Source organism: Lithobates pipiens, unplaced genomic scaffold (assembly GCF_037356315.1).
Source record: "Lithobates pipiens isolate NorthernLeopardFrog02 unplaced genomic scaffold, aLitPip1_a1.2 Scaffold_8, whole genome shotgun sequence".
In the NCBI taxonomy this organism is placed as follows: Eukaryota; Metazoa; Chordata; class Amphibia; order Anura; family Ranidae; genus Lithobates; species Lithobates pipiens.
The window spans coordinates 685,624,789-685,743,020 of NW_027507903.1; the positions used below are offsets into that span (position 1 = coordinate 685,624,789).

At 48.1% G+C, this 118,232-nt stretch overlaps 3 protein-coding genes across 5 annotated transcripts in view; 2 read left to right on the forward strand and 1 right to left on the reverse strand.

Annotated features, from left to right (window-relative positions):
* Positions 1 to 9,188, reverse strand: part of LOC143962177 (asialoglycoprotein receptor 1-like) — a gene marked incomplete at its 3' end in the record, with an annotated part of 23,959 nt that extends 14,771 nt beyond the window's left edge. Inside the window, 3 exon segments of one of the 2 annotated variants that reach the window (XM_077471506.1) lie at positions 5,591 to 5,704; positions 6,020 to 6,098; positions 9,049 to 9,188. In XM_077471506.1, the coding sequence (XP_077327632.1) occupies positions 5,591 to 5,704; positions 6,020 to 6,095 (190 nt within the window). 2 annotated transcript variants of the gene reach the window in all.
* A 15,800-nt stretch (positions 9,189 to 24,988) lies between these two features.
* On the forward strand, positions 24,989 to 56,118 carry LOC143962181 (phospholipid scramblase 3-like). Of its 2 annotated transcripts, none has more exons than XM_077471514.1 (8): positions 24,989 to 25,119; positions 25,380 to 25,520; positions 26,277 to 26,329; positions 35,638 to 35,665; positions 39,644 to 39,828; positions 41,706 to 41,867; positions 46,835 to 46,996; positions 52,017 to 56,118. In XM_077471514.1, the coding sequence occupies exons 2-8, from the start codon at positions 25,403 to 25,405 to the stop codon at positions 52,071 to 52,073; spliced, it is 765 nt and encodes a 254-aa protein (XP_077327640.1). In that variant the 5' UTR covers positions 24,989 to 25,119; positions 25,380 to 25,402; the 3' UTR covers positions 52,074 to 56,118. The 2 variants fall into 2 exon arrangements, with proteins under 2 accessions (XP_077327640.1, XP_077327639.1); XM_077471513.1 differs by lacking the exon at positions 24,989 to 25,119 and adding an exon at positions 25,166 to 25,305.
* Positions 56,119 to 68,227: 12,109 nt separating this feature from the next.
* Positions 68,228 to 97,868, forward strand: LOC143962182 (activated CDC42 kinase 1-like). Its single transcript, XM_077471515.1, has 12 exons — positions 68,228 to 68,419; positions 77,977 to 78,285; positions 78,375 to 78,527; positions 80,782 to 81,059; positions 81,210 to 81,336; positions 83,927 to 84,073; positions 86,719 to 86,813; positions 92,348 to 92,512; positions 92,588 to 92,664; positions 93,457 to 93,863; positions 95,167 to 95,262; positions 96,454 to 97,868. Exons 2-12 carry the CDS (start codon positions 78,025 to 78,027, stop codon positions 96,583 to 96,585), a joined length of 1,938 nt encoding a protein of 645 aa, XP_077327641.1. The 5' UTR covers positions 68,228 to 68,419; positions 77,977 to 78,024; the 3' UTR covers positions 96,586 to 97,868.
* The last annotated feature ends 20,364 nt before the right edge of the window (positions 97,869 to 118,232 follow it).

The following is a 118,232-nucleotide window of genomic DNA, read 5'->3' on the forward strand; positions in this document are numbered from 1 at the left end:
AACAGACATACCATCTCAAATCAAAAATCCCATGTCTTTTGAGAGAGCACAGCCTCTCTCTTGCTTTTTTTCTTTTAGATATATTTACATAGTTAGTAAGGTTGAATAAAGTCACCAGTCCATCCAGTTCAGCCTGAGTGAGTGTGGGTGCGTGTCTACAATTATCCCTATTTTTATTCAAGGTGCCCATATAGCGCCGTCAATTTACACAGTGCTCCACACATACATCGCACACTCACATCAGTCCCTACTCTAAAGGAGCCCACAATCCAAGGTCCTCTACTCACATTCATATACTAGGGCCAACTTTTTGGACAGAAGCCAATTAACCTACCTGCATGTCTTTGGAGTGTGGGAGGAAGCCGTAGTACCCGGAGGAAACCCACGCAGACACAGGCAGAACATGCAAACTCCAGGCAGATATTGTCATGGTTGGGATTCAAACTAGTGACCCTTTTTAACAGATCAAAAAACTCACGGATAGGATCGTTCCTCGGATCAGAGTCACGGATCGGATCATTTTTCGGATCAGCAAATAATAATTGAATTTGCAAAAACTTGTGAAAATTCCACCACCATATAGTCCCCACTGTAACATCCACAATCTCTCCCACTGTAATATTGGCTGAGTATGGCTGACTATCGCAGCGTATCGCAGAGTATGGCTGGGTATCGTAGAGTATGGCTGGGTATCGTATAGTATTGCAGAGTATGGCAGAGTATGGCTGGGTATCGCAGAGTATTGCAGAGTATGGCAGAGTATGGCTGGGTATGGCAGAGTATGGCAGAGTATGGCTGGGTGTGGCAGAGTATTGGTTGAATTATGGTAGAGTATTGGTTGGTTTATGGCAGAGTATTGTTTGGGTTATTGCAGAGTATTGGTTGGGTTATGGAAGAGTATTGGTTGGGTTATGGCAGAGTATTGTTTGGGTTATTGCAGAGTATTGGTTGGGTTATGGAAGAGTATTGGTTGGGTTATGGCAGAGTATTGTTTGGGTTATGGCAGAGTATTGGTTGGGTTATGGCAGAGTATTGGTTGGGTTATGGCAGAGTATTGGCAGGGTATTTCAGAGTATTGGCAGGGTATTGCAGAGTATTGGCAGGGTATTGCAGAGTATTGGCAGTGTATTGCACAGTATTGGCTGGGTATGGAGGGATGGCTGTCACAGAGCAGTGCTTTGGGCACTACAGATCCAGCCCACAGCGCTGCTGACACCGATCTCTCCCCTCCACTGTACAGATCAGTACACAGAGGGGAGGGAGGAACCGGCGACATGAGATGGAGCGATCACATTGTAAACAGCCTGGGTGTAGAAAGATGGCCGCCGCTTCAGAGCTAGGCCGAAGCCGCAGCCTTTCCTAAGGCCGAGACCGCGGAGTGACCGATCAGATCACAGATTGGTGACGATCCGTTGCACCCCTACTTTTTACTGCTAGGTGAGAGTGCTAACCACTACACCGTACATATTTTACAAATGTTTCCACAGGGCGTGGCTTATGGATTTAATATGATGACAGTTGTATACACTAGATACAATATGGAAGAAGATGGTGGTGGATGGAGATAAAGACGGTTGGGTACACTAGATACAATAGGGAAGAAGATGGCAGTGGATGGAGGTGATGACAGCTGGGTACACTAGATACAATAGGGAAGGAGGTGGCATTGGCTGGAGGTAAAGACAGTCAGGTACACTAGATACAATAAGGAAGGCGGTGGCAGTGGATGGAGGTGATGACAGTCGGGTACACTAGATATAACAAGGAAGGAAATGGCAGTGGATGGAGGTGATGCCAGTTGGGTACACTAGATACAACAAGGAAGGAGATGGCAGTGGATGGAGGTAAAGACAGTCGGGTACACTAGATACAATAGGGAAGGAGATGGCAGTGGATGGAGGTGATGACAGTTGGGTACACTAGATACAATAGGGAAGGAGATGTCAGTGGATGGAGATGATGACAGTTGAGTACACTAGATACAATAAGGAAGGAGATGGCAGTGGATAGAAATGATGAGAATCGGGTACACTAGATACAATAAGGAAGGAGATGGCAGTGGATGGAGGTGATGACAGTTGAGTACACTAGATACAACAAGGAAGGAGATGGCAGTGGATGGAGATGATGACGGTTGAGTACACTAGATACAATAGGGAAGGAGATGGCAGTGGATGGAGATGATGACAGTTGAGTACACTAGATACAATAGGGAAGGAGATGGCGGTGGATGGAGATGAGGACAGTTGAGTACACTAGATACAATAGGGAAGGAGATGGCAGTGGATGGAGATGATGACAGTTGAGTACACTAGATACAATAGGGAAGGAGATGGCAGTGGGTGGAGATGAGGACAGTTGAGTACACTAGATACAATAGGGAAGGAGATGGCAGTGGATGGAGATGATGACAGTTGAGTACACTAGATACAATAGGGAAGGAGATGGCAGTGGATGGAGATGATGACAGTTGAGTACACTAGATACAATAGGGAAGGAGATGGCAGTGGATGGAGATGATGACAGTTGAGTACACTAGATACAATAGGGAAGGAGATGATGACAGTTGAGTACACTAGATACAATAGGGAAGGAGATGGCAGTGGGTGGAGATGAGGACAGTTGAGTACACTAGATACAATAGGGAAGGAGATGGCAGTGGATGGAGATGATGACAGTTGAGTACACTAGATACAATAGGGAAGGAGATGGCAGTGGGTGGAGATGAGGACAGTTGAGTACACTAGATACAATAGGGAAGGAGATGGCGGTGGATGGAGATGATGACAGTTGAGTACACTAGATACAATAGGGAGGGAGATGGTAGTGGATGGAGATGATGACAGTTGGGTACACTAGATACAATAGGGAAGGAGATGGCAGTGGGTGGAGATGATGACAGTTGAGTACACTAGATACAATAGGGAAGGAGATGGCAGTGGATGGAGGTGATAACAGTGGGGTACACTAGATACAATAGGGAAGGAGATGGCAGTGGGTGGAGGTGATGACAGTTGAGTACACTAGATACAATAGGGAAGGAGATGGCAGTGGATGGAGATGATGACAGTTGAGTACACTAGATACAATAGGGAAGGAGGTGGCAGTGGATGGAGATGATGACAGTTGGGTACACTAGATACAATAGGGAAGGAGATGGCAGTGGATGGAGATGATGACAGTTGAGTACACTAGATACAATAGGGAAGGAGATGGCAGTGGATGGAGATGATGACAGTTGAGTACACTAGATACAATAGGGAAGGAGATGGCAGTGGATGGAGATGATGACAGTTGAGTACACTAGATACAATAGGGAAGGAGATGGCAGTGGGTGGAGGTGATGACAGTTGGGTACACTAGATACAATAGGGAAGGAGATGGCAGTGGATGGAGATGATGACAGTTGAGTACACTAGATACAATAGGGAAGGAGATGGCAGTGGGTGGAGATGATGACAGTTGAGTACACTAGATACAATAGGGAAGGAGATGGCAGTGGATGGAGGTGATAACAGTGGGGTACACTAGATACAATAGGGAAGGAGATGGCAGTGGGTGGAGGTGATGACAGTTGAGTACACTAGATACAATAGGGAAGGAGATGGCAGTGGATGGAGATGATGACAGTTGAGTACACTAGATACAATAGGGAAGGAGATGGCAGTGGATGGAGGTGATAACAGTGGGGTACACTAGATACAATAGGGAAGGAGATGGCAGTGGGTGGAGGTGATGACAGTTGAGTACACTAGATACAATAGGGAAGGAGATGGCAGTGGATGGAGATGATGACAGTTGAGTACACTAGATACAATAGGGAAGGAGATGGCAGTGGATGGAGATGATGACAGTTGGGTACACTAGATACAATAGGGAAGGAGATGGCAGTGGATGGAGATGATGACAGTTGAGTACACTAGATACAATAGGGAAGGAGATGGCAGTGGATGGAGATGATGACAGTTGAGTACACTAGATACAATAGGGAAGGAGATGGCAGTGGATGGAGATGATGACAGTTGAGTACACTAGATACAATAGGGAAGGAGATGGCAGTGGGTGGAGATGAGGACAGTTGAGTACACTAGATACAATAGGGAAGGAGATGGCAGTGGATGGAGGTGATAACAGTGGGGTACACTAGATACAATAGGGAAGGAGATGGCAGTGGGTGGAGGTGATGACAGTTGAGTACACTAGATACAATTGGGAAGGAGATGGCAGTGGATGGAGATGATGACAGTTGAGTACACTAGATACAATAGGGAAGGAGATGGCAGTGGATGGAGATGATGACAGTTGGGTACACTAGATACAATAGGGAAGGAGATGGCAGTGGATAGAGATGATGACAGTTGAGTACACTAGATACAATAGGGAAGGAGATGGCAGTGGATGGAGATGATGACAGTTGAGTACACTAGATACAATAGGGAAGGAGATGGCAGTGGATGGAGATGATGACAGTTGAGTACACTAGATACAATAGGGAAGGAGATGGCAGTGGATGGAGGTGATAACAGTGGGGTACACTAGATACAATAGGGAAGGAGATGGCAGTGGATGGAGATGATGACAGTTGAGTACACTAGATACAATAGGGAAGGAGATGGCGGTGGATGGAGATGAGGACAGTTGAGTACACTAGATACAATAGGGAAGGAGATGGCAGTGGATGGAGATGATGACAGTTGAGTACACTAGATACAATAGGGAAGGAGATGGCAGTGGATGGAGATGATGACAGTTGAGTACACTAGATACAATAGGGAAGGAGATGGCAGTGGGTGGAGATGAGGACAGTTGAGTACACTAGATACAATAGGGAAGGAGATGGCAGTGGATGGAGATGATGACAGTTGAGTACACTAGATACAATAGGGAAGGAGATGGCAGTGGATGGAGATGATGACAGTTGAGTACACTAGATACAATAGGGAAGGAGATGGCAGTGGATGGAGATTATGACAGTTGAGTACACTAGATACAATAGGGAAGGAGATGGTAGTGGATGGAGATGATGACAGTTAAGTACACTAGATACAATAGGGAAGGAGATGGCAGTGGGTGGAGATGAGGACAGTTGAGTACACTAGATACAATAGGGAAGGAGATGGCAGTGGATGGAGATGATGACAGTTGAGTACACTAGATACAATAGGGAAGGAGATGGCAGTGGATGGAGATGATGCCAGTTGGGTACACTAGATACAACAAGGAAGGAGATGGCAGTGGATGGAGATGATGACAGTTGAGTACACTAGATACAATAGGGAAGGAGATGGTAGTGGATGGAGATGATGACAGTTGAGTACACTAGATACAATAGGGAAGGAGATGGTAGTGGATGGAGATGATGACAGTTAAGTACACTATATACAGTACAGGAGATTTGTGGAGAATCATTTTTAATCTTGCTAATAGCTTTATCATCAATGTAAATTTCCTGTCTTTTTCTTCCTAACAGAGAGTCCACTGGCCAACAGTGATTTTTTTTTGTGGGGGGGTTTGGGGTGTAAATGCTCCCGCAGGATATTTTATTCTCTTATAGTAAACAGGAAGATAAATATGTGGACTGTACACTCACGTGTGATGGTGACGATGAGGATGATAGTGACGAAGATAAGTCCACTGCAAAGTGTTGACAGGGAACAGATGAGGGCTTTGGAGGGTCGCGGGATCTCTCCTTTCATGATGACCCCTAGTAATAACACAGAGAAAAATAGGCATACGTGACACAATGGGACCCTATAAATCTTGTGTGGGCCCCACAATTCATATTATTACTGAGGAACCATATTAAGGAAATTACAACTATAAGACAGAACACCAACTTCTGACTTATGAATTGTGTCCTCCCTAACTCCAAGATCATCTTCTTTACCAAAACTGGATCATAATTCCTCGGGTACCTTGTCCTCAATCCTGGGTGTAATTCTCGGCATCTGTTCTTATTCCATATGTATGGACTCTGCAAAATACCACTTCTCCTGTCCTGTAAGTTGGATGTTCTTACCTTGAAAGCCATTTCCTCTGATTTTGAGTGTTGTGTCTTCTTGAAAGTTCTGGAAGTCCTCTTGCTTAAGTGACATGACCTGGAAAAAGAGCGTACAATAGTATATGCACTGTGATATTGGGGGATGTCTAGCTCAGTGGTAGTTGCGAGTTCACAGCCAACAGGAACTTCAGTTTAAGGGCGTGGGAGCCCACTTTTATTGAAAGTAACAAATTAAAGTTCATACATGCATGGGTTGCCCACACAAGGGTTCTTCTCCCGAAAATTGCAACACAAACAAAAATGCCAAGCCACCTGGCTCTTAAGGCTCACTCAGCCTTGGTCGCAGTACAAAGTTGCCCAGGCCCACTCCTAGGAAGGGGCTCTCCTGACACTACAGGCTTTCACACTCCTCCAAGACCCCCAGGACTCTCTCTTCCAGTTGTCTCAGCTATGGTCTCCCCGACTCTTTCAGCCCACTGACCTGGAACCTCTCCCACATGGAGTGCCATCTCAAGGATATTTCCTGGGTTCTTAAACAGTAGCACAACTCCCTGCTGGCTGCAGCAACTTCTCCAACACCAACTCCCCTCAGATCTGCCTTATAGCGAGTGTGTGCACCCGGACACACACACACACACACAACCTGTAGAACTTCTGGAAAGCCCGGACACAAGACCGAAGACTCCATCCCTCCCAATGCTCTTTGAAGTCTTCAAGTTTCCAGCCCCAACCCAGACTTACAAAATCCAGAGAAGACTTAAAACATAGCTTTCTCTGCTCACCAATCTTCTGCTGGAACTTCTCAAACTGCCTCTTTGTGAGTCCTGTGTCCATTTTACCCTCATTTTCACCAAGACAGGACCTCTCACTCACACTATACATACACAGAGAGACAGATCAATGAAAAGTTCTCCCTCTCCCCTTCTCACCCCCTCTCCCACTCCATCTCCTTAGTGCTGCCCCCCCCCCTAGTGAAGATGGCCTGTTTGGGTCCTTCTGTTTCTCACAGTGATGACTCGCCATGTACCTGGACCCAACAAGCACCGACTCACCAGATTACAGTGGAATCGGCTTTTATTATATGTGGAAGAAGCCTTAAAAAAGAAACTTGGTTAACCCTTTAAAGTCCACATTTTTCAATGAGTTAGCGTGACTCAAAATGTGCTCTACCAAACGGTGGGGCAGAACGTTAGAGGGTTAACACAGCAAAGCAATTCCAATAAAGACAGCATGACACAATATCAAATACCGGCACCAACAGACTGCAAGTACAGCACAGTATACAGGAGGCTACCGCATCACTTGGGGAAAGTTGTCTTAGCCCCCGTACACACGGTTGGACATTCTGCCAACCAAATCCGTCGGATTTTGTCTGTCGGATTTTGTCCGTCGGATTTTGTCTGTCGGATTTTGCCCGTCGGATTTTGTCCGACGGATCTTGTCCGAAACTGTTGCATACACACGGTCGGGCCAAGTTGGCGAAAAATCCGATCTTTCAGAACTTGATGACGTAATTTCGTTACGACGGGACTACGTTCACGCTAGTAGCCAATAGCTTTGATGTAGGAATTTGATCTGAGCATGCGTGGCACTTTGTCCGATCAAAATTCTCTACACATGATCGGAGAATGTCCTATCGGACCAGTTTGTCGGAAAATATTTCCAACAAGTTGGAAAATTTGGTCCGACGGATATTCCGACGGAAACAGTCCAATGCATACCACACACAGTCGGATTATCCAACAACACGGTCCGATAGGACACATTCCGACGGATTCTCTGACCGCGTGTACGGGGGCTAAAAGGCCACGACTCCGAGTCAGTGGGGTATAAACTGCTGTCCTATCGGCATTGCGAGTTTTGAATTATTTGTAGGGACATTCACACCAAACTGGGAGTATTAGTAATCCCAATAAATTCTCCAAGTCTTATTGCTAATGCCCTGTACACACGAACGGGTTTTCCCGTCGGAATAAACTCTGAAGGTTTTTCAGACGGAATTCCGCTGAAACTGTCTTGCGTACACACGATCACACCAAAGTCCGATTGTCCAGAACGCGGCGATGTACAACACGTACGACGGGACTAGAATAAGGAAGTTCAATACCCAGTAGCCAATAGCTTCTGTCTCGTACTTGCTTCAGAGCATGCGTCGTTTTTTGGTCCGTCGAAACAGCCTACAGACGAGTGGTTTTCCCGATAGGAATTAGTTCCGTCGGACATATTTAGAACATGTTCCATTTCTAGGTCCATCAGAATTTTCAACGTAAAAAGTCAGATGGGGCATACACACAATCGGAATACATGAAAAGCTCCCGTCTGACTTTTTCTGTCGGACATTCCGCTCGCGTGTACGTGACATTAGAGAAGACCAGTGGTGGGACAAGGCCATCCAAAGCCCAGGGCAAACCTGCCAAATTGCACCCTTCCCCACACCCCTCCCCACACAAAAAAAATAAAAAATATTGCCACTCTACGATATTACTTTTATAGCACAACCCCCCAAACCCCCCCCCCCCCCCCTGCACAAATCCTCTTCTCCCATCCCTCTTCCCAACACAAATACCCCTAAATCACCACTTCTAGCACACCTCCCAAATTTGCCCTCCTAGAACAATTCTTACCCCCTGACGCCCCCCCCCCAACTCCCTTTCGTAAAACACAAATCCCCCTCCGCCCCAGCCTACTTGTGGTGCCCCCCCTATCTCACGTGATACCACAGTGTCCAGGGCAGCGTCCCTCCTGCCCACCCCTTTGTCCCGGCCCTGGAGAAGACTGTCTACTAAGCTAGAGTAAATGATAAAAGGGCCACCAGATGGTTCTTTTTCTGCGTCTACCTTTGTGCCTGTCTTTGCTTCAATTATTTTTACATAGTTACTTAGTAGGTGAGGTTGGGAAAAAAGACACAAGTCCATCAAGTCCAACCTATGTCCAACCTAATTTCTCTGCATGTCTCTCTTATCTTGTATTTCTCTGGTCTCCCATCAGTCTCACCCTCTCTCTCCTCGTAGTTCTCCAGTCTTATAATCGTTCTCTCTCTTTCTCACCTTGTATTTCTCGGTTCTCCTGTCGGTCTCTCTCGTTCTTTCTGATTTGGAACTCCTATGATAATGATGATGACGATACAGAAATTGCTGATCCCCCTATTTTCTCTCTGTTTGTTGAGTTTTCCTTGTACTGCCCTGTCTCCCCCCCTCCTCCTCTTCCTCTCTCCCATCCTTCCAGGCAGATAGTTCATCCTGTAGATGGACACTAGACTCATTTTTTTTACACCATTGTATTGCTTCGATAATATCTGCACATTTGTTTGGTCACTACTGACGTTAAAACTAAAACAGGGTTTCAAGAAGTGATGATGACGATGATGATGATATTAGTGATAGAAGGAAGAAGAGGCATCCTTGAAATGAAATCATATTGCAAATACATAACAGACATGGCGCGAACACGCGATCGAATTGTCCGGCGGACTTAGTCCACAGTACGCCGGACAATTCGATTGTGTGTGGGCTCCAGCGGACTTTTTCATCGTAAAGTCCGACGGACTTAAGGCCCATACACACGATCAGACTTTTTGACAACAAACATGCAAATTAGCTGTTTTGGAGCAACATCCGACCGTGTGTACGCTCCATCGGACAAACTTTTTTGGTTTTCATCGGACTTTTGTTGGCTGTGCGAACGGACAAACTTTCTGGCAACAAAAGTCCGATGGAGCAAAGTCTGATCGTGTGTACAGAAAACCATAGGACTTTTGTACAAAGTACAAACAGGCATGCTCAGAACCAATGCAAAAGATCAGACAACAATACAGAAGTTGACCAAAGGTGGCGGTAAAGAGCAGAAAAACCACATGATTTGGTGAAAGTTGGCTGAAAAAGTCCTGCTGTGTGTATGCAATACAAGTTCTCGGCCGCCGCCCTTTGTACAAAAATCCAAGGGAAAGTTTGTACAAAGTCCTATCGTGTGTATGAGGCTTTAGAAAGTAGTTTTGACTCAAAATTTGTCCGCCGGACTTGGCTTTCCGTTCGTCAGTGTGCTAGTCCGGCGGATTTAAGCCTCATACACACGATAGGACTTTGTACAAACTTTCCCTTGGATTTTTGTACAAAGGGCGTCGGCCGAGAACTTGTATTGCATACACACAGCAGGACTTTTTCAGCCAGCTTTCACCAAATCATGTGTTTTTTCTGCTCTTTACCGCCACCTTTGGTCAACTTCTGTATTGTTGTCTGATCTTTTGCATTGGTTCTGAGCATGTCTGTTTGTACTTTGTACAAAAGTCCGATGGTTTTCTGTACACACGATTGGACTTTGCTCCATCGGACTTTTGTTGCCAGAAAGTTTGTCCGTTCGCACAGCCAACAAAAGTCCGATGAAAACGAAAAAAAGTTTGTCCGATAGAGCGTACACACGGTCGGATGTTGCTCCAAAACAGCTAATTTGCATGTTTGTTGTCAAAAAGTCTGATCGTGTGTATGGGCCTTAAGAATGACGCACGCTCTGAAGCAAGTACGAGAAGGAAGCTATTGGCTACTGGCCATTGAACTTCCTTTTTCTAGTCCCGTCGTACGTGCTGTACGTCATCGCGTTAGAAATCAGCAGACTTTTGGAGTGTCTGTGTGTGGCCAAGTCCATTCCTTATAAAGTCCGGCGGATTGTTTGCCGGATTGTTTTCCGGACCAAGTCCACTGGACAATTCGATTGTGTGTACGCGGTAACAGTGTGATCACAGATCACTCTCTTTCCCTTTATGAGGAGTTTGGCCAAATTCCTGCACATTGGATGGAAGATCTCTTCATCTTCTGACCCAATACTAGAGAATTGCCAACCGGAGATTTCTTCCTTAGCAACCTTCTTCCCTGCTCAAACTAGCCTTGACGTTTTATGTTAAGCATGACCTGCGTAGCCCCAATGTCCCCTTTCCTGTTATTAAAACCCCATAACACCTCTGCCCCTTATCAACCTTTTAATAATAATGAGACCACACCTTTTCTTTGGAGTAAACTGGCCACAACAGCCTTTTATTAACACACCGAAATTTTAACTCACTCCAAAGATCTGTATATAAATATATAAATATATAAATATATATATAAACCATAAACAACATTTAAACCCAAGTCCAGTCTGGTGATCTCCGACGGTGACCCACTTTTATAACCAAAAACCAACCTCACTGCGGTACCATTAACATAAACCAGGCCTCCAGCTGTGACCGCCCGGAGACAACCAATTCCTGCAGTGCAAAACACCCAGTATTCCGTCCAACGTTCGGGAATACCCCGGAGGGGCCCCCTATTACTGATGAGCCCCCCACCCCTTTTAGATCACCTCCATTTTACCGCCACCGTAAAAGACCACCAGAAAGATAACGCTGCAGCCCCCAATAGGGCCGTTTTCACTGCTGTGACGACCAATCCTCTGTTCCTGAAAGAAAGAAAGAAAACAACAACCAGCCAGCTACCAAGAACCTGAATGCTCAAATAACCCCACATTAGGGAGGGAGGGTGGGAAAGCTGCCTCCTCCTGTGATCTCTCCTCGTGTACTGGCCCCGTCTAAGCTCCGCCCCCTTTTTATATGGCTCCGCCCCCCCTCGCTTCTCTCAGTTCATTCAGACTCCCTTTCTTCCATTGGCTCCTGGGCACCAGGTCATGCCCGCCCCTCATTACCCCTCCCCTTGGGGTCGGATCATTCCGTGGCTCCCTTGACCTGTGTAGCCCCAATGTCCCCTTTCCTGTTATTAAAACCCCATAACACCTCTGCCCCTTATCAACCTTTTAATAATAATGAGACCACACCTTTTCTTTGGAGTAAACTGGCCACAACAGCCTTTTATTAACACACCGAAATTTTAACTCACTCCAAAGATCTGTATATAAATATATAAATATATAAATATATAAATATATATATAAACCATAAACAACATTTAAACCCAAGTCCAGTCTGGTGATCTCTGACGGTGACCCACTTTTATAACCAAAACCAACCTCACTGCGGTACCATTAACATAAACCAGGCCTCCAGCTGTGACCGCCCGGAGACAACCAATTCCTGCAGTGCAAAACACCCAGTATTCCGTCCAACGTTCGGGAATACCCCGGAGGGGCCCCCTATTACTGATGAGCCCCCCACCCCTTTTAGATCACCTCCATTTTACCGCCACCGTAAAAGACCACCAGAAAGATAACGCCACAGCCTGAAAGGGTGACCCCCCTTACCCTTGAGGGCAACCCCACACCCTCAAAGCAGTTTGAATGCCCCCTTGCAAACCCAGGGACCATAAGTCGATGCCGACATCCGTGAGATGTACGCCATCCCGTCTTAAATACAAACCCACATTAGACTCCAGTTCCCTGTGTCTAATCACCAACCCTCCATTTTTGACCACGAACCTTCCCACCACCTTATTCACCCTGATCCGTGTTTTCTGGATACTGGCCACCGATCTGGCCCATCTCCACCTTGTCCGGGCCACAATGTCGGACCAGAGCAAAATCGTGTTCGGGAACCTCTCTCGGAGCCGCAGAAAATCCGCCTTTATGTCCACGAGCAGGTCCCGGACCTTACGCAACCCCAGGTCGTTCCCCCCAGCATGGAGCACCAACACATCCGGGGGCCCGTCTAGAAGCACATACCTGTCCACCACACCCATCACCCCGTCCCACTGCATGCCCGGGATTCCCAACCAATGCAACTCCGCTGCTCTCCTGGAAATCCCCAGCTGCCTCCCATCCGGTCTCATGTCACCTCTACTGGCCCCCCAACATACATAAGAATGGCCCACGATCCAAACGAGGCGTGGTGCACCTCCATCTGAAACGAAAAACCACACACACGTACACTGAAACGGAGAGAAAAACAAAACAAAGCAAAAACACATCAACCACCCAACCGTACCATCCCACCAGACACCAAGCCCTCTGGAACCAAGTTGTCGAGTTACCCCCACTTCCTGTATGGGGGACCCCCACTCCAAACCAACCACCCCACCGCTAGCACCCTACCACCAACTGCGGCCTGACGTAGGACCTGAACCTACGCGACTCCCATCGACCTATCTTGCGCACCGATGCTTCGTCCAACCCGCACCTGGCCGCTTCCGTGGCCGCCCCGATGCGGAAGGAGTGTGAAGCATACTCTGCCGCTACTAAACCTTGATTCCGCAAACACCGCCGAAAAACCGACACAAACTGGAACCTTGACAAGAAAGACCCATCCTCGTGCATAAGGAACGGGCCCTCCCAGCCCGGCCTGACCCCCCGATACCCCTGAACAGCAGCAACCGGGCAAACCGGGGACCCAGGTAACTGAAACAACGAAACCTCCACCCCCCGACCCCGCTGGTCAGTTTTCGATCTTCGGAGAAGCAAACACACCTTATCTCGTGTCACCTGCACGTCCTGATCCAACAACCCTCCCGGCATTTTTTTGGACGGGCTGACCAACTCACCCACCCTAAACGCCCCATAAAACGCTAACGAAAAAGCCGTAGTAAACAGTCGCACCTCAAAACTAGACTTACAAACCGACCCCAATTCCGCGCATATGGCCACCAAAAGGTTGAACGTCACCGGACGCCGTCCGTCCCCCCGCTTAATCTGTTTACGGAAACCCGCAGCATCTGCCGCACCCAAAAGTCTTTTGTCCAATCCTCCGAACCCAACAGTTTAAAAAGAAATGACAAACCTGCCATTTTCTTGTCAATCGCGGCCGCTGAGCGCCCGCCCTCCATATTCCGGACCACAAAATACAGCACCAATAAACGCCAGTCACCCGCATCCCCGTCCGAGGACACCTCCTCCACCAACCCTTGCCATTCCCGCCATACCCTTTCGTATGCTGACCAGGTAGACCCACTCACAGACCGCCGTATCCATCCCGCGGCGATTCCAAGGGCAGCGCCCACATCCACTCTGGGCAAGGGAGTCCGTCCACCGCCGCTCCAGGCGCCAGTTCCCTGAACTTGTCCCACTGGAAACGAGACAGTGAGTCAGCCAAGGAATTCTCCACCCCTGGGATGTGCACGGCATAAATGAACACGTTTAAACGCAGGCACCGAAAGACCAAATGACGCAAAACTCGAATAACCGGGGGGGAAGATGCCGACATGCGATTCACCACCTGCACCACCCCCATGTTATCACAGTTAATGCGCAATTTCAAATCCCTGCACCTCTCCCCCCACAGCTCCAGTGCGAGCACTATCGGGAAGAGTTCCAATAGCACCAAATTGCCCAGGAAACCTGCCTCCTTCCAGGAGCTCGGCCACGGTGCCGCGCTCCATTCCCCCCGAAAAAACGCACCATAACCCGTTGACCCGGCCGCGTCGGTGACCAACTCCAGATCGAAATTGCTCACCGGCCCGGCCATCCAGACTGCCCGTCCATTGTAAGAGGACAGGAAGTCATGCCACGCGCTCAAGTCGTCCCTGTGTTCCTTCGTTAATCGAATGAAGTGCGTCGGTGCTTTTGCCCCGGCCGTCGCAGCCGACAGCCGTCAGCAAAACACCCTCCCCATAGGGATAATCCGGCACGCAAAATTCAGTTTGCCGAGCAATGACTGTAAGCTCTTCAACTGCACTTTCCGGCGACCCTGAACCTCCCGGATCTCCCTCTGCAGGCCCTCCAGTTTGTCCAACGGCAGCCTGCATTCCATGGCCTCTGAATCGATCACTATGCCCAAAAAACTCAACACCTGCACAGGACCCTCCGTTTTTTCAGCCGCCAAAGGCACCCCGAAAATGCTCGCGATGTGCTGCAACGTGGAAAGAAGAATCGCACACACAGACGAAGCCCGGGGGCCAATGCAGAGAAAATCGTCCAAATAATGAATGATCGATTCGAGGCCAGAGACATCCCTCACCACCCATTCCAAGAACGAGCTAAACTGTTCGAACACCGCACACGAAACGGAGCAGCCCATGGGCAAACACTTGTCCACGTAAAACTGCTCCCTCCAATGACAACCCAACAGTGGAAAACTGTCCGGGTGCACCGGAAGCAACCGGAACGCCGACTCGACGTCCGCCTTCGCCATAAGCGCCCCCCGGCCGTACTTCCGCACCCACCGGACCGCCGCGTCAAATGACGTATAAGATACCGTGCAGAACTCCGGATCAATGAAGTCGTTGACCGAACCCCCCTTCGGGAAGGACAAGTGGTGAATGAGCCGAAACTTGTTCGGCTCCTTCTTGGGGACAACCCCCAGTGGAGACACCACAAGACACCCCCAAGGTTTTTCCTCAAAAGGACCCCCCATGCGACCCAGCGCAACCTCTTTGCCCAACTTGTCATCCACTACCGACGGATGCAGTAGGGCCGACTTGAGGTTCCGCGCCAACGGCGGCACCACCTGCAGGTCGCAAGGAATCCGGAAACCCACGCGGAACCCCTCCGCCAGCAGACGCGCCGCCTCCCCGTCCGGGTACTTATTTAGGAAAGGAAGCATCCTTTCCACCTTCACCGGCGTCCTCCCTCTTGTTAGAAGCGTCGCCGGCACGTTTTCCTTTCTTAAAGCACCGAGACAGCGCGTGGGCCCCCCCGCAACCCGAACATTCGTGCTTGAATCTGCAGGCACCCCCGAACTTGCACGCACCCTCGTTGAACTGCCAGCAAACTCCCCACTTCTTTCCGGCCGACAGTCCTGAGGAGGTTGTACCCCCGGCCCCCCCCTGAAAAAACGAAGGCTGGGCCCGGGCCGAGGACATCAGCCGCATCCAGAGGCTGATGTCCTTGTGATCCCACCGCAGTTCCTGACGCACCGCCTTTCGCTGCCGGAACTGTTCATCATACCGCAGCCACGCAACACCCCCGTACACCCTGTGGGCCTCCCCGATGGCGTCCATGTAGCAAAACAACGCCGAGCAGTGCTCGGGGTTCTTTTCCCCAATGACGCTCGCCAATATCGCGAATGCCTGCAACCAATTTGCAAACGTTCGCGGTATCAGCCGGTAACGCCTCTTTTCCTCGTCATCCTTCTTGGTGTCATTAGGTTTGACCCGATCCAAATTGAACTTTTCTAATGGGAGCAGCGAGAATATCTCCACGTACTCACCTTTTGTAATCTTCTCCCGGACCTCCGGCTTCAAGTGCGCTCCCAGCGGGCCCTCGAAGCAGACGTACACCTCGCACCGTGCCGCGTCCCCAATTCTGACCACGTCCGACCGACCTGCCGCCACCTCCGCGGCCTTGTCGCCACCGGCCCCCCCACTCGATGCCGGCCCCTCAACCCCAGATACCGCGGGTTCGACCACCGCCGCCGGCACGGCCGCAGCTGCCGAAATCACACCTGACCCCCACGGTGCTGCCAGGGCAGGCGTGCCCGGAGCCCCCCCAAACCTCTCCACCAATGCCCGCAGGCCGTCCAGAAGCCCCTGCAGCTGCGGTGCAGGCGCCGGCATAGTCGAGCCGGGCCCCGCCCCCCGCTGCTCCCCCCCCACCGGCACCACCGGTGCCGGAGACCCCGTCGGCACCCCTTGAACCACCCCCAGCAACCCCTGCAAAGCATCAGTCAAAACATTATGCATGGACTTACCGGGCCGACCAGGCACCGCTCCCACAGCCGCACTGCCGCTCTCCACTGCCGGATCTGCCACCTCGTCTTCCGTGGACAGCTCTCCCTCCGACCGCTCCGCCACGTCCGCTTCTGCTTGCGAAGGGAGCCCCCTGGGCGATCCCCCCCCAGAGGCCGCAACGCTCCGGCGGCTGGAAAGGTGTGTCTCCACAGGGTGCGCACTCCCAGACCGGCGATGAGGACCGGACCTGTGGTGCCCCCCCGTACCGCCCTGCTCCTCCACTTGTCCCCCGCGGCGTCCCGCTTGTCCATCCGCCGGTCTGCGTCCCTTCCTCCCTGTCTCCAGCTTCCTCGCTATGCTCCTGCCGTCTTCCGCCCCTGGCACCTCTTCCACCCGAACTCCGCTCGTGCTGGGCCCCCCCCCGAGCTCCCCCACGCGACTGGTTGCCGGGCTGTGAGACGGGGAACCAGCGCAGGTACTGCCTGTGGCCCCGCTCCCCGGGGCGGGCCGGCGGCGTGTCGACCGCCCTGAACCCCGACATTCCTGCTGCCTCTTCTTCGCCGGGGGGACCGATCCGTCCCTCCCCGGGCTCCGCCGGTCACGAGGTGGCCGAGGGGCGGGGCCTGGCGAAAATCGCGCCGGCGGCCGAGACCGCCGGGCCCGTTGTACAGTCCCCCCGCCGCCCCTCGCCTCAGCACTATCCCCCAGCAGCTCCTGCACTTGCCTGGTCAGCCATTCCGGTCCCTTCACCGCCGCCTGTGCCCGCAATCGCGCCAGCGCCGCCTCGATCGCCGCCATCTTGGATGTGGAGGAGCAGTGAACAAAAGCTGCCTCCTCCTGTGATCTCTCCTCGTGTACTGGCCCCGTCTAAGCTCCGCCCCCTTTTTATATGGCTCCGCCCCCCCCGCTTCTCTCAGTTCATTCAGACTCCCTTTCTTCCATTGGCTCCTGGGCACCAGGTCATGCCCGCCCCTCATTACCCCTCCCCTTGGGGTCGGATCATTCCGTGGCTCCCTGGAAGTACAGAAACCAAAATGATAATAAAACATAATGATATAAATTGTATCAGAAGCTTTGGCAGTGACAGTGTAGATGTGACAATTGACACTAGGAAGGCCAGAGAAAGGGTTCCTCAAACCCGGCAGCCCAATGGAGGAGTCTATGCTGGAACATCGAGCATGGCTTTAGTCAGGCTCCATGCCTGGTGGTCATGGTCTTGTTCCCCTTAGCTCATCCAATCTTGTAGAGAGTAAATCATAAATAATGTGTGGGGGTGTGAAAAATGTAGCATGTTATGTAGGAACAAGCAGGAGGGACTTGGAGTTATCTTGCTCCAAATAGTATGCTTGCTATGGTTAATTAATGAGAACCTTTTCTGAAATTTACAAGTCATGGAGGTCTACAGCAATGTTTTTCAACCAGTGCTCCGCAAAACCCTAAGGTTGCTCTCACGTAATGTGCCCAGCTTCCATGTGGTGTACCCTCCTCCCCCTTTGTACTGCGCCCTCCTGACCCTCTAAACTATTTCAAGTAGTGGCGGCTGGTGTTCCCCCCATTCGGTTGGTCTGTCAGTAAACCCGCCACTCGCCCGTCCTCCCACCAGCCCTGCACTTACCCCATCTAGGTTGCAGTAGCTTTGGTGGCTTCCCCCTGCGTCTCCTCCCTGGCGGCTCATCCCTGCATCTCCTCCTCGGCAGCCAATATGGTTCCTTCTCCTCTCAGCCAATCGTGTCTTAAGACCTGCTTCCTGATTTGCTGGGAGGAGAAGCAGGAAGACAATACCAAAAATCAATTTGTTATTGTTACACAACTGGGTGGGCTCAGTGAGCAGTGCTCGTTTTCCCCTTAAAATTGGGGGGAAATCGTGGGTGCGTGTTATACGCCGATCCTTGCTGAATGTGAGGGGAATAGGAGCGAGCGCCGCCAAAAACGCCCGAGCCGAGTGTACTGTGTACTCGCTCGGCTGCACTTGGCTCCGCTCGCAGTCACACCCAGTTCCGCCATTGGACCTGTGTTATGTCCATAATAGGAGTCGGGCCAAGGGGTGGGACTGCGCGGGACTGCGCGGGACCGCGAGAGGAGCCGAGTACAGCCAAGTACACAGGCCATCCGGCTCTATCTCATTGGTGACATTTAAAAATGATAAAGCTTAATTTTTGGGCATGGCTGCAGATGGACACTTGGGATGGGCTGGCTGCAGATGGACACTTGGGAAAGGCTGCAGATGGACACTTAGGACAGGCTGCAGATGCACACTTGGGACAGGCTGCAGATGGACACTTGGGACAGGCTGCAGATGGACACTGATCATTCTGCAATGATGGGCAAGGCTGCAGGTGGACACTGATCATTCTACAATGATGGGCAAGGCTGCGGATGGACACTGATCATTCTACAATGATGGGCAAGGCTGCGGATGGACACTGATCATTCTACAATGATGGGCAAGGCTGCGGATGGACACTGATCATTCTACAATGATGGTCAAGGCTGCAGATGAACACTGATCATTCTGCTACGATGGGCAAGGCTGCGGATGGACACTGATCATTCTACAATGATGGGCAAGGCTGCGGATGGACACTGATCATTCTACAATGATGGGCAAGGCTGCAGATGAACACTGATCATTCTGCTATGATGGGCAAGGCTGCAGATGAACACTGATAATTCTGCTTTGATGGGCATTTAAAATGTAAGTTTTTTCCTTAAACTTCCTTCCTAAACTTGAGATGCGTGTTATACGCCGGCATGTGTTATATGGCAATAAATAAGGTATATTCTGAAATGTAAACGGTCAAGAACTTTCCTCTCTGCTGTTAAGGTGCTGCCCCCACCTATATATGTAAAATAAGCTTGGGTTATATTTTCTCCATCTGGATTCTTCTACCACAATTAAGGACAGGTAGGGTTGGCCCACAGATGGAAGAACCTGCAGTCATTCAGGGTTCTCATGGAGGTCAGGAGGAGGCCATGCTTAGAGTGGGATTCCGACCTAAGTCAGACCCGACGTTTGACCTGAGCAACAATAAAACACTGTCCATTCAGTTAGTCCAACCTTAGATATCCATTTGAACAGGAGAGCAAGACTGGAGCAATCTGTTGGGCTAGGAGAGCAGACAGAACATCTTGAGAAGATCTGGTCTTGGCCTCCTTTGTTGGAAGGACAGCGTATTTCTGAGTGTTAGTAGTACACTACCTTTTTTTTTGTGTCCAGGTGTGCATGCCAAAAATACATGAGGATAGTCTCTGTGTGAGCATTTCAGAGCTTTAGTCAATTGGAAGTGGGTTTCTTGTACGCATAAAATGTCAGCTCTATGTTTTTTGGCCTCATTCCACATGGAGAATCTTTTTGTGAGGCAGCAATCCCCTTAAAGCAGGGGTCCTCAACCCCCGGACCATGGACCGTCGACCACCAACTGATATTAGTCCGTGGACTGTCAGATGCTGTGCCACACTGCCGCACTGCCACTGGGAGGAGCCACATCTGCAGCCAGTGGCTGGAGGGGCATTCAACTCCGGCATATTGGACTGTGTTGAGGAAAGGCAGGGCAAAACTGGCTTGCTCTGGTGCTGCTGTAGTCAAAGGCAGATAGAAGTCTCCTTGAGTTGGGATTGGAGGGGAGCTGGAAGGAGACGCAGGCACCTGGCTACATGCACACAGCTAGGCCTCCATGTGAGCATCTGGTGGCAGATACAGGTGGCAAGTGGTATGCTGCATCTTTTGGTAGGCTACAGGTGGCAAGAGGCATGCTGCATCTGGTGGCAGGCTGTGGGTAGCAAGTGGCATGCTGCACATGGTGGCAGGTTACAGTGGGAAGTTGCACGCTGCATCTGGTGGCAGGCTACGGATGGCAAGTGGCATGCTGCATCTGGTGGCAGGCTACAGTTAGCAAGTGGCACGCTGCATTTGGTGGCAGGCTATGGATGGCAAGTGACACGCTGCATCTGGTGGCTGCCTGTGGGTGGCAAGTTGCATCTGGTGGCAGGCAACAGTGGCAAATGGCATGCTGCATCAGATGGCAGGTGACAGTAGCAAGGGACAAGCTGCATCTGGTGGCTGGGGATGGTGACAAGCTGTATCTTGTGGCAGGTGATGGTGGCAAGGGGCACGCTGCATCTGGTGGTAGGCTATGGGGGGCAAGTGACATGCTGCATCAGGTGGCAGGCAACAGTGGCAAGTAACAAGCTGCATGTGGTGGCAGTGAATGCTGAAAAGGGGCACGCTGCGTCTGGAGGCAGGTGACAGTGGGAAGTGGCACGCTGCATCTGGTGGCAGGCCATGGGTGGCAAGTGACATGCTGCATCAGGTGGCAGGTGATGGTGTCAGTTGCCATGCTGTATGTGGTGGCAGGTGATGGTGTCAAGTGCCATGCTACATGTGGTGGCAGGCTACGGTGACAAGTGACATGCTACATCTGGTGGCAAGCAATGGTGGCAAGGGGCAAGCTGTATCTGGTGGCAGGTGATAGTGGCAAGTGGCACGCTGCATTTGGTTGCAGGCTACGGGTGAAAAGTGACATGATGCATTTGGAGTCAGGCTTCAGGTGGCAAGTGACACACTGCATCTGGTGGCAGGCTATGGGTGGCAAGTGACATGCTGTATCTGATGGCAGGCAACGGGGGCAAATGGCATGCTGCATCTGGTGGCTGGGGATGGTGGCAAGTGGCAAGCTGCATCCGGTGGCAGGTGATGGTGGCAAGGGGCACGCTGCATCTGGTGGTGGGCGACGGTGGCAAGTAACAAGCTGCATCTGGTAGCAGGCAATGGTGGAAAGGGGCACGCGGTTTTTGATGGCTGGTGACAGTGGGAAGTGGCACGCTGCATGTGGTGGCAGGCGATGGTGGAATGGGGCATGCTGCATCTGGTGGCAGGCTACAGTGGCACGCTGCATCTGGTGGCAAGTGACACACTCAGAGCTCCCACTGATTCTGCATTATGGTCTAGTAATAGAAATAATGTGATTCAATCATCCTGACACCATATCAAGCGACGTGTCAAGGTGATTGAACTGCTAACACAAGCCATTTGCCCAGCAAATCACCTGCCTACAAAAAATTCCCCCTCAACCCCGACACCATCACGCCCTGGTCCTTGGAAAAAACCTCTACCAAGAAACAGGTCCCAAAAAGGTTGGGGACCGACCGCTGCCTTATAGTGCAAATCTCTGCTAGTGTGCAGGAGGCAGCAGGCTCTATAAATGTGTTGCCACAGAGAGTTCTTCCAGTGACGTCTGCAGTGAAAACCTGTCCACAACTTTACTTCCACGAGTCCACGAAGGTCGAAATGTTTTGCCCTTTATCTCAGCACACACAAAATTAGTTGGAGGATGATGAAGATTCCAGAGAAAACAAGGAATACAAAAAATGTTCAGGGGTTCTGGGCTGCAGTGCTCAGCTCTGAGGATGAAGATGAGTAATCAAACCAAGCCAACTGCCCAAATGAGAAGATTCTATCAGGGAGGTCCATCTGGTACTGTCCAAATAAGAAGACTCTATCAGGGAGGTCCATCTGGTACTGTCCAAATGAGAAGACTCTATCAGGGAGGTCCATCTGTTACTGTCCAAATGAGAAGACTCTATCAGGTAGGTCCATCTGGTACTGTCCAAATAAGAAGACTCTATCAGGGAGGTCCATCTGGTACTGTCCAAATTAGAAGACTCTATCTGGGAGGTCCATCTGGTACTGTCCAAATGAGAAGACTCTATCAGGGAGGTCCATCTGGTACTGTCCAAATGAGAAGACTCTATCAGGGAGGTCCATCTGGTACTGTCCAAATGATAAGACTCTATCTGGGAGGTCCATCTGGTACTGTCCAAATGGGAAGACTCTATCAGGGAGGTCCATCTGGTCCTGTCCAAATGAGAAGACTCTATCAGGTAGGTCCATCTGGTACTGTCCAAATGAGCAGACTCTATCAGGTAGGTCCATCTGGTACTGTCCAAATGAGAAGACTCTATCAAGTGGGAGAGAGAGATCTGAGGCTCCAACTAGATGCCAAAGACTGGTCAGATATATGGGGAGCTACCAAATCGGCCTCACAAAATATTGTGGCGCTAGAGACAAACTGCAAAGTCCTCATGCACTGGTGCCCCGTCCCTGCCCAAAATGGCCACATACCACCCCCCCCCCCCTACTGCTTTTGCAGCTGCACAGAAGCATGTACCCATCACCACATTTGGTGGACCTGCTCACTGGCAAAGGAAATTTGGACTGAAATTTTCCATATCCTCTCCGCTGTGATTAACAGCTCACTGGACCCAGACCCAGCCACGGCCTTGCTCAATGTAAAACCTTTGGAAGTGATTTGCCTACAATTTAAACTCCTCCTGAAGGTTACCACCGCAGCGAAGTAAACCATCGCCAAGGCCTGGAAAACACCCTATATTAATATTGTAGAGATCAAAAACATTCACCAGAGCCATAATCAATGCCAAAATAGAAGCAGTCTTCCTTTACAGAACCAAAAAAATGAACGTTTGTGGAAGCCCTGGGTAGAGCACTACCTCCCTTCTGATTTTGAAAAATCTTTATTGTCCCCTTGAGCCCCCCCCCCCCCCCCCAAAAAAAAAAAAAACATGACATCAGAAGCACTCTGATATGGATCTTTAATTCCCCCCTATATCACCCCCCCCAAGGGGAAGGTCAATCTAGTCCTGTCCAAATGAGAAGACTCTACCACAGAGGTTCATCTGGTCCTGGCCAAATGAGGAAACTATCAGACAAGGCCACCTGGTCCTTTCCAAATGAGAAGACTATATAGGAGAGGTCCACCTGGTCCTGTCCAAATGAGAAGACTATATAGGAGAGGTCCACCTGGTCCTGTCCAAATGAGAAGACTCTATCAGAGAGGTCCATCTGGTCCTTTCCAAATGAGAAGACTCTATCAGGGAGGTCCACCTGGTCCTTTCCAAATGAGAAGACTCTATCAGAGAGGTCCACCTGGTCCTGTCCAAATGAGAAGACTATATAGGAGAGGTCCACCTGGTCCTGTCCAAATGAGAAAACTCTATCAGAGAGGTCCACCTGGTCCTTTCCAAATGAGAAGACTCTATCAGAGAGGTCCACCTGGTCCTGTCCAAATGAGAAGACTATATAGGAGAGGTCCACCTGGTCCTGTCCAAATGAGAAGACTCTATCAGAGAGGTCCAACTGGTCCTGTCCAAATGAAAAGACTCTATCAGAGAAGTCCACCTGGTCCTGTCCAAATGAGAATACCCTATCAGAGAGGTTCATCTGGTCCTGGCCAAATGAGAAAACTCTATCAGAGAGGTCCATCTGGTCCTTTCCAAATGAGAAGACTCTATCGGAGAGGTCCAACTGGTCCTGTCCAAATGAAAAGACTCTATCAGAGAAGTCCACCTGGTCCTGTCCAAATGAGGAAACTATCAGAGAAGGCCACCTGGTCCTTTCCAAATGAGAAGACTATATCAGAGAGGTCCACCTGGTCCTGTCCAAATGAGAAGACTATATAGGAGAGGTCCACCTGGTCCTGTCCAAATGAGAAAACTCTATCAGAGAGGTCAATCTGGTCCTTTCCAAATGAGAAGACTCTATCAGAGAGGTCCAACTGGTCCTGTCCAAATGAAAAGACTCTATCAGAGAACTCCACCTGGTCCTGTCCAAATGAGAATACCCTATCAGAGAGGTTCATCTGGTCCTGGCCAAATGAGAAAACTCTATCAGAGAGGTCCAACTGGTCCTTTCCAAATGAGAAGACTCTATCAGAGAGGTCCATCTGGTCCTTTCAAAATGAGAAGACTCTATCAGGGAGGTCCACCTGGTCCTTTCCAAATGAGAAGACTCTATCAGAGAGGTCCACCTGGTCCTGTCCAAATGAGAAGACTATATAGGAAAGGTCCACCTGGTCCTGTCCAAATGAGAAGACTATATAGGAGAGGTCCACCTGGTCCTGTCCAAATGAGAAGACTATATAGGAGAGGTCCATCTAGTCCTTTCCAAATGAGAAGACTCTATCAGAGAGGTCCAACTGGTCCTTTCCAAATGAAAAGACTCTATCAGAGAAGTCCACCTGGTCCTGTCCAAATGAGAATACCCTATCAGAGAGGTTCATCTGGTCCTGGCCAAATGAGAAGACTCTATCAGAGAGGTCCAACTGGTACTGTCTAAGCTTTTTTATTTTATTGTTTTTTATTTGTGTTTACAGTTAATTTTTTTTAAGTACATTTTGTTATACTTTTTAAAATGTTTTATATTATTTTGTTTTTATTTACGGTTATGGTTAATTTTTGAGCACTTTTTTTATTATTATTTATGCTTATGATTGATTTTTTTAATTATAATTCTTTTTAACTTTTTGTCTTTTCATTATTATTATTTTTTTTTTTTTTTTACTTTATTGCGATCACAAGGGATTAACCCCTGCATCAGTGTTTCTCAACTCCAGTCCTCAAGGCGCCCCGACAGGTCATGTTTTCAGGATTTCCCTCGGATGAAACGGCTATGGTAATTACTAAGGCAGTGAAACGGATGGTATCGCCTGTGTAAAATAACGGGCAGGCTGAAAACATGACCCGTCGGGGGCGCCTTGAGGACTGGAGTTGAGAAACACTGCCCTACGTGAGAGTATTTGGCGGGTGAGAGGTATTCTTTATGGAGACATGAATGTACGGTGCTGAGTAATTGTGGTGGGAGGATGGACGGTGTCTGAGAGGGGCTCAGCATCGTCTCCGTGCAGCTTTTGTCTAGAGATCCGTTCAGCACACAGCATGATATCGCCATCCTCCAGCTATTCATAAGAGACGGTCTCCTCCATTGTTCTGGTAATCAATGTCTTCCATCCTCCCCCCCGGGTGCTGCATCCTATCACACGTCCTAATATCGCCTCTTCCTATAGAATGAAGAGGACCTGTCTGAGGAATGATCTCAGCTTCTCGGCTACAGGATGGAGGTGAGACGTCCTCTGAGAACCACCATGGTGTTTCCTGGGAGATGACAGAACAACGCCCTGATTACTGCACAGCAACAACCTCCAAAGGTAAGTCCTTCTCCGTCATCTGACATCACCAGGGTCTGTATATATGTGTGTATATACTGTGTATATATATATATATATATATATATATATATATATATATATATATAGAGAGAGAGAGAGAGAGAGAGAGAGATATGATATAATGTATTTAGCAATTGTGTGGTGGTCAGCGAGAGATCACGCTTGGATGTTCTCCAGATCAAACCTCCCACCTTACAAAAATCTTCTTCATGATCCTTATTGCTCTTTAGAATCTACCTATCTATCTTATCTATCTATCTTATCTATCTATCTATCTTATCTATCTATCTATCTATCTATCTATCTATCTATCTATCTATCTATCTATCTATCTATCTATCTATCTATCTATCTATCTTATCTATCTATCTATCTTATCTATCTATCTATCTATCTATCTATCTATCTATCTATCTATCTATCTATCTTATCTATCTATCTATCTTATCTATCTATCTATCTTATCTATCTATCTATCCTATCTATCTATCTATCTATCTATCTATCTATCTATCTATCTATCTATCTATCTATCTATCTATCTATCGATATCTATCTATCTATCTATCTATCGATATCTATCTATCTATCTATCTATCTATCTATCTATCTATCTATCTATCTATCTATCTATCTATCTATCTATCTATCTATCTATCTATCTATCTATCTATCTGTCTATCTATCTGTCTATCTATCTGTCTATCTATCTATCTATTTATCTATCTATTGCAGGTATCATGGCTGGAGTTCCGGTAGTCCCCCCCGGTCTGGAGAATCTGCTCCAGGTGAGATGTTATCGGAACTCAACAGATTTGCTCTCAGGATCTATTCTTTGTCTATCACATTGATATACATTATTTAACAAGTAATGGGCCAAACCAACTCCACTTATCTCATGGGGGGGGGGGGGGGGGGGGTGTACAAACATATTCAAGTTTCTCATCAATACAAACATGAAAATGTGTTTATCTAAGGCCGCGTACACACGAGCAATCCGACAAACAGTCCGCTCAAAATTAGCATGAACGGACTTGACCACACACGATTAACGAACAGTCCGCTGAAACCGTGCGCGATGACGTGAACGGCACGTACGACGGGACGAGAAATTCGACGTCCTATACACTGCAATGCAACCTTCGGCGTGTAAATCCTTTCTGAGCATGCGCGAAACTTAGTTTGTCGAACAAGCCTACACACGAGGGGACTGTCCGCTGAAACCAAGTTTCAGCGGACTGTCTTACGGAAATTCCGAAAAACTTTGTTCGACAGACTGTCCGCTGAAACTATCCGCTGAAGCCCACACACGAGCGGACTGTCCGCTGAAACACTGTTCAGCGGACAAAGTTGGGCGAACAGTCCGCCCGTGTGTACGCGGCCTAACACTCACTCTAAAAATAAAAAATAAAAACTTTCTTGTTAACCATTCAATCTCCAACCTTCCCAACGCCAAGCAAACCTCCGAGCTTTAACACTTTCCAACCCAACAGACAAAAGCTTCCCGCACTCCCCATCTCACATTCCGAATTCCCCACCCCACTTTCTAGACTCCCTATCCCACACTCCTCACTTCTGCCACTCCCCACCCCACTTCCCACACTCCCCACTTCTGCCACTCCCCACCCCACTTCCCAGACTCCCCACCCCACACATTCTGCACTCCCCATATCCCGCACTCCCCACCCCACTTCCCAGACTCCCCACCCCACTTCCCAGACTCCCCACCCCACACATTCTGCACTCCCCATATCCCGCACTCCCCACCCCACTTCCCAGACTCCCCACCCCACTTCCCAGACACCCCACCCCACACATTCTGCACTCCCCATATCCCGCACTCCCCACCCCACTTCCCAGACTCCTCACCCCACTTCCCAGACTCCCCACCCCACACATTCTGCACTCCCCATATCCCGCACTCCCCACCCCACTTCCCAGACTCCCCACCCCACTTCCCAGACTCCCCACCCCACACATTCTGCACTCCCCATATCCCGCACTCCCCACCCCACTTCCCAGACTCCCCACCCCACTTCCCAGACTCCCCACCCCACACATTCTGCACTCCCCATATCCCGCACTCCCCACCCCACTTCCCAGACTCCCCACCCCACACATTCTGCACTCCCCATATCCCGCACTCCCCACCCCACTTCCCAGACTCCCCACCCCACACATTCTGCACTCCCCATATCCCGCACTCCCCACCCCACTTCTGCCACTCCCCACCCCACTTCCCAGACTCCCCACCCCACACATTCTGCACTCCCCATATCCCGCACTCCCCGCCCCACTTCCCAGACTCCCCACCCCACTTCCCAGACTCCCCACCCCACACATTCTGCACTCCCCATATCCCGCACTCCCCACCCCACTTCCCAGACTCCCCACCCCACTTCCCAGACTCCCCACCCCACACATTCTGCACTCCCCATATCCCGCACTCCCCACCCCACTTCCCAGACTCCCCACCCCACACATTCTGCACTCCCCATATCCCGCACTCCCCACCCCACTTCCCAGACTCCTCACCCCACTTCCCAGACTCCCCACCCCACACATTCTGCACTCCCCATATCCCGCACTCCCCACCCCACTTCCCAGACTCCCCACCCCACTTCCCAGACTCCCCACCCCACACATTCTGCACTCCCCATATCCCGCACTCCCCACCCCACTTCCCAGACTCCCCACCCCACACATTCTGCACTCCCCATATCCCGCACTCCCCACCCCACTTCCCAGACTCCCCACCCCACACATTCTGCACTCCCCATATCCCGCACTCCCCACCCCACTTCCCAGACTCCCCCCCCCACACATTCTGCACTCCCCATATCCCGCACTCCCCACCCCACTTCTGCCACTCCCCACCCCACTTCCCAGACTCCCCACCCCACACATTCTGCACTCCCCATATCCTGCACTCCCCACCCCACTTCCCAGACTCCCCACCCCACTTCCCAGACTCCCCACCCCACACATTCTGCACTCCCCATATCCCGCACTCCCCACCCCACTTCCCAGACTCCCCACCCCACACATTCTGCACTCCCCATATCCCGCACTCCCCACCCCACTTCCCAGACTCCCCACCCCACACATTCTGCACTCCCCATATCCCGCACTCCCCACCCCACTTCCCAGACTCCTCACCCCACTTCCCAGACTCCCCACCCCACACATTCTGCACTCCCCATATCCCGAACTCCCCACCCCACTTCCCAGACTCCCCACCCCACTTCCCAGACTCCCCACCCCACACATTCTGCACTCCCCATATCCCGCACTCCCCACCCCACTTCCCAGACTCCTCACCCCACTTCCCAGACTCCCCACCCCACACATTCTGCACTCCCCATATCCCGCACTCCCCACCCCACTTCCCAGACTCCCCACCCCACACATTCTGCACTCCCCATATCCCGCACTCCCCACCCCACTTCCCAGACTCCTCACCCCACTTCCCAGACTCCCCACCCCACACATTCTGCACTCCCCATATCCCGCACTCCCCACCCCACTTCCCAGACTCCCCACCCCACTTCCCAGACTCCCCACCCCACTTCCCAGACTCCCCACCCCACACATTCTGCACTCCCCATATCCCGCACTCCCCACCCCACTTCCCAGACTCCTCACCCCACTTCCCAGACTCCCCACCCCACACATTCTGCACTCCCCATATCCCGCACTCCCCACCCCACTTCCCAGACTCCCCACCCCACTTCCCAGACTCCCCACCCCACACATTCTGCACTCCCCATATCCCGCACTCCCCACCCCACTTCCCAGACTCCCCACCCCACTTCCCAGACTCCCCACCCCACACATTCTGCACTCCCCATATCCCGCACTCCCCACCCCACTTCCCAGACTCCCCACCCCACTTCCCAGACTCCCCACCCCACACATTCTGCACTCCCCATATCCCGCACTCCCCACCCCACTTCCCAGACTCCTCACCCCACTTCCCAGACTCCCCACCCCACACATTCTGCACTCCCCATATCCCGCACTCCCCACCCCACTTCCCAGACTCCCCACCCCACTTCCCAGACTCCCCACCCCACACATTCTGCACTCCCCATATCCCGCACTCCCCACCCCACTTCCCAGACTCCCCACCCCACTTCCCAGACTCCCCACCCCACACATTCTGCACTCCCCATATCCCGCACTCCCCACCCCACTTCCCAGACTCCTCACCCCACTTCCCAGACTCCCCACCCCACACATTCTGCACTCCCCATATCCCGCACTCCCCACCCCACTTCCCAGACTCCCCACCCCACTTCCCAGACTCCCCACCCCACACATTCTGCACTCCCCATATCCCGCACTCCCCACCCCACTTCCCAGACTCCTCACCCCACTTCCCAGTCTCCCCACCCCACACATTCTGCACTCCCCATATCCCGCACTCCCCACCCCACTTCCCAGACTCCCCACCCCACTTCCCAGACTCCCCACCCCACACATTCTGCACTCCCCATATCCCGCACTCCCCACCCCACTTCCCAGACTCCCCACCCCACTTCCCAGACTCCCCACCCCACACATTCTGCACTCCCCATATCCTGCACTCCCCACCCCACTTCCCAGACTCCTCACCCCACTTCCCAGACTCCCCACCCCACACATTCTGCACTCCCCATATCCCGCACTCCCCACCCCACTTCCCAGTGGCATAACTAGAACCTTCAGGGCCCCAATGCAAGAAGCCATGAAGGGCCCCCCTGACAGGGCCCTTTACTCCGAGTTTGGTGGTGGAACAACAGGGCCCGGTTGCAAGTGGGTGGCTGCATGTAAAGGAACCAATTTCTCCATTTGCCGCCGCTTCTCCACCTCTCCCTCCCACAGGCATTCAGTGGCTGCAGGAGGAAAATGGAGAGACCGGTTCCTCTATGTCGGTGTTTCTCAATCTTTTTCCAGTCAGGGCGCCCTTTAAGTACACCCCCCTAGGTGAATGGGCTGCACTGCAACCACCCTGCAGCTGTGTACATTGCATGTAGTTGCAGCATAGTGATGATGCATTTAAGGGGTTGTAAACCCTCGTGTTTTTTCACCTTAATCCATCCTATGCATTAAGGTGAAAAAACACCTGGCAGTCACCGGAACCCCAGCCCCCCCCCCGTACTACTTACCTGAGCCCTGGAACTTCACCGGGGTTCTCGGCTCCTGATTGGATAGATTGATACCAGCTCAGCCATTGGCTACCACTGCTGTTAATCAAATCCAATGACGCGGGCGTTGGGGGCGCCTGCAAGGTAACCCCCCCGGGAGAGCGCTTCTCATAGGGGGTTGTCTAGTTTTATTTATGGACACCGCACCAGTCCTGAGGAGTTGCGGGCAGGAGTTTTTAGGTGAGGCCTAGTCCTAGTCTGTGGGTCCGGCCTCACGGACTAGGCCGAAGCCGTGGCCTCACCTAAAAACTCCTGTCCGCAGCTCCTCAGGACTGGTGCGGTGTCAGCACCGATCCTGGTGAAAAAATAAATATCTTACAAAAACTATTTGCTGAAAATTTGAATCAAATTTGACCTCTCAACTCGATTCAAGATTCAAATCGATTTTTTTCCCCAGCCCTACCCCATATGTGTAGAATCAGAACTGTTTTTTTTTTCTTGCTTGTTCAAAGTACCAGCAAAAAAAAATGCTATTCCTCTGAAAAGCGATCTGTGCTCAGATCCCTTTTCAGAGGCATTTGACAGCTGGTAAAGGGGCAATATGTTGCCTCCTGACCACCTGTATTAATCCCTTAATGTGATTGTAAAGGTTTGCTGCTTTTTTTTTTATAACAAACATGTTATACTTACCCTCACTGTGCAGCTCGTTTTGCACAGAGTGGCCCCGAACCTTGTATTCTGGAGTCCCTCGGTGGCTCTTGTGGCTCCTCCTCTTATCAGACAATCCCCTATGAGAAGCATTCTCCCGGGGGGGGGGGGGGGTTACCTTGCAGGCGCCCCCGACGCCCGCGTCATTGGATTTGATTAACAGCAGTGGTAGCCAATGGCTGAGCTGCTATCAATCTATCCAATCAGGAGCCGAGAACCCCGGTGAAGTTCCAGGGCTCAGGTAAGTAAAACGGGGGGGGGGCTGGGGTTCCGGTGACTGCCAGGTGTTTTTTCACCTTAATGCATAGGATGGATTAAGGTGAAAAAACACAAGGGTTTACAACCCCTTAAATGCATCATCACTATGCTGCAACTACATGCAATGCACACAGTTGCAGGGGGGTTGGAGTGCAGCCCATTCACCTGGGGGGGGGGGATGTACTTAAAGGGGGCCCTGACTGGAAAAAGATTGAGAAACACCGACATAGAGGAACCCGTCTCTCCATTTTCCTCCTGCAGCCGCTGAATGCCTGCTGGAGGGAGAGGTGGAGAAGCGGCGGCAAATGGAGAAATTTGTTCCTTTACATGCAGCCACCCACTTGCAACCGGGCCCTGCTGTTCCGCCACCAAACTCGGAGTAAAGGGTCCTGTCAGGGGGACCCTTCATGGTTTCCTGCATCGGGGCCCTGAAGGTTCTAGTTACGCCACTGGCAGCCATTGTGCCATTAAACGCTGCCAGTGTGCCATCAAATGCTGCTAGTGTGCCCTTGAATGCCCCCAGTGTGCCCCCCCGCCCTCTCGCCATCTACACACATGCACATACACATACATGCACACACATACACATACACATGCACACACACAAAAATGCACACACACACATAAAGTCTTTTTTTTAAAACGGCAGTGCTTTATCTTACCTCTTCCTGCCGGGTACTGCACTGTAGGGGGAGACAAAGAGCACACACTGCTTTCACTTTAGTTATAAGCAGTGTGATGACTCCGAGCTCCCCGCACAGCGCACAGTGCCGATTACACTTCGGCTGAAGATTGGGGAGCTCGGTCTCAGCCGCCCGCTCCTTCAGATATACAGGGGTGCCCTCAAGGGCCCCCTGCAGCATGGGGCCCGGTCGCCTTGGCGATCTCAGCGACCACTATAATTCTGCCACTGCCACTTCACAGACTCACCATATCCCGCACTCCCCACCCCACTTCCCAGACTCTCTACCCCTATCCCACTTCCACCCCAGCCCCACCTCACTTCCCACACTGTCCACCCCACTTCCAACCCCATTTCCCTCTCTCCCCACCCATGTCCCACACTCCCGATCCCACTTCCTGCACTCCCCACCCCATGTCCCACACTCCCCACCCCACTCCCGGCACTCTCCACCCCACTTCCCACCCCATTTTACACACCCCATGTCCCACACTCCCGATCCCACTTCCTGCACTCCCCACCCCATGTCCCACACTCCCCACCCCACTTCCGGCACTCTCCACCCCACTTCCCACCCCATTTTACACACCCCATGTCCCACACTCCCCAACCCACTTTCCCCACTTCCCACACTCCCCACTCCACTTCCCGCACTCCCTACCCCACATCTCACTCTCTCCACCCCACTTCTGGTACTTCCCACACTCCCCAACCCATGTCCCACACTCCCTCCCCCACTTCCAGCATTGCACACCCCACTTCCGGCACTCCCCACCCCACACTTCCCGTACTCCCCACCCCACTTCCCGCACTCTCCACCCTACTCCCTCCCCACATCTCACACTCCCTCCTCCACTTCCGGCATTCCGCACCCCACTTCCGGCACACCCCACCCCACACTTCCCACTTCCGGCACACCCCACCCCACTTCCCGCACTCTCCACCCCACTCCCTCTCCACGGCCCACATTCCCCACGTCCTACACTCCCCACATCCCACACTCCCCACCCCACTTCCGGCACTCCCCAACCCACTTCCCAGACTCCCCACCCCTCACTTTCTGCACTCCCCATATCCCACACTCCCCACCCCACTTCCCGCACTCCCCACATCTCACTCTCCCCACCCCACTTCCCAGACTCCACACCCCCATCCCACTTTCACCCCAGCCCCACCTCCACCTCATTTCCCACACTGTCCACCCCACTTCCAACTCTATTTCCCTCTCTCCCCACCCCACATCCCACACTCCCCACTTCCCACCCCCCTTCCCACACTCTGCCAGGACAGTACAAATATCTCCCAAATTATCCCTTTTTGGAAAGTGGAAAGTACAAGGTATTTTGTAAGAGGCATTGCGAGTTTTTTGAAGTTGTCATTTTTTGTCATAATTTTTTGGAAATTGAGGAAATAAATAAATAAATAAATAATTTCTACATTTTACATACTGTCACCAGTGCAATGCAGTGTTATTGTATGACTGGTGTGATGATGGTGATCAGGGACACTGACTGGTGACAGTATGTTAAGAAAAAAAGAATATATTTTATTATTTTTTTAAATTTTCTTTTGTGTTTGTTTTTTTGGATTTTTGTTTTTTACACAACGTGACCAGAGCTGTGCAGTGTTACCAAAGTAACACTGTATTTCTCTGGGGAACTGATCAGTATATATATATATATATATATATATATATATATATATATATATAATATATATATATTGTGTATATTTATATTTATATATATATATATAAATATATATATATATATATATATATATATATATATATATATATATATATATATATATATATATATATACTACATTTATGATTGTTTATATCAGTGAATCTCACTGCTGTAAGCAATCATTCTTACTTAGTGAAACTGAGTCATGCATTGAGTTTTGTTGTGATTAGGTGTGATTGGCCCTGTCTGTACCGGTGTGATCACTGTGACCCATCACAGCTAGCAACACAATGGTACACAATGGATGGCACGAAAAGGAAGCCTTACATTGTTTACAATTGTCATGTGACCTGTTGTGATTGGTCACAATGACCACATGGTACTGGAAGCAGGCTGGTACACTGATCGGGCATTGGTGGACATAGCCGATGACAGATTACGCCGCAGCGCGGTCCGATCAAGGAAGGTGTCATATGAAGTCCACCCAGATCGACGAAAGTCCCTCCCGGCTGTAATTTTGCTATAGACTGGGCAAGAACTGGTTAAACTGGAACTTCACTATTGGTTTGCTTTCTCCCAACAGCTTGTTTTTTTTTTTCTTTTTTTGGGGAAGGGGTGGTGTGAGTGCTGATTTTCTATCAATACCCGCTTTTGCTTTGGCAATGCTTGCCTAGGCAAGGATTACGCCACTTACCTCACCCCTCTTACTTACTGAGAGCCGATGGGCCGGGAGTCCTAAGACCTGATGGGCTGGGAGTCCTAAGACTTGATGGGCTGGGAGTCCTAAGACTTGATGGGCCGGGAGTCCTAAGACTTGATGGGCCGGGAGTCCTAAGACCCGATGGGTCGGGAGTCCCAAGACCCGATTGGCCGGGAGTCCCAAGACCCGATTGGCCGGGAGTCCCAAGACCCGATTGGCCGGGAGTCCCAAGACCCGATTGGCTGGGAGTCCCAAGACCCGATTGGCCGGGAGTCCCAAGACCCCATTGGCCGGGAGTCCCAAGACCCCATTGGCCGGGAGTCCCAAGACCCGATTGGCCGGGAGTCCCAAGACCCCATTGGCCGGGAGTCCCAAGACCCGATTGGCCGGGAGTACCTAGACCCAATTGGCCAGGATGAAAAGCAGCCGCCGGAACTTAGGAGGAGATGCAGGGGGAAGCTGCTGAAGCTTTGACCCAGATGGGGTAAGTTCAGGGCTGATGGGTGGGCAGGCAAGGGACGTGGCGATCGACCGAGCAATGGGGTGGGGTGGTGGGAGAGAAGGGGCCAGGTTTGCCGCTCCACCCAAAAAAATAGAGCACCAGCAGCCACTGCATGCCAGCTTGCACATGCACAGTGGGTTCCTCAGAAAGCCACAACCAGCTCTTATACCCAAGATGGCAAACCCAAAGTGGAGAAGAAGAAGTGTTGGAAGTATCAGAAGTGTTGCCATGGCTTCTCTGTACAGTTCAGGTAGACCTCTAGTCTGGTGGTTGATGAATGTGGTAGAGGTGACCATCAGCTGATGATGACGGAGGTGGTGGGGACATCCGCCATAGGGGCAGAGTTTGAGGTTGTCCAGTTGGCAGTAGTGTTAATGACGTTGGATGGATGCACATTGATACGTTTCGTTCTTCTTTGTTTTACAGGTCAGTGAGCTCTATGTAAAACAGACATGTAAGTTGTTTTTGTTGAAACATAAATCATAATTCTAAAAATGTAGTCCTCTTGATATCTCCTCCATCCTTGCTAGCCCCCCATGCCCAGCGTTCTTCATTTTCTGATCACTAAACTCATTGGTCCTCTAGTGTTTATGCATTTGCAGCCAAATCACGTACCTGGTACATCATCTGACTTCAAGTGGTTGTAGCGGGATGATAAGCAACTGGAAACTGAAGCCTAGTTGACAGTTTACCATGCTTCAGTTAAGAATGAGCACAGGAGCGGCCGGTACAGACAGTACGGGGGCAATCTAGAGCCCAGGGTGAACCAAACTGCACCCCCTCCCCCTTCCCAAGAAGGGGGCTAATCTATATGCTTACCCCTAAGCATAAATCCCCCCTCTTCATAGCATAAATTATTTTCCCCAAAAATCCCTGCCTCCCCCCCAGCAGCACAAATATCTCCCAATCATTCCTACTAGCACAAACCTCCCCCTCAAAAAATGATCCCTCCTAACACACATTCCCTCCAGATCACCTCTTCTAAAATAAACCCCCACCCCCCTCCAGCACAAATCCTTTTCCCCCCCAACACAAAAAAAAACAAATCACAACTCCTAGCAACCCCCCCCCCCCCAATTTCTTCTCCTAGAACAATTTATCCCCCCTGCTACCCCCCAAATTACCCCCCTCGCAACACAAATACCCCCAAATCACAACTCCTAGCAACCCCCCTCTCCAATTTCCCCTCCTAGAACAATTCATACCCCCTGCTGCCTCCCAAATTCCCCCTCCAAACATAAATACCATCAAATCACTACTCCTAGCAACCCCCATCCCAATTTCCCCTCCTAGAACAGTTCATACCCCCGGCTGCCTCCTAAAGTCCCCCACCCAGCACAAATACCCCCAAATGAAATCTCCCATCACCCCCCCCCAATTTTTCCCATGTGGAACAATTCATACCCCCTGCTGCCTCCAAAATTCCCCCTCTGAACATAAATACCCCAAAATCACAACTCCTATCACCCCCCCCCCCATTTCCCCATCTAGAACAATCCATACCCCCTGCTGCCTCCCAAATTCCCCCTCCCAGCACAAATACCCCAAAATCACAACTCCTAGCACCCCGCCATTTTCCCCTCCTAGAACAATTCATACCCCCAACTGCCCCACAAATTCCCCCCCTACAAAGACAAATACCTCCAAATCACAACTCCTAGCAACCCCCTCCCCCATTTTCCCCTCCTAGAACAATTCATACCCCCTGCTGCCCCCCAAATCCCCCCTCTGAACACAAATACCCCAAATCACAACTCCTAGCACCCCCTACCCCATTTTCCCCTCCTAGAACAATTCATACCCCCTGTTTCCCCCGTAAATTCTCCCTCCCAGCAAAAATACCCCAAATCCCAACTCCTAGCACCCCTTCCCCCCATTTTCCCCTCCTAAAACAATTCACACCCCTGCTGCCCCCCAAATTCCCCCTCCCAGCACAAATACCCCCAAATCCCAACTCCTAGCACCCCCCTCCCCCATTTTCCCCTCCTAGAACAATTCATAACCCCTGCTGCCTCCCAAATTCCCCCTCTGAACACAAATACCCCGAATCACAACTCCTAGCACCCCCCTGCTGCCCGCCAAATCCCTCTTCTGAACACAAATACCCCCAAATCACAACTCCTAGCACCCCCTACCCCATTTTCCCCTCCTAGAACAATTCACATCCCCTGCTGCCTCCCAAAGTCCCTCTACCAGCACAAATACCCCCAAATCACAACTCCTAGAACCCCCTCCCCCATTTTCCCCTCCTAGAACAATTAATACCCCCTGCTGCTCCCAAAATTCCCCCTCCCAGCACAAATACCCCCAAATCCCAACTCCTAGCACCCCGCCATCTTCCCCTCCTAGAACAACTCATACCCCCAACTGCCCCCCAAATCCCCCCTCCCAGCACAAATACCCCCAAATCACAACTCCTACCACCCCGCCATTTTCCCCTCCTAGAACAATTTTTACCTGCTGCTGCCCCCCCCCCCCCAAATTCCCCCCTTCTAACACAACCGCCCCCCCCAATCTCCTTGCGCTGCCCCCTCCTCTCTTGATACCACAGTGCCCATGGTAGCCGCCCCCTCCTGCCCACCCCCTTGTCCCGGACCTGGATACAGATCACTCACTGTGTTCATTTCAGAAAAGGAAGGGGTCGTTAAATGGAATCTCCTGAAACATATTCATAAAGAGTACCTGTCTCGGTCTCGCGCCTATTGCTGTCACAACGGATGTTTACGTTCCTTGTGACAGCAATAAAAGTGATAAAAAAAAAAAAAAAAAGTCAAGCAACAGTGTATAAACAAAATAAATGAAGCATTAAAATTAAAAATTAAGCCCCCCCCAGCTAGCATGCAAAGGCGAACGTGCATCGAGCATCAGATGATGGGCATTAATTCCAGCACCAGACCTCCTCTGTGCATATAAAGTGGGGACCTGTAAAGGCTTTTAAAGCGACACCTATGGAGAGTAAAATCTACATCATTTTTGTCGCCGTTACACTGGCGTGTAAAATTTTAAAGCGTGTCGTGTTTGGTATGTATGTACGCGGTGTGACATCATCTTTTATATATTACCAAAAAAAAAATTGGGTTATATATTGTTTTTTGTTTTTTTTTTCGCATTAGAATTAATCACTGGAGATTTGGCTGCTGAATGACCGGGGGCCATTTTTTCCGCGATTTGGCACTACGTCGCTTTAACTGACAATTGCGTGGTCATGCGTCCATGTTGCACCCAAACAAAATTTACGTCCTTTTTTTATCCCACAAATAGAGCTTTCTTCTGGTATTATTTGATAACCTCTGCATTTTTTTTTTTTTTTTGCGCTGTAAACAAAAAAAAGAGCGATCATTTTGGAAAAAAAATACACATTGGCTATAATAAATAGCCCCATTTTTATTTTTTATTTTTTAAAAAGCTACTTTTTTTTCCTCAGTTTAGGCCGAGCGTATTCTTCTACATATTTTTGGTAAAGAAAAAAAAAATTGCAATAATCGTTTATTGATTGGTTTTTGCAAAAGCTATAATGTCTACAAAATAGAGGATAGATTTATGGCATTTTTATTATTATATTTTTTTTACTAGTAATGTGATTTTTTTCAGGACTGCGACATTACGGTACAATTTTGACACCATTTTGGGACCATTGTCATTTTATACAGCGATCAGTGCTATAAAAATGCACTGATTCCTGTGTAAATGTCACTGGCAGGGAAGGGGTTAACACTAGGGGGAGATCAAGGGGGTTAAGTGTGTTCCCTGGCAGGCGATTCTAACTGAAGGGGGGGGGGACTGACTAGAGGAAATGATGGATCGTGGTTCCTAGCTAATAGGAACACACGATCTGTCACTCCTCTCGAGAACAGAACAGGGATTTGTGTGTTTACATACACACACTTCCGCGTTCTGTCCCTTGTGCTCGCGATCGCTCGTGGCCGGCGGTCATCGTGACTGGTGGTCACGAGCATCGGTATCCCCGCAGTGCAGCGGGTGCGTGCGCGTGCCTCCGGCGGCACACACCTGCTATCCCGATCAAGAAGTGCCAGACAAAGCCTGGTCTTCAAGCGATTAGATTCCATGATGGCTGCATCAGTTAAACGAAAGAGCTCCAGCCTAAACAAAAAAAAACTATCTCCACCTATCTGAAGCCGCTTGGTTGATGACTCCAGAGTATCCTCAGGACATGTTCCACCTAGGTCATGCAAGCATTGATTTACTACATGGCAGCCATGTTTTGTTTTCTTTAGCTCCTCCCACCCAGAGAGAGACTACCAGAGGAGGGTTGGTAGATCACCCATAGTCTATGGAAAGCTTCCCAGCCTATCATATATAGAAATGGTGTGAATTGACAGGTGAATGGAGATGGCTAGATGGTGACAGAATATATATCTGAAGGTTCCTGAAGTCACCTGTCCTGCCTCGTAACTAAATTCTGTCTTTTCAGGGAACAGCACTTTTCAGAGCTTCTGTACCTACGACTTGTATGACCCTGATGGACATCTCTTGTATGAGGCCATTGAGCGGCAGGAATGTTGTGGCCCCCGTTTGGATTTAATGGTTAACAGCACTCAGGGATATAATGTCCTAAATCTCCTCGTGCCTTCCAATTTCTGCAACTGGGACACCGAGGTAAGCCCGAAACGAGATGAAAACTGATGGTGGATGGCAATATGAACTTGTCTCATACCAGTCCTCCAAGTCTGTCCTTGAAGATGGGGATCTCTAAGTTTTCTGAGATACAAGGCACAGACCTCATGGACTATGGGGGGGGGGGGGGGGGGTATACGACATGGACCTCTAAAGCTGAGAAAACAGAAGACATGGACCTCTAGTACTGGTTAGACACGATACATGAACCACCAAACCTGGGGGAAGATACAAGGTATACACCACTAGAACTGGGGAGAGACAAGGCATGGACCTCTACAACTGGGGGCAAGGCATAGACCTCTAGGACTGTGAAGATACAAGACTTGGACCTCTAGGACTGGTGAGCTACAAGACAGGAACCTCTAGGACTGGTGAGATACAAGACATTAACCTCCCGGTCTGGGGAGATCCAATACATAAACCACTAGAAGTGGGGTAAGATGCAAGGTATACGTCACTAAGATTGGGTAGATAGGAGGTATGGGCCTCTAGGACCGGGAGATACCATATATAAACCACTGGAAGTGGGGTGGGATACAAAGCATCACCACTAGGACTGGGGAGATACAAGATATCAAGCTCTAGGACTGCAGAGATATGAGACATGGGCCTCTAGGACTAGGGAGATACCATATATAAACCACTGGAATTTGGGTAAGATACATGGCATCACCACTAAGACCGGGGAGATACAAGGGATGGACCTTAGGACTGGTGAGATTAGAGGCTTGGACCTCTAAGACTGGGAACATACAAGGTATGTGCCTCTAGGACTGGGGAGATACCATATACAAGGAATACACCACTTGGACTGGGGAGATACAAGGCATGTACCTTTAAGACTGGTGGGATACAAGACATGGACCTTTATAACGGGGTAGATATAGACATGGACCTTTAGGACTGGGGAGATACAATGCATAAACCAATAGAACTGGAGAAAGACAGAAGGCACACCATACTATAAGGATATGCAATTAGCGGACCTCCAGCTGTTGCAAAACTACAAGTCCCATCGTGCCTCTGCCTCTGGGTGTCATGCTTGTGGCTATCAGAGTCTTGCTATGCCTCATGGGACTTGTAGTTCTGCAACAGCTGAAGGTCCACTAATTGCATATCCCTGCCATACTAGAACTAGGAAGAGACAAGGCATGGGCCTCTATGACTAGGAAGATACAGAGCATGGACCTTTAGGATTGGGAAGATACAATACATAAGCCACTAATACTGGCAACATACAAGGCACCCACCACTGAGGATGATGGGGGAGACAAAGCATGGGCCTTTAAAATTGGGGAGATACAATTGCACAAACTACTGGGTCTAGTGGGATACGAGGCATATGGACTCTAGGACCAAAAGACAAGATATAGACCACTAGGATCAAGGAGGGATAATAGAGAACTAGAAGTGAGGGGGTGCTACTCAGACCACTAACACTGGGATCCATGGGGGGGGGCGGGGGGTGAATGGTGGACAATCTGATCGGAGAGAGATAAGGTTCAATCTACGGGGGAGATATACATAGCACAAAATCGCATATTAAGAACTTCCAGGACTAGAGAGATACAAAGCATGGTCTACTAGTTCTGGGTAGATGGTGCTATCAGAACTGGTAGTATACAGAACACAGAGCACAGATCACTAGGACTAAGCTGCTACAGGACAAAGATCTCTAGGAATGGTGAAATACAACAAACACAGACATCTAGGACTGGTGACACCCCACTTTACTATTGAAACCCAGACCATCAATGACTGGTGAAGGACCCACCGCTCAGTCCCTATTCACACAATGGAGGTTTGGTTGAGCTGACTCAGGTGAACATTTACATCATGACCATTCATTATTATAGTTGCAGGTCTCCAGTTCCACTGGTGAGCTCCTCGGCTACATAGACAAAACGTGGGCAAGTTTCTCTTCAGCCTTCGACATCTCAGACCCGTCGGGACTTATTTATCTTAAAGTCAAAGGTCCAGGATGGGGCGAAAGTTTTATGTCTGATACCTATTATCAGGTAGGTCTCCCACCCAAAATGCTGTGAAATTATTTTGTCTCTGATCCAGGATACTCTAGGGTAGGGTGACCAGACGTCCCCCGGTTTCCAGGGACAGTCCCTGTTTTGAGTGCACTGTCCCCGGAGCCTGTGTGTCCCCGGATTTGTCCCCGGATTCAGGGGTGGTGCCCATACCCATTTCTGACAGCCTAACCGGACATGCAGCAGTGTGACCATGGGTCCAGCACAGACAGTGATTCGGGGGCACCGGGGCATATGGCCGCAGGGAGAGTGAGTGGAGCTGTCAAATTGAAGCTCTGATGACGGGGATGGGCGGGGCTGATGTGCGTTGCTCCGCCCCTTTGTCAGACAACCCAGTACATAGACAAACAGCTTTTCGGCAGGATATCGGCGTTTAGTGGGCGGGAAGAACATCAATGTGATTTTTGGCCTGTCGGAATTGCGTGCACACGATCGGAATTTCCGATAGAATGTTTTTCCGTCTGGAAAATTGAGAACCTGCTATCAATTTTTGGCTGGCGGGAAATTTGGACAGCTGAATTCCGATGGCGCATACACACGGTCGCATTTTCCCATGAAAAGCTCTCATCTGTCTTTTTCTGTCAGGAATTCCGATCGTGTGTACGCGGCATTACACTCTCCGTCCCCCTCTACAAATCTCTGTATCACTGCTAAGCTCCACCCACTATTTAACCCTTTACTGACTGATCTGGTTAATGTTTCCCATTTTCTATTACATTATTATTATATTACCATCCTATGCATTAAAGTGAAAACATTTCTTCTAGTGACCAGCCCCTCCCCCCTCCCCCCACCCCACCGTTTTACTCACCTGAGCCCTGGAATTTCCCACGGCAGAGACGCGCTCTTCCTCCTTCTCGGTTCTTGATTGGATAGATTGATAGCAACGCAGCCATCGGCTCCCGCTGCTGTCAAATAAATCCAATGATGCGGGTGCCGGAGGGCGGGGCCGAGTCATACATTTGGCGCCTATGGACGCAAATGGTGGACTCGGAGAGTGCTCCTCCTAAGGGGGGTTATACAATGCGGGGAGGAGCCACAAGAGCCGCTGAGGGACCCCGGAAGTCGAGGATCAGGGGCCACTCTGTGCAAAACAAACTGCATAGTGGATATGTTTGTTATTTTATAATAAATATAAAAAAATTAAAAACAAAGCCTTACAATCACTTTAATTGAGTCTGAGCAATAGTCCAATTGCATCCATTAATCTGAGCCGGTCCTATTCCCTCACCTATGTAGCACTGACCCCCGAAGGAGCGGCTGATTATTTTTGGGCTTACCGTTACCTTCTCCTCCTCGTTGCTCGTCTAGGGGGTTCCCCGAGGTTGATGGCCCAATAAACTGTAGAGACCGACACTTGAATCCACTTTAGGGATTTTTATTTTCAAAGTGTTGAACAGAACTCAGTCTCTCAGTAGGGAATAGAGGGTACGGGTAGTAAAGCTCAGGTACTCTTAGAACTGCTAATACTTGAATGTCTCTCTTTATACAATCCAGGGAATAGCCATTCGCAACTGGATGTTACAACTATCGGCTAAATCCCCTCAGGGCCGTCTTTAAGGCAGGGAAAAGGGGGCAGCTGCCCTGGGCCCTGTCATTGTTGAGGGGCCCAAAGCAGCTGCCTCATACTTGCCAACTATCCCAGTTTAAATTCCCTCGTCCCTTGAAGTTTTAGTCCTGTGCTGTGTCCCGATATCTCAGTGTGAAGTGCTGCTAATAATGCTGCTCAGCTCTGCCCTATTGTTGTGTACAGATGACTCACCTGCAGACCCTGTGTTTACATGGAAATAACCGGCATTCATATCTAAATAGCGGTGGCATTACTAAGTAAATAACTGTGGCTGGCGTCATTGATATTTAAATAAAGGTGGCATTCTTATGTAAATAGCGGTGGCATTACTAAGTAAATAGCTACGGCCGGCGTCATGGATATGTAAATAAAGGTGACATTTATATGTGTATCATGCTCCCCTGCAGTGAGGAGATGATGTGTTGTAACCTCTAGCAACCAATCAGTGAGCAGTATTACTATACAGTAATTTCTAGCAACCAATTAACAAGCAGAAATCGTTTGCTGTAACCTCTAGCAACTAATCCGTGAGCCGTAATGTGTGCTGTAACCTCTAGCAACCAGTCATTAAGCAGTAATGATATGCTGTAACCACTGGCAACCAATCGCAATTGCTGCCTGATCTGATACAGTAAACTGATTTTAAGTCTAGCTGCTCTTGTATGTCTCAGAGCAGGTAGAGAGTGGAATTGCATGGGGGGGGCCCCAAGAAAGTTTTTCGCCCATGGTCCAATCAATATTAAAGACGGCCCTGAATCCACTTTTTGTGGATTTAGCAACCGACGGGTGATTCAAAAAAGCGCAGTCTCTGCCACAGACTTGGTTGTAACTGAAGGATGAAACTAGGAACTCTCGTACGGTACCAGTATCTTGCAGCCGGTCCGGCAATACCGTAAGAATGCGGATTCACCTTGGTGTCCTTTCCAGCTTAGCCTCCAGGCTCTTGCCGAGCAGTCAGCCTCGTGCATGGCTCTCTTCTGTAGAATCCTCCCCTGGTTTGCGTTTTCAGTCGCTGGGCCTCTCCAAACCCGAGACGGCAACGGACCACCTCGGAACCCTCCTTCCAGTTACTGTGCCTCGGGCTAGCCAAGACTTGGAAATGGATGGATCCGCACCTCAGGCCATGGAGGCCTCTGGGGGCTGGTCAGGAGGACCAGGAGCATGGTGTCAGAACAGACTTATGGACCGGAACCCAGAACCACATGACCTCAGCACCTTAAGTACCCTCTCCCGGAATATACAGCGAGACAACGCACCCACTGATTGGCTCAGAGAGAGAGATTGGCACCCAATGCGTCCAACCAGACTGCGTTCCAATGCCTGCCAAAGGTGACACCCACACCTATGACCAGGCAGGACATAGTACAGTCCAGCCAAACTGATGCTGAGACCACAATTTACTGTAATTAACCCCAAAACCCAACTATAGTCTTAGGAACATTTAAATTGGCAAAAACATAGCGCATGCTCTTCAGGAGGCCGGCACTACTCCTATAATAACATTAAAGTGGCTGTAAACCCTTACAACACACTTTGACCTACAGGTAAGCCTAGATTAAGGCTTACCTGAAGGTCCAAGAAATATCTCCTAAACCTATATGGTTTAGGAGATATTTGCCCGAAGACAGGCACATGCACCGTAGACAGCGGCGCGCAGGCGCACTGAGCGCGGCATCGTCAACGACGAAGATGCGCATGCACGGGAGTGACGTCATCGCCGGCTTCGCCGAATGACAGCGGCGGAGCGGCGAGACCCACCGAGAAGATGGATGCGGTGGACTACAGGGGACAGCGGTGACTTCGCTGGCTCCTGTGTCAGGTAAGTGACACATAATGGACTACTATGCGATGCGATGCGATGCGATGCATAGTAGTCCATTATGCTTTGCCTTTGCAGGGAACGAAAGAGGAAGTAAACTCATCAGGGTTTACTTCCTCTTTAAGCCTTGGTTCACACTTGTGCAATCACGGACATTGCATGTGATTCCCACCGCATTGCTGTACACATCACATGCGATTTCTGTGCAACTGTATGGCTGAAATTCCAAAACATTTACACCAGAATAGTGCAGGACTCTTTTTTTTTTTTTTGGTCCACGCTGGAATCGGATCGCATGGGAGTTGACACCCAATGCGATCCGATTCCTGTACTATTTCACAGTTCACACTGCAATCTGCAAACCAATCTGGGTGAGTCGTTAGCTTTCTATTGACACCCGCAGTGGTTCGCAGATGTCAGTTTGAACCGTCTGTGATTCAGGTGTAATGCGGGAACCCACACAGGATTTCCCACATCACACCAGTGTGAACCCAGGCTAAATCATTTCACTATATTTCTATTTGTTGTTAAATTTTTTTTCATAATTTTTAAAACATTTTTTTCAATGGATATTTAATATAATTGTAGCGCCGGCTCCTGAAGAGCATGCGCTATGTGTTTTTGAAATTTAATGTTAAATCTAAACCGCAGTTTGGCTTGGGTTTGATTGCTTCAAATTTTGACCTCAGCATCAGTCTGACTAGACTACTAGGTGTTCCACCTGGCCATGGGGGGGCGCTGTCACTTCTGGCAGGCATGGTAGCACAGTCTAGTTGGGTGCTTTAAAGGGGTTGTAAAGGTTTGTTTTTTATTTTCTAAATAGGTTCCTCTAAGCTAGTGCATTGTTGGTTCACTTACCTTTTCCTTCGATTTCCCTTCGAAATGTTTTTTTTCTTTGTCTGAATATCTCACTTCCTGTTTCTCCTCAGTAAACTTCTCACCATCATCCGAGCTGGTGGTTAGTCAGCCAGACCAGCTTACTGAACAGCTTACTGAGGAGGAACAGGAAGTGAGAAATTCAGACAAAGAAAACAAAGAAAAAAAAACATTTATAAGGGAAATTGAAGGAAAAGATAAGTGACCCAACAGTGCACTAGCTTAAAGGAACCTATTTAGAAAATAAAAAACAAACCTTTACAACCCCTTTAAGGTTACTTTCTCTCTGAGTCAGCCCAGTGGGAGTGTCACTCTTGTTGTGCCTTCTGGGAGAGGCTATTCTCTGGATTTATTCAAAGCAGTGGGTTCTGCTTAGCTGTAGCAATGCAATGTCTCCAACCCTGAACAACCTGATGCTTTAGAATTTAGAAGAAATTAGAATTTGAAGCAGCACCAATCATGAGGGTTGACTCCTGATTGGCAGTGATAAGGAGAGCTGTCTCCTGATTGGAGGAGGTGTGATACCCAGAATTGCCTGCTGAGAGCCGGCGAGAGGAGACCTGACGCTGGAACAGGGGGAGGAGACCTTGACATTTTACGAGTACAGATCTACAATAATTACTGTTAGCATGCTTGTTTGTTTTTATTTTTTAATGTGACCCTTCCCTCCTCCTCTTCCAGGTGATATCAGGTGATAAAACGGCACAAATTGGGGTCATCACACGGGTGTGGAGGGGATTCTTCAAGGAGATGTTCATCAACAAGGACACCTACATCATCAGCTTCCCTCAGGACCTCCATGTCACGGTGAAAGCCATGTTGGTGGCATGCACCCTGTTCATTGTGAGTTTGAGTCTGGAGAGGACACAGCGGGGAGTACACGCAGATGTCTTTTAATGCATCCCAAAAGGCGGGAATAGAAAGAGAACACTAAAGTTTTCCTATATATTATTAGAATGTCATTTTTTTTTGTAAACCTGGGGGCACGCCTTACTTTGTGGCTCCAGGTCCACATACAGTCAATAGAAAGCGCAGGGGTCAGGAGGGGATGGACCAGGAAGTCCTGTTGTCATTGATGATGTCTAATAGAGCAATGTAATTCTGAGAATTGGAGCCACTCTGAGAAATACCTTGAGATGGTAATGTGGGGAGGGGATGCTGGGACCTCCTTACAAGCTAAGCTAGCCCATGAGTTTCCTTTACTCCACAGTTGTCAGTCTCTGCCTATTTTCATCCACTTTATGTGGAAGCCAACGCCAGTCCAGGGGTCCTCCTTTATCAGGGCTCTATACCAGTGTTTCTAAACTCCAGTCCTCCAGGTGCCCCAACAGGTCATGTTTTGAGGACTTCCCTCATATGAAACAGCTGGGGTGATTACTAAGGCATTAAAACTTGGGCGGCACAGTGGTGTAGTGGTTAGCACTCTCACCTAGCAGTCCTAGAAGTCCTGTTGTCATTGATGATGTCTAATAGAGCAATGTAATTCTGAGAATTGGAGCCACTCTGAGAAATACCTTGAGATGGTAATGTGGGGAGGGGATGCTGGGACCTCCTTACAAGCTAAGCTAGCCCATGAGTTTCCTTTACTCCACAGTTGTCAGTCTCTGCCTATTTTCATCCACTTTATGTGGAAGCCAACGCCAGTCCAGGGGTCCTCCTTTATCAGGGCTCTATACCAGTGTTTCTAAACTCCAGTCCTCCAGGTGCCCCAACAGGTCATGTTTTGAGGACTTCCCTCATATGAAACAGCTGGGGTGATTACTAAGGCATTAAAACTTGGGCGGCACAGTGGTGTAGTGGTTAGCACTCTCACCTAGCAGTAAAAAGGGTCGCTGGTTCAAATCCCAACCACGACACTACCTGCCTGGAGTTTGCATGTTCTCCCTGTGCCTCCGTGGGTTTCCTCCGGGTACTCCGGTTTCCTCCCACACTCCAAAGACATGCAGGTAGGTTAATTGGCTTCTGTCCAAAATTGGCCCTAGTATATGAATGGGGACCTTGGATTGTGGGCTCCTTGAGGGTAGGGACCGATGTGAGTGTGCAATGTACAGGGATAGGGACAATTGTAGACACTCACTCAGGTTGAACTGGATGGACTGGTGTCTTTATTCAACCTTACTAACTATGAAAACTGATCAAATCATCTGTGCAAAATAATGGAAAGTCTGAAAACATGGCCTTGAGGACTGGAGTTGAGAAACCCTGCTCTATACAATGGAAGAACTCAGTCTAGGCTCAACTCCAACGTGGTCTGGGGGGGGCTCCAGGGGTCCCTCTTCATTGCCCAAACCCAAAAAGATCCCCTCCCTATCAGGTTCTATACACTAGAAGAACTCGGTCTAGAATCAAGCCAATGCAGTATGGGAGCACCAGGCGTTCCTCTTTGTCAGGGCTTTATCCACTAGAAAGAAATCAGTCTGGGCTAGAGGCCAGCAAGGTCCAGGTGGCTTCAGAGGTCCTCCTTCATCGGGGCTTTATACACTGGAAGAACTCAGACTGGACTTGAAGCCAATGCAGTCTGGGGGCTACTGGGGGTCACTCTTCATCAGGGCTCTATACACTAAAAGAAACCAGTTTGGCCAACAAGATCCAATGGGCTTCAGGGATCCCCCTTCATAAGGGATATTTACACTGGAGGAACTCAGTCCAGGCTTGAAGCCAACATGATTTGGAGGCTATAGGGGTCCCCCCATCATCAGGGCTCCATAAACTGAAATAACTTAGTCTGGACATAAAGCCAATGCAGTCAGGGGGCTCCAGAGGCCCCTCTTCATTAGGGCTCTATACACTGAAAGAACTCAGTCTGGGCTCAATGCAAACATAGTTTGGGGATCCATGGGTCCCTCTTCATGAGGGCCCTATACACCAAAATAACTAATTCGGGACTCAAAGCCAATGTGGTCCTGGGGTCCCCCTTCATGTGGGCTTTATACATTCAAATAGTTCCATTTGGGCTCAAAAGCAATGTGGTCCGAAGTTTCCAGGTAGACTTGTGCACAACGGAAAGTTTTGGTTTGTTGTCATTCGTAAAATTCATCGTTTCGTTCTGTTATACACGTTATGTTACGTTAATACGTTTTCAGATAATTCGTTATTATTCGTAGAGTGTCGAATTCATTCGTTCGTATTCGTTGAAATTCGCTATTTATGTATGTATAGGCATTCGTGATAATGATTCGTAGTTTGGAAAGTTGTTTGTTTATTGAATCTTTTAACACATACAAATACAATACAACACCCTTCTAACTCAGTTCTCAGGAATGCACTTTGCCAGTAATCCATCCTCCGGCACAAAATTAATTAGCTGATTGGACTATAAGATTTACTTTGAGCTGACCTTTTGTTTCATTAGATCTTTAAAGAATTACTGAATCATGTTGAATTCATTCGAATTCATTCGTTATATTCCTTTCGCATTCGTTGTTATTCGTTATTTTTTTATTTGGACATTCGGATGCAAAATTCGCCCGAATTTCGATTCATTACGAAACAAATTGCACAAGCCTAGTTCCAGGGATCCCTCTTCATTTTCATTGGAGCTCTATACATTAGAAGACTTAAAACAGTGTTCCAGCCGCAAAAAGTCAGCAGCTACAAACACTGTAGCTGCTGACTTTTAATAAGGACACTTACCTGCGCAGAGAGCCCGCAATGTCACCCCCCGAGGCCGATACATCCATCGGATCGGGTGCAGTTGCCGACATTCTAATTAAGGGATGCCGGCAGTGGAGCCTTGCAGCTTCAGTGTCCCGACTCCTACTGCGCCTTGTGAATGGCCGGCTGTCTTCTGGGACACACACAGTTCCCAGAAGGCAACGGGGTGAAGGAGGAAATGACGCCGTGGGCCTTGGCCGAGGTAGGAAGGAAGTACACTCAGTACTTCACATAAGGTAAGTAAAAAAAATAATTATCAAAAAACCAGTGGTGGAAGTGTGGTCATTCCTTTAATAACAACTAGTAAAATAGGGTGGAACTCCACTTTAAGTCTGATCTTAAAGCCAACGTGTCTGGGGGCTCCTTCAGGAGGGCTTTATACAATAGAAGATCTCAGCCTGGGCTAGAGGTTAAGGTGGTCCTGGGGGCTTCCAGGGATCCCTCTTCATCAGGGATCTTTACATTGAAAGAGCGTGGACTTGAAGCAAGCACTAGAGCGGGGGGTCAGCAACCTGTAGATCATGGATAGGTGACTTATAGATTGTGGTCTGGGCTTGTTCTTCCGCCATTCCAGAGCACCAAACAGAGTGCAATGCAGAGGGACTACGTGCAAAGTTGGAGGTGTAGTAGGGAGCAAGAACCGAATAAGCGGATGCCTCCTCTGTAGTGCCGGCTCCTGTCCCATGCGGAGTAATACCAACTGCACTCCACCTCTTATCCCGGCTAGCGGTCTCCAGAGTGGTGCCAGCAGCAGGAAAGAAGAGATCTTCAGTTCAGTGTGAAGCAATACACTGAGCATAATAGTATAGGAAAGCTTTCACACTAAGGTGCTGCGGCTTAACCCCACACCCTGGGTGCAGTGCAGTGTACCTGCATTATCCTGCAGGTTTTTTTGTACTTAGCCATAGACTTCTATTATATTCTGCAGGTGTGGTGCACTATCTGAAAGGACTCTCAGGAGTTTTTGTGAGCTTTCAGAAAGTGCACCACAGCTGCAGGATATAATAGAAGTCTATGGCAAAGCGCAACTAACCCAGGAAAGTTGCAGATGCACTGCGCTGCACCTGTGATGTGGGTAAACCAAAGCCCATCAGTGTGAAGGCAGCCTCATATGGGCCTCTGAATAGTAAGGGTTCATTCACAAGTGTAGCATGCACGGCTGCTCCCCTGAAAAGCGATCTGAGTGTGTTTGACAGGTGCTGAGGAGGCGATGTGTTGCCTCCTCACCACTTGATTTAAACCTATGATTACCATGCAATGCACACGATTACTACACAGTAGTATGGCAATTAGAGGTTTCAATCAGGTGTGAGGAGGTGACACTGTGCCCCATGATTTTTGACTTCTCCCATGTTGTTCAGGTAGATCTCCACATCTTTAAGGTTGCCTACCTCTGGTCTAGAGGCTCTAGGGGTACCTTTTCATCAGGCCCTAGTCACTGTAAAGCTTTAGTCTCTGGACTGGCTTGGGGCTCTAGGAGACCCTGTTCCACAGGGCTCTACACAATGGAAGAACCCAATCTGATCTCAAAGCCAATGTGGTCCAGGAGTTCTAGAGCTCCTCCTCCATCAAGGTTCTATAAACTGGAAAAATTCAACTCAATGCTGGCATGGTCTAGGGGCTCTGGGGGACCCTCCTAATCAGGGCTCTATACACTAGAAGAACTCATTCCAGACTTGAAGCCAACATGGTTTGGAGTCTCCAGGGTCCATCTTCTTCAGGGCTGTATATACTCAAAGAACGCAGTCTGGTCCCAAAGCTAATGTGATCCAGTCGCCCCCCTTCATGAGGGCTATATACACCAGAAGAATTCAGTTTGGTCTAGAAAGGGTAGTATATGCAATGATTCCGGTACAATGAGCTTCAGCAGCAACCTACATGTTTATATAAGACTAGAGACTTTACAGCTTTGATAAGTTATGGTATGAAGGGACTAAAGGAATGAAAAAGCTCTCTTACAGAATCAGTACATCATGGGGTCCTAAGCCCCACTCCTTAGAAACCATAGTTTCCTTACACTGTGCTGGTGATGACCAAAAAGCCTGAAACAACTGTATGCAGTTTAGAATAAATGGCTCTATAACATTTCGCTATATTTGCACTCTGCACCAGCGATTTTGGGACTTCTGTTCTAAGAAGGCTTTCCTGTATTAGAAAAATAAATGAAAAACTGTGAATTAGTGATGAGTGGACCTCCTTTGTTTTTCAGGACCTTCTGAATGAGGAGAGCAGACGGAACCAGAGCTCCCAGAGAGCCTCCAGCTGATGCCATCCACTACCTGCAGAGCCTTCGTGAGGTGTGCCAGGAGGATAATGAGGATGAAGATGACATACCTGAGCACAGAAAGAATAGTATATATTCTGTATGGGTGATGTCCGAGCCCTTTACATGAAGGGTGGAGCTCCAGCCAAAAGTTGTGTTTTATTAACTTTGGGTGGAGTGGGGCAGTTTTTTCTTGCTACCTGATTTCTGGTTATGCCATAGAAAGTGAGGGGATAACACCCAAAATGGGACTCCAAAGTAAGAACACGTCAATGGAACTAATTTGGCCACATACATGTTACAGTCTGATTGTAAAATCTGATTAAGATTTACACAGGGCCACTATAACTGATCTTGGGGCCTCATACAGCATACTGACAGGGCACCCCACCTCTCCAAACCATACTGACCTCCTCTTCATGCTTAGCAAGAAGCACAAATGGCCCAGGCTCGTTGGAGTAAATGGCGGGTGTCTTTGTGTTGTTGTTGGTGAGCATTTCATCAAGGTCAAAGAGCACCATGTCAACCAAGGCCAAGAGGCAGAGCACCATGTCCAGCAAGGCTAGAAGGCAGAGCTCCATGTCCACAAAGGCTAGGAGGCAGAGCACCATGTCCACCAAGGCTAGAAGACAGAGCACCATGTCCACCAAGGCTAAGAGACAGAACACCATGTCCACCAAGGCTAGGAGGCAGAATACCATGTCCACCAAGGCTAAGAGGCAGAGCACCATGTCCTCCAAGGATAGAAGGCAGAGCACCATGTCCACTAAAGCTAGGAGGTAGAGCATGGTGTCCAGCAAGACTAGGAAGCAGAGCACCATTTCCATCAAGGCTAGAAGTCAGAGCACCATGACCACCAAGGCTAGAAGGCAGAGCTCCATGTCCACAAAGGCTAGGAGGCAGAGCTCCATGTCCACAAAAGCTAGGAGGCAGAGCACCATGTCCACCAAGGCTAGAAGACAGAGCACCATGTCCACCAAGGCTAAGAGACAGAACACCATGTCCACCAAGGCTAGGAGGCAGAGCACCATGTCCACCAAGGCTAAGAGGCAGAACACCGTGTCCACCAAGACTAGGAGGCAGAGCACCATGTCCGCGAAGGCTAGGAGGCAGAGCACCATGTCCACCAAGGCTAGAAGGCAGGGCACCCTGTCCACCATGGCTAGAAGGCAGAGCTCCATGTCCACAAAGTCTAGGATGCAGAGCACCATGTCTACCAAGGCTAAGAGAGAGAACACCATGTCCACCAAGGCTAGGAGGCAGAATACCATGTCCACCAAGGCTAAGAGGCAGAGCACCATGTCCACCAAGGCTAGGAGGCAGAGCACCATGTCCACCAAGACTAGGAGGCAGAGCACCATGTCCACCAAGGCTAAGAGGCAGATCACCATATCCGCCAAGGCTAGGAGGCAGAGCACCATGTCCTCCAAGGCTAGGAGGTAAAGCACCATGTCCACCAAGGCTAGGAGGCAGAACAACATGTTCTCCAAGGCTAAGAGGCAGAGAACCATGTCCACCAAAGCTAGGAGGCAGAGCACCATGTCCATCAAAGCTAGGAGGTAGAGCATGGTGTCCAGCAAGGCTAGGAGGCAGAGTACCCATGTCCACCAAGGCTGGGAGGCAGAGCACCATGTCCACCAAGGCTAGAAGGCAGAGAACCATGTCCACTAAAGTTAGGCGGTAGAGCATGGTGTCCAGCAAGACTAGGAGGCAGAGCACCATGTCCACCAAGGCTAGAAGGGAGAGCACCATGGCCACCAAGTCTAGGAGGCTGAGCACCATGTCCACCAAAGCCTAGGGGGTAGTGGGAGAGGGCTCCACTCAGGTCACTGAAATTGGAGGTGGCCATCTTCTTACTGAGGTCAATGTGTTATAATGTGGGGTTTCCCCATATGCCATAAGCTGGGAAACACCTAACAGCCTCAGCTGATTGGTGGAGGCGTGACACGCTCAACTGTCTGCTAACCTAATCTGATAGGGGTGACTACTCATAGGCAGCCTCTGCTCAGCCCATGCCCAATGCCCTCTGCTGACCTGATGGAACCCAGGTCTGGTATGGAAGTGCTACCTGTACCCCTCAACCAACAACTAAGTATTTCAAAGGCTTCCATGAGTGAGACTTCAGAGATTGAACGGATCACTCGGGTATTCCTTCACATTCCATCAGTGGTTGCAAATCTATAGAAGATGGCAGAGGGATTGTACAATCAGACTGTGACATGGAGGCAAGATGCCCCCCCCCCCCATAAAAATGACCCCAAGGATTAGATGATCGCCTCAAAAACAGTCACAGCTAAAATGTCAATCTACAACATGAACACTAGATGGCGGGAGACAGATAAATGACAATCTACAACATGAACACTAGATGGCGGCAGACAGATAAATGATAATCTACAACTTGGACACTAGATGAAGAAGGCGTGGCCGTGCCTTCAAAACGTGATCTAATTGGTCTGACACAGCGGTAGGCGGCTCCCCAGTTTGACAGCTCTGGACCACTCCCACACAGAGCCGGCATGTCTCCGAGGCTCATCGAGGCTTCAGCTGCTGCTGACACGTGGTGCTCATGGATCCCTGCCCAGAAGACATCCTGACTGTTCTCTTGTGATCCTATGATGCTGCATGTGGAAGTTTCCACCCGCTCTAGCACTCTGTAAGTGCACCCCATATTATCCACGCAAGTTAGTCTGTTTTTACTGAATAAATTGTATGCTGCTTAAGGATGGGCTTGGACACTAGATGGCGGCAGACTGATAAATTACAATCTACAACATGGACACTAGATGGTGGCACACAGATAAATGACAATCTACAACATGAACACTAGATGGTGACAGATAAATGACAATCTACATCACGGACACTAGATGGCGGCAGACAGATAGATGACAATCTACTACATGAACACTAGATGGTGGCAGACAGATAAATGACAATCTACAACATGAACACTAGATGGTGGCAGACAGATAAATGACAATCTACAACATGAACACTAGATGGCGGCACACAGATAAATGACAATCTACATCATGAACACTAGATGGCGGCAGACAGATAAATGAAAATCTACATCATGAACACTAGATGGCGGCAGACAGATAGATGACAATCTACTACATGAACACTAGATGGTGGCAGACAGATAAATGACAATCTACAACATGAACACTAGATGGCGGCACATAGATAAATGACAATCTACATCATGAACACTAGATGGCGGCAGACAGATAAATGAAAATCTACATCATGAACACTAGATGGCGGCAGACAGATACATGACAATCTACTACATGAACACTAGATGGCGGCAGACAGATAAATGACAATCTACTACATGAACACTAGATGGCGGCACACAGATAAATGACAATCTACAACATGAATACTAGATGGCGGCAGGCAGATAAATGACAATCTACAACATGAACACTAGATGGCGGCAGACAGATAAATGACAATCTACATCATGAACACTAGATGGCGGCAGACAGATAAATGACAATCTACTACATGAACACTAGATGGCGGCAGACAGATAAATGACAATCTACTACATGAACACTAGATGGCGGCAGACAGACAGATGACAATCTACAACATGGACAGTAGATGGCAGCAGACAGATAAATGACAATCTACAATATGGACACTAGATGGCAGCAGACAGATAGATGACAACACTAGATGGCGGCAGACAGATAAATGATAATCTACAACATGGACACTAGATGAAGAAGGCGTGGCCGTGCCTTCAAAACGTGTTCTAATTGGCCTGACACAGCGGTAGGCGGCTCCCCAGTTTGACAGCTCTGGACCACTCCCACACAGAGCCGGCATGTCTCCGAGGCTCATCGAGGCTTCAGCTGCTGCTGACACGTGGTGCTCGTGGATCCCTGCACAGAAGACATCCTGACTGTTCTCTTGTGATCCTATGATGCTGCATGTGGAAGCTCCCACCCGCTCTAGCACTCTGTAAGTGCGCCCCATATTATCCACGCAAGTTAGTCTGTTTTTACTGAATAAATTGTATGCTGCTTAAGGATGGGTTTGGCGCTTCTCTCTCCTTTTTTTGCCTTTCTTTTTACATCATGGACACTTAGATGGCGACAGACAGATAAATGACAATCTACAACATGAACACTAGATGGCGGCAGACTGATAAATTACAATCTACAACATGAACACTAGATGGCGGCAGACTGATAGATGACAATCTACAACATGAACACTAGATGGCGGCACACAGATAAATTACAATCTACAACATGGACACTAGATGGCGGCAGACTGATAGATGACAATCTACAACATGAACACTAGATGGCGGCACACAGATAAATTACAATCTACAACATGAACACTAGATGGCGGCACACAGATAAATTACAATCTACAACATGGACACTAGATGGTGGCACACAGATAAATGACAATCTACAACATGAACACTAGATGGTGACAGATAAATGACAATCTACATCACGGACACTAGATGGCAGCAGACAGATAAATGACAATCTACAACATGAACACTAGATGGTGACAGATAAATGACAATCTACTACATGAACACTAGATGGCGGCACACAGATAAATGACAATCTACATCATGAACACTAGATGGCGGCAGACAGACAGATGACAATCTACAACATGGACAGTAGATGGCAGCAGACAGATAAATGACAATCTACAATATGGACACTAGATGGCAGCAGACAGGTAGATGACAACACTAGATGGCGGCAGACTGATAAATGACAATCTATAACATGAACACTAGATGGCGGCAGACTGATAAACATCAATCTACCACATGAACACTAGATGGCGGCAGACTGATAAATGACAATCTATAACATGAACACTAGATGGCGGCAGACTGATAAACATCAATCTACCACATGAACACTAGATGGCGGCAGACTGATAAATGACAATCTACAACAGACAGATAAATGAATCAATCTGATCCATACCAGGCGTCAGTCAGCATTGATCAAAGCAGACTCAACACAAGCACACCAAGAAAACAATTGTATGTTGCGTTGGTATCCATGTCTGCTGTATTGTGTGGCGCAGCGCACTACACCGGGTTACCACGCAGAGTACACGTGTGTTATGTGCACCATAAAGTGTGCCTACTGGTGTGAGTGGGGTCAATAATGAGAACAATTTGTGACTTGTTCAGCACCAATATATAAAAGTCACCATAATATATAAAAAGAACATAAGATTTGTGTATTGTATAATTAATAGGAAGGTGGGATATGCATTACTTAATGGAACCTGTAGATGGCAGCAAAATGTTACTATTCTTTAATGGCAGAAGAAGCATGTGACTCACAAGGAGAACATTAGATACTTTGTAGAATGAAGCAGTGTTATCTTCTATGATAGAGCCATTGCTCGTCTGTAGGGTGTCTTATGACATTCTAGACTTGAGGTTGAGATATCGGGATGATGCCTCCAGCCAGTGCCGGGACAAAGTTATCCAGTGCCCAAGACAAAGATGTCAAACTGCGCACCCCCCCCCCACTTCCCTTAGGGTAGGGTGACCAGACATCCCCGGGTTCCGGGGACAGTCCCCGGATTGAGGACACTGTCCCCAGAGCCAGCCTGTCCCCGGATTTGCCCCCGAATTACAGTGGTATGGAGGGGGGCATCTGTTACTCTCGCCCTGGATGAAACATTTAGGGGGTGCACAATCATTAGTGTGCCCCCCAAGTGTGCTGTGTTGCCTCCCCCCCCCACCCAGCCCTGGGACTCCTGTGGTCTAGCCTGTGCCCCATGATCCCTCTGGTGAGGGCGGCCCGTGTGTGTGTGTGTGAAAACAGCGGAGGGGAGGGGCAGTGCAGAGCATATGGCGGCTATTGGAGAAGCTCTTGGCAGGGGATACTGAAGAGAGGCCGGGTGTTGGGAACAGTACCTGGTGCTGGGGAGAGCCCTGCTCTGATAGATTATCATGAAGGCCATGGAGAAGTGAGCAAAATTAACCAATCTATGCTGTTCATGTAGGGGGGTGGGGTGTGAGTAGTGCAGGAATCAGGTAGGTCAGTATAGTGGTCAGTATAGAACTCAGGTAGGTCAGTGTAGTAGTCAGTATAGGAATCAGGTAGGTTATTGTAGTGGATAGTGTAGGAATCAGGTAGGTCAGTGTAGTAGTGAGTATAGGAATCAGGTAGGTTAGTGTAGAGGATAGTGTAGGAATCAGGTAGGTCAGTGTAGTAGTGAGTATAGGAATCAGGTAGGTTAGTGTAGAGGATAGTGTAGGAATCAGGTAGGTCAGTGTAGTAGTGAGTATAGGAATCAGGTAGGTTAGTGTAGAGGATAGTGTAGGAATCAGGTAGGTCAGTGTAGTAGTGAGTATAGGAATCAGGTAGGTTAGTGTAGAGGATAGTGTAGGAATCAGGTAGGTCATTGTAGTAGTGAGTATAGGAATCAGGTAGGTTAGTGTAGAGGATAGTGTAGGAATCAGGTAGGTCAGTGTAGTAGTGAGTATAGGAATCAGGTAGGTTAGTGTAGAGGATAGTGTAGGAATCAGGTAGGTCATTGTAGTAGTGAGTATAGGAATCAGGTAGGTTAGTGTAGAGGATAGTGTAGGAATCAGGTAGGTCAGTGTAGTAGTGAGTATAGGAATCAGGTAGGTTAGTGTAGAGGATAGTGTAGGAATCAGGTAGGTCAGTGTAGTAGTGAGTATAGGAATCAGGTAGGATAGTGTAGAGGATAGTGTAGGAATCAGGTAGGTCATTGTAGTAGTGAGTATAGGAATCAGGTAGGTTAGTGTAGAGGATAGTGTAGGAATCAGGTAGGTCAGTGTAGTAGTGAGTATAGGAATCAGGTAGGATAGTGTAGAGGATAGTGTAGGAATCAGGTAGGTTAGTGTAGTGGTCAGTGTAGGAATCAGGTAGGTCAATGTAGGGATAAGGTAGGCCAGTGTACGGTTAAGGTAGGTCAGTGTAGTGGTCAGGTAGGTCAGTGTAGTAGTGAGTATAGGAATCAGGTAGGATAGTGTAGAGGATAGTGTAGGATTCAGGTAGGATAGTGTAGAGGATAGTGTAGGAATCAGGTAGGTCAGTGTAGTAGTGAGTATAGGAATCAGGTAGGATAGTGTAGAGGATAGTGTAGGAATCAGGTAGGTTAGTGTAGTGGTCAGTGTAGGAATCAGGTAGGTCAATGTAGGGATAAGGTAGGCCAGTGTACGGTTAAGGTAGGTCAGTGTAGTGGTCAGGTAGGTCAGTGTAGTGGTCAGGGTAGGAAACCAGGTAGGTTAGTTCAGTGGGCAGGTAGGTCAGTGTAGGAATCAAGTTGGTCAGTACTACTGTACTAGTGGAAGGGACTCGGGGAGTGCTAAAAGTCTGGCGGGGGTGCACATTTCTTGCCTTGTCCCGGGCGCTGACAACCCACGCTACAATTCTGACTGCATATATAATTTTAAGGGAAAATATGCGTATAAAATAGTTTACCATTTGCCAATTAAAAAAAATAAATAAATATGTCCCCGGATTTAATTAAAAAAAACCTGGTCACCTTACCTTAGGGTTAGGGCTGGGGCGCCCCCAATAAACCATTGTGCCCAGGGCAGCTGTCCCTCCTGCCCACCTTTTGTCCCCTCTCTGCCTGCAGCTACGGGTGTAGCTATCTTTTTTTTTTTCAGCCATTGATTCCCTACAATGGAAAAGCCAACCTAGCGGCTGATTAGCGCTGGATTGCTCTTACAGGCAGTGGGAGGGCACATCCCCACCTCCCGACTCCCCAGGCTCTCCTGCGTGATCAGGGAGCCTGGTATGTAATCTGGCCATTCCACCGGGTTATCATAGAGCCGGCTGTGGACCAGATGGTCCCTGGCCATCTCTGTGGTCCTGGGAGTCCGGAAGTGAAGCTGTGACATCACTTCTGGTTCTGGGAGATGTAAAAAAAAACAATTTTTTTTTCCCCTGGAAAGCAGAAATCAATGTTTTTTTGTTTTTTTTTAATCTCATGCTTTCCATGGTAGAGAAGAGATTTTTGGTCTCATTGACCTCAGATGTCTCCACAAAGAGGACCTGTCATGCCTTACTTTTATCAGAAGGGATGTTTACATTGTGATAGGAATATATGTTATGAAAAAAAAATAAAAATAAAAGGAACAGTGTATAAATGAAGAAAAATGTAATAAAAAAATTATATATATATCTATTTTTTTTTTTATTATTTAATAAATTATATATATTTTATATTTATATATATAATTTTTTTAATTGAATACATTTTGTATATATAGAGAGAGAGGACACTCCAAAAATCCCACAATGCATTGAAAAAATAGAACACAGAACGCTAATTAATGCCCGTTTATCGTTGTTTGGCATTTTTCGGCTTTTTTTGGCGGTGAAAAACTGCGCTTTAAATGCAAATTTCTGGCATTCAGAAAAAATCCCATAAACCCCACTGCCCATTAAAAAGCTAAAAAACGTCCATGTGTCCATGGACACATAGGCTAACATAGAGTGGAGTTTACAAGCTTTTTAAAAAAAAAAAAAAACGCCCAAACTCCAATAAACTGCAGTTTATGAGCTCCAGTGTGCATGGAGCCTTAGCCATTTTCCCTCCCCCCGGTGCCATGTGACTCATTAGTGTTACAAGGTTTCAGGTGTGAATGGGGAGCAGGTGTGTTAAATTTGGTGTTATCGCTCTCACTCTCTCATACTGGACACTGGAAGTACAACATGGCACCTCATGGCAAAGAACTCTCTGAGGATCTGAAAAAAAGAATTGTTGCTCTACATAAAGATGGCCTAGGCTATAAGAAGATTTCCAAGACCCTGAAACTGAGCTGCAGCACGGTAGCCAAGACCATACAGCGATATAACAGGACAGCTTCCCCTCAGAACAGGCCTCGCCATGGTCCACCAAGAAGTTGAGGTCACGTGCTCAGCATCATATCCAGAGGTTTTCTTTGGGAAATAGATGTATGAGTGCTGCCAGCATTGCTGCAGAGGTTGAAGGGGTGGGGGGGGGGGGGTCGGGTACTCTGGAATACCACCAATGGGACCCATACCACCGATGGGTCACAAACTCTTCCGTATCCGAGGTTTCTTCCTTCACCCGCAAAGACCAACAACCCGCCACAGCACACCAGGGAAAAACCTTACTCTTGTGTGCCCCACCACCCCTCAACGCTGTCTGGATCCCATCCTGTAAACCTAGAGGCCACATATCTTTTTCCCACAGCATTGAGGTGCACCCCAACACCACGATGGTAATGCCTGGTATCAACTTCCAGCTCCAGATGTCTGATCGCCAACCCCCCATTCTGGACAACAAATCTACTTACCTCCTTGTTTACTTTCTCCCGGGTCTTGTTAATCCGCGCCATTGACCTTGCTAATCGCCAAGTCGTTCGTGCCACAATGTCGGACCACACTATTATCGTCTCTGGAAAGGCCATGCGGAGCCGCAAGGAATCAAACTTGAAATCTCGCACAATATCCAACATAGACCTGAGCCCAAAGTCCTTGCCGCCCACATGCAAAATTAGAATGTCAGGCGGCCTATCCAAACGCGCAAATCTGTGCACTTCTGGAATGGTCCTGCTCCATAGCACCCTGGGTACCCCCAGCCGCCTAATACAAGCCTCACTTCTTGAAATGCCCAATTGTCTACGCTTGGGCCGCACATCCCTCCTTGCCCCCCAAAATACATATGAATTGCCTAATATCCAGACCAGGCCTTGGGTTCCTCCTGAAAGAGAAGAAAAAACAACCCACATAACAATAATTGCTCGCCTGAGCATGTATATATCAAAGACCACACATCCGAGGCACCTCCACTACCCAGCTAAACTGTCAACAGGTGGGGTCTCACATATGCCTTGAACCGCCCCAATCTCCCAATGCATTTTACCGCTGCCTCATCCAACCCCCATCTGACCGTCTCCATAGCAGCTCCAATTCGGAACGAATGGGATGAAAATTTCTGATCTCCCAAACCAAGGGCCGCCAAACATTTTTTAAAAAAGGCAATGAACTGAAAATCTTGATAACTAGTTGCTGTACCTGTGTACCAAGAAGGATCCCGAAACGTCTGGACGTACCGCGAGGAATCCCTTCACCAACCCCACTGGGCACAAGGGCGAACCCGGTATTGAAAATACCTGCACCTTCTTGCCCTTGCCCTGCTGATCTGTTTTTGATCTGCACACCAATATGGTCAACCGATCATCACCACAGATGACCTCTGCCGCCTATAAACCCCCCTTTAACTTCATGGAAGTGCTAACCCACTCACTATTCCGGAAAGCCCCAAAAAATGCCAGGGAAAATGTCGCTTTAAACAACAGCACCTCATATTGGGAAGAACACGTATGAACCAACTGCCCCAATAACCTACCCAATAGCTCAAAAGAAACGGGGCGCCGGGCGTCCCTGCTTGGCAAAAAGCCCCGATATCCCTTCATTGCCTGGCTAACCCAAAAATCTTTCATGAAGTCTGGGCAACCCTGAAATTTAAACCAAAAAGCCAACCCCGCCAACTTCTTTTCCAACCCCGATACCGACACTCCAGCTTCCAAATCACGCAAAACAAAGTACAGTACCATCAATCTCAAGTCCTGCCCATCTCGACCACTCATGACTTGCTGCAACAGGGACAACCATTTCCGCCATACCCTAGTATAAGCCGCCCACGTCGCCAAGCTCACCGACTGTCTTATCCATCCGGATACTCTTCCAATGCAACTTTTCGCAGCCATTCGGGACAAGGAACACCGAGTTACTCCGCCTCCGCATTCAACTCCCATAACTTGTCCCACTGAAAGCGAGACAAAACGTCAGCAATGACGTTTTCCACTCCCAGGAGGTGAACAGCATAGCTGTAGACAACGCAAAACTAGGTGTCTAAGTAGCCATACAACCAATGGGGATGCCGCCGACACTTTGTTGATGACCTGCACCACCCCAAGTTATCCCTGTGAAAACGCACTTTAAGGTTGAAAGTCCAGAATGACTCCCCCCATAACTCAACTGCCAATACTACTGGAGACAGCTCCAGTAACAACATGTTCTTCAACAAACCTGCCTCTTTCCATGAATCCGGCCAGGGCCCCGCACTCCACTTACCTTTAAAGAAGGCCCCAAAACCCACCTCTGTGTACAGTTCCAGATAAAAATTGCTAACCGTCCCTGACATCCATAGTACCCTTCCATTGAAATCGGCCAGAAACACGTGCCAAATCCTTAAATCTTCCCTATGCTCCTGTCTCAGTCGCACATAATGTGTGGGGGCCGTAATGCCCGCCGTACTTGCTGACAGCCATCTGCAAAACACTCTACCCATCGGGGGGATGCGACACGCAAAGTTCAACTTACCCAACAGTGATTGCAGAGACCAAAGTTGCACCTTGCGTAGTCCCATTATCCCCTGAATTTCAGCCTGCAGCGCCACCAGCTTAACCTCTGGTAGTCTGCACTCCATGGCGTCCAAGTCCAAGACAATGCCCAAGAAACTCAGTACCGTTGTCGGCCCCTCTGTCTTCTCTGGAGCCAAGGGGATGCCGAAACGAGTGGTTACGTGTTCTAGCATAGCCAACAGCACTGCACAAACCCCCCGATGAGGCTGGGCCCACTCACAGAAAGTCATCCAGGTAGTGTATGATAGAATTCACTCCCGCGATTTCTCGTACCACCCACTCTACCAATGAACTAAACTGTTCAATCAAAACAGAAGAATTAGAGCAACCCTTAGGCAAGCAGCGGTCTACATAGAATTCCTCCTTCCAATAACAACCTAGCAACCGAAAACTATCCAGGTGCACAGGAAGCAGTCTAAAAGCAGATTCTGTCGGCTTTGGCTATGCCTATACTTATGAATCCAAAACACAGCCGCATCAAAATACATGTATGATACAACACATCAATCGCATCATTAACAGATCCCCTTTGGGAAGGAAAGATGGTGGATCAGCCTAAATTTATTTGGCTTTTTTTTTGGCAATTCCTCCAGAGATGAGACCACCAAATCTGGTAATAGTAAACTAGTGAATGGGCCACCCATGTGACCCAATGCCATCTGGTTCCGCAGTTTCTCCAAAAACTACGTCTGCATGTTGCAAGGCTGAGCGCAGGTTACGAGCCACAGGAGGTGCATCGACCAGGGTCGACGGAATCCTAAACCCATCTAAAAACCCCATGTTCTACAACCTGGCCGCCCCCTATCCGGGTACCTATCGAGAAATGGCTGCATCCTTTCCACTTTCACATGCTTCGTCCATTTTACTTACAGACTCCCCGCACGTCCCCTTCCTTGCTTAACCACTTGAGATCCACGCTATAGCCAAATGACGGCTACAGCGCGGATCTCCTTTTCCGGGACGACGTCAATAGACGTAGTCCCGTGTACGAGCGGCCTGCGCGCCCCCTGAGGGGCGCGCGCGGCGCGCTCTGTGATCGGCGAGTCCATGAGACTCGCCTGATCACCGATCCGTGCAAGGGGTCGATCCCAACCCCTTATCACGTGATCAGCTGTCAGCCAATGACAGCTGATCAGGTGACATAATGGAGCCGGTAATCGGCTAATATTCCTCCTCGCGCTGACAGCACGAGGAGAAAAAAAAAAAGCCGATCACCGGCGGCCGTGATGGGGACATCAGTCCCGATCACGGCCAGCAATGCAAGCGCCCACCTGCCTCCTGCCAGTGCCCACCTGCCCCCTGCAGTGCCACCCTAATTAAAAGTAAGTGCCCCCCGTCAGTGCCACCCAGCAGTGCCCACAGTGCCACCCAGCAGTGCCCACAGTGCCACCCACAGTGCCCACAATCTGCCTCAAAGGTGCTGCACCCCAGTGCCGCCCATCAGTGCCCAGCAGTGCCGCCCATCAGTGCCCAGCAGTGCCGCCCATCAGTGCCCAGCAGTGCCACCTATCAGAGCCACCTATCAGTGTCACCTATCAGTGCCCATCAGTCCCATCTATCAGTGGTACCTATCAGTGCCCATCCGTGCCACCCATCCGTGCCACCCATCTGTGCCATCTTATCTGTGCCTATCTTTGCCCATCAGTGCCGCCTTATCTGTGCCCATTGGTGCCGCCTTATCTGTGCCTATTAGTGCCGCCTTAACTATGCCTATCAGTGCCCACCAGTGCAGCCTATCAGTGCCCACCAATGCAGCCTATCAGTGCCCACCAATGCAGCCCATCAGTGCCCACCAATGCAGCCTATCAGTGCCGCCTAATCAGCGCACTTCAATGAAGGAGAAAAATGACCCGTTTGCAAAATTTTATAACAAACTATTAAAACATGATTTTTTTTTTTTTGCATCTTTTTTTGTTTGTTTAGCAAAAAATAAAACTCCGAGCTGTAACTAAATACCACCAAAAGAAAGCTCTATTTGTGGGAAAAAAATGATAAAAATTTCATTTGGGTACAGTGTTGTATGACCGCGCAATTGTCATTCAAAGTGCATCAGAGCTGAAAGCTGAAAATTGGTCTGGGACTGAGGGGGGTTTAAGTGCCCAGTAAGCAAGTGGTTAAAGCAATGGGACAATGGATGCACACCTTAGCATCCTGAGCATTCGTGCTTGTACTTGCAGGACCCCCCAAATTTGCAGAAACCTTTGTTATATTGCCAGCACACACCCTTTTTTCTTGTGGCTGATTCTCCCGGGTTAGATGAGCCACTGGCCCCCCTTGGAAAAAACTGACTTGTCCTCGCCGACATCATAAGTCGCATCCACAGGCTAATATCCTTGTGATCCCACCATAATGATGGGCATATCGCCCTCCTTTGCCGGAACTGTTCATCATAACGCAACCACGCCGTTCCCCCGTAGACTCTATGTGCCTAACCCACGGCGTCCAAATAGCAGACCAGTGCCAAATAATGTTCCAGGTTCTTCGATCCAATTACGCTAGCCATTATTGTGAAAGCCTGGCGCCAATTCTGGAAAGTCCGCGGAATCGGCCTTTATCTCCTCTTCTCCTCATCCTCCTCCTTATGATCCTCAGGCTTCACCCTGTCTAAAATGAATTTCTCCAGCGGCAGTAGTGCGAATATCTCCACATACTCACCTTTCCAGATCTTCTCCCGCACCTCCAGTTTAAGGAAGAGGCCCCTCAAAACACACATAAACTTAGGTGGACGGCCATGTCTTGGTAGGTTTGCAGGTGTGCCATACTCTTTCCATTTTTGGATGATGGATTGCACAGAGCTCCGTGAGATGTTCAAAGCTGCGGAGATTTTGTTATAACCTAACCCTGCTTTATACTTCTTAGAAGAAACCCTGTTAGCCCTTGTACACACGGTCGGAGAATCCGTCGGAATGTGTCCTATCGGACCGTGTTGTCGGATAATCCGTGTGTGGTATGCATCGGACTGATTCTGTCGGAATATCCGTCGGACCCAATTTTCCAACTTGTTGGAAATATTTTCCGACCAACTGGTTCGATCGGACATACTCCGATCATGTGTAGAGAATTTTGATCGGACCAAGTGCCACGCATGCTCAGATCAAATTCCTACATCAATGCTATTGGCTACTAGCCTGAATGTAGTCCCATCGTAACAAAATTACATCATCATGTTCTGAATGATCAGATTTTTCGACAACTTTTGCCGCGTACACACGGGCGGACTGTATGGCGTACTTAGTCCGTCGAAACACATTTCAGCGGACAATCCGCTCGTGTGTGGGCTTCAGCGGACTTTTTTAGCGTGCTGTCCGGCGTACTAAGAATTTCGGATTTTTCGAAATTCTGTCCGTCGTACTTTGGTTTCAGCGGACAATCCGCTCGTCAGTATGCTAGTTCGACGGACTAAGTATGGCGCATGCCCAGAAAGGATTTACGTGGCGGAAGGGTGCTTTGCTGTGTATTGGACTTCCTATTTCTAGTCCCGTCGTACGTGCTGTACACGTCATCGCGCAAGCTTTCGACGGACTGTTTGGGTATCCGTGTGTGGTCAAGTCCGTTCAGTGGAAAGTACGACGGACTGTCCGTCGGATTGTATGACGGACTAAGTACGCCATACAGTCCGCTCGTGTGTACGCGGCATTAGTCCGACCGTGTGTATGCAACAGTTTCGGACAAGATCCGACGGACAAAATCCGACGGACAAAATCCGACGGACAAAATCCGACGGATTTGGTTGTCGAAATCTCCGACCGTGTGTACAAGGGCTTAGAGTCTGCAAAAGACTTGAGACTGGGGTGGAGGTTCACCTTCCAGTAGGACAACGACCCGAAACATCCAGCCAGAGCTACATTGGAATGGTTTAGATCAAAGCATATTCATGTGTTAGAATGGCCCAGTCACAGTTCAGACCTAAATCCCATTGAGTATCTGTGGCAAGACTTGAAAATTGCTGATCACAGACGCTCTCCATCCAATCTGGCAGAGCTTGAGATATTTTGCAAAGAAGAATGGGCAGAAATGTCCCTCTCTAGATGTGCAAAGCTGGTAGAGGCATCCCCAAAAAGACTCGCAGCTGTAATTGCAGAGAAAGGGGGTTCTACAAAGCATTGACTGTGGGGGGCGCTATACAAACGTACCCCCACACCTTTCACATATTTATTTGTAAAAAAAAAAAAATTGAAAACCATTTATCATTTTCCTTCCACTTCACAATTATGTGCCACTTTGTCTTGGTCTATCACATAATTTCCCCAAAAAATACATTCACGTTTTTGGATGTAACATGACAAAATGTGGAAAATGTCAAGGGGTATGAATACTTTTTCAAGGCACTGTAGTTTGCGTCAATCATGCTGCCCAGCGATATAATTCCTGTCAATCATAACATACAGCAATGTAGTCCATATCAATAATGATGTCTATCAATGCAGTCCACATTAATCATACCGTCCAGCAATGTAACTCATGACAATCATGGTGCCCACCAGTGTTATGCACACCAGTAATGGTGTCCAGCAATGCAATCCATATCAATCATGGTGAATCAAGTGCACCCAAATATTTCAGATGTTCAGTTCTATTTTTTTTTAGAACCAAATTTAGTAATGTTCAGAATTAAATAAATAGTTTCCTGAATTGTCATCAGTCTTGATCTTGATAGATATCAGTGAAGATTCAGAATACTGAATGCAGAGAACCGATTTCCACCTCCCTCACTGCTCACCCCTCCCTTCCATAAGACGAAGAATCGTGAAAGCCAACAGTCTTATCTCAACTGTCCTACAGGCAGCTGCCTTCCTACAACCTTCCTCACACCGCACGCACCTGTTCCTGGGGCGCATCAGTCCTAAAAGATATCCCTGGATGTAGGTCATGATACTGCGGCACCGAGAGGACGTAGTGTCAGCTTGGAGGGACTGAGAGAAAAACAGAAATCACCTAGTCCTTCTGAAAGGTAAATTGTCATTTACAGTTCTAAAATATGTTTCTCTCTGGAGTCTGTACCTCTTTTTTACATCAATAACAAGACTAAACTTTGGGGTACCCCACTAATAACATGGGACCTTGGCGTACACCACAAATAACATGGAACCTTGGGATACACCACAAATAACACTGAACCTTGGGATACACCACTAATAACACTGAACCTTGGGATACACCACAAATAACACTGAACCTTGGGATACACCACAAATAACACTGAACCTTGGGATACACCACAAATAACACTGAACCTTGGGATACACCACAAATAACACTGAACCTTGGGATACACCACTGATAACACTGAGCCTTGGAGTGCACCACTAATAACACTGATCCTTGGGGTACACCACTAATAACACAGAGCCTTGGGGTACACCACAAATAACACTGAACCTTGGGATACACCACAAATAACACTGAACCTTGGAGTACACCACTAATAACACTGAACCTTGGGATACACCACTAATAACACTGAGACTTGGAGTACACCACTAATAACACTGAACCTTGGGATACACCACTGATAACACTGAGCCTTGGAGTGCACCACTAATAACACTGATCCTTGGGGTACACCACTAATAACACAGAGCCTTGGAGTACACCACTAATAACACTGAGACTTGGAGTACACCACTAATAACACTGATCCTTGGGGTACACCACTAATAACACTGAGCCTTGGAGTACACCACTAATAACACTGAGACTTGGGGTACACCACTAATAACACAGAGCCTTGAGGTACACCACTGATGACACTGAACCTTGAGGTACACCACTAATAACACTGAACCTTGGGGTACACCACTGATAACACTGAGCCTTGGGGTACACCACTAATAACACAGAGCCTTGAGGTACACCACTAATAACACTGAACCTTGGGGTACACCACTGATAACACTGAGCCTTGGGGTACATAACTAATAACACAGAGCCTTGGGGTACACCACTAATAACACTGAGCCTTGGGGTACACCACTAATAATACTGAGCCTTGGGGTACACCACTCATAACACTGAACCTTAGGGTACACCACTCAAAACACTGAGCCTTGGGGTACACCACTCATAACACTGAACCTTGGGGTACACCACTAATAACACTGAACCTTGGGGTACACCACTAATAACACTGAGCCTTGGGGTACACAACTAATAACAATAAGCCTTGGGGTACACCACTAATAACACTGAACCTTGAGGTACACCACTAATAACACTGAGCCTCGGGGTACACCACTAATAACACTGAGCCTTGGGGTACACCACTAATAACACTGAGCCTTGGGGTACACAACTAATAACAATAAGCCTTGGGGTACACCACTAATAACACTGAACCTTGGGGTACACCACTAATAACACTGAACCTCGAGGTACACCACTAATAACACTGAGCCTCGGGGTACACCACTAATAACACTGAGCCTTGGGGTACACCACTAATAACAATGAGCCTTGGGGTACACCACTCATAACACTGAAACTTGGGGTACACCACTCATAACACTGAACCTTGGGGTACACCACTAATAACACTGAGCCTTGGGGTACACCACTAATAACACTGAACCTTGGGGTACACCACTAATAACACTGAACATTGGGGTACACCACTAATAACACTGAACCTCTGGGTGCACCACTAATAACACTTAACCTTGGGGTACACCACTCATAACACTGAACCTTGGGGTACGCCACTAATAACACTGAGCCTTGGGGTATGCCACTAATAACACTGAGCCTTGAGGTACACCACTAATAACACTGAACATTGGGGGTACACCACTAATAACACTGAGCCTTTGGGTACACCACTAATGACACTGAGCCTTGGGGTACACCATTAATAACACTGAGCCTTGGGGTACACCACTAATAACAATGAGCCTTGGGGTACACCACTAATAACACTGAGCCTTGGGGTCCATAACTAATAACAATGAGCCTTGGGGTACACCACTAATAACACTGAGCCTTGGGGTACACCACGAATAACACTGAACCTTGGGGTACACCTCTAAAAACATTGAACTATGGAGGACACCACTAATAGCACTGAACCTTGGGGTACACCACTAATAACACTGAGCCTTGGGGTACATAACTAATAACAATGAGCCTTGGGGTACACCACTAATAACACTGAGCCTTGGGGTACACCAATAATAACACTGAACCTTGGGGTACACCTCTAAAAACATTGAACTATGGAGGACACCACTAATAGCACTGAACCTAGGGGTACACCACTAATAACACTGAAATTTGGGGTACACCAGTAATAACAATGGACCAGTCCACCTAAGGGCCCCAGTCTTCCTCTTCTCTACGTTCCAGGAACCATTTCTGGTCTATATATATATCATTATAGAAGAGCTCCAGGCACACCGGGCCCCTAGGCTGGGTCGGAGGTGAGTGCAGTAACATGTATTAGTACGCTGCAAAGTTCGAGTCTTGGCTCGCCGTTCTCTGCACTAATTCCCTATTCCTAGAGTACCCAGCCAATCTGCTTTCTTAGTGTTGGATGATGCAGGGAGGGGTTAGAGCCTCTGTTAGAACAAAGTGTGTGTTTTTGTCGTGTTCTGGTGATAACTTGTGTGTCAGGCTGTGGCAAGATGTTTCTGGGCTGGGCACATCAGAGGCAGGAGAGCAAGATGCCTCAGGGGGGAAGGTGTGGAGTGTTTTGCTGGGTCGGATTCTTTCCGGCTGTCTCCTGCACTCTGCTGACTGTTCACACGATAAGATCAGCTCCTGATTTTATAATCATTGTAGCCCCAAAGTCCATATGATATGATGGTTATCCCTGCACTGTATCAAAATCTTTTAATAAGAAGAGAGGAAAGCCATCACATAGACAGCTGAGCTCCTTTGATTGAACTGTGTAGCGCCCTCTTGTGTACATAGTTGTGTAGTATAGACAGAGGATTGAGAAGCCTGGGTGCAAGTCAGAGGGTTTACTTTAGGTCAGGCTAGGGGGCTCTACAGGTCAGGCCTCTGGTACCTCCCCCTAGTTCTAGAAGCTTGGAGAAGTTTCTAGAAATTTGAGCCCAGAAGGCATACCTCCCAACATTTGAACTTCAGGGGCGATGTGTGCCGCCGGGAACCCGTGATCACTCCTCAGAGAGCCAGAATCGGGATCTTTCACTGTGCTGCGGTACGAGCAGCTCAGAGGCAGGAAGTTGGAGACAGAGGCTAGGGCGGAGCTAGGAGGTGGCCTACAAACTGCATCATCGGTTGCTAGGACGCCGGTGGTCCAAAAAACCAATGACAGTATTGAACATTGATGCTCTGCTCACAGTAATACTCACTTGGTGCAGTGTGTGAGAGCACACACTGCGCCATTGAGGATACCACCACTGATTGGAGCCCACTTGTTTTGGCACTGGGCTCCGGGACTCCAGCCCAGATCTGCGGGACCTCGGGACTCTCTGGATGGTCTCCCGAAATACAGGATGGTTAGGAGGCATGCAGAAGGTAGAGATCTGAACATTTATGGGAATCTGGCCAATCCCCAGACAGAAGGCCCTCGCAGGGTGCTTAGGTCAGCCCTTAAATATGGGGGAGCATGGCCAGCAGGTGAGTCGGGTAGAATGGGGATGGTTGAGGTTTTGCTATATAGCCTGGGTGGGGGCCTGTGGAAAGGGGGTTCTGCCTCCAGGCTGGCGGAAGGAGGAAATCTGAAAGAGGGAGCTCCACTGTCCTGCAGTCCTCCTGGGAAGGACAGCCTGCATAGCATGGAAAGGAACCAGCTCAGCAGAGGGCCCGAGAGCAGTTCTATCTAGTGCAGCAGAACGTGAGTACCTCTACACCTCCAGGGCCTATAAGGGAGTTCTTGGCAAGTCTTCAAGGGACAGTTTAGTGCTCACCAAATCCCTTGCTTTGGGATTAGATACCGTAGCCAGGTGGGCTGGTATTTTTCATTAGGGGGACCGGGAGCTCCTACAGGTTGGGACCTTGCTGAAAATCCACTCAAGGGATACCAGACTCCTAGGAGGGGATTACTTTGCAAAAGACTGTTGCTGTCAAGTATCTGTTCTTGCAGTGTGCCAGAGAAGGAAGTTGTCCTCATTTTGTTGTTCTTTGAGTCAAGTTAGGCATCCCTATCTACCTATCTTTACCCTATCCAAGTTGAAATCCCTAATAAATAATAAAAACCAAGCCCATGGAGAGCTGATCATTGATGAAGTTGGAAAAGCTAATCTCTGCTGACACCAGGAGAGCCGATCTCTGATGACACCAGGAGAGCTGACCTCTGATGACACCAGGAGAGCCGATCTCTGATGACACCAGGAGAGCCGATCTCTGATGACACCAGGAGAGCCGATCTCTGATGACACCAGGAGAGCTGACCTCTGATGACACCAGGAGAGCCGATCTCTGATGACACCAGGAGAGCCGATCTCTGATGACACCAGGAGAGCCGATCTCTGATGACACCAGGAGAGCCGATCTCTGATAACACCAGGAGAGCTGATCTCTGATGACACCAGGAGAGCCGACCTCTGCTGACACCAGGAGAGCCGATCTCTGATGACACCAGGAGAGCTGACCTCTGATGACACCAGGAGAGCCGATCTCTGATGACACCAGGAGAGCCGACCTCTGATGACACCAGGAGAGCCGATCTCTGATGACACCAGGAGAGCCGATCTCTGATGACACCAGGAGAGCCGATCTCTGATGACACCAGGAGAGCCGATCTCTGATAACACCAGGAGAGCTGATCTCTGATGACACCAGGAGAGCCGACCTCTGCTGACACCAGGAGAGCCGACCTCTGATGACACCAGGAGAGCCGATCTCTGCTGACACCAGGAGAGCCGATCTCTGATGACACCAGGAGAGCCGATCTCTGATGACACCAGGAGAGCCGATCTCTGATGACACCAGGAGAGCCGATCTCTGCTGACACCAGGAGAGCCGATCTCTGATTACACCAGGAGAGCCGATCTCTGATGACACCAGGAGAGTTGATCTCTGCTGACACCAGGAGAGCCGATCTCTGATGACACCAGGAGAGCCGATCTCTGATGGCACCAGGAGAGCCGATCTCTGCTGACACCAGGAGAGCCGATCTCTGATGACACCAGGAGAGCCGATCTCTGATTACACCAGGAGAGTTGATCTCTGCTGACACCAGGAGAGCCGATCTCTGATTACACCAGGAGAGCTGATCTCTGATGACACCAGGAGAGCTGATCTCTGCTGACACCAGGAGAGCCGATCTCTGATGACACCAGGAGAACCGATCTCTGATGACACCAGGAGAGCCGATCTCTGATGACACCAGGAGAGCTGATCTCTGCTGACACCAGGAGAGCCGATCTCTGATGACACCAGGAGAGCCGATCTCTGATGACACCAGGAGAGCCGATCTCTGATGACACAGGAGAGCTGATCTCTGATGACACCAGGAGAGCCGATCTCTGATGACACCAGGAGAGCCGACCTCTAATGACACCAGGAGAGCCGATCTCTGATGACACCAGGAGAGCCGATCTCTGATGACACCAGGAGAGCCGACCTCTGATGACACCAGGAGAGCCGATCTCTGATGACACCAGGAGAGCCGATCTCTGATGACACCAGGAGAGCCGATCTCTGATGACACTAGGAGAGCCGACCTCTGATGACACCAGGAGAGCCGATCTCTGATTACACCAGGAGAGCTGACCTCTGATGACACCAGGAGAGCTGACCTCTAATGACACCAGGAGAGCCGACCTCTGATGACACCAGGAGAGTTGATGTCTGATGACACCAGGAGAGCCGATCTCTGATGACACCAGGAGAGCCGATCTCTGATGACACCAGGAGAGCCGACCTCTGATGACACCAGGAGAGCCGACCTCTGATGACACCAGGAGAGCCGACCTCTGATGACACCAGGGGAGTTGATCTCTGATGACACCAGGAGAGCCGATCTATGATGACACCAGGAGAGCCGATCTCTGATGACACCAGGAGAGTTGATCTCTGATGACACCAGGAGAGCCGATCTCTGATGACACCAGGAGAGCCGACCTCTGATGACACCAGGAGAACCGATCTCTGATGACACCAGGAGAGCTGATCTCTGATGACACCAGGAGAGCCGACCTCTGATGACACCAGGAGAGCCGACCTCTGATGACACCAGGAGAGTTGATCTCTGATGGCACCAGGAGAGTTGATCTCTGATGACACCAGGAGAGCCGACCTCTGATGACACCAGGAGAGCCGATCTCTGATGACACCAGGAGAGCCGATCTCTGCTGACACCAGGAGAGCCGATCTCTGATGACACCAGGAGAGCCGACCTCTGATGACACCAGGAGAGCCGACCTCTGATGACACCAGGAGAGCCGACCTCTGATGACACCAGGAGAGTTGATCTCTGATGGCACCAGGAGAGTTGATCTCTGATGACACCAGGAGAGTTGATCTCTGATGGCACCGGGTAAAGCAAACCTGAACACCTAAGCCCAGTTATGTTACTTTGTCATGTATTATACAACTGTACATAACATTGTATCTGAGTAAATAGTTTTTTCAGTATAAATTTGGACCTTTATTTGGTGACATTGACCCTGATACTTATATAGGTCAAGCCCTGATCTAGCTATTTAATTTTTTCTTGTTCAATCTGTTTATTGAAAAGCAGGCGGAACATAAACATCGCTAAAGATGGTACAATTACAGTATAGATTGGGATTTGCACCCACTTCAGGTCCAATGTATAGCGTGACAGATCGGAACATCAACATGTAACAGTACCATATAAATTGCCTGTTATTGTCTGATGGGAATGGAATCAGGGGCACCAGGCCTTGTAAAGTTTGAGTAGTATAACCTAATAGGCACAAAGAGTCCAGTCAATCCAGGGGAACAGAGGCACAAAATAGGCCCAAGTAACATTCACCAGAGAGTAAAGAGAAACACGCCACGCACGCGGGAACAAGGTAGGTAAGGGAGTGGTCAGTCCCCTTCTCTTTTTCTTTTACATTTTCTATTTTCAGAACTTTTACCATTAATTTGAATGTATTTATAGTATTACAATCGACACAGGTTTACCTTCATACTTATACACTCTAAAAAGAAGTAAAGTGGAAAATAGATTTTGCCTTGGCTGTTCAGGGGAAAGTTGAGAGAAAAAGATCTACCCTTATTCTTATCCTATATTTAGAAGTTTTTTTGTAAATTTTTTGTATTTTAAATTTATTTAGAAATAGATGTTTTGTACTTTTTTTAAATTCTTTGTTTGGTAGGTGTCTTTTTTATTGTATTTTTTTTTTATTTTTATTGGAATGCATGTTTTTTTTTAACTCTTTATTAAGAAATTCATTTTTTATACTTTTTTTTGTATTTTTAATTCTTTATTTCATAGGTGTGTTTTTTCTAGTGCATTTTTTTATTTTTTGTTTGGAAGGTATGCTTTTTTGTTTTGTATTTTTATCTCCTTATTTAGAAATTGAATGCTTTATATTTCATTTTTGTAGTTTTTGTTCTTTTATTAGAAGGTGTGTTTTTTGTTTGTTTTCTTTTTGTTTTTTAGGTTGTATTTTTGTAATTTAACCCTGTATTTTGAAATAGCTTTTTTGTATTTTTTAATTCTTTACTAAGAAGTTTTTTTTCTATTGTATTTTTTATTCTTTATCAGATGTCTTTTTTGTATTGCATTTTTTTTATTCTTTATTTAGAAGGTGTCTTTTTGTTATATTGTATTTTTGCATATTTTATTCTTTATTTAGAAATCCGTGTTTTGTGGACTTTATCTTTGCATTTTTTTATTCTTTAGTAAGAAGATTTTTTGAACTTGTTTTTAAAATAATATTGAATTTTTAAACATCATGGGGATGAAAGTCCCCCCAGCCCCACCCCATCTAGAGCAATCAGGGGAAGAGTAGCTTGTTCAATCGAGCATAATTACTGGGGTGTATCAACTCCAAACTAGCTTCTCTAACACTTTTTTCTCTACAATTTCTTATAACTGTGAACAGGCTACCTACCTCTGAGCCCTTCCACTCCATGTCATTACTTGAATCTATACTGGCCCTATCACCCCAAATGGAGATGAGCGAGCTGGGGTTCAGTAGCAGATATGGCAGGTAGAGGTCAAGCATAAGCATAGTCAGTAAACAAGTCAACAGTCTGTAACAAGTGGTTGCATGTCGGGATCAAGTGGAAGTGTAGTCGAGAAACAAGCCAAAGTTTGGTAACAGGTGGTTGCAGGTCGGGATCAAGCAGAAGTGTAGCCGAGAAACAAGTCAAAGGTCGGTAACAAGTGGTTGCAGGTTGGGATCAAGCAGAAGTGTAGTCGAGAAACAAGTCAAAGGTCGGTAACAAGTGGTTGCAGGTCGGGATCAAGCGGTAGTGTAGTCGAGAAACAAGTCAAAAGGTCGGTAACAAGTGGTTGCAGGTCGGGATCAAGTGGTAGTGTAGTCGAGAAACAAGCCAAAGGTCAGTAACAAGTGATTGCAGGTCAGGATCAAGCGGTAGTGTAGTCGAGAAACGAGCCAAAGTTCAGTAACAAGTGATTGCAGGTCGGGGACAAGTGGAAGTGTAGTCAAGAAACAAGCCAAAGGTCGGTAACAAGTGGTTGCAGGTTGGGATCAAGCAGAAGTGTAGTCAAGAAACAATCCAAAGGTCGTTAACATATAGTAGTAAAGAAGTGGCTCCTTATGTAGTCAAGGGAGCAGTGATTGTTTGTTTTGGGCTGTTCAGGGTCTCACAGGACGGGAGTTTGTTTGCATCTCCCTGCCTCTGGAAGAAGTTTCCAGAGCTTATGGCAGATGGGAGATTATAGCCAACTTAAATATTTATCATCCTCCAGCCAATCCTAGAAGAGGAGCATCCAGTAGGGGGCTGGAAAGATGATACATAGTCTGAAGCCCTGGAAGGCCGAGTTCCTTCTCCCCAGGAGGGTTCCAGAGCTTGAGGGGCTGTTGCCCATGGTAGTCCATGGACTGTGCAGCTGTTCTGGAAGCCTCAGCAGTGTCAGGGTTGAGGGCCTGGATGGATCTCCTGAGAAGTTAATTGCAGGACCTCACCACAAGGACTGTCCCACTCACAGGACCATGCCCAGAGGAAGCTGGAAGGTGGGAGCTGTCTTGAGGACTTGTGTGTTATAACCCTGGATTGAGCCCTGTGACTGTGCAGTGTTCTGGAAATCGCATTGGCTACCAGTAGTTGTTCAATGGTTCAAGGTAATCAGATGCCAAAGAGACTTACCACATGGTCCCCAGCTGTAAGGCCTTAGACTGTCCAATATTCACAGTTACTTAAAGAAAGGACTGTCCTCTCGTTGATGCTACAGAGCATTTTGAAGTATACCATGCTCCAACCCCTCTCCTGTTTAAATTTGCCTCTGCTATCAGATAAGAACAAGCTATCACCAACGGTCCCTATGGGGGTAGCACTACACTTGCATCATCTCCCCCCAAAATAATGTACCCAAAGCATGAATTTACTGAAAGATACTCAATAAAGACTAAACATTGTCTTATTTCTGCTTTTCCTGTTCTTTAGATTTTCATATCTAGAAGACTAAAAGCCCATCCACCACTTCATCGGGACATGAATAGCTCAAAGCATTTCCTGTCGCCCTCTGCCCAGACTCCCACTTACCAATCACCCACTTACCAATCACCCTCTGGCCTATTTCCTCCATCCCTGACACCCACAAGCTCAATTTTACCTATCACCCCTCAAAGGGACACTGATAGCTCCCTGAAGTGTCTGATCAATGACCGAGACCTGCACCTGACGGACCATCTGGGGGACGGCTGCTTTGGGGTAGTCCGGAAAGGAGAATGGAGGATTTCCAGTGAAAAGACAGTGAGTATTTGTTTTACTTTTATCTTTGTTGATTCTCTGAGTTGACGGCTCCTCTGTCATGTTCTCAATCATTTCCTATATCTTTACAGGTGAACGTTGCAGTGAAAACCCTCCGTGCGGATGCCAGCTATGACCCTGCGGTCCTTCAGGATTTTCTGCAGGAAGTGAATGCAATGTATGCCCTGGATCACCCACATCTCATTCGACTCTACGGTGTGGTTCTTACACAGCCAATGAAAATGGTGAGTGGCTGACATTTGTTACAAACCAAGATGTAGACCCTCCTGCTTACCAGTCTATGGGGTAGTAGTGTTTTGCCTTCTCATAGGAGTTTGGAATTAGTTGCAAGCTACTGATGGAGGCAGGAGTGAGGCTGGAAGCTGCAAGTGCAGAGAAGGCACAGCAGAGACTCAGACTGTGAAAAGTTTGGGTGCATAAATAGTGAAGCAAAGATAGTGGGTGCTTCTGAGGCTGCAAGGCACATGAGGAAACACAGAGGCACTTAGCGGGTGCAGCGGTGGTATAACGTACCTGGTGGTGGAGCCTGAAATGTCGTGGAAGGTCTCTCTTGCAACCCTGGCTCTGGAGTCCCTGGTAAGGTGACAGGAAACGCTGGAGTGGAAGGTCTCTCTTGCAACCCTGGCTCTGGAGTCCCTGGTAAGGTGACAGGAAATGCTGGAGTGGAAGGTCTCTCTTGCAACCCTGGCTCTGGAGTCCCTGGTAAGGTGACAGGAAATGCTGGAGTGGAAGGTCTCTCTTGCAACCCTGGCTCTGGAGTCCCTGGTAAGTTGACAGGAAACGCTGGAGCTCAGAGTGACACAAGTGCCTGGTAAGTCTCTTACTGGCAGGTGCTGGTGTGCTTCTGGATTGCAGGCATATCAGGACTGGACACGTTGGTGGAGAAACAGGTGCCAGTGAAGGATGCAGATAGGGAAGTGCAGATGCAGTATAGGCATAAGACAGCGGTGGACAGTCCGGGTTGGCAACTGGTGAGCAAATCAGGTTCAAGCGGCAAGCCGAAGAGTAGTCAGAAGACAGGCCAGGATCAGTAACAGCAGAACAGATGAGCAGATGCAGCAGGCAGAAGTGTATTCCAGGGACAAGCCAAGGGTCAGTATGGGCAACATTCAGGCCGGATCAGGTCGAGTCAGAGGCAGGATCAAGTTGGCAACATTAACACAGGAATGTATTAGTCCAAACAGCACTGACACACTGCACTATGGCACTTTAAATAGCCCTTCTGAAGCCATTGCGTGCACCCGCTAACCGGCTATGGTGGAGCCTGAAATGTCGTGGAAGGTCTCTCTTGCAACCCTGGCTCTGGAGTCCCTGGTAAGGTGACAGGAAATGCTGGAGTGGAAGGTCTCTCTTGCAACCCTGGCTCTGGAGTCCTTGGTAAGGTGACAGGAAATGCTGGAGTGGAAGGTCTCTCTTGCAACCCTGGCTCTGGAGTCCTTGGTAAGGTGACAGGAAATGCTGGAGTGGAAGGTCTCTCTTGCAACCCTGGCTCTGGAGTCCTTGGTAAGGTGACAGGAAACGCTGGAGTGGAAGGTCTCTCTTGCAACCCTGGCTCTGGAGTCCCTGGTAAGGTGGCAGGAAAAGCTGGAGTGGAAGGTCTCTCTTGCAACCCTGGCTCTGGAGTCCCTGGTAAGTTGACAGGAAACGCTGGAGCTCAGAGTGACACAAGTGCCTGGTAAGTCTCTTACTGGCAGGTGCCGGTGTGCTTCTGGAATGCAGGCATAACAGGACTGGACACGTTGGTGGAGGAACAGGAGCCAGTGAAGGATTCAGATAGGGAAGTGCAGATGCAGTATAGGCATAAGACAGCGGTGGACAGTCCGGGTTGGCAACTGGTGAGCAAATCAGGTTCAAGCGGCAAGCCGAAGAGTAGTCAGAAGACAGGCCAGGATCAGTAACAGCAGAACAGATGAGCAGATGCAGCAGGCAGAAGTGTATTCCAGGGACAAGCCAAGGGTTGGTATGGGCGACATTCAGGCAGGATCAGGTCGAGTCAGAGGCAGGATCAGGTCGGCAACATTAACACGGGAATGTATTAGTCCAAACAGCACTGGCACACTGCACTATGGCACTTTAAATAGCCCTTCTGGAGCCATTACGTGCACCCGCTAACAGGCTATGGGCAGGATTTCTCAGGTTTGTGTGTCTGTGTGCACAAATGTTCCTTTCCTGACAGGTGGCTGCACAAGGACCAGGTTTGGGTGCAGGGGCAGTGTTGTGGCTGCAATGGAGACTTTAGAGTGCAGGTGCACTCAAAAAAAACATATATATATCCTGGTTAGGGCAACTGTTGAAGAGCAAATTTCATCTACACAAAAAGGGTATCACGAAAGAAGGGAGATATGTGTGTCCTTCTGCCTTGCAGGGTGGCACAGAAGAACGTTATGAGTCTGTCCCTCGTGCCCCGGACTGGTTACGGAGGTAGGATATGTATAACATTCTAATAAGGACATTCTGTCTTTCTTTCTTGTATCTCAGGTTACAGAGTTGGCACCTCTCGGATCCTTACTCAGTCATCTGCACTCCTATAATGGGGTGTATTCTCTGCAGCTCCTGTGGTCATATTCCATCCAGATTGCCTCTGGGATGAGCTACCTTGAGACCCAAAATTTCATCCACAGGGACCTGGCAACTCGGAATGTATTGGTGATCAGTGAACAGATGGTAAAGATTGGGGATTTTGGATTGACAAGGCTTTTGGCGACAAATGATGATCATTACACCATGTCTCCTCGCCGAAAGATACCCTTTGCATGGTAAGGGTGGGATTCAGTACATTTTTGGGTCATAGAATGAAGGACCTATCCTTTGTTGTAAGGAGTAAGATGTTAACCAAATCTAAGGTTGGGTTATGTTTGGAAAGTCATAAACACAGATGAGTCCATTATTTTCCCTCTGTGTGGTAGGTGTGCTCCGGAGAGCTTGAAGTTTGGCAACTTTTCACACGCAAGTGATGTCTGGATGTTCGGGGTCACCATGTGGGAGATGTTCACCTATGGACAGGAACCCTGGTTTGGCCTAAATGGGAGACAGGTAATGGATCGATCCTGTAGAGTGCCACCAATCAATAGACATGTGCCATTTGTTTCACTACGAATCATAATTCAGCCGAGATTTTTGTTATATGGAGATTTCCAAATCACAGAAGTAACCAATTTTAATGAATCTGAAATAAATTATAACAAAACAAATTATCCAAATTCGAAAATGAATTTGAAATGGAAATATACTGCAATAAATACAGTAAAAGTAAAATAAGATGATGATTCCTGCTTTATAGAATAGAATATAAAGGAATAGAGTAGAATGGAAATTGAATGAAAGATCCATCAAGGGTTTTCTTAGCTGTGGGAATATGATCGAAAAAGAATAGCAAATGATTTCCATAAAAAAAAATGTATTTATTTGTTTGTATCATAGTATCAAAATGCTATTAATACAATGACATTGGAGTCGTAAAAAGCCATTCTGGCCTTTACATATAAAAACATAACTCATCAACAATAGGAAAAATACACATGAACTCAAGTTATATAAAACCATTAGGCTTGTGTGGAGTTTCACATAGTACCCATACGCATTTCGACCAATTAGGTTAGGGGTCTTCTTCAGGGGAATTTTTTTCAATGCGAGAGAAACATAAATTTATGAATTTTTAAATTCATCATTATTTTACGTAGTCGCTATATTCTATTGAAATGGAGTTGTATATGTTTACCACTTCCTGATGAGAAGGATGTATTCCATAGCCAAGCAAATTACTGTTCATCTAAATCCAGATGATCCCCTGAGGTCCTCACATTGATCTCCAGTCCTCCACGAAAGAAGCCCCACATCCACCAAACTTGCAAGAAGTCACCCCTCACAACAAATGCTGATGATCCCTTGAGGTCCTCACATTGATCTCCAGTCCTCCACAAAAGAAGCCCCACCTCCGTACAACTTGCAAGAAGTCACCCCTCGGTGATGGAGTTGTAAAAAGCAATTCTGGCCTTGACATATAAAACCATAACTCATCAACAATAGGAAAAATACACATGAACTCAAGTTATATAAAACCATTAGGCTTGTGTGGAGTTTCACATAGTATCCCTACGCGTTTCGGCCAATTAGGTTAGGGGTCTTCTTCAGGGGGAATTTTTCTATACGAGAGAAACACAAATTTATGAATTATAAATACATCATTATTTTACGTAGTCACTATATTCTATTGAAATGGAGTTGTATATGTTTACCACTTCCTGATGAGAAGGATGCATTCCATAGCCAAGCAAATTGTTGTTCATATAAAAACACAACAAATCCTGATGATCCCGTGAGGTCCTCACATTGATCTCCAGTCCTCCACAAAAGAAGCCCCACCTCCACACAACTTGCAAGAAGTCACTCCTCACAATAAATCCAGATGATCCTTTGAGGTCCTCACATTGATCTCCAGTCCTCCACGAAAGAAGCCCCACTTCCACACAACTTGCGAGAAGTCACCCCTCAATTGGGACTGGGAAACAGGTTGGGGTGGGGCACGGGGGGCACTTTCAATTTCCTAAATTGCAAAATTCAAGGTTTAATTTGGCTTATTAGAACTCTCATAAGGTGCTAAAGACAGACCGTTTGGGGCCTCATAATGTATGTACAGTGGTAGCAGTACAGTATCAGGTTATGCCGTGTACACACGAGCGCAATGTCCGACAGAAAAAGTCACACGGGAGCTTCTCATCATGTATTTCGATCGTTGTCTATGCCCCATCGGACTTTTTCTGTTGAAAATTCTGACGGACCTAGAAAAGAGAACATGCTCTAAATTTTTCAGACGGAACCAATTCCTATTGTGAAAACCGCTCCTCTGTATGCTGTTCCGACGGACCAAAAACGACCCATGCTCTGAAGCAAGTACTAGACGGAAGCTATTGGCTACTGGCTATTGAACTTCCTTTTTCCAGTCCCGTCGTACGTGTTGTACGTCACCGCGTTCTTGACGGTCGGGCTTTGGTGTGATCGTGTGTAGGCGAGACAGTTTCAGCGGAAATAAATACATCATTATTTTACGTAGTCCCTATATTCTATTGAAATGGAGTTGTATATGTTTACCACTTCTTGATGAGAAAGATGCATTCCATAGCATGCATGCCTGGGGCTTTGGGGTCATGCGGACAGGTTGTCCCGCTCTCCCTGTTGGCTCCAATGCCTGGATCTTGGTATGCGACCACCCTGCCCTCTTTCAAGATGGCAACGGCGGTCTTTGGTTCTGCTGTGGGTCTTGAACCAGGCAAGAGCTACGCACTGGATGGGGTACTAGTGTAGGCAGTGCGTTCTTTCACGTGGGGAGTACATAGGGCGGTTTGGTAGGTCATTTGGCCCTGTTGGTACTACCCTTTGTTTCTTTCCCTGGATGGGGCAGTTGGACTGGTAAGGATGCCACAGCCTTGTGTTCATTCAGGGGCTGGATTTCACTACACACTATCTCTGTTCCTCTGAGGTTTTTTTTTTTTTTCCATCTCCTATATTTCTTCACAGATATAACATTGCTGATGCGGGGGCTGGGGGGGGGGTGCAAGTAGCTGGTCTTGCCTATGGTGCAAAATAGTCTAGCACCGGCCCTGGGTAACTGTCTCCATTTCTCCAGATTTTAGCTGCAATTGAAAGAGGCGCTGAGCGGCTGGAGTGCCCCGAAGACTGTCCTCATGCTTTGTACAATGTGATGTTGAAATGTTGGGCGTACATACCGAAAGAGAGGCCAAATTTTGCCTCTCTCATCAGCCTTCTTCAAGAGGTGAGTGACCTGACAACTGTACCGAAGAGATCTGTCTCACATACTGTATTGTCTTCGTATTGGAAAGGACTGTCTCCAATATTGTCCTGTAGTGTATCCTCTGATGGATCCATGGGGAGCTGATGTTTGGATTCAGAAGATTCATCTCAGCTATTGCTCTGTGCACTGATCTGCAATGGATTTAGAAAGACTATTACCATGTTTGCCCTCTACTCCTAACTTTCATGGGTCCTAAAAGTCCGTCTTTAACATGTAAATTGCACTTAGGACATCTGTATCCAATATTGCCCTTCACCCTGACTTGTGATGGATCTAGGAGGACTCTTACCATTTTTGAACTCTTCTCCTAGTCTTCATGGGTCCTGGTGGTCTGTCTTAAACATTGTCCTGTGCTCTCCTCTGTCATGGGTCTAGAACCGTGATTCTCAACCAGGGTTCTATGGAACCCTAGGGTTCCTCCAGTGGTTTCTAGGAGTTCCTTCAGCATTGGGCAATTTCTGCCTCTCAGAAAAGTTCTCACTCAATTACTGAAAATGGGTCACAGGAGTGCAGAAAGAGTTGCACTGCTGTGATACACAGGATGAGTACAGCCAAATGAGCTTTGGATGTACTTCCCCTTGAAGGTAGCCTATGTTCACCCATTATTATAGGCTATTACTATAATGGAGAGCATTATGGAGAAGGAAACATTGCCCACCTCTACTGAGATACTGATGCTATGCTGCGCCCTTTTCCTCCAGCCAGCAAGGGGAGAGCTAAAGCAAAGACTTTGATGCAGAGCAGTGGTGGTATTTTTTTTTTTGGGGGGGTGGGCAAACAATGCACCCACAGCCCCTCCTGGTTGGGTCCCCTGCACCCCCTGCCCCCGATCAGTCACCAGCCCCTTACTTACCCCATCTAAGTCATGTGAAGCACTTCCTCCAGGCAGCGGATTCGCCTGTGTCTCCTCCACGGCTTCATGGCGGCTTCTGCCTTGCGTCTCCTCCCTCCTCCTTCCCGGCGGCCAACAGGATCACTTCTCCTCTCGGCCAGTCGGGCCCAATTGGCCGGGAGGAGACTCAGGAACACAATAGCCAATATTAATTTGCTTATGTCACACAACTGGGTGGGCTCAGGGCGCAGTGTTTACTTTGTATGCTAAATTGTATTATCACCATTGTTAATCTCTTTTATGCTTGAATTGTTACCAACCAGATTGGGTGACAATATATTAAGTTTGCCTTTACTAACTGGTTTTGTTGCCTGTTCTTTTGATATAGTAATACTACTGGGAACCAAGTATTGCCTTCAGTGAATTCCTGTGATATTGTATGTTTGTATACTACAACCTGGTGTATCAGAGGGGTTGAGGTTCTTGAAAAGGACAGAGGATCCATCCTAATCAGCGGCTCCTACAAGGGAAACGCTTCACCGATGAATGAGAGCTGCACTCTGACCTCTGCCCTTCCAAGTAATTTATTCAAGTATCCACAGTATAGCTACAGCCATCGTGTTTCCACTGCAGAACCACCTGTTTCCCCAACAAATGGACATTTGATGACAAAACCCGTTAAAGAGGTGGTAGTCAGTGGCGTAACTAGAACCTCCAGGGCCCTGATGCAAGAAACCATGAAGGGCCCCCTTGAACCTGGCCCTTCCCTCCGAGTCCAGCGGTGGAACTCCAGGGCGTGGTCACAGGTATGACCTTTGTGAGCCCTGTAGTTCCACCACAGAAGAGATGAGGTCCTTTTCTCCAGGGCAGATGAAGTTACTGCCCCCAGGTGAGAAGGGGTCCCTGTCCCCACGTGAAAAGGGGTCCCTGTCCCCAGGGGAAGATGGAGGGGATATGTAATGGTGTATGGGGGATGGGGTCCTCTCACTCACCATGACCAAGCTGTAGGCCGCGCACTCATCCATGTTGGCCTGGGCTCCATCCAGTGTGCTGGACGGGCGATCAGCATATCTCTCAGAAAGACCTTTCATCATCTGTGTATGACGGGGGAGGAGGGGGGCTGGCAGACAAGCCTGCAGTGTCCTCCGGCAAGCCGGCTCTCATAGGGCTGCACTGCATCTGTGTGCTTAAAGTTTGTTTACCCGGGAGAAGTATGCAGTGCAGAGTGGGCCAGACTCGGGGGGGCGGGACTCTGGCTGGGGAGAACAGACATCGGACTGAGCGGCAATGCATGGAACAGGAGAGGGGTACTCTGAGGAGCCGGCTGAGGACACAGGTCATGTGGGGAATGCACAACTAAAGAGCAGCCAGTGCGATAGTCGAGCATGGAGCTCTGCTAGTCACCCTCCACCTCCAGCCACCCATGTGCATGGTGCACTGGTACCCCTAGCTGCCTATGCTGCTGCCGGCCATATGTAGAGGGGGCTGCATGGGCCCCCTGCAGCACAGGGCCCGGTTGTGGTTGCGACTGCTGCACCCCCTATAGTTACGCCCCTGGTGGTAGTCCTGGGGTGAGGCCACTATTGGCTGTAGCTATACTGTGGATGTTTGAATAAATTCTCGTTAATTTATCTAATTTCAAAGAGGTCTTTCATCTGTATTTTCGAGCTTACACTAAATATGATGATCTGAGATGTTACTTATAAAGAAACGGCAACCAGATTGTCATCTGTTGTTAGTCCATTATTTGATAGACGACTTCTTCCTCCATCAGGTGAAACCTCTGGAGGTTAAGCTTCTTAAGGAAGTTAGCAATCCTAACTGTCCGCCCCTGAATGCCGGGGATGTTGTCACCATCATTGAGGCCAGGTAAGAAAAACTGTTCTCAACGTCCATATACAACCGCCAACCATTCATCTCCCATCATACACAGTTCATAACTGGTCATCATGTATCTTCTGCCATTAATTATCTGTTTTTCATCAATTAACATCCACCATCAATATTTCCTTACCCCTTGCTGATCAGTCTTTATCCATCTATCTTTACCACTTGTTGCTTCTGTTTACCATTCATTATACATTATCCTTCTACTTGATTTGGAGGAGGCCATGCCAGCAACAGGCAAATCAATCCAGACTTTATTTTACTTTGCCATAGACCAGGGGACTCCAAATTTTCCAAACAAAGGGCCAGTTTATAATCCTTCAGACTTTGGAGAGGCTGGACTGTGGCCAATACGAGTAGAAACTCCTTGGTGTCAGTGGGAAAAATAGTGCCCCATCATTGGTGTCAGTGGAAGGGATAGTGCCCCATCATTGGTGTTAGTGGAAGGAATAGTGCCCCATCACTGTTGTTATTGGGAGGAATAGTGCCCCGTCATTGGTCTCAGTCGGAGGAATTGTGCACCATTGTTGGTGTTCATTAGAGGACTAGTGCCTCCTTGTTGGTGTCAGTGGGAGAAATAGTGCCCCAATCATTCATTTCCATGAGTGGAATAGTGCTCCATCATTGGCATCAGTGGGAGGAATCGTGTCCAATCATTGGTGTCAGTAGGAGGAATAGTGCCCCTTCATTGGTATCAGTGGGAGGAATAGTGCCCCTTCATTGGTATCAGTGGGAGGAAAAGTGCTCCATCATTGGTATCAGTGGAAGGAATAGTGCCCCATCATTGACATTAGTGGGAGGAATAGTGCCTATCATTGACATTAGTGGGAGGGATAGTGGCCCATCATTGGTATCAGTGGGAGGAATAGTGCCCATCATTGGCATTAGTGGGAGGAATAGTGGCCCATCATTGATTTCAGTGGGAGGAATAGTGCCCATCATTGGCATTAGTGGGAGGAATAGTGCTCATCATTGGTATCAGTGGGAGGAATAGTGCCCCTTCATTGGTATCAGTGGGAGGAAAAGTGCCCCTTTATTGGTATCAGTGGGAGGAAAAGTGCTCCATCATTGGTATCAGTGGGAGTAATAGTGTCCCATCATTGACATTAGTGGGAGGAATAGTGGCTCATCATTTGTATCAGTGAGAGGAATAGTGCCCATCATTGGTATCAGTGGGAGGAATAGTGTCCCATCATTGGTATCAGTGGGAGGAATAGTGTCCCATCATTGGTGTCAGTGGGAGGAATAGTGTCCCATCATTGGAATCAGAGGAAGGAATAGTGTCCCATCATTGGTATCAGTGGGAGGAATAGTGTCCCATCATTGGTGTCAGTGGGAGGAATAGTGTCCCATCATTGGTATCAGTGGGAGGAATAGTGTCCCATCATTGGTGTCAGTGGGAGGAATAGTGTCCCATCATTGGAATCAGTGGAAGGAATAGTGTCCCATCATTGGTATCAGTGGGAGGAATAGTGCCCCATCATTGGTATCAGAGGAAGGAATAGTGTCCCATCATTGGTATCAGTGAGAAGAATAGTGTCCCATCATTGGTATCAGAGGAAGGAATAGTGTCCCATCATTGGTATCAGAGGAAGGAATAGTGTCCCATCATTGGTATCAGTGGGAGGAATTGTGCTCCAACCCACTGTTGGTATCAGTGGAATTATCCTCCATTGTTAATGTCAGTGGGAGGAATAGTGCCCCAAGGGCCTGATAAAAGCAAACAAAGGGGCACCATTTGGGGAACACTGCCATAGTCTCTAGTTTGTCATAAATGGATTCCTAATGCCGCATACACACGAGCGGACTTTTCAACATCCAAAGTCCGACGGAATGATTCCGTCAGACTATTCGATCGTGTGTGGGCTGCAACAGACTTTTGATTCGCAAAAGTCTGACGGACTTTAGAAATGGAACATGCTTCAAATTTTTCCGACGGAACTCCGTCGGACCCGAACCCTCCGAAAAATTCGCTCGTGTGTATGCTATGCTAAACCAACGCTAGGGCAGCTATTGGCTACTGGCTATGAACTTCCTTATTCGAGTCCAGTCGTACGTCATCATGTTCGAATCCGTCGGAGTTTGGTGTGATTGTGTGTGGCCAAGTCCGCTCAGTCGAAAAGTCCGTCAGAACTCTGTCGGAACTCCAGCAGAACTCCGGCAGAACTCCTTCGGAAGTCTGTCGGACATAAGTCCTCTTGTGTGTACGGGGCTTTAGTGTTCCTGGAATTGAATCCCGGGCTTGATCCTCCATTATTAAGATGCCCAGATCAGATGGCAATATATATATATATACACACATATTATATATATATATATATATATATATATATATATATATATATATATATACACAGTATCTCACAAAAGTAAGTACACCCCTCACATTTTTGTAAACCTTTTCTTCTATCTTTTTCATGTGACAACACTGAAGAAATGACACTTGTCTACAATGTAATGTAGTGAGTGTACAGCTTGTATAACAGTGTAAATTTGCTCTCCCCTCAAAATAACTCAACACACAGCCATTAATGTCTAAACCGCTGGCAACAAAAGCCAGTACACCCCTAAGTGAAAATGTCCAAAATTGGGCCAAAAGTGTCAATATTTTGTGTGCCCACCATTATTTTCCAGCGCTGCCTTAACCCTCTTGGGCAGGGAGGTCACCAGAGCTTCACAGGTTGTCACTGGAGTCCTCTCCCAGTCCTCCATGACGACATCACAGAGCTGGTGGATGTTAGAGACCTTGCGCTTCTCTACCTTCTGTTTGAGGATGCCCCACAGATGCTCAATAGGGTTTAGGTCTGGAGACATGCTTGGCCAGTCCATCACCTTTACCCTCAGCTTCTTTAGCAAGGCAGTGGTCATCTTGGAGGTGTGTTTGGGGTCATTATCATGTTGGAATACTGTCCTGAGGCCCAGTCCCTGAAGGGAGGGGATCATGCTTTGCTTGCAGTCCAACCAGAAGTAACGGTTCTACCAGCCGGAGAACCTGTCATGGTCGGGGTAGAGGGAAAGCTGTCGCCACCACGGGATCTTGTTACCAGGAACCACTGTGAGTAGCTGAAGTAAGTACCAGAGCGGTCTTCTCACCAGCCGGGGACGGTGAAGCAGTGTGAAACTTCAGCAAGTGCCAAACCAGGGACCTAGCCAGTGGAGGTGATGCTTGCAGAGCATTATTGTGTGCCAAGCCAGGGAACAAGTAGGCCAGCGGGGTGATGCTTGTGGAGTCTCTGGAAGTGCCAAGCTAGGGACCCAGCAAGGACGCAGGGGTGAGGGAGATACTGACTGAGAAGATTGGAAGAGCTCAGGAGGTCCAGTGGTGAGTGGATCTAGTAGTCTAGTGTAATGCCTTGTACACACGGTTGGAAATTCCGACAGAAAAGGTCTGATCGGATTATATTGTCAGAAAATCCGATCGTGTGTGGGCTCTATCTGACTTTTTCCTTTTGGAAATTCCGACGGAAAAAATTTGAGAGCAGGATCTCAAATTTTCCAACAAAAAAATCCGATCTGACTTTTTCCGATCGTTTGTCGAGAATTCCGATCGGACAAAGTGCCACACATGTCAGATCAAATTACGAGACCAAAGCTATTTGTTACTAGCCTGAACGTGGTCCTGTCGTAACGAACAAACGTCATCATGTTCCGAATGATCAGATTTTCCAACAACTTTGTCCGACCGTTTGTGTATGCAAGACAAGTTTAGGACAAAATCTGTCTGAAAAAATCTGACGGATTTTGTGGTCAGAATTTCCGACCGAGTGTACGGGAGCTAAGACTGGGAGCTCAGCTGAGTGAAGTTCTACAATAGAAGATTGTAGAAGAAGTGAAGGAGATCATTGCAACTTTTGTTAGAAACTGTTACATGATTGTTGCCATAGGAGACGGGGTCCTACACATGCAGATGTGGTGTCTTGCTGGATGCCTTTCCCTGCATGGCTGTCTGCCTATAGAAGTCTCAGAGTCTGCCAATTAACACTGCAACTATTAAAGTGTGTCCTGGCCCTAACCCCTCTCTCCCAGAGTTCTGTTTAACCACTTGCTTACTGGGCACTTAATCCCCCCTCCTGCCCAGACCAATTTTCAGCTTTCAGCGCTGATGCACTTTGAATGACAATTGCGCAGGCATACAACACTGTACCCAAATGAAATTTTTATCATTTTTTTCCCACAAATAGAGCTTTCTTTTGGTGGTATTTAATTACAGCTCGGAGTTTTATTTTTTGCTAAACAAACAAAAAAAGATCCAAAATAAAAAAATAAAAAATCATGTTTAATAGTTTGTTATAAAATTTTGCAAACAGGTCATTTTTCTCCTTCATTGAAGTGCGCTGATGAGGCGGCACTGATAGGCTGCACTGGTGGGCACTGATAGGCTGCACTGGTGGGCACTGATAGGCATAGTTAAGGCGGCACTAATAGGCACAGATAAGGTGGCACCGATAGGCACAGATAAGGCAGTAGTGATGGGCACAGATAAGGCGGCACTGATGGGCAAAGATGGGCACAGATAAGATGGCACAGATGGGTGGCACGGATGGGTGGCACGGATGGGCACTGATAGGTACCACTGATAGATGGGACTGATGGGCACTGATAGGTGGCACTGATAGGTGGCACTGCTGGGCAATGATGGGTGGCACTGATGGGCACTGATGGGCAATGGTAGATGACACTGATGGGCACGGATATGTGGCACTGAGGTGCAGCACCGTTGTTGAGGCAGATTGTGGGCACTGATGGGTGGCACTGTGGGCACTGCTGGGTGGCACTGTGGGCACTGCTGGGTGGCACTATGGGCACTGTTGGGTGGCACTGACGGGGGGCACTTATTTATTAATGAGGTGACACTGGCAGGGGGCAGGTGGGCACTGGCAGGGCTGGCCGTGATCGGGACTGATGTCCCGATCACGGCTGCCGGTGATCAGCTCTTTTTTTCTCCTCGCACTGTCAGCGCGAGGAGGAATAATAGCCGATTACCGGCTCCGTTGTATCACATGAACAGCTGTCATTGGCTGACTGCTGATCACGTGATAAGGGGTCGGGACTGACCCCTTGCTCCGATCCGTGATCAGGCGAGTCTCATAGACTCGCCGATCACAGAGCGCGCTGCGCACGCCCCTCAGGGGGCACGCAGGCCGCTCGTGCACGGGACGACGTCAATAGACGTAGTCCCGGCAAAGGAGGTCCGCGCTGTAGCCGTCATTTGGCTATAGCGCGGATCTCTAGTTGTTAAGAGGCAATAAATCTCTTTGCAATCAAGAAGTATTTGGTGCCCATCAATCCACCTTGCATTACACCCACTATGCCTTGTAACCCACTTTAAATAGAAGGTTGTCAGCTAACTCTGGAGGTCACCATTAGGCCTAAACAGGCCCGGGACTTGGCTACATATATAAACCAGCCCAGACAAATGTCATTTTCCAAAGAAAATACATTTTTAGTTATTACTAATACTTTTATGTTCATAATATTGCTAGATGAGACTTTTTTTTCTAAATTCCTTCCTCCAGGTTAGACATCAACCTCTGGAGAGGACAGAGTCACCGGACTCTTCAGATTGGACCTTTTTCTGCTGCCTCAATCTGCCCGGAGGACTTTGCCCATGTGTGTACTTCTGTGCACTTGTCCAATCGTCTGGAGAAGCTCTCTCTTAAGAATGATGACACACAGAATGAGTAAGTCTATTACCACCTCTGAGTAAAGAAAGTAATGGTACTTATCACATACTCATGAGCTTTTATTTCTATCAGCATTCGAGCCAGAGCAAAGGAGGACCAAAAGTGTGGCCATTGTCAAGATAGAGGTGGAAAAACATTGCTTGGTCGACGTAAGTGTCTATATGTTGTATTCATTAACCCTTACTACCGCCTCCAAAGGTCTGTCACACCTACCCCTAGCATAGGTGGTCAGGTACTATAGCTGGCTATGTGTTCTTCACCTATAGCAGCCCCCTTTCCTATAAGTCTAGTAGGCTTTCAAGGTCTTGGTTGCCCCGAGACCTTATATACAATTCTACAGTGCCTGGCTACCACACCAAGGCAGGATTGAGTTAAGCATAGAAAACAGGTACTTGCGGTTGGCAGACAGGCAATGTGGTGCAATGGCAGTCTGGGTTCAGGAAGGCAACATTCAGAGAGTAATCAGGGTCAAATCCAAGGTCAAAAGACAGGCAAGAGTTCAGAGAGTAGGCCAAAGTCCAATCCAAGGTCAATAACAAGGAAATCCAAACCAGCTGGTAGAGCGAGGATCAGGCAAAATTTAAGGCATAGGAACAAGGCAAGTAAACAGGGAGCTTGAAGCACAAATGCAAACACTATCACAAGCATGACACTGAGGGTTTTTAAGGCTATAAACAGGTTTGGTCTCCACCAAGAGGCTGTGTCTATACCAGTCGCTCCTCAAGGTGAACAGACGGGGAGTGCAGCCCAGCCAAAACCTGGATGCTGGAATGACACCAGCAGCTACCATGGAACAGGAGCGTTCTGTGCTCCTGAAAAGTTCAAATACATTACCTTTTTTTATCTTCCAACCATCATCATTAATTCTATTTACTTTGGTCTTTTTTTCTGCCATTCTTATCTTGTCCTTCCCCTCACATTTTTGTAAATTGCACCTACAGGTATGTCTAGAAGTGTGGAAATCATCCGTGAGGGGGAGGTAAATGGAACACCTCATAGACCGCTCACACCTGAGCCATGTATGCGAGATATGGATAGCGTAACACCTCTGACCCGTAGGTCCTGTATAAGAAGAAGGCGTGAGCAGCCCCCGCAGCACTCACTGGACGACCCCCACTGCTCAGCTCCTCCCAAAACAACATCCTTCAAGGATCAGTTTCTGGCTGTGCCCACCACCATTAGTTGCCCTAGACGGTCCTCGAGCTTCAATAGGAAAGATAAAGTTTCATCTATTGCAGCCTTGGGTCCAGGAGAGACCCCGCTTGTCCGTCGACTGACACAAGTATGTCCATCTCGAGGATGCAGCAGCAAGATGACACACAGCGAACTACAGAGAAGGATCAGAGAGGTGAGGACACCGAGTGGTCTACATGTGAATAAAGAAATTGTGCAAACATTTTGGGTGGCCGGGAGGAGGGGATTTGGTTAAGGTGTGAAGTTTAATATGCTTTGCAGTTCTGGGGTTCCAGTGGCAAGCACTCCTCCATCTCTCCTGATGCCCATTTGCCTCTTCTGGCTCTCATAATTCCTCGTAGTCTTCTCCCAGACACTTGGCTGGAGGAGATCAGAACCAGGAAATTCTATGTGTGAGACCTTAAAAGTGGACAGAGAGAGGGAGCAGAAGGGCACCAGTGCCTCTCCCCAACCAATCTACATGGAGTAGACCTTCATGGATTTTGTCTTCCTCTTTAGATGTAACTCCATCATTGATCCCTTCATCTAAATGATTGGGTGTCTTGGTGATCCTCTGACTTCAGTACTTTGTGAGTAGTGATGAGTAGAATGTTGTATAAGAGACAGGATTTGGCCCAGGTTAGCCTTATCTGGAGATGTTCTTCATTGTTTGCTTATCCAGTCAGACTGGATTAGCCCTTGTACACACGGTCGGACATTCTGCCAACCAAATCCGTTGGATTTTGTCCGTTGGATTTTGTCCGTCGGATTTTGTCCGAAACTGTTGCATACACACAGTCGGACCAAGTTGTCGGAAAATCCGATCGTTCAGAACGTGATGACGTTATTTCGTTACGACGGGACTACGTTCAGGCTAGTAGCCAATAGCTTTGGTGTAGGAATTTGATCTGAGCATGCGTGGCACTTTGTCCGATCGGAATTCTCTACACATAATCGGAGTATGTCCGATCGGACCAGTTTGTCGGAAAATATTTCCAACAAGTTGGAAAATTGGGTCAGACGGATATTCCGACGGAAACAGTCTGATGCAGACCACACACAGTCGGATTATCCGACAAAATGGTCCGACCGTGTGTACAAGGGCTAAGGCTGCTAAAATAGTCCTGCATTCCCTTCTGAATGGAGTAATAGGTGTTTTCTTAGTGTATGAACATGGGGCACGGCCATATGAGTGCGCTACTTCATCAAGATGTGGACCCATTTATAGGACCCGTATAGGGCACCATCGCTAGTCCACTACGATGCTGACGGATCCACAAATAATCCATCCGATTAAATGTGTGGAATCATCAAATTAAAAGTGAAGTGAATTTATTCATGGCTGCTTCTGAGCAACTGGCCCAGAACAGCAGCCTCCATGTTCCTTTCATGACAGGTACACTTTAATATAAACAATGCTTTTTTCAAGCACCACCGATGATGCGGACATCTAATGTCTATGATCCACTTTGCTGCAGGTAGAGGAGCAGGTCCCTGGCGCGACGCCAGAAAAATGCCAGGAAGCGCTGCGTTTCTTCGGAGGAGACGTGACACGGGCCGTCCAGCACTTAAAGGTGACAGTTTCTTAATAAACCAACGAACTGCTTATATCAGAGATGAATGTGAATTGAGGGTCCTCAACAAATGCCTCATCTTCATCCATGGTGTTTGGCACATAGCTGTGTGATGAGAACTTCATGGGACATGAACCCATTTCATGTAATTACGGAGGTCAATTGTAGCACCATAACATCTGGGACAGGGGTGAGCTTCACACCAACATGTTATCAACCAAATATCTAGACAACATCACACCCTAATTAAGTGACCCAAAGATTCGGGTTGTCTAGAGTCGGAACAGTTTGGAGGTTTGAGTACAATCTTTAGAGATATCACCTGGTGGCCATGGAGGACCTACTTCTGATGGTCACTGAGAACCTCTTTCTGAGAATACTAGTTTCCTTGCTGGTTACAATACTTTCTGCATCAATCTGGAAGCCCCCTTGTTAAAGGGGACTTCCAGATTCATATTAGCCCAACACCCACAGACTCTGACAACCTCAGCCCAGGTTTGTCAGAAAGGGCCCTTTTCCCCATCACCTTGGTAACAAGGTGCCTTGGGGTGGGACACACAGCCACCCTGCCCCAAAGCACCCACCCCGCCATGTTGAGGGCATGTGGCCTAGTATTGTTCGAGGGGGTGGTCGCTCACCCACCCTTTCTGACCTGCCAGGCAACATGCCCAGTTTAGGGTCTGGTATGGATCTTTGGTGGGACCGCATGCCATGTTTTTCTTTATTTTTTAAACTATTATATTTTTATTTTATTGTTCAGCTGTCAGAGGAGAAACCCATTGAGAGCTGATGACCCATCGGTTGTTATGGACGCCACAGCTGTCCCTAATCCTTAACAACCAGCATACACTACACTCTGATTGGGCAAAGCTTTGCCCAATCGGGGTGAAGAATGTACTGTGCAGCGCTCAGTGCATTGCAGGGTGTTTGGTCGGGGCTAACACTAGGAAATTCGGGTGTTTGGTGGACGGCCGAATGGGCAAATGCAGAAAAGTAGAAGGATAGAGAGGAAAGAGAGAGAGGAGAACATTCAAGGAATCCTAAAAAGCTGACAATAATCCTTGCAGTAATGATACTGGTCAAAGCCTTGAAGAGAAAATAACTTGAAAAAAATTAGCAATGGAACCAATTTCTCAATGTAAGGGTCTTCTCTCTCTCTGTGTGTCATGGAATACTTTCTTCTCTTTCCAGGTAGTTCATCTGTACAACGTGACCCGGCACAGTAAAGAGGAGTGCCGCCAAATCCTGGAGAAATTAAACTGGAACCTGGAAGCCGCTTCCCTCTACATTATATACATGGGAACCCTCACTAAACAGACTTAATGAAGGTTGTTCCCTTAAAGGATGGTGCCAGGATCTGCCTAGGATGGTGCCAGGGGACATGCCTTTACCCACCGGCCACCGCTTTGAGAATTGTTGGTTTTTAACAGAATCTTTTCCCTTCCTCCCGGTGATTTGCCTTTTAGCTGCACCCAGACACTCACCTCTCCAACGATGGTGACAGTGAGACATACAGTCCATTGATCTCCTTTTTTTTGCTATTTTATTGGCTCAGTTGCACAAGTGGAGAGGATTTAGGTTACAGATTGCCAAAAAACAGCAACAAAAAATTCCCTCTGCTTAGTGGTATCTTTTTTACCTTTTCTACAGGTCAGGTTAGAACTCTTCATGCCTCTGCCACAGGCTAGTGTACATTCAGTAGGCCAATAGGTAGGACCTCTCTCACAGTTTTGCCTGAGCGGGGCACTTCTTCAGGTTAGGCTTTCTCTCCCAGAGACAGGGCCATAAAAGCATGTACTGGACCTCTCAGCAGCTATACCCATCCCATACAGAAGGACTTAGGACTCACATTCTCCCCAGACAGCAGGCCTAGGAAGGAAAGATCTTCATAGTTTTGCCTGAACAGGACTCTTCTTCAGGCTAGACTTTCTCTTCCAGAGACATGGCCACAAAGGCATGTACCGGACCTCTCAACAGCTATACCCATCCCATGCAGAAGGACTTACATTCCCGCCAGGCAGCAGGCCTAGGAAAGAAAAGATCATCTTCTAAATTGACTTCAAGCAAAGTCTGGGAGGAAAATTATTTTTCCAGAAGTACATACTCTATAGGAAGCAGCCCGGGAGAAAATAACCTTTCCAGAATGTCTCCCCAAATATGTATTTCTTTCCCCAGCCCACATTACTGGGCTTAAACCCCTCGATGATTGGCCAAGCTGGAAAAAAATAATATATAACCCAATCCATTGCATCTTCTTGCTCTGCCTACTGAAGAATGCTCTACAGTAGTATGCAGAATCAGGCAATGTCCTTGGGCTTAGGGAAACCCAATGAACTCAAATAATGTAAGCAGACAATACTCAGGCTGGCTATAGCTAAGTTGTCAACACAAAATTTGAATTAGGGACCCTTCGGCGAAACGCTTCCCCTAGGATGGACCTTCCTGCACTTGAGCTAACCCAAGACAGGTGGGAACAGTTCTTCTCTGTGATTCCAAATAGATATTGGTTTCTGGACTGTGTATCTGAGGTTTCTTATGTACATCACGTCAATGCTGTGATTTAGAAGCTGTATTAATTTATCTTTAATTAAAAGAACAAGCATTTGGCTTCTGGTTGGAAGTGTATTATTCAAATAAGATGCCTGTAAAGTGGATCTGTATACAGCTAGACCGCATGCCGCTGGGCAGGTGCTGTCTCATAATATGCAACACTGGTGCAGGTGAATGGATCCTGAATACAAGTAACAAGTGTAAACCCGGTCGGGTCAGGAGTTGGCGGTGGTCATCCTCCTGGGGGTGAAGAGGACCCCTCAATAGAACATGCCTCAGCTGTACTTTTGGAGCCTTCACCTGTAATCACAAGGTCTTGTGGTGTAAGTAACTCCAGACTGAATGAAGCAGTCAGTGCTACATTCAGTGGACCAGGGGGTGCAGGGGGATGCAGAGCAGGGTTTAGAATCCATCAGCTGTACTCATGGAAGCAAACAGAATAGGTTGGGGGGGGGGCTTAAGGGCAATGATGGTATAGAGAAGGTGTCCCAGGAAAGTCCTGGTACCAAATCCCCTTGTTATTTTATTTATTTCAGGTACTTATATAGCACTGTCAATGCCCTACCCTCAAGGAGCTTACAATCTAAGATCCCTAATTCACATTCATACTTACTCGGGCCAATTTAGATAGGATCCAATTAACCTACCAGCATGTTTTTGGAGTGTGGTAAGAAACCAGAGTACCCGGAGAAAACCCACACAGGCACAGGGAGAACGTGCAAACTCCAGGCAGGTACTGGTTGGGATTTGAAACAATGACCCTTTTGCTGCAAGGCGAAAGTGCTAAACACTATACCACTGTGCTGCCCTGTAAAAGATGAGTTCAAAACTGCCATTTCTTAGTGTGTATTGGCGTACTTCTCTTGGGGTTTTTCATTTATTTTTCACACATACATAGTTGCAAAAAAAGTATGTGAACCCTTTTAGAATGATATGGATTTCTGCACAAATTGGTCATAAAATGTGATCTGATCTTCATTTAAGTCAGAACAATAGACAACCACAGTCTGCTTAAACTAATAACACACAAATAATTAAATGTTACCATGTTTTTATTGAACGCACCATGTAAACATTCACAGTGCAGGTGGAAAAAGTATGTGAACCCCTAGACTAATGATATCTCCAAGAGCTAATTGGAGTGAGTTGTCAGCCAACTGGAGTCCAATCAATGAGATGAGATTGGAGGTGTTGGTTACAGCTGCCCTGCCCTATAAAAAAAAAACCACACACCAGTTCTTGGTTTGCTTTTCACAAGAAGCATTGCCTGATGTGAATGATGCCTCACACAAAAGAGCTCTCAGAAGACCTACGATTAAGAATTGTTGACTTGCATAAAGCTGGAAAGGGTTATAAAAGTATCTCCAAAAGACAAAGACAAATTGTCTATAAATGGAGAAAGTTCAGCACTGCTGCTACTCTCCCCATATCATTCCAAAAGGGTTCACATACTTTTTTTTGCAACTGAATATATATATATATATATATATATATATATATATATATATATATATATATATATATACACAAACATACTCACACAGTATGTCAAGAGTGAGTATACTCCTCACATTTTTTGTAAACTTCCTATTATATTTTTTCATTCAACACTGAAGAAAATACACTTTAGTACAATGTAAAGTAGTGAGTGTACAGCTTGTATAACAGTGTAGATTTGCTGTCTCCTCAAAATAACTCAACACACAGCCATTAATGTCTAAACCGCTGGCAAAAAAAGCAAGTACCCCCTAAGTGAAAATGTCCAAATTGGGCCCAATTAGCAATTTTTCCTCCCCGAAGTCATGTGACTCGTAGTGTTACAAGATCTCAGGTGTGAATGGGGGGCAGGTGTGTTAAATTTGGTGTTATCGCTCTCACTCTCTCATTCTGGTCACTGGAAGTTCAACATGGTGCCTCATGGCAAAGATCTCTCTGAGGATCTGAAAAAAAAAGAATTGTTGCTCTACATAAAGATGGCCTAGGCTATAAGAAGATTGCCAAGATCCTGAAACTGAGCTGCAGTATGGTGGCCAAGACCATACAGTGGTTTAACAGGACAGGTTCCACTCAGAATATGATGCTCAGCACCATATCCAGAGGTTGTCTTTGGGAAATAGACGTATGAGTGCTGCCAGCATTGCTGCAGGGGTTGTAGGGGTGAGGGGGTCAGTCTGTCAGTGCTCAGACCATACACTGCACACTGCATCAAATTGGTCTGCATGGCTGTTGTCCCAGAAGGAAACCTCTTCTAAAGATGAAACACAAGAAAGCGGGCAAACAGTTAGCTGAAGACAAGCAGACTAAGGACATGGATTACTGGAACCATGTCCTGTAGTCTGATGAGGCCAAGATAAACGTATTTGGTGCAGATGGTGACAAGCGTGTGTGGGGGCAACCAGGTGAGGAGGACAAAGACAAGTTTGTGTTGCCTACAGTCAAGCATGGTGGTGGGAGTGTCATGGTCTGGGGCTGCATGAGTGCTGCCGGAACTGGGGGGCTACAGATCATTGAGGGAACCATGAATGCCAACATGTACTGTGACATACTGAAGCAGAGCATGATCCCCTTCCTTCAGAGACTGGGCTGCAGGGCAGTATTCCAACATGATAATGACCCCAAACACACCTCCAAGATGACCACTGCCTTGCTAAAGGAGCTGAGGGTAAAGGTGATGGACTGGCCAAGCATGTCTCCAGACCTAAACCCTATTGAGCATCTGTGGGGCATCCTCAAATGGAAGGTGGAGGAGCACAAGGTCTCCAACATCCACCAGCTCTGTGATGTCATCATGGAGGAGGGGAAGAGGACTCCAGTGGTGACCTGTGAAGCTCTGGTGACCTCCATGCCCAAGAGGGTTAAGGTAGTGCTGGAAAATAATGGTGGCCACACAAAATATTGACACTTTGGGCCCAATTTGGACATTTCCACTTAGGGGTGTACTGACTTTTGTTGCCAGCGGTTTAGACATTAATGGCTATGTAGCACTGACCTCCGAAGGAGCTGCTATTTTTTATTGGGCTTGCCATTACCTCACCTGCTCGCTTCTCCGTCTCAGGGGTCCCGTTGGAAAATAGCCCAAAGAATGTTAGATCCGACACTAATGCCGCGTACACACGATCAAACTATCCGGCGGAAAAGACAATCCACCCGTGTGTGGGCTCCGGCTGACTTTTTTTTACCCAAAAGTCCGGCGGACTTAGAAAGCAGTTTTGACTCAAAAACCTTCCGCCGGACTCGCAGTCCGGGCGGACAATATGGCCGTGTGTGTGCTAGTCTGCCGTACTTTTGAAATGAACGGACTTTCCCGCACAGAGAAAAGTCCGTTCATTTTGAGCGCAGCTCCAGGTAGACGGGACTTGCGAAGGAAGTCAATGTCACCGCCTTCGGCCCCGTCACCTGGTATGGACTTAAAGGGGAAGCCCTATGCCGAAAAAATGGTGTGGGGGTCCCCCCAAGGTCCATATCAGACCCTTATCCGAGCACGCAGCCCAGCCGGTCAGGAAAGGGGGTAGGGACGAGTGAGAGCCCCCCCCCTGAGCCGTACCAGGCCGCATGCCCTCAACATGGAGGGTGCTTTGGGGAAGCGAGGCCCCCCCATCCCAAAGCACCTTGTCCACATGTTGATGAGGACAAGGGCCTCTTCCCGACAACCCTGACCGTTGGTTGTCGGGGTCTGCGGGAGGGGGGCTTATCGGAATCCGGGAGCCCCCTTTAATAAGGGGACCCCCAGATCCCGGCCCCCCACCCTATGTGAATGAGTGTGGGGTACAATGTACCCTACCCATTCACCTGTGAATTTTTTTTTAAATAAAACACAACACACAAGGGTTCAAAATAATTTATTGCACAGCTCCGGGGGGTCTTCTTCCGTCTTGGGGGGTCTTCTCGCCGGACTCCTCCGCTATCTTCTGCTAGCTCTTTTACTAGCGGAGGAGCCTGGATTTCTTCTTCGCCGCAGCCCGGGTGTCTTCTCCCGACAGGGATGTGTTGCGCGGCAACTTATATAGGGACAATGTGATGTGATGTCCCCGCCCATTATGATGTCACAGTTCCAGCCCAGGTCAGGCCAGTCATGTTCCTCCACCCCAAACTCACTCATCCATGTCTATCGACCTTGCTTTGTGCACTGGTCCAAATCATTTGGTGGAGGGGGGATTATGGTGTATGGGTTCTTTTTCAGGGGTTGGGCTTTGCCCTTTAGTTCCAGTGAAGGGAATTCTTAAAGGGGTTGTAAACCCTTGTGTTTTTTCACCTTAAGGCATCCTATGCACTTAGCAGTGACCAGCCCCCTAGACCCTCCTCCCCCCCCCCCCCCCCCGTTTTGCTTACCTGAGCCTTGGAATTTCACACGCCGGAGATGTGCTCTTCTTCTGCTCGGGGTTCTCAGCTCTTGATTAGATAGATTGATAGCAGCACAACCATTGGCTCCCACTGCTGTCAATCAAATCCAATGACGCGGATGCCGGGGGGCAGGGCCGAATTTGGCATTTGTGTCAATGGATGCAAATGCTGGACTCGGGGACGATCCCACAAGGTAACCCCCTCAGGAGAGCGCTTATCCTAGGGGGTTATCTGATAATGGGAGGAGCCACGAGAGCCACTGAGGGACCCCAGAAGAGGATGTTCAGGGCCACTCTGTGCAAAATGAGCTGCACAGTGGAGGTAAGTATGATATGATTGTTATTTAAAAAAAAAAAAAAGACTAGCCTTTACAATCACTTTAAGGTGTCAGCATACCAAGACATTTTGGTCAATTTCATGCTCCCAACTTTGTGGGAACAGTTTAGGGATGGCCCCTTCCTGTTCCACCATGACAGTTTCCAAAATTTTGATGAACTTGAGTTTTATAGAACATTTGTTTGGCTCATTACATGAAAGTAAGGTAATATAATTTCGATGACAAAATCTTCAGTTTTACTCAAATTAGTTGATGCAAAAATAAATACACCCCCCAACAAAAACGACTACATCAAGTATTTTGAATGACCTCCATGATTTGTAAGGACAGCACCAAGTCTTCTAGGCATTAAATGAACAAATTGGCAACATATTGCAACAAACAGAAAAGGGAGTCTGCCAGGTAAGTATGAGTAAAATCAAATATCGCTTTATTCCAATCAAACTTACATCAAGGTGTCTGGAAATCAGCATACAGGGCTGGTGTGGATACCATTAGGACAAGCAGCTGTCAAAGTGGAGTGTAAGACCGATGTATATCCAAGCTCGGACCGCCGCACAAGAGTCTAACACTGGTGGCGTCTCAAGCTCTCGCACACCGTTAACAGGGAGAACACAAGCCGACACACAAGCTGGGGAGAGGGTGGGTCTCCTTCTTCAGGCTTTGGTATTCTGACTGATAAGTAAAGCTTTGCTGCTCTTCTTGTAGCCTTCACCTTTCTTGTGTAAAGAAATCATTTTCTTTCTCAGGCCTTGTGACACTTCTCCCCCATGTGGTGCCATTGCTGACAGCATGAAATGGGAGGGGTTTCCTTTATTAAGTAATGCCCTTTTATATATCAACTGTTTGCTGGACACTAGAGATGGGCCAAATGGCCCCCTGTTCGATTCGCGGCAGAACTTTCCAACATCACAAAAGTTCGGAAACTGAATATAGAACCCCATTGAAGTCTGAGACCCAAACTGTAAAAATCAAAAGTGCCCATTTTGTAGGCTTAAACTGAAGTAATTGGGCATACAAAGGGTGTAGGTGTCGAAGTACTGCCCTGGGGAACATGTAACATCATTTTTAAATAAGCAGTAAAGTGAAACCATAAAAATTAACAATAACATTAAATATAAAAAAATCCTTTAAATATAGTGCCGGGGGGGGGGGGGGGGGTTGGGGGGGTTACTTAGTCTGCCTGTAAAGTGGGGCATCTGTACCATGTATATAACCTGCTGCAGCAAACGTGACATTTATAAAGCCAAAAAATTACATTTTTCATTCAAGCTTTCTTTATTTAATAAGCAACGGCTTGGGGAAACAGTCTCTATGATGAGGCCACACTGTTGTGCACTGGGAACAAGATTAGAGATTTTTTGGATAAATTCTTATGTCACAGACTTTGGATATAAGTAGCAGGTGCAGAAAAATTGGTCTTTGGGTGTCGGTGGTGTCTTCATACCATAACCCAATACAGGTACTCTTGATGAAAGCAAGAATTGGCCTTGCTGTCAAAAATTTAAATGATATGCACCCGTCAAACAGGTGAGGAAATATTGGTCCTTGGGTGTTAATTGTGCCATGAAACCTACACCAAAAAAAATATTCCAGATGAAATTAACACCCACAAAGCTAGGCAGCCTAGACAGTCTGTCAGAGGTTCAAGATCCAGAAAGTACTTAATTAGTGACATCAGCATCAAGGGCTTAGCAGATAGCTGCTGCTAATCAGGAATGATTCATTTTAACAAATGTCAGGTGGTCCACGGAGTCTGTGGACAGACACGCTCTCTTATCTGTCACAAAACCTCTGGCAGAACTGAATGGCCATTCAGAAAGCACACTGGATGCAGATGCGGGGCAGCCCAGCAGCTCAGTTGCACACTGGGCAAGTTCTGGCCAGTGGTCTAGTCTCATGACCCAGTAACCCAGTGGATCATCAACTGGAAAGCTCTCCATCTCTGTTTTTGCCCCTAGATAATCTCCCACCATATGATGCAGATGTTGGCGATGGCCTGTGAAAGCTGACAGCCTTGTGTTGCCGAAGACTAAAAAAAATTGAAAAGCATTGATGAAGCAGCCCCCTTCCCCACCACTCCTCTCTTGACCAACAGAAAGCTCAAAACTACGTTTTCCACAAGACTGTAACCTATCATAGTCTGGAAAGACGTTACATAAACTCCTCTGTAAGGTGTCCTCAAGAAATTTTATCTTCTTCTCTCTCTGTGGGGATGGGATGAATTCCAAGACTTTCCCCTTGTAACGGTAGTCAAGGAGGGTTGCCAACCAATAGTGATCCTTCTCCTTGATGCCATGTATTCTGGGGTCCTTTCGCAAGCTTTGAAGAATGAGGGAGCCCATGCACTGCAAGTTTGTGGAGGCATGAGAAGCAGACTCCTCTGGGTCACTGAAGATTGCAGTATCTAGAACTGCCTCCTCCCAGCCACGTACTACTCCCAAGAGTTCTGGGGATGGAAAACTATCTGTTAAGGTTTGACTTATGTCTTGGTCTGCTTCAATGCCTCCAAAATCACCAGAATCCTTCTCCTCCTTCCTCTCCTCTTCTGTGTTCTGTAGCATGGCAAGAATAGTGTCTGCATAAAACGGGACTTGAGAGGAAAGGAAGTCCTCCTCTTTCCCCTGCTGCTCTGCATCAAGTGCCCTGTCCATACTGCCACGCAGAGTCTAGTCTGCTCCAGCAGGAACACAACAGGGATTGTGTCACTGATGTATACATTGTCATGGCTCACCATCCTTGTGGCCTCCTCAGATAGTGACAGTACAGTGCATGCATCCTTCAACAGCCATTGGCGTGGGGAAAAAAAAGCCGAGCCTGTTGTTGTGCCACACTCACACATGCACTCATTGACAGTTGCATGTGCAGCTGCTGCAGCACTGCCAAAGTTGAGTTCCACCTGATGGACATGTCACAAATCAGGCGGTTTACAGGGCAGGTGGCACTGGCATCATTCCTGGCTCCAGCTGGTGTGGCGTGAACCACCTCTGGGCCTGTCCCTGCAGAGCTGCAGGAATCTCTGTTCTGGTGTGGTTCCTGTCCCCTACACACACCAGCAGAAGCACCACATGGCACTTTTTAGCCTTAACATGGCACTTTTTTTTAACTTTAACGCTTAGGGGGTACTTGTGGCTTATAGGACAATTCAACAGAGGAGGGCATGGAGGAGGAGGAGGTACAGCTGACAAATCTTGCATCATCACCACTAGCTGTATGGAGACGTGGGGGGGCGACAAGCTGCAACCTGTCCTGCATCCTTCTGAGTTGCAAGCGGAGTTACCCAGTGTGCTGTGAAGTAAATATTAGACAAGTGCAATTTGTTTTGGTCCGAATACAAATTCGGACAAATTTTTGGTTATGTGGAGACTCGAATGTATCCGAATCTCCGAATTAAACGTTAACCAATAGCAACGAATTTCATTGAAATCCATTAAAATTTGTTTAGTTTATTTGTTGTCTAACAAATTCCAACTTTTCAGAACAATTCGAATCGGTGGAAAAATTATCGACCGATTTGAATTCTGTGTGAAAAAATAACTGGTTGTTAGGCAGCGGGTCGGGAAGCCGGTTGCCCATGTCCTGACCTTAACAATCACGAGTCATCATCTGTCAGCGGGCTTCCCCACTGGCAGATAAATATAGAAATAAAGAATTCTGCTTAAAAAAAGATAAAGAATGCTGGCAAATGCCTGGCAATAGGAAAACGTTGAAAAAACTGGCATAGGGTCCCCCCTAGTCTATGCCATGCCCTACGGGTCTGGTATGGATTTTAAGGTAACCCCATGCCAAAAAAATAAAAAATTGGTGTGGCCCCCCCAAATCCATATCACACCCTTATCCGAGTATGCAGCCTGTAGGTCAGATAAGGGGGGGGGACTAGCGAGCGCCCCCCCCCCCCTCGTGAATCATGCCAGGCCACATGCCACCCCCATGTGAATGGGTGGGTATGTGTATATCGTACCCATACCCATTCACCAAAAAAGTGTCCAAAAGTAAGAAACACAGGAAACCTTTTTGGACATGTAATTTATTAATAGAAAGAAAAAAATAGTGTCCCTCGATGTACATCCATCGTCTATCACGATGTCCCCCCGACCCAAAAAATAAATAAAAAAAGAGGCAAAAACGCTTTGCCACCAAAGAAGCTACCCACCGTCTGCCCTCTCTTCACTTCGACAGCTCTTATATAGGCAAGGGGCGGGGCCACCCGGGTACATCACTCAATGGCACTTTCCCTTCTGACTTCACATGATGTTTTGTGATGTCAGAAGGGGGCGGTGCCACCGGGTGACATAACCCCATGGCCACGCCCCTTGCCTACATAAAAGCTGTCAAAGCGAAGAGAGGGTAGGTGACTGGTAGCCTCTTAGGAGGCAGAGCGTTTTTTGCAGTTTTTTCTATTTTATTTTGTGGGTCGGCTGGCATCGTGATGGACGATGGATGGACATCGAGGGACACTCATTTTTTTCCCCAAAAACGTTTTTCTGTGTTCCTTATTTTTTACACTTTTTTGGTGAATGGGTATGATATACCTGATACCCATTCACATGGGGGGGTCAGGATCTGGGGGCCCCCTTGTTGAAGGGAGATTCCCTTTTCTGATAAGCCCCCACCTGCAGACCGCAACAACCACAGCCCAGGGTTGTCAGGAAGAGGCCCTTGTCCCCATCAACATGGGGACAAGGTGCCTTGGGGTGAGGGACGCAGAGCCTCCCAGCCCCAAAGCATCCATTCCCCCACGTTGAGAGCATGTGGTCTGGTATGATTCAGGGGGGGGGGGGCGCTTGCTCCCGCCTTTCCTGACCTGCCAGGCTGCATGCTCGGTTAAGGGTCTGGTATTTTAAAAAAAATAATCTGGTGTGGGGTTCCCATCCAAACCAGCCAGGTATGGACTGGGGGGGGGGGGGGGGAATCCTACACCTTGTTTTTTATTATTTTTCTATTGACGAGGAATTGATGGCATTCTTTATCTTTTTTTTTTATTATTTTTTTTTTTAACAGCATTCTTTATTTCTATATTCATCTGACAGATGATGACTCATGGTTGTTAAGAGCCAGCTATTTCTTCACACAGAATTCAAATCAGTCATTCGTTTTGCAACCGATCCAAATTCTAATCGTTTTAAAAAGTTGGAATTTCTTGAAAAATGAATAAATAATATGAATTTTAACGAAAACTAAACAATACAAATTACGAAACCAAACTAAATGAATTCCATAACTAAACGAAGTTAGTAACATAGCAAATCTATCCGAAACCAAACAAATCTTTCCATTCTGCACATGTCCACTCAATATATCATCCCTGACCATACTTGCTGGTCCACGTGTCAGCAGTAGAGTGGACCCTGCAACTGACTGCCTAGCCCAACAATGCCACAACATCGCCTTCCACATAATGGTACAGAGCTGAAATGGCCTTACTTGAAACAAAAAAGGGACTGGGAACCTGCCATTGTGGTACAGCACGTTCTGTAAAATCACAGAAGAGGGCAGAATCAACCAGATAGAAAGGCAGGGATTGTAAAACCAGCAGCTTTGACAATCTTGAATTTAGACACTGGACATGTGGGTGGCAGTGACTGTATTTTTTTTTGTTGCAGTAGATGGGGCAGAGAAATTTGCTGGCTATAGTCTACAGCTGGTGGTGTGCTACTGGCAGACGTGCTGCAAGGACCTGTGACACCCTTTGCTATACCATCATCCCTGTCAGTGGAGGCTTCGGAGAGGTCATGTGGTATAGTGGGGGGTAGACCAGGAAGGTGAGGTGTGAGGAGGATCAGAATTGCATCCCTTTTGTGTGGCTTTTAGGTGTTTGTGCCAACAGGCTGAGTGGTGGAAGGTTAAATGCCTTGTCAAGTATGTGGTACCCAAATGGCTAGTGTTTTTACCACGCTTGATCTGCTTGAGGCAAAGTTTGAAAATTGCAACAGTGTGTTTAGTTTCACATGTGCTAAAAACGGCCCAAACAGCTGAGCTGTGGGAAGTGGACCGAAAGATAACAGCTCCACGATCTGATGGAATAGGGTGGCTGCTCTCTACTCTTCCATGATGGCTGCCTCGTTGAGGTTGTACCTCACCCTCACTTTCCTCCTGTGCTCTATCCAGCACCCAAGTCACATCAGTGACCTCAACATCACTGAAGCTAATTTGCCAATATGATGCGGCTCGGGCAACATGACTGCCAATTTTTTGTTTACCAGTGTTCTCCCCTCTCTGTAGGCTCATGTTCCTACCTTTCTCAACCTCAGAACCAACATCTGAATCCAATGGCGGCTGGTGCTCAAAATTTTTTGGGGGGGGCGCAAACAAACTGAAACCCCCCCCCCCCATCAAGCGCAGCCACTGTACCCATAAATGGCCGCCACTGTGCCATCAAACACAGCTACTGTACCCATCAATTGCTGCCAGCGTGCCAATCAATTGCCACCACTGTGCCCATCAATTGCCACCACTATGCCCAATCAATTGCTGCCAGTGTGCCCAATCAAATGCTTCCAGTGTGCCCAATCAAATGCTGCCAGTGTGCCCCATCAATTGCCGCCAGTGTGCCCCATCAATTGCCGCCAGTGTGCCCCATCAATTGCCACTACTGTCCCCTATCAAATGCTGGCAGTGTGCCCCTCCCACGCCCGGCACTTACCTGTCTTGGCGCTGTCCTCGACGTTCCGAGTCCTCCATGTCTTCTCCCGTCCTCTTTCTGTCATCTCTGCTATGATTGGAAGCCTGATAGGCGTCCAATCACAGTGCCTGTCGCTTCAGTCAATCAGGTGACAGGATAACCAGACCCGAGCACCTGATTGGCTGAGAGGTGGGTCAGTGTTAGGGAAGCGATGTATTCGCTTCTCTAACACAACACTGTGTAAACAGTGAACGCACAGCAGTGCTCCCGCTGTTTACCAATTTGGAAGCCTATTAGAACCCTCGGCTCTAATCAGGACGCCTATTAGAGCTGACATCTCTAATCAGGCACTTCTGAAAAAACACACCCGCTGCTGCAATTCAGATGCCCGCTGCCTGGCAAGGGGTGGGACATCTGAATAGGGGGAGGGGCAGCGGCGGCAATAGATAGATTAATGCAATGCATGAATCTATCTATTGGTTATAGAGCGGTGTAGGAGAGAGGGGGGCAGTGCTCCTGCGCCCTCTATGGACGCATCGCCACTGTCTGAATCCAGTAATGGCTGTGCATCATCAAGGAGCAAGTGGCTGACGCTGTGTTCAATAACTCCGCTGACTCCTCCATGCCTGATGCTGGGGCTAAGGCAGGAATAGCTGTGGACAAATGAGGCAAAATAAGCCACTCTGGCAGCTGCAGTGGAATGCGCACTAGTCTCTGCTTGGATGACGGAGGATGAGGAGGGTGAGGAGGGTGAGGATGGTTTAGTAAGCCAGTCCACCCCACCTACTCCTTTGCATGCTGTGGCTGGATAATATGGGCAACATCACTAAACAGAGGAAATGATGGACCACGCCCACCTTTGCCTGCGGACACATACGCTGATGGCCCCCTCACAGAGCCATGGGAATGTCTGCCTCTGCTTGTTGACCCCCAGACATGATGGGGGGCTTATTAACAAAATGTAATAGAGATGGGGAAATGTGTACGTAGATGTACTTTAATCAATGGAAAGTGGTGTTTGATGCACCTTAACTTAATTACTTACTACACCAACACACTCCACTGACACACTATGGGGGTTATTTACTAAAGGAAAATCCACTTTGCACTGCAAGTGCACTTGGAAGTAAAGTCGCTGTAGATCCAAGGGGGACATGCAAGGAAAATAAAAAACAGCATTTTAGCTTGATTTAGAGTGACTGCGCTTCCAAGTGCACTTTCAGTGTAAAGTGGAGTTGCCTTTCGTAAATAACCCCCAATAATATATGGCAATAAAACTGCACTAATGCACTGCAATATACTGCTTCAAATGTGCAGTAACACACTGACATATAATGCACCAAAATATACTGCGTTAAACATACAATAACGCACTGAATTCTACTTTTAAATGTGCACTGTGATATACTGCGGTAAACGTGCACTAACACACTGCAATATACTGCGGTGAACGTGCACCAATGCACTGAAATATACTGCAATTAACGTGCACTAATTACCTGCAATATACTGTGGTAAACATGCTCTAACACACTGCAATATACTGTGGTAAACCTGCAATAATGCACTGATTATACTGCATTAAACGTGCACTGATGCACTGCAATATACTGCGATTAATGTGCAGTAACTCACTGAAATATAATGCACTGAAATATACTGCGTTAAACATGCAATAACGCACTGAAAGATACTGCAATAAATGCACACTAATGCACTGCAATATACTGTGATAAATGTGCACCAATGCACTGAAATATATTTCGTTAAATGTGCATCAACACACTGCAATATACTGCAGTAAATTTGCACTAATGCACAGAAATATACTGTAATAAACGTGCACTAATGCACTGCAATATGCTGCAGTAAACCTGCGATAACACACTGAAATATACTGGGTTAAATGTGCAGTAACACACTGAAATATAACGCACTGAAATATACTGCGGTAAATGTGCAGTAACACACTGAAATATAACGCACTGAATATACTGCGGTATATGTGCATTATTGCATGCTTTTATATATAAATATAAATATATCTCTCACTCGTTTTTTCACAAAACAAGTCAGCATAAATCACTTGTTTTGTGAAAAAACGAGACAAGTGAGAGATATACCTAAACAAAGGCTGTGCTTAGTTGCATTTACTGTTATAATGAAAGCCCTTTGTCATATTGATCGGGGAAAGTGGTTCTGCAATCATAATGTTGTGTGTGGCACTGCGATTGCGCGGTAGCGATCATAGTATGGGCACGCACTGCAGATTTTTAAGCCGCTCAACATAGAGTAATGAATGAGAGGAGCGGTCTGCTCTGCATGACGCGGTGTCTTGCGCTTCCTGCGATTGCGTGGCAGCGATCGCAGTGTGGGCACACACTGCAGGTCTTTAAGCCGCTCCATGCAGAGTAATGAATGAGAGGGGCGGTCCGCTCTTCATGACGCGGTGTCATACGCTTATGTTTGAGTCCGCCCTCTCTTGCTTTTTAAGTGAGCGTCGTGAACGTGTGGCCACGCCCTCTGAAGACGGAATGAGGAAACGCGTCAGTGCGTGGCCACACAACGTTGTCTAGGAACGCACAGTCTGTTTCCCGGGACTCATCTAACCAATCAGGATACTGGTTTATACAACAAACTTGGCTGGCGGTGAGAGGACAGATCGCTGTGTTCTATATCAGTGTGATATGCTGTTTTAAGATGTTTTAAATGTAAGTGCATGCAGTTTGTGGCTTTTGGCTTGTGTTTTAATAAAAGATATAACACTATTGGAAGCCTTGTCTTTACTCTTACATGCTTTTGACGCTAATGAGATCATAGGGAGGATTACAAGAGTGGAGTGCCGATATAAAGCAGAGAGATACCCTTATTATGTGCTTGATTGCATAGACCCTCTGGTAAGCGGCCACCTGTGGGATACTGCACATGGTGTGAATGGTGATGGTTTATAACAGAAGGAAAGGATTTTCTCACTTTCGGGAAGTTGTGGGACACTCTGCGTGACTTTGCTTTTCTATAGTCTCTCCAATGATATATATATGGACACTGTTTGCTGTTATAAAATCATTTGAACTGTTTTTGGCGCATTTGGGATTTTCTTATGCGTTAGAAAATACTCTTATTTGGACTGGTAGCCCAAGATGATACACGTAGCAGTAACAGTCCTAATTGTTAATGCGATTATTTTTAGAAGTGGATTTTTTTCTGTATGCAATTGTACTTTTGTGTGATTTTATGCGTTTTTTTATGCAACTTGATGCATGAATTGATCATTTATGTTGTAAATATTATGTAGCGCTGTTACTGTTTGGTTTATTAATCAGACAGGGGTAGTTTGTCGATTTTTATATATATTTTTTGAGACAACAGCAGCTGTAGGGATAAGATTTACAAAATCCATTTAGCGCTGGGTTCAGGGATACTTTGTGATTTCTGAAATTTTGTTTGAATGGTTCTACATACAGTGCCTTGCGAAAGTATTCGGCCCCCTTGAACTTTTCAACCTTTTGCCACATTTCAGGCTTCAAACATAAAGATATAACATTTTTATTTTTTTGTGAAGAATCACCAACAAGTGGGACACAATTGTGAAGTGGAACAAAGTCTATTGGATTTTTTGAACTTTTTTAACTAATAAAAAAATGAAAAGTGGGGCGTGCAAAATGATTGAAATAGAAACGCCAAACCTGCTAATTTCCAAACCCTGTTTCCAACCCCCGTGCCGATAAAATGAAGCACAGCATGGGACACACCCGGATCCTCAGTGGACATGCCGATCTTGGTCAAGTCCCTCCATACCTTCGGGTAGGCGTTCCAAGTGGCCGTACTCACAGATTGCCTGATCCACTTTGCCGCAGTCCCAGCGCTATCCTCCACATCCAGACGGGACAGATGACCCCGTGTTGCTCCGCTGCTGGTGCCAACTCCCGAAACCTGTCCCACTGAAAACTAGACAAAGTGTCAGCCAAAGTGTTATCAACCCCCGGCAAATGTACAGCATAGATGAATGCATTTACCTGTAAGCAGCGCAGCACTAAATGCCATAATAGCCTGACCACCGGCAAAGATGCCGCCGTCAGCCTGTTGAGCACTTGTACCACGCCCATGTTGTCGCAGTTAAATTGCACCTTAAAGTTGCGGAAAGATTCCCCCCAAATCTCCATGGCCACTACAATGGGAAACAATTTCAAAAGGACCAGGTTGTACACCCCCACTTCACCCCACTCAGGTGGCCATCGAGCTGCACACCACTGTCCCTTGAAGAAAGCCCGAACCCCGTGGATCCTGCTGTGTCTGTAAACAGCTCCAAGTCAAAGTTGCTGACCAGGCTTGTCATCCATAGAGCCCGCCCACTAAAAGACCCCAAGAAGTCCTGCCAGACCCATAAATCCTCCGTGTTCCCTGTCAAGACTCACAAAGTCTGTGGGAGCCCGAACTCCCGCAGTTGCCAAGGACAGCCGGCGGCAGAAGACCCTTCCCATCAGCATAATGCGGCAGGCAAAGTTCAGTTTTCTTAGCAGCGATTGAAGTTGACGCAGTGTTAGCTTATGCCTTCCCCTAGTCTCTCGAACCTCCTCTTGAAGTTTTTCCAGCTTGTCCCTCGGCAACCGACATTCCATCTTCAAAGAGTCTTTCTCTATGCCTAAAAACGTGATGGTCACCGTAGGGCCCTCCATCTTCTCCAGAGCTAGAGGGACCCCGAACCGTTCCGCCAGATGTTGCAACATTCCCAGTAGGACTGCACAGGTATTGGAACCCGCCGGGCCAACACATAGAAAATCATCTGTAGCGCCGGGCTCCTGAAGAGCATGCGCTATGTTTTGTAAATTTAGTTTTTTCCTAAGACCATAGTTGGGTTTTAGAGTTAATTTCAGTAAATTATGGTTTTGGCATCAGTTTGGCTGGACTGTACTATGTTCTGCCTGGTCAGAAGTGTAGGTGTCACCTTTGGCTGGCATTGTAACGCAGTCTGGTTGGACGCATTGGGTACCAATCTCTCTCTCGGAGCCAATCAGCGAGTGCGTTGTCTCGCTGTGTATTCTTAAGGTACTTAAGGTGCTGAGGTCGTGTGGTTCTGGGTTCTGGTCCAGAAGTATGTTCTGACCCCATGGTCCTGGTCCTCCTGACCAGCCCCCAGAGGCCCTCATGGTCTGGGGTGCGGATCTATCCATTTCCGAGTCTCGGGACTGGCTAGCCAGAGGCACAGTAACTGGAAGGAGGGTTTTGAGGTGGTCCGGTGCCATCTCAGGTTTGGAGAGGCCCAGCAATTCAGAACGCAACCAGGGGGAGGACTCTTCAGAAGAGTGCCATGCACGAGGCTGGTTGCTCAGTAAGAGCCTGGAAGCTAAGCTAAAAGGACACCAAGTGAATCTGCATTCTTACGGTATAGTCAGGAACGGCTTCAAGATACTGGTACCGCGAGAGAGTTCCTAATTTCATCATTCAGTTACAACTAAGTTTTGTGAGAGACTTTCTGATCTGTTCTAAAGTTCTACAACAAAGTCTGTGGCAGAGACTTTGCTAAACTTAAATCACCTGTCGGCTGCTAAATTCACTAAGAGTGGATTTATCTGATAGATGAAATATCCAGTTGCGAATGGCTATTGGATCACCTAGAGAGAGACATTTCAAGTGTCAGCAGTTCCAAGAGTACCTGAGCTTTCCTACCCATACCCTCTATTCCCTACTGAGAGACTGAGTTCTGTTTAATGGTTTTTGACAATAAAAATTCCTAAAGGGATTCAAGTGTCGGTCTCTACAGCTTATTGAGTCATCAACCTAGGGAAACCCCAAGACGAGCAACGAGGAGGAGAAGGTAACGGTAAGCCCAAACAAAACCAGCCGCTCCTTCGGGGGTCGGTGCTACACACTGAAGCAATGAATGACCGAATTGATGCCTGACACATCCCGCACTGCCCACTCCAGAAAGGAGCTGAAAGTTTTGAAAAGGGCACAAGAGATAGAACAACCCATAGGCAGGCTCATATCCATGTAGAAACCTCCCTCCCATGTGTAGCCCAGCAGTAGAAAGCTATCCGGGTGCACTGGTAATAGGCAGAATGCCGACTCAATGTCCGACTTGGCCATCAGTGCCCCTTGTCCGTATCGCCGTACTCATGCTACCGCCGCATCAAAGGCAGTGTACGTCACTGCACACTCCACGGGGGAAATAGAATCTTTCACAGACCCCCCTTTTGGAAATTAAAGGTGGTGAATAAATCTGAATTTGTTAGGCTCTTTTTTGGGAATATCTCCCAGTGGAGAGACCACCAATTTTTAGCCACCGGATTAACTGTCGCTAATGAGCAAGTGATCCTAAAACTGGCGGAGAAACCCCCTTCCAGCAACTTGGCTGCCGCCCGGTCGGGGTATCTACTGAGGATAGGAACCGGGACATCCCTTTCCCCCCTTGAAACACTTGACAACGCGTGGTTTCCCCCGCAGCCTGAACACATGTGTTTTAAGCGACATTTTCCCCCCGAATTAAATCGCCAGCAGAAAACCCCATTGTTTTTCGGTCAGTTGTCCTAAGGGTTTGGAACCTCCGACCCCTGCCTGAAAAAAATGGTTGGGAGCCCGCGTCGAGCCCCCGAGTCATCAGCTTCATCCACAGGCTGATTTCCTTGTAGTCCCAACATAGTGAGGGGTGCACCGCCATCCGTTGACGGAACTGATCGTCATACCTAAGCCACGCCACCCTGCCGTATGTCCTATGTCCTATGTGCCTCACTGATAGCCTTAAGATATACAAACAGTGCGGAACAATGCTTGGGACTTTTTTCCCCTATGACGCTTGCCAGGATGGAAAACGCTTGAAGCCAGTTATAAAATTTTCAAGAAATCAACCGGTACCACCTTTTTTCCTCGTCCTCCTTCTTACTCTCCTCCGACTTCAACATGTCCAGGTTGAACTTTTCCAACGGCAGCAAAGTGGATATTTCTACATAATCGTCTTTCCAGATCTTGTCCTTCACCTCCGTTTTCAAATGAGCTCCTAATGGGCCCTCGAAGCAGATGTATACCTCGCTCTTCGCTGAATCCGCCAGCCGTACAGAATCCACCTTCTTTCCTCCCATTTTTCCCTGGCTCTCTGGGGCCGCAACCGCATTTTGGACCCCTGGCGACTGACTTACCTCCTTCTCTGCTCCGGCCACCATCGCGGGCGCCTCCCGTTCACCACTGCCATGCCTGACCCTGAACTCTGTGCCCAAGCCTGAGCCGGACCCCCAAGCGCATTCGGTTCGGAGCGTTGAACCAGCTCCTTGAGCCCCAAAAGCAGTCTGCTTAATCCATCTGTCCCGAACGCATTCTGGTCTCTTTAGAAGCCGGGGCGTTGTGTTGCTCCCGCCGACCCCCACACCCCCCCTAGTGCCGCTAATCCTGTGTGACTAGTCTGACCCAACAAGGTATGCAGTAAAGAAGTAATAGACAAGGAAGGATTGCACTCCCCAGGCTGCCCAGGACTGGGCCCAACGGCCACTGTTCTCGGACCCACCTCCGACCTCTGACGACATCCTCGACCCACATCCGACTCTGACAATTCTCCCTCAGATCTGTCGCTGCCACCTTCTGGATGCCGTACCATTGCTTGATTTCCCGATGGACCTGCACCATCCGCTATGGGTCTGCGGTGCTGCTCTCATCCCACTCTCCTACTCACCCCGGCAGACCCGCTCTGTTCCACTTGAGACTGGCTCCTCCGCCTGTAGCTCACCTGACTGCTTGCCACCTGTACCACACCATCATGTGCCCTCGTGCTCCTCCCTGGTCTGGTCTCCTTGTGCCTGGGACTGGGGGCAGTGCTGGACGACGGCCCCCCTGCCGCTGCTCACTGCTCCCCTGTTGTGTGCCTTGTCCTTCTCTGGGCATCCCCTCCTCTCCCGCCGCCCGCCTGTCCCAGGCATCTCCGCCGGGCTGGGCTGTGCTCCCCCCCCCACTGCCAACTGTCCTCTCCTTCTGCTCCCCTGGTCTGTAGTGTACCTTATCTGCATGCCCTTACCCAGACTGGTGGCAGGGGTCAGTTTCCTGCTCTCTGCCAGATGCCCCCCCGTGGCCCCGAGGGGCCCGCATCAGGGCTGAATCACTCGGGTGGCCGCCCCCTGTCACCTGCTGCTCCCGAGTCCACTGCAATGGCCGTGATCTGTTCCCTAAACCACTCAGCACGCTGGCTCTCAATTGCTGCCCTCAGCTGCGCCATAAGGTTTTCCGTCACCATCTTGGATTGTATAGAAGCAGAGCGGTGAGGGTGATGTGTTAATCGTTTTCCTCCACAGCTCAAACTGACGTCACTTCCTTTCTTTCTTTCTTGGAACCATGTTGGAACTTGGCATTCAACTTTGGAACCATATTGGAACTTGGCTTTGAACTTAGAACCATGTTGGAACTTGGTACTGAACTTGGAACAATGTCGGAAATTGGTGTTTAACTTGAAATAATGTTGAAACTTGGTGTTGAACTTGGGATCATGTTGGAACTTGATGTGAACTTGGAATCATGCTGGAACTTGGTGTTGAATTTGGAACCATGTTGCAACTGGGCGTTGGACTTGGAACCGTGCTGGTACTTGGCGTTGAACTTGGAACTATGCTGGAATTTTCAGTTGAACTTGGAATCATGTTGTAAATTTGTGTTAAACATTAAATCATGTTAGAACTTGGAACTATGTTGGAATATGGCGTTGAGCTTGGAATCATATTAGAACTTGGCATTTAACTTGTAATAACGTTGGAACTTGGCGTTGAACATGGAATAATGTTGGAACTTGGCATTGAACTTAGAACCATATTGGAACTTGGCTGTCAAGAAGGAACTAGCTATATTACAGATGAAGCCACAAGACGTACACTGGTGCACAGGCGCAGATGCGTGGTTGCCCGTTTGCCTGTGCATAATTATTCGCAAACGTGTGAACTCACCAAGCCCATCGCTAATGTTGGCGCCAATTGGAATATTTGAACTTCAGAAAGTATGTTGGCCAGTGCCGTCTCATCTACAGTTATTACTCGTGTTCCTATATCTGTTCCTCTGCTCCTGTTATTGATCTGGCTTGCCCTGACCTCACTCAAATGTTACCTTCCCTGACCTTGGTCTGTCTCTGGATTTGCTCTGTCCTCTGCTTAT

Excerpts from the sequence above, each read along its gene's own strand:
- LOC143962181 (XM_077471514.1), top strand. The coding sequence starts at position 25,403 with ATGATCTCAGCTTCTCGGCTACAGGATGGAGGTGAGACGTCCTCTGAG. Across the intron at positions 25,521-26,276 it reads CACAGCAACAACCTCCAAAG|GTATCATGGCTGGAGTTCCG; the intron begins GTAAGTCCTTCT and ends TATCTATTGCAG. Across the intron at positions 39,829-41,705 it reads TCTGCAACTGGGACACCGAG|TTGCAGGTCTCCAGTTCCAC; the intron begins GTAAGCCCGAAA and ends TCATTATTATAG.
- LOC143962182 (XM_077471515.1), top strand. The coding sequence starts at position 78,025 with ATGAATAGCTCAAAGCATTTCCTGTCGCCCTCTGCCCAGACTCCCACT. Across the intron at positions 78,528-80,781 it reads TTACACAGCCAATGAAAATG|GTTACAGAGTTGGCACCTCT; the intron begins GTGAGTGGCTGA and ends CTTGTATCTCAG. Across the intron at positions 81,060-81,209 it reads CGAAAGATACCCTTTGCATG|GTGTGCTCCGGAGAGCTTGA; the intron begins GTAAGGGTGGGA and ends TCTGTGTGGTAG.